Source organism: Nelumbo lutea, chromosome 5 (genome assembly GCF_056320005.1).
Source record: "Nelumbo lutea isolate HS-2025 chromosome 5, American lotus-T2T, whole genome shotgun sequence".
Classification (NCBI taxonomy): domain Eukaryota; kingdom Viridiplantae; phylum Streptophyta; class Magnoliopsida; order Proteales; family Nelumbonaceae; genus Nelumbo; species Nelumbo lutea.
This window is the reverse complement of record NC_142688.1, coordinates 51,721,619-51,865,797: the sequence shown is the minus strand read 5'-3', so window position 1 is coordinate 51,865,797 and position 144,179 is coordinate 51,721,619. Positions and strand designations below refer to the sequence as shown.

The 144,179-nt window shown below is 38.5% G+C and overlaps 3 protein-coding genes, 1 long non-coding RNA gene and 2 pseudogenes across 14 annotated transcripts; 4 read left to right on the top strand and 2 right to left on the bottom strand.

The window, feature by feature from the left end:
* Positions 1-1,016: 1,016 nt before the first annotated feature.
* On the top strand, positions 1,017-6,551 carry LOC148852383 (uncharacterized). The gene is made up of 3 exons (XR_016099002.1): positions 1,017-5,275; positions 5,356-5,771; positions 5,847-6,551. It is a non-coding gene; the product is annotated as an uncharacterized LOC148852383 (long non-coding RNA).
* Positions 6,552-23,381: 16,830 nt separating this feature from the next.
* On the bottom strand, positions 23,382-27,667 carry LOC148852382 (ammonium transporter 3 member 1-like). The gene is made up of 3 exons (XM_088943058.1): positions 26,889-27,667; positions 26,510-26,795; positions 23,382-24,068 (listed from the first exon to the last, which is right to left on the bottom strand). Exons 1-3 carry the CDS (start codon positions 27,537-27,539, stop codon positions 23,548-23,550), a joined length of 1,458 nt encoding a protein of 485 aa, XP_088799184.1. The 5' UTR covers positions 27,540-27,667; the 3' UTR covers positions 23,382-23,547.
* Positions 27,668-34,975: 7,308 nt separating this feature from the next.
* Positions 34,976-46,372, top strand: LOC148852381 (disease resistance RPP8-like protein 3; annotated as a pseudogene).
* Positions 46,373-58,702: 12,330 nt separating this feature from the next.
* LOC148852380 (uncharacterized) lies at positions 58,703-59,277 on the top strand (annotated as a pseudogene).
* Positions 59,278-59,741: 464 nt separating this feature from the next.
* XRCC2 (homolog of X-ray repair cross complementing 2 (XRCC2)) lies at positions 59,742-116,827 on the bottom strand. 11 transcript variants are annotated; one of them, XM_088947608.1, is made up of 12 exons: positions 115,897-116,827; positions 114,930-115,077; positions 110,386-110,549; positions 91,865-91,935; positions 85,452-85,514; positions 81,422-81,559; positions 63,094-63,196; positions 61,904-61,940; positions 61,691-61,791; positions 61,498-61,581; positions 60,243-60,358; positions 59,742-60,139 (listed from the first exon to the last, which is right to left on the bottom strand). In XM_088947608.1, exons 1-10 carry the CDS (start codon positions 116,071-116,073, stop codon positions 61,558-61,560), a joined length of 1,026 nt encoding a protein of 341 aa, XP_088803734.1. In that variant the 5' UTR covers positions 116,074-116,827; the 3' UTR covers positions 59,742-60,139; positions 60,243-60,358; positions 61,498-61,557. The 11 variants fall into 11 exon arrangements, with proteins under 11 accessions (XP_088803734.1, XP_088803743.1, XP_088803736.1 ...); XM_088947617.1 differs by having other exon boundaries at positions 63,120-63,196; positions 115,897-116,224; XM_088947610.1 differs by having other exon boundaries at positions 91,865-91,914; positions 115,897-116,224.
* Positions 116,828-124,554: 7,727 nt separating this feature from the next.
* LOC148852378 (uncharacterized) lies at positions 124,555-125,034 on the top strand. Its single transcript, XM_088945787.1, has one exon. It carries the CDS (start codon positions 124,555-124,557, stop codon positions 125,032-125,034), a length of 480 nt encoding a protein of 159 aa, XP_088801913.1.
* Positions 125,035-144,179: the final 19,145 nt, after the last annotated feature.

The following is a 144,179-nucleotide window of genomic DNA, read 5'->3' as shown; positions in this document are numbered from 1 at the left end:
CACACAAAGACTCACATTCTAACTGAGGGGGAAACCCATGCAACCACACTCACATAGCCATTATCCATGTCCAAGAGCTTTCCTTACGTTCCTAGAGTCCCTCCATATCATTTTGAAGCCAATAACCCCCTTGAAATCATGCATACACCCAAAACCATGGCTATGAAACATGCTTGAACTCAACAACTATAGTAGATGAGAAGTAAACATCTAGCAATGTTTGTTCACCTTTGGGCCACATGATCAGCATACACAACCTCTCAAAATGTCCTCATGTAGTTGGTGAGAGCATTGGAAGAGGTCAAACATGCCAAATGGATGTGTAATTAGTGCAGCAATGATAGCTAAATCCTATTGTTCAAGTGAGGATTCTAACGCTCAAGAATACAACCTCACTAAATCCTCTCATATAGTAGTTTATTCTCATATCACACTGAAGTAAGTTTTTTTACTTGAATAAACTTGACTAATCTTCGTAGGCACTTTCATCATAAAAGAAAAATGATAAATGTATGCTCGAATAGAAGTTAAGTCAGCATTTTACAACAATCTAAAAACTAAGTTTACATCATACTTTATGCCTAGTAACTCTTAATTTCTTAATGACAATTTCAGTATTTTTATTCTTATTTTATATTTTTAGTAGTCAAGTAGGATTTGCATTGCATCCATCCAAGGATGAATTTGTAGTATACTGATTAAATCTGTTCCATTTCTTCATTCAGTCATCCTTTTATTTCCATAATCTAGTGTGCCTTTTACGCTCGATTCTTTTGTTGTTTTATTTTTTTAGGGAAAATTCTGGATAGGTACCTTATACTTTAGGTTGAGTGCCAATTTAGTACTTGAACTTTAAAATGCAACAATCTAGTACCCCAAGTTTTGCCACAACTTAGTACTAGATGCTAACTCGTCAGTTAAAAGACAAAAAGACCTAATTACCCATCAACTATTTCAATCAATGCATGGATTTTTGATCGAAATTACATAAATGCCCCAATTATAATTTCTCTCCAAGTTGGAATCACGGTTCACACAATGTCAAGCAAATGTGCCCCCGAAAAAGTTGAAATCTACACTCTAACGCGACGCCAGAAAAATTGAAATCGAAGAATCCAGTGCTGTTGCCGGAGAAGACGACTCTTATTGCCATCGTCGGAACACTGTTGCATAAAATGAACTGCTCTCTTTTCGCTTTGCTCTTCTACTTCCCCCATCTCTGCTCATTTACGTCCTACTTGTGCTTCTGACATACAACAGTGCCAGCACTTTCTGTGATCAAGTCCATTTTCCGGCAGAAATCACCCCCGAATCCCATAGTTTCTCCCCCGAAAATGCAATTGGAGATACAACACGAAAATGGTCTTCCTCTTCGTCTTCGTTATCCTCTTTCGTCATGTGCTCCATCAAGGAAGAAATCCCACCTTCTAAACTCAAGATCCATTTGCCACTATTGCAAGAACCTAAGTCTTCTTCAATCCTTTTCATTTAACTCTTTTCCAAATGTTTGTCTACTGATAGCATTTGGATGCATCACTTGCCGTGGTTTTTAAGTCATAGAAGGGAAGAATCGATGGATAGTGGCTCCAGCCGATGGAGGCCAAAGTTGGAACGTTGGAACATCGGGAAGAACATTGACTACGATGCCTTCTCCCCTTTGTAGTTTGGGGCTCCCGCCGATGAGGTCAACTAAATTTGGCGGAGTTTGGGGCTTTCCGGTCCGGAGGACTTCGCGATTCCGACCGCCGCATGGGAGGCCAGGAAGGCCAGGTCTTCGTTTGATATCTTCCCAACGCCATGATTGACTCATCTAGTCAATGACTGAGATGATAAATAAGATGAATTTGTCGAAGCAGAAGAAGAGAGGGAAGATGGCTCATGGATTGGGTTGTCACATAGGGAGAGAATTACAGATGAAGATGCGAAGCAGTCGGTGGAACAACTCTCACTAAATTGGTAGCCGGTTGCCGAACTTTTTGATTTTGCATCTGATACGGGAATAACTGATACCTTGTGTTCAGAGCTTGTCAATTCCGGAACAACTCTCACTAAATCGGTAGCTGGTTGCCGAACTTTTTGATTTTGCAAAATGGTTTTCTTAGAATGATTTGGATGTGCAGGGTGCTTGCTCATTATCCATTTCTCTGCATCATTGCACTTAGATGGCACAGAACGAGAAAAGGGTCTCATCATTGGATTGTGCAAGCACCTCTCTCCTTTATGAAACTCAAAGCTAGATGAACTAGCATTGCTGTCATAATCTAGATTATCTTCTTCTATAGGTTTAACAGGGTGAACTGTGCTTGAGCTACTGCTACCAGATCTTGAGAGTTGCTGAATTTTGATCCGACCCATGTCCCTAGTTTCCTTAGGAATTAGTATGTCCTTTGGCTTGGAAAGAGTCAAAGGGTTTTCATTGGTTTCTCCTCGTGTAGTAGAGGAAGAAGACTGGGAACGTAGTTTGTCGACTAAGTTTGAGTTAGTGATGGAGTTGCGGAGCGACAGACAGGGGGTCGTTCTGCTCCCCCTCCTCTGTTCAGTGATGGGAATTCACTTGCTCCAAGATCTTCTGGTGCTGGCATCGGAGGCGTTGGCGGAGGTGGAGGAATTAAGGGGGTTTGGCCGCCGGTGCTCACTCCACCACTGGCATTGTTGCTGAAGGTTGAGGATCGTTGTTAATCATTCCTTCAACCCAGATCGAGGAGAAAGGGGAATAGGGTAAAAAGAAAGGAAAAGGGTAAAATGGTTCGAATATTATTATTAAGGTAATTTTTTGTATTATGAAATTATTTAAACCGTACCTGATCTATGGTCTTGACTAACGGTAAATTAACTGTTAGGTATTGGATGGCAAATTGAAAATTGAAGTATTAGATTATCGCGTTTTAAAATTCTGGTATTAAATTGACAGTCGACCTAAAGTACATACCTATTGATAATTTTCCTATTTTTTATTACCTTTTTACTTCATAAATCAAAATCTTCATGCTCTTGCCATTATCACTTAACTAGGTAAGTGTTTAGTGTCATAGATATGGCATGCCTCTTTTCATAAGTCTTGCATCGTGTTGCTACGTGCATAAGTAGGACCCACATTAACTCTAGAATTTATCTATTCTCACATTTTTAGAATATTAATCAACTAATAGCATTCATCTTGTTAACATTGTAGTATTTACATTCTTAGGCAAATTAGTTTTCTTTCTCCTTTCTTTTAGTTGATAATGTGTTTTTATAATGCATTAGTTTTTATCAAATCTCATACATCCAGTTCTTGCGTTTTATCATTTTTCACGTAAATACCTAATGATGTGCGATCTGAAAGCTCCTAGTTGGAGGGTTGTTTGGGCGTGTTCACGTGGCGAACTGGATGAAAATGCAAAACAAGGATCAGAGAGACCGGGTTGGATGATCCGGTGAGGTCGCTCCGATGTTTAAGTCAGTATTCTTGTTGTGGTCGCGAGCTAAAGTTTGAGTGCTAGAGAGCTTGAATGTAAGTAATCGCATATACCTAGGCCCGGGTTGGATGACCCGGTGAGGTCGCTTCGATGCTTAAGTCCGAATCTTTGGCCTGAGTAGATGAAATCCATTTCCGCTTTAGTTGGTGAGTAACGTATCAGTCAATGAAGTCTATCGTTACCGCTCGATCTGGGCGGGGAGAGGATAAGGCTTGCCATTACGCGGCGTGATCCTGTGAGGTTCAGAGTCCGTTGGGAAACTTTTGGAGTCAATTACGTGTCACTTCGGTTCCTGGGCCCCGAACTGGCTTAGGTGCCGAGGTGATTCTATGCCAAGGTGACTTTATGCCGGGGTGGCTTTGTGTCAAGGTGACTATGCCGGGTGACTTTATGCCGGGGTGGCTTTCTGAAAACTGCTGACTAGGCTCCTCTTGTAGAGTTGTCTTCCTACGGGGAGATCACGTTCACGTAACCTTTACTTACTAGGTCGTGCCAAATTACCCCTCATCAATTGCCCCCGACTCCTTATGCTAGGGGTCCTGGCCTGGTGCAGGGAGTTCATGACGAGCCTATGTGGATTTGGCACGAACTCTAGGTGAAATAGAGGGCGGACTGTTGGTCGGACCTGTTCGACCGTTTGGCTCAACCAGGAAATGACCCAAATCGCGTATCAGGTATGTGCGAATGCCAAGCCGATTATAAACTCCGCGGACGTCAAAACGCGCGCTCAACTGATTTCAACATTGGGTAGCGTGTAGCTGGTTTTCCTATGAGCCATTGGATTGCACAAATCTCGGCCGTTGATCCCCAAATATACTAGCTATAAATATGGCCTGAAGGGCCCATTTTTTCGCCACAAACTACGAATCCAAAGTCTTTGAGGTTGCGTTCATGTACCCTAGCTCGGTGTTAGTTATTCCCGAGTCCGAGGTCGTTTTGCTTTCTTCGGTCTTCTTTTGGTGAATTCATCTTCCTTTGCTTTTGATTCCATTGTCCTTTCCATTAGTATGTTTAGCCTTAGCTTAGATAGCCTTCTAGATGGGAGCGTAAAATCTACTAGGGCCGAGGTGGGGACCTCAGCACAGACCGCGGAGCATCATCCTACTAAGGTGGGTACTTTGGCACAGGATGTGGACTCCAATTCGTCTGAAGCAGACTCACCTCGGCAAGAGTTAGAAGCTTCAGGCAAGTCGGCCTCCACCTCACAATGAGGTGGCCTGCCGGACAGCTTTGGCCCGTCTACAATGACGGTGGACAATCTCCTATCTTTAATAGCTCGATACAAACTTCCTAATGACTTTGTATATAGTATCCCCTTAGGCAACTTTCCTTGGGGTCATAATCATGACGAGATCGTGGTCTTTGAGGAGCAGCTCGTAGCTGGGCTGCGTCTTCCACTTCATCCATTCATAATCGAGGTCATTAAGTTCTTTGACATTGCCATAGACTAGCTACACTCGAACTCCATTCGTAACATCGTTGGTACTATTTCCCTTTTCCATGATCACAACTAACCTCTTGACCTCGACATCTTCTCTTTGATTCTTTCCATCAAGAAGAACTCAGCCAGTGTTCTACCCGAGCACAGGAAAAGTTACTATATGTCTCCTTGCCCCGGGTACAAGCTACTGCACGAGCTCCTTAACAAGGTCCCGACCTGGAAGAGATGCTACTTCGTGGTTCGTGACACTGAGGTTAGCCTTTCCCAACTCACTGGAGGTTAAGGGAGGAGGCCCGATCTTGGGCGAAGCTAGGCCTGAAGTTCAAAAACTTCGTGATCGAGGAGAAGTTCGTGCAAGCTGGTCTAAGCCCTCCCAGTACGTTGCTAACTGTTGTACCTTTTTCTTGTTTGCATTACTTTGGTGTTGTATCTAACTTAGTTCATCACTTGTTGTAGTGGCCATGGATGACATCCCCGCCGACGAGCTCTTCGGGAGCATGCAGAAGGGAAAGAAGAAGAAGAGGGCCTCTAAGAAGGCTCACATCCACAATGAGACCACCACCTCTGATGTCGCTACCTCTGCCCCCGAACACCCAATCGTTGCCAAACAGCCTTCTGTGATTGACTTGGTTGAGGAGGACCCAGGCAAGGCCACTCCACCCCACGTGCCCGAGGAGACCACGTCTTTAGAGCCTCAACCCGTACCAATGACCGCCACTTCTTCAGGCAACGATACTTCAGTTCGGAGCATTTTGACTCTGAAATTTGGTCTTTTCAAGAGCAAGGATGTGGTGTTTGCCGAGGATGTCGCTCGTTGGGCTGACTTGCTGGTTGCTCAGCTTGGGGCCTGAGCAGCCACACACTGTATGGTGGTACGTACTAAGCCTTCAAGTTGCTTTATACTTAGATTTTTCTTCATATTAATACTTGTTTTCTTCTTTTGCCAGGTGAACTCCTCTACCCACGCCTTGCCTTACCAGTCCGAGGTGAACTTAAAGCGAGCTCTCAAAGCCAAGGAGTCCTTCCGAAGTACCCACTTTGAGCTCAACTTAGCTCGCAACGAGATTAACCATATGAAAAACGATGTGTGATCTAAGAAGGAGCTTTTGAGTTTGTTGATGGCGGAGAAGAAGGAGTTCGAAGCGGAGAAGAAGTAGCTCGAGGAGTGCGAGGTCGCACTGAAGAGAGAGAACAAGAACCTCGAGGCTCTTGTGAAGGAGTAGACTAACATCCTACTTCAAGCGATGGAGGAGGCCAAGGTCAAGGCGATCGAGGAGTATAATTCTTCGGCGGAGCTTTGACAGAGGTTGGTCGAGGTCGGGACAGCGGGCTACCGCAAGGGGTTTAAGCTTAGTAGGTGGTTGACCCGGCGTGAATTTCCCCACCTTGGCCTCTATGCCATCACCACGTCCAAGATCACCAAGGAGATGGCTGTTGAAGCCGCCAAGGATCCGGACTTTGAGGCGGAGAGCGATGATGACCTTCTCGACGACGCGACAACGGGAGAGGGTGAGGAGGATGATGCTGCCGAGGACCGCATGGAGATAGACCCACCTGCTGAAGCCTCTATTGGGGATGAGGAGTTCCGAACTGACTGATGCCTCTTTTCTTGGACCCCCCTTTGTAAATACCTGATGTCCCAAGCCTCCGAGCTCGGCTAAATAGTTGTAATCTTTCTTATTTTTTTTTGTTTTGTAAGCATCTTATCAATGGAATACAAGTATTTTGCAAAACTCCTAGTGTACAAAAATTTTCTAAGTAAAGATTACTCCCGAACTCGACTAGGAACAATCGTTATTGTACGCCGGGGTGAGCAGACACTATATTGTGTACATGCCCGACTTGTCTGCTCCCGTGCTACTTTGCCTTACCCATGCCAAAGCGACTAGGTTTTAACGAGCCTGTGCCGAAGAGTCGACTGGGTCTTAAGCAGCTTATGCCGAAGAGGCGACTAGGACTTCTCTGCCCATGCCAGAGAGGTGATTGGGTCTTATATAGTGCCGAGGTCTTTTGTCAGCTTGACACTATAGCCCTTAGGCTTCTGGGAATGACTTAAGGTCCTCTCTCCAATTCCTCGTCCATAAGATCAGCTTGGTGGTCTTATGGACTTAGTTGTTTTTTTGGTTGCATTGAGGTTTACAGGTAGTAACTCCTTAGGTTGTCGATATTCCAAGCCCGGGGTACTTGCTTCTCTTCCATGGTCTCGAGCTCGTAGGTTCATTCTCTGAACACCCGTCTCACCCGATAAGGACCTTCCTAGTTTGGACCGAGATTACCCACGCCGGGCTCAGGTACCATTACCTTACAAAGGACCAGGTCGTCGACTCAGAATATTCGCTTCCTGATCCGGGCGTTATAATACCGAGCTATCCGCTTCTGGTAAGCTGCAGTTTGAATGTGGGCTAGATCGCGTACCTCCTCGATGAGGTCCAAGTTAGTTCTGAGCTCATCATCATTTGTCTCTTCGTCATAGATTTCGAGCCGCAATGTCAGTACTTCAATCTTTGCCAGAATCACAGCTTCCATCTCATATGTGAGGTTGAAGGGTGTCTCACGGGTTGCGGTCTTGATGGTAGTCCGATAGGCCCAAAGGACACTGGGTAGTTCATCTACCTACAAACCTTTAGCTCGTGCAAGGTGAGCTTTCAGTCTATGGAGGATAGCCCTATTCGTCACTTCGGCCTGCCCGTTTGCTTGTTGATGCACTATCGAGGTGAAGTATTGCTGAATCCCCATCTTGGCGCACCAGTTCTGGAACTTGATATTTTCGAATTGCTTCTTGTTATCCGAAATCAAGACTTTGGGCAGTCCAAAACGACACACAATGCTTTTTTAGAAGAAATTTTGCACATTCCGGCCGTAATGCTCACCAACGGTTCAGATTCCACCCACTTCGTGAAGTAGTCTATTGCCACGACCAAGAACTTCCTCTACCCAGTTGCTAGTAGAAAAGGACCGAGGATGTTGATTCCCTACTGCACAAAGAGCCACAGGCTAGTAAAATACTTCAAATCGATAGCAGGCTGATGGGGGATGTTGGCGTGCCTCTGACATTTACCGCATTTCTTGACAAGCTCGAGTGCGTCTGCCTTCATTGTAGGCCAATAGTAGCCCTGCCTTAATGCCTTTTGGGTGATGTTCCTGACCCCCAAGTGTCCTTATCATAAACCTTCACGGATATCGAGAAGTATGAGCTCAGTTTCTAAGGGTCACAGGCAACGTAGGTAGGGAAGTGTTAATGATCTGCTATACAGTCATCCGTCTATGAGGACGTATCGCGCTGATTGGCGCTCTACCCTCTAAGCTGCATTGCGTTTTGTAGGTAGGGTCTTGTGGAGCAGATAATCAACGAGCGGGTCGATCTAGATCGGTTTCGCTTGCAATACAGGAGTGACCTCTTCTGCCCCCCGAGAATGTTGGGTCGAGGCAAGTCCTCTATGTACACAGTTCGCATAATGTTGTCGCTTGTACTTGCTAGTCGTGATAAGGCGTCAGCCTTAGTGTTCTCGGATCTCAAAATTTGCCTAATGAAACAAGAACTGAAGCTTGGTATGATCTCTCTAACTTTGGTTTAGTAGGCTACCATAGTCGAGTCGCGTGTTTCATAATCACCATTGACTTGGTTAACCACAGTTGAGAATCTCTACAGATGATGAGATGTTTTGTTCCCATTTCCTTCACTAAGTTCAGCCTGGCAATTAGCGCTTCATACTCCGCCTTGTTGTTCGACACCTTGAATCCGAACTAGAGAGCGTACTCCAGCTTCACCATGCTTGGGCCATATAGTATCAGTCCCGCACCGCTTCCTTGTTGGTTGGACGAGCCATCAACATGGAGGATCTAGGAATCCTTGTCCCAAGTCGGTACTACTCTGACCGAGACCGGTGCCGCACCAGTTGACGCCTCCGACGTGTGAGCAGGCTTAGTCAGTTCAGGGGTCGGTGTGCTGAACGTGCATTATTTTACGAAGTCCGCCAAGACTTGGGCTTTAATCACTGGTCGTGGCTCGAATCGGATGTCGTACTCGCTAAGATCGATGGACCACTTCGTTAATCTTCCTGACACCTCGGGCTTAAGTAGGATATGCCTCAGAGGTCTATCAGTAAGGACGACGGTGGTATGAGCTTGGAAGTATGGTCGTAATTTCTGAGCTGCTACCACTAGTGCGTACGCCAACTTCTTGATATCGAGGTATCTAGTTTCTGCATCCTACAACATTTTACTCACATAGTAGACAGGTCGTCGAACCCGATCTACTTCTCTGATTAGTACCGAGCTGACCACCTCATCACTCGCAGAGAGGTACAGCTTCGACACATCTCCTTCCTCAGGTCGGGTTAAAATCGGGGCAGTACTTAGGTACCTTTTCAGCTCATCAAATGCGAGCTGACACTCTTCAGTCCATTCAAAAGTTTCATTCTTTTTAATTACTTTAAAGAAGGGGAGGCAGTGACATGCCGATTTAGACATAAATCGGTTTAAGGCGGCTACCTGGCCATTTAGTCGTTGTACCTCCTTGATTTTCTAGGGTGGTCGCATCTCTAAGATGGCCTTGATTTTGTTTAGGTTTGCTTCGATGCCTCGTTGGTTCATTATGTAACTGAGGAACTTGCCTGACGTGACCCCAAAGAAACACTTAGTTGGGTTTAACTTCATCTAAATCGTCAATTAAAGATCTAGAAGATTTGGTCTTCACGACCATGTAATCAACATAACATTCCACTTTATTGCCAATCAAAGGTTCAAAAATTTTGTTTACAAGTCGCTGGAAAGTTGCTCCATCGTTTTTCAAACCAAAGGGCATAACTTTATAACAGTATAGCCCGACTTCGATTACAAAAGCAGTTTTGTCTTGGTCAGTTGTGTCCATCCTAATTTGATTATAACCGGAGTAGGCATCCATGAAACTCAGCAACTCATGCCCTGAGGTCGCGTCTACCAGGTGGTCAATTCTAGGCAAGGGGAAACAATCCTTTGGGTAGGCTTTTTTTAGGTCGGTGCATTCAACGCACATACGCCACTTGCCATTGGCTTTCTTCACAAGCATGGGGTTAGCGACCTAACTCAGGTAATGGACCTCCCTGACAAAGTCTGCGGTGAGGAGCTTCCCGACCTCCTCATCAACTACCCTCCACTGCTCCGGGGCGAGGTTGCGTTTCCTTTGTCTAACTGGCTTGAGTAGAAGGTCCACATTAAGTTTATGAGTTATTATACTAGGGTCAATTCCGGACATTTTTGTCGGGGACTAGGAGAAAACATCTAAATTGTCAAGTAAGAAACTTACTAGCTGTGTTCGAAGTGGTTCACTTATCAATGCATTGACATGGAGAGTCTTGGTCGGTTTGGTCTTGGACACTGGTATGTGGACCGCCTCTTCCATCGGGGTTGCTCGCTCCTTGGTGTAGTCTGCTGGTCGCTCCAGTTCGACACCTTCTGCCAATTTTTCCTTTCCCTTGAGGGCAGCCACATAGCACTTCCGGGACTTGAACTGATCGCCTCGTATCACCCCTACTTCGTAATCCATCGGGAACTTCATCGCGAGATATTAAGTTGACACTATTACGCATAAAACATGCGTAATAAGCCGAGCTATGGTCGCATTCTAGGGAGATGGAGTTGTGACCACCAAGAATGTGTGCTTGAATCAGACAATATTCGGCCACGTGCCCATCTCCACTGGTACTGTGACGCGATCTATAGGTTTGACTTCCTCTCCGCTGAACCCTACTAGTGGGGTGTTTGCTGGTTTTAGATCGCTTTGCTGTAGTTGCAACTTATCAAAAGTTTCTTTGAAGAGAATATCAGTCGAACTGCTTGAGTACACCAAGATCTACTTCACCTCGAAGTCATTGATGATCATCTTCATGATCAGGGTGTTGTCATGAGGATACTAAATCACATGGGAATTGTCCTTGGTAAAGTAGATTAGTTCTTCGATCCGAGGTTGCTTGGGTGGGTTCTCTGCTTCATGCTCTAGTTCTCGGACTGACATTTTTTCGGCTACTGCAGTGCACCCCGCTACAATAGATCCTCCAGTGATCATATTAATCACCCCACAGATTGGTCTTTCTTCTGGTAGTGGGCAAAGTGGCTGCTCGTTTTGTCTGCTGCTTTCTGAGGTATTTTTCTTCAGATCTCCCTATCGGTTCCTTGTTCTTTTTCCTCATGCAAGATGTACTTCTTTAAGTACCCACGGTAGATTAGCTCTTCAATCTCGTCATGGAGGTTTCTACAGTTTTCTGTGTTGTAACCATGGTCGCGATGAAAGTGACAATAGACGTTCGGGTTCCTGGTCGTTGGGTCTCCCCGTAGCCTGGGTGGCCATTTGATGATGGAGGAGTTTTTGATGGCCATTAGGATATCTCCTCTCTTCGCGTTAAGGGGAGTATAGTTGGTTCTCTCTATTGGTGGGGTCCTAGAACGCAGACCCGAGCTGTAACTTCGCGAGGGGGACTTACTTCTTGAGCTCAGGGACTTACTTCTTCGCTTAGGGGATTTGCTCTTTTTTTCTTTTTTTTGTTGCTCGTTCCTTCTTCCTCTCTCTTCCTCTTCTCTCCTTGATTGTTGGTTTTTTGGTTTATCTCTTCTTCTGTACTGATAAATTGATAAGCCAGCTTGAGGAACTCGGTGATGTTCTTCGGCTTGTTGGCCACGACGTGCTACTTGAATTCTTTGTGAGTGATTCATTTTCACGCTGCAGTGAGACGTACTGCTGGGTCAAGGTCCGTTATCTGTAGGCATGTCTCATTGAAGTGCTTGATGTAGCTTCGAATTGACTCTCCTTCCCTCTACACCACATTCAGAAGGCTTTCCTGTGACTTCAGACACTTCTTACTGGTGATGAAGTGGGCTGTAAACATGTCCACAAACTGCGCCTAGTTTTTGATGGAATCCGGCATGAGGCTTCTATACCAGGCCCAAACTACTCCTCTGAATGTGGTGGAGAAAGCCACGTACATACAAGCCTCGTCGGCTCCAACGAGATGCATATGGGATTGGAACGCGTCTACGTGATCGTTAGGATCAAAGGACCCATCATACTTGTCTAGTGGTGATGGCTGGTTCAATAGGGGGATGGCTGGTTCAATAGAGCAGGCACTGTTCTTGTGGCCACCGAGCTCACCTTCTCTCTTTCTCGACCTTGATCTGCTAGATGGCTGGGCTTCATGGGCGGACTGTTCCTTGTTGATGAATGGCGAGTCTTGCGACGTCGCCACCGCTGCTTCTTTGGTGGTGCGGCATTTGTATTGTCGGCATTTGTGTTGTCGGGTAATTCGATCTTATTCTGAATGGAAGGGCGAGGTGGCTCAGGGGTTCTCCTCGCCGCTTCTTCGCCACATGTTCAGTGTTGGTTGCCACGGGGAACCGTGGGGTCACTTCTCGAGCCCGCACCTCGGGTCCCGAACTGACGATCTACATCACCTTGATGTGGAACTTGCTGACTGAGCCTCTCGAGTTGGCTAGGTTCGGGCCTATCCCTCGAGCCCGATGCTGATTCTAGTTCTAGATCGCCTACTGTACCCTACGGCGGGGTCCATCCTAAGGGAGGAACCGGTACTTGTGAACTTTTCTCATCGCGAGGGGGAGACTGACGGACGTTCTAGTGAGCCCGGTGCTGCTTCTGGTTCTAGGTTTGCCCTTGAAGATGGTTTGCTGGCTGGTTTGGTTGCATTGGTGGAAACTGGTGCTGATATTGTTGATAGAAGTAGTATTACTGAAACTGATGGATCTGCTGCATTTGGATCTGCATTGTTCGGACGCTCTGGACAAGGTTGTTGAATTGGGAGTGCCCTTCCCCAGGTGGGATCACGGAAGGCTCCGAGAATGTGGTGCTCACTTGGGGGAGTGGGACACTCACCTGTTGGGTAGTGTGCGACATGGACAGTGATGGGATCTCGGAGACAATCAGGGGAATGGTGATCTGGCCGATAGTCACTAGGGAACCTTGGGGAGTGACTGTTTGCTATTCTTACCCCCGAGTGATGTTCATGTTGCGCTTTCTGTTGTGGCTGGATGATGCCATTGAGGTTGAAACTGAGATTGAGACTATAACTAAGATTGGGATGACCTTTCGATCGTTTCCCACAGACGGCGCCTATTGATGATGCGCGATCTAAAAGCTCCTAGCTGGAGGGTTGCCTGGGCGTGCTCACATGGCGAGCTGAATGAAACTGCAAAACAAAGACCATAGAGACTAGGGTTGATGACCCGGTGAGGTTGCTTCGATTTTTAAGTCAGTATTCTTGTTGTGGTTGTGAGCTAAAGTTTGAATGCTAGAGAGCTTGAATGTAAGTAATCGCGTGTACCTGGGCCTTGGAGGGGTTGATGCCCTTATATTGCTGAATTGCCATGGGTCTTACGAAACGGTTCCGGGATCTTCTGCCTTAGTGGGATCTTCGGCCTGAGTAGATGAATCCGTTTTCGTTTTAGTCGGGGAGTAACGTATCTGTCAATGAAGTCTATCATTACCACTCGATCCGGGCGAGGAGAGGATAAGGCTTGCCGTTACGCGGCGTGATCCTGTGAGGTTTGGAGTTCGTTGGGAAACTTTTGGAGTTGATTACATGTCACTTTGGTTCCTGGGCCCTGAACTGGCTTAGGTGCCGAGATGCCTTTATGCCGAGGTGACTCTATTCCAAGGTGACTTTCTTCTAGGATGGCTTTGCGCCGAGGTAGCTTTGTACCGAGGTGACCGAACACCCGAGTTTTGAAAATTGCTGAATAGGCTCCTCTTGCTGAGTTGTCATCCTACGGGGAGATCGTGTCCACGTGACCTTTACTTACTAGGTCGTGCCAAATTACCCCTCATCAATACCCATTCAATCCCAACCCCTTTTCACTCAACATAAATCATCTAGTATTCATTTTTAAAGAAATTCTCTAATCAATTAATGAATAAGTAATTTTTGTTATGTCTTGTATTTTACATTGGTAGAAAGTCATACTTAGTTGAATGCCTAGTCATCTTCTATTGTCCTTGCTTCTTTATTTTGCTAATTATTAGATTGCAACTTCATTATTTTGGCTTAGTGTGGATAGCGTAGAAGTTATTAAATATTTTTTGGAACATTGATGTAGTAGAGTCCATTTTAATTGGGCGTGTGTATGGGGTTGCCTAACACCTTTCCATACCATACCTTGGTCCCCGAACTCTAAAAATCTCATTCCTAAATTACGAGTCACTAAGAAACAATTATTTTTTTTAAAAACCTGGATTTTTCTAAATTTCCAATTCTCAAAAATTTAGATGGTAACTCCATTGTTTCCCTCCGGTTTGGATACCCACATGGGGGTTTACTATGTTGTCGGTAGACCTGTTCATGGGCCAGGTAGCCCGACGGCCCGGCCCGCACCCCGGCCGGGCTTGGTCATATAATTAGGCCTGCGGGCCTGACCTTGGGCTTAACACAATAAGCCCGACCGTGTTTCGGGCCGGGCTCGGGATTTGTCAAAAAAGCCCGGCCCGGCCTGACTCAGTATTATATATTTTATAAAATATATAATATGTATTTTATATATTATATAAAATATATAAATAATATAATATTTATTAAAATATATATTTATAATTTAATATATATATATATATATATATATTATTCTTTTCTTTATAATTTCAATCTCTCTCTCTATATTCAGCTGCTTCAACATTAATAATAATAATAGTATAGGCTAAATTTCGGGCCCGGGCCCAGGCTCGGGCTTCGGGCTTTTTTTAAGGGCCGGGCTCGGGCCCAAGTTGTAGGCCCGATGGTCGGACCGGGCTCGGGCTCGGGCCTTAAAAAAATCTGTTAATACACAATAAAAACCCAGCCCGGCCCGACCCATGAACAGGTCTAATTGCTGGAAACATATCTTCTTTTACAAATTATTTTATTGTCAAAGAGATTGATACTTGCTCAAATCCAAAACTTTATTTCAGACCCAATTTGAGGCTTATGTTTGATCAATGGCCACCCAATAAAAAACCTTCGAGCAAAATTATGGAATGGACTAAACCTATTAATGGAGGAAAATGACAAATGGTTTCAAATAGGGGACGTAAATGATATTGTTGATGCTTCTAATTATTGGGGTGCTTGCTGGAATGTGAATACACCTTCCAAGCTACTCAAACGATTAATAGCCAAGTATGTACTATTGGAAATCGGTGTGGTGGGGTCCCAATTCACTTGGTTAAATCACAAACAACGGGTAGATTGGTTAAGAAGAAGCTTGATCGAGACCTCCTTGGTGGCAAGAAACTTTTCGTGAGGCAAAAATCATCTCTTACCCTACAAAATTCCTTGATCACATAGTTGTGCTACTAGACACATTCGACTAAATTATCTGGCCCAAGAGGAGGATTGTAAAAAAATAATTGAGGATGTTTGGTTTCGAGGAATTTTCCTTGTGACAATAGCTAAGAACGAGAGAGAAGCCTTATTATATCCCCTCTCTGAGGAATAAATAGAATTTATAGTGAAATCTATGAGACCTCACTTAGCTTCGGGCCCAAATGGTTTCTCCCCATTCTTTTTTACCAAAAATATTGGTCCCTTATCAAATATGATGTCATTCAGTTGGTACAAATTTTCTTCCAAACAGTTGAATTCCCTCTTGAAATGAATTCCATAAATCTTGTCCATATTCCTAAGGTGAAAAATCGAGAGTCCAACTCATTTTAGACCTATTAGTGTTTGCAGTTTCATATATAAATTATTTCAAAGTGCTTAGTGATGAAAATACAAAGACTAATAGGAGACCTAATCTCTCCAAACCAATCAACTTTCATCCAAGGAAGACAATGTACTGACAATGTCATAATTGCAAAAGAAATTATTAACAAAACGAAGAAAAGGGGTTGGATGGTTATTTATTAAGATAGATATGCCAAATGCTTATGATAGAATGAGGAGAGATTTCATCCTAAAGGTACTAGAAGGAATGGGTTTTCTAGAAATGTGGTGCAAAATGGTGAATGCCTATATCAACTCGCCAAGATTTGCCATCAAAATAAGTGGGACTCATAAAGAATTCTTTAGTCTTAAAAATGGTCTAAGAAAGGTGACCCTTTATCAGCATATTTGTTCACCTTACGAACGCAAGCTCTTTCAAGTTTTATTGAGAAGACAGAGAGGGGGGAAGGTTTAAAACAATTTAAACTATGCAGAAGAGAAACTCATATCACTCATTTTCTATTTGTAGATGATTATCTAATCATGTGCAAGGCAGACCCAACATAAGTAATTAAGGCCAAAGATATTCTCAAAAAGTTTGAAGGTATATCTGGTAAATAGATTAATTACAACAAATCTGGTGTATAGTTCAACAAAGGAATCTACAAAAAGGGAAAATAAATTGTTATTTTGTTGTGAGTGAAGAGCTTGAGAAATAAAGACAGATACCTTGGTGGAACTATAAATTTTGGTTGGGGAAGAGACACAGAACAAAGATAATTATTTCACAAGATGGAATCCTGGCTCTCCATGCGGAGAGCAAAGCTTCTTTCTCAAGCAGGTAGAACAATGCTGGTAGAGTCTGTGTTATAGGCTTTACCTACCTACACCATGTTTATTCCCATCCTCAACAAAAAACCTTGTCCCTTCTCGAATAAATAAATATAGAGAGAGTTTTGGTGGAGTGGAAACCTAAACAAGAAATCACCCCATACAATAGCATGGGAGAAAATATTTAAATCAAAGAAAGAAGGGGGGGGGGGGTTGGGATTCATAAGATTGAAAGAGTTTAATAGAGCCTTATTTGCTAAACAATTATGAACATGAGTCATCAGGCAAAAATACATGCAGAATAATTCACCTTTTACTCTAAGCAAGAAAACCCTAGACTCAAATTGGTGGAAAAGAATAATGGACATCATGTATCAAATAAAAAATAATTTCATATGGAAAATAAAAGATAGCTACCTGTTCAATTCATATTTTCGACCCCTGGATTCCCACTTTCCACAATGGCATACCATAACTCAAAGAAAATGCTCCACACATAGATCCATAAAATGGTGGTAAAGGATTTCATTAATGATCAAAGCAACTAGGAGATATAAAAACTAGGACAATTGTTTACTGAATAATGATCACATTACCCAGATTCAATATTCCTCTCACCTCCCACATGCTATGATGCTATGGAAGAAATAAATAAAAAGGCAAACTATGACATCATATTAGGATACAATGTATTCTTGGAAAATTCCCCCTCAATCTCAGGCCTTTCAGTAAACTGAAGGATAATATAGAAAGCATAAACTCCCCTGAGATTTCAAGTCTTGATGTGAAAGGTCGGGTGGAATGATGCACAAGGGATAAATTAACCATGGTTTTCAAAACCGGATCGAATGGACGGTCAGACTGAAAAAACCGGGAACCAAACAAGTGATCGGTTCCGTTTTCCCAAAATTGGATTTTTGTCAAAAAAGTTGATTTGATCAGCAAACCGCTGACCTGGGTGGTTTAACCATTCAACGGTTTTGATTGCTTTTTTAATTTTTTTTTTTGTCAAAACAGTTTGACCATTTGACTCGGAAACTAGACCCTTCACTGATTCATTGTCCGGGTCGATTTTAAAAACCTTGAAATTAACCTTCCTCCCGGGTTTAGAAAGAAAATGTGGGGTGTGCATGCAACTCAGCATTAGAAACATGGAAACATCTATTTTTAACTTGCCACTATGTTACAGTAGTATGGATATTTGCTCAAGTGGGGATAATACCAGAAACTATGGTACAAGACGAGTTACATGTTTCTATGACCAACTCGGTTGACCATGTGTTGGCTCAACTACCAAAAGAAGAAAAAAAAATTTATATTGCCAAGTTAATTTCTAATTCTATTTTGACTCATTGGGGACATGAGAAATGCCATGGTTCATGGCTTACAAGTTCTACATCCAATCCTTCTGCTTAAACCGGCTCATCAGTATATGTTAATTACCTCCGACCATAGGGGGAGTATAATACCCCCCCGACACTTAGTTCGACCTCAAAATTCCCCAGCAGAGGTTCAACTGTTCATTGATGGATCTTTCATGCTAGAGACAAGTGTGGTGGCAACTGGTTTGGTTTTCCTCTCTGATAATAATTGCTTTCTCTATGTTGCTAGTAGAAGAGTTCGAGCTTTTGGAAGTTTACAAGTTGAATGTTGGGCTGTCCTTGATGAATTACAAAAACAAAGGAGCTGAAGATATCTTCTTTAACTGTTTTTTAGATGCCAAGAAGATAGTAGATAGCCTATTAGTAGGGATGGAAGTAGAATGGTCAGTAAAACCATTGAAAGAAGCTATACAAGAGCTGTTGGTAACTTTTGAATCTGTTACTTTCAGCTATAGTTGTAGTGACTAAAATACTGCTGCTTATAAATTAGCCTTTGAAACCTATAAATATAATATAGTTGTAAGACCTTCGAAAGTTAATACTAATATCATATTTTTTAGGAAAAAAAGGGTTAAGCATTCCATTATTGAAGAGGGACTCAAATATCAAGATTTGCTTAGGCTTGGGAGTCCTCTTTGACCTCACAGGCTTGGTTTTCTCCAAACCATGGCTTGGACTATTTGTGTCTTGGACCTGATCTTCCATTTGTGACTATTGAGAGAGTGAGAGTTGTTTTGTTTATCCCAAATACAGATTAAGCAGGAGATTTCCATTGTACTTGTTGGACAACAAATTTAGGAACTACAACATTCTTTACAAGCCCTTGAGGAATACTTTTAGTAAAATTGCTTCCCCAAAGCTAGGGCTGCAAGTTGGGTGGGCCCAATCCAAGCCCAAATTGATCAAGCCTGCAATTTTACATAGGTTGGGTTTAAATTTTTTGTCCTTGGTTTGGGCTGGGACTAAAATTTTGGGCTTTTTAATTTTGTATGTATAACGCATATATGCATAATCATTTTAAATAAACCATACATACATATATATATATATATATATATATACATGTATATCAATTTTTAGTTTAAGTTGATTGACCAATCTGAGCCTGGCCAAGCCTGAGTCCAACTTGAATGCATCAAATTTTAATATGGGCTTTGGCCTTTGACTTAGGCTAAACTTGGGCCTTGGGCCCAATTCTTAGGATTGGGATTGAGTTCAGCTAAAACTTGGCTCCCTACCCAAAGTTGCAAAGCAAACCATTGATGAATTTAGGATGGACGGCATATAACTTTTTATTGAGCTCTTAAAATGCTGTTGAAATCTCGCTAGAAAGCACCTTATTCAAGCATCCATTGATTTTGAAGCTCTTAATCTGGTCCAAAGTTTGGGAGGGCTTTGACGTAGTGGCTTATGGCGTTATCTGAGCTGAGAAATCCAAAACGCCAAGAAGTTGTTGTTTGGTAAGACTCTGGAGAGTTGAAAATAGGCTTATATGAGCTATAAAATCAACTTTATCTTTGGTAGTCACACTCACACAATTCAATCGACGCACTACGAAATTCTAACATTGTGCCAGTGTTTTCAAATTGACTTTATGGTGAAGGTATCTTAGGTTAGCCAATGCGGACAAAGTTATGTCAACATTTTTTTTTAGAAAAAGCTAATACATGGAATTCTCAAAATTATGAAAAGTTAAAAACATGAGGGTTTATATGATTGTGAGAAAACATAGGAGAGGATTTTTATATTTTACCCTCATAAAAAAATGGGGGATGTGCCTTATCCATTACCCTTTATTAGTTTTTTATTATTAGGCTTAATAAAGAAGGATAGTGTGTAAAGGGGTAATGCGTAATGGGATGTGCCTAATCCATTACCCTTTTTCAGTGTTTTATTGTTAAGGTGTTAGAAAGATAGAGTGCTTTGCGGGAAAAGAAAGAAAAAAAGGGAAAAAGAGGAAAAGGTGTCAACAGGTAATGAAATGTGACCTATTCATTACCCTTATAAGTTATTTATTTAAGAAGGAAAGGATGTTTTGCATCCAAGAAGAGAAAAAAAGATGTCAACGGGTAATGGGATGCGCCTACTCCATTATCCTTTATTAATCTTTTATTATTAAGAGGATAGGGTGTGTAATGTGTTGCATCGCTTGCATTGAAAAGAAGAAAAAAGTTTATCTGATTTTGTTAAGTACACGTTTGGTAAGCTTTTGTGGAAATATCTTTTAGTAATTTTGACGATAAAAACATGTATTGACTTTTTGCATTAAGATTTAAGCAGCTTGAAACCTGTTTGGTTAATATGTATTTTTTCGTATGAAAACAAATAGAAAAAAAAACACAAAAGCTCTATTTGAAACTTCCTAAAACGAGTGTATTTTAGACTTTTTACTCTTTTCCATGCATTGTCTTTTGGTGATTAGATCTACTGCAAACCAAATAAAAAAAAAAGACTTAATCATGGTCTTTCAAGCTTATAAATAATCGATATACCGTACGAAAAGAATGCCCAAAGCCTAAATTAAATAGAAATGTTGAACCCGATTTGGGGAGCCACAACTGATTTTGATCCAATCCACGAACAAAACCCATGCCTTGGTGAAATAGATGGGTTATGATATTTGAGGCATGTTTTAAAACGGTCGTTGACTTGGGTGGTCAAACCGTTCCGCTTAAAAACTGACTACAATTCTAGTTCTGTTTATCACTGACCCATTATTATGAAAATGAAAAAAACATATTGATTTGATGAACAAACTCTTGACCTGATTTAACTGTCGAATTTTTTGACCTGAAAAATGGTTCACAGGTTAAACATAAAATGATATTTTTTGAGAAATTAACAAAATACGATCTCTGAGTCTGAGCTCTCTTAGATAGTTGAGATAGAGCGAACTTTTTGCCAGAGGTTGAGTTGGGTTGGTTTGGTCTGAAAAGAATGCCCTAACCCTATTTTTTTGGGTTGGGTTGGGTTGGTTCAGGGGTTGAGTCAACTTTTTGCCAGGTCTAGATGAGAAGCTAGATAGAAGGAGAAAGTAAGAGAGAGTCAGAGAGGAATATAGTACAAGTGGTGACTGGTGAACTGCTGCAACAATGTGACCAATGAGCTTTTTTTTCTTCTTCTTCTTCTTCTTCTTCTTGGTTTCCTTGCCACCGTTCTATAATTATCTCAAAATTACATGTCCTCCACCCCCACCCCAACGGGTTTGGTGCCGGATCGTCTCAACTTGAATCCTATTTGAACATCAACTCAACCAAGATTAGAGCTCCAAATGGTATCCTTTTATTTGATTTCGAACTTGATCCTGTTAAGGATGATAAAATATTCAATGAATTTATGTTTGGATTGAGTATGAATCTATTCCTATACAATCCTATATTATCCCATTCAATTTGATTTTAGTATATATGCTTATATATACTTAGAATTTGTATTAATATACGTAGTACTAAAGTTGTTTTGGATGTTATATATTAGGTTTAGGTTCCAAACAAGTTGATTTTCAATTCATTTTGTTCATTAAATACAATATTAAATTTATCTCTAATTTATTATATTAATAAGACAGAATATTTTGAGCATTTTCACTTTAATTTATTAATGCTAATTAATATCCGATTGCCTTTTGCAAAAAAGAAAAGAAAATATCCGATTGCAATCCAACATCAATTGAATCTGATATGAATCCGAATAAAAATGAATTAAATTTGAATCAACCTATCTGATTTTATTTAGTCTGTTTAGGGACCAATCAATATCCCCCAAGAAGAGTTTTTCAAGAAGAGTTTTTGATGGAGGGATACAGAGAAGACAGTTGAAGGATTAGGGCCTGTTTGGCATGTTTTTTCAAGAAGATCTTTTGGTAGTTCTGACAGTCAAAAGATGCATTGAGTTTTTGTATGAACATCTAAGTAGTCCAAAGCACGTTTGGTAGATGCACGTCTTTCTGTATATCTTTTTGTGTCTTCTCGCGTGAAAATAAAATGCAAAAAACATGAAAAGCTTCATTTGGAGTGTTTTTTTGTGTCTTTTCGGTGTTCTGGTTTTTGTGATTAGATATTCTATGCGCCAAACATAAATAAACCGAAAATCGGTCTGTTTGACTTATAAACAGCCAAAAAGTCGCATGAAAAAATGTGCCAAATGAACCCTTAGAATTTGAAAAATTGATGTGGATCTTGAAATTACTCTACATTCTGCAAGGGTAAAAGACTTAAAAATACCCTGAGTTTTCACATTGACTGACTTAAACATAACCTGAGTTTTTCAAAACAAACATCTTAAGGATACCTTATAACTTTGTTTACTCTTTAGGCTCAATTTAAAAGGAATACAAATACAATGCAAATATGTAGAGAACAAAACCTTATATTTTGTATTATTTTGTATGTATTTATACTATATAAATTTGCATTTCTACTCTTTCCAAACTGACCATTAATTATTTTTCGTCGGAGGCATCTAATTGTGGGTGAAAGTTAAGATATTGTCTGTAAAGTCAATAGCAAGTCAATACAGTTTTTGGAGAGAGAGACCTAAATTTTGGAAATTTTGGACCAGTTATCTTCTATTTATCCCAACTGACTGAATTAAATGTTGAACGTGGTGTAATTAGACATCTTTTTCTGACTTATATACAAAGTTTTCACCCTGGAATCTCGTTTGAGGCAACTAGAACAGGTCTACTTCTGTACATCACTGCATCTATGGCAAAGGACAATGCGGCAGGGATACTTATGTCAATAAAAGTACCCCCATGGTTTTGTCCTTTTCTTTGAGTGGTGTGGAGCCACTAGATTAATTTCCATGGTTGTCCACTTGGACAAAACTGGTCTGCTCCAAAATGTGATTGAAATTTCAAGAGAATCCAAGTTACAAGAAAGAGAATGAGTTATCTGAAATTGTCCTTCAAAACAAAAAAAAAAAAAAAAAGTTGTCTAAAATTCTCTATCTTAATTATAGAAAGATCAGAAAACTGACTTCATTTTTTTTTTTGTTTTGTTTTAGAGTTCTCCACCCGCAATTGAGGTCATCCCAAAGAAAAAAAAATCCAGAGTTCTCCACCCACAATTGAGGACAAAACTGGAGACAATGCAGCTCAAGAGGGTACCTAACCACATCCTTAATAGAGCTGCAAATGGTTTTCCTTTGTCCAAATTTCGAATTCAAATTCGATCCAGTTAAGGGTGATCCTAATTCGACCCCTTTGAAATTTGATTGAATATGATCCCTATCTGATCCAATTTGATTTTATTTAAATATTTATGTTTATGTACTCAAAATTTATATTGTATTTATTATTAAAATTGATTTAAATATTATGCATTTACAATGATCAGTAGGTTCAAGTTATAAACAATTTATGTTCTATTCGTTTTGTTCATGATATACAGTATATATCAAAGTTATTATTTTTAGCTTATTCTATTAATAATATATATTTTTTCTTTTTATCATTTTGAGTTTAACTTAATAATGCTATTCAAGATCCAATCTGAATTCCTTTGGTATCCCTTTGCAGCTCTTAGCCCTTTGAATCTTAGCTCGAGAACTTTATCATGGATTATAAATTGATTGTCCTCATAAAACAAATCTGGAACCAACAACACTATGAAACCCTCAAAGCATCATTCTATCAACTCAAAAATTCAGTGCAACTTATAAGCATATGAACAAGAATTAATTTACCCCTACAAATCATCACCGACCTTATGAACATGAATTTGACTATATATCTCCTATTATAATTCACAAGAAGCACCCACTTCTCTTTAAGCCTAGACCATCTGAGTAACACCACTGGCCACTTTATTGTGTGTAGTGTCATCAGAATACCAGCCATGCTTGGTGGAGTCATACTTCTCTCCATCGCCCCACAGCGCGTAGGCTTCTTCGCCGTGGACTGCATCATCTCCGATCAACAGTTGCTCCTCCGACATTCTCAGAGGTATCACCAACTTTATTGCCAAGCATATAATTGTAGTAACCACAACATTCCAGCCAGTGATGAAACCAGCCCCAACAATCTGTTTGAGGACTTGAACCCCACCAGAACCTCCATAGACTCCACCCCTAGAGTTGGTCACTGCCAAGAAGAGTGCACACAGCTCTGGCTCAGCAAAGATTCCGGTGGTGAGACCTCCTAGGAAGCCTGCGACGGCATGTGTGTGGAACACTGCGAGGGTGTCATCGACCTTTTGAAGCAACTTCGACCTCTTGTGGACGACCATCATTGTGAACCAAGGAATGCTGCCTGATAATATTCCCATGATAATTGCAGCCCATCCCTGAACAAGGCCTACACAAGAAAGAATGAAAACATTTCTCAATGTTTGTAATCTGGCTTTGCTTATACGGAATCATGCTTTTGAGTTTTGACCTTTATGATGATCCAAATTCCCATGGTGACATCAAATTAGGTAGTACCCACTATCAAAGGCCTACACAGTTTTGACCTTTTTGAGCTTTTTCCGGTCTGACTGTCCAATCTAGTCCAATTTCGAAAACCATGTGTTAAATGATCCACTGTATAAGTTTTAATAAAAGGGTAGAATTGGTAACAAAAAATGGTAGAATTATTATTATTATTATTATTATTATTATTATATTGCAAGACAAACTAGGTAGTACCCACTACCCAGGGGTGAGAGAGAAGGTGGGATTAATTGGATCCCATCTCAGTGGGAACTAGAATTACTAACTTCACCAGTTAGAACCTTACTAAGGAGAATCAATAAATATACTACTAAATTGAATGAAACAAAGTATTCCCTGAGAAATCAAGATGGAACTAATTGACTATTGTTGCTTTTCCTAAAAGATAATTAGATATTATCTAAAAGAGAAAAATTCTAAGCTGACTAAAAGCAGATGATGGCTATGGTCGTTAACCATACATCACATCTCCACCTAAAAATAAAATAAAGAACATCGCATTGGTCCAACCACAGGCATTCCCTAATTCAAAATTGAAAAAAAGAAAAGCATGGAGCGAGTCATTAATTGCATGGGAGGAACTAGCTCATTTTTCAAGCCCAGGCAATGGGTTCTATTTTATTCTAAACCAGGTCCTTGATAAAAAAATTGTTGAATTGGTCAATAATCCATTGATCCAGACAGTTAAACTGTCAACCCGTTAACTTATACAATAGTTTTTAACTGTTTTTTATTTTTAATTACTTTTTTTTACTCTTTTGATTTTTTTATTAGAATGTCCTTGTTCTGATTCTGAATTGATTTTTAAAACATCGGGTCCCACTTATATTTTTGAAGAAAAATGAGGTTGGTTCATTATGGGGCCCTTGACACAACTCTGAGCTCAACTTACCAAGAATTTCTTGAGCAGAGAACGAGATAGAACAAGGACAGAAGCTGATACGTTCAAAACTTTCTTCACATAATACACAAAGAATGAGAAAATTTGCTTCTAGGGAAATGACCTATGAGTCTTATGAGCAAATCAGCCAAGTAATTGACACTAAAACCTGATTTACGTGCACTGTTGTTTTGGTGGTCGCCGCACCTCGCCAGTATTGGCCGGAGATCTCCACTTCAGCCCATGGGATGGGTTGATTTGTTATTTTTATTTGATAGATCATATGGGATGGGTAGATTTACCAGTCCGTACAAATGGGCTGTAATTAGAGGCTCTCTACGGGTGCATCCCCCTTGAGGGTTCTTGGGGTTCAAATAAACTAATGGAATACCTAATTTCACTCCCTAAGATTGAAAACATTGGTTCATTTTGACTAATTAAATCATCAGAACAAGAAAGGTACAAATGGACACCTCATATTTATTAATGAAACTTACCAAGTCAAATTCAAAATCAGCTAACACACTAACTTCTAGATCTCTTACTTAGATAATATTACAAGAGATTGTTAATGAATATGTATAAATATAATAATCACAGAGGAAGCTTGCTTGTGTGAGCTATTTGAAACTTAAAAGTTAGTTTGATTGTGATTGGAGGCCGAAACTCTAACACATCAGCTCCAAAGGAAAAGTTCTTCCTCTTCATTGCTTCAGTTTAAGTAGAAAAGCAATACTCAAAGGGATGGTTGTGCCATGTGTTAAAAACTAATTACTGCTCAGTGCTCACACAAGAAAATGGTTGATCCATTCGGTTCAACCGGACCCCTAGCCCCCAGAAACCCAAAAACAATGTACAAATTTTGTGATATTGTCAAAAACTCTTGAGAAGTGCTTGATGTGAATACATGAAGGAAACGATTTGTGTTTTCAAAATCTCACATACAAGTACTTTTAGATTTACATAAAAGTACTTCTTTCTACTCTTTGATTGAATAAAATGAAATTGTTTTCGAATAGAAAGGCACAATAGCAGAATAGAATGCTATCTGCTTTTGAGCTTTCACAATGTTCGAACCCAGCATGACCCGATTGAACCGGCCCAAGCAGGCCCCGATTGACGATTGTACTCTATACCCAACATTTGATAACTGAAATTTAGACTCGGGTTGGATTGGATAAACTCTGAATAAATGCTGGCTTGCCTCGGGCTCTGGGTTGTCACTTTGTCCTCAACCCGATCCAACGGCAACTCGTCGAGCTGCATTCTTTAAAAGTCCCACAATTTACGGAAATCACATCTTTTCCATTTCCCTGGGAAATGGGAACGGATTTCCCGAGAAACGCCTTCCAATGGGAAACAGATCTCCCGGGTCACTATCCTAGGTAGTGAAAAAACAAAAGAAAAAGAAACAACAGCATTACCTGCACCGGGCGTGATACAGACAAGCCCTGTGATCATTCCCTGGACGGCTCCGATCACCGAAGGTTTGTTAAAGAAGATGACATCGAGGCAAGTCCACACCAGCAAACTCGTCGCTGCACAGATGTTTGTGTTCAGTACGGCCACGGACGAGTCAATATTCGCCGTGTAAGGATCTCCACCGTTGAATCCAGCCCAACCCATCCACAGCAACCCTGCACCGGCCAACATCAGTAAAACGTTGTTCGGTGGGAACCTCTCCCTGTCCTTTGTCGATCTCGGTCCCACCTGTAAACAGACTCAAGTCATCAAGTCCAGACGACCAATTCCATCCCCACCATTTAATTAATGATTCGATGAGATTCAGCAATTAATACTAACCCAATAAGCTGCCGTGAAGCCGGCGATGCCGGAGGAGAGATGGATGACGTAGCCGCCGGAGTAGTCCATGACGCCCCAGTGGAACAAGAATCCACCGCCCCAGAGACTGAAAGCACCGACTGTGTAAGAAAAGGTGAGCCAGAGCGGGACGAAAAGCATCCAAGCCTTGATGTTCATTCTACCCAGGAGCGACCCAGCCAGCAAAATCACTGTGATCGCAGCAAACACGAACTGAAAGTAAACCATGGACGCCATAGGATAAAACGGTGCAATCGTAGCCGTCTCCTCGGTTCCATTATGGTATAACTGCGTCGTCTCCGGCAACCTCGCTTGTCTGATCAGAAACTTCTGGCCTAAAGCAGGGCCGGCCTTGCCCCAGAACGGGAGGAGACGATCACCAAAAGACATCTTGTAAGCCCAGGTGACCCAGCAGATTAAGACGGCAGCGAAGGCGTAGAGCGCCATGAAAGCTGAATTGACTGCCCATTTCTTCTTCACTATGCTTCCATAGAGGATGACAAGACCCGGCACGCTCTGCATCCCGACCAGCGTCGCCGATATCATCTGCCATGCGTTGTCTCCTTTGTTTAGCCAGTCCGGCACTGACGATGTGTTGTTTTGGTAGGCTATCGGCACTACAGTGGCCGCCATTTCTGAAACAGTAACAGAACCTCCCTGTCTCGAAATCTCGAATACACATACACAGTGAGTACTTTGGTGATTCAATGGATAAAAGGGTATTTATTAGATGGTAGGACATTTATCAAAAGCTGTTGATTGTGGGATCCACGGTAAAAATAAAGATTGTTCAGATTCTAAAGACGGCTTGTGGTATTAAAGAGAAGACAACTGGAATCGAGGGATCTTGGAGGATCTTTTCAGACGAAGAATCTTTACGAATTTTAGTTTCTAAAACCGTGAGCACGTATTCTGTTCGTAGCTAAGTAGTTTGACGCAAATACCCTTATAAAATTATATACTACCAGAACAACAGGTTGATTCTTTATTGGAGGTTCAGGGTAATATCGTCATTCCATGGAATTCTAGAGATATTCTTTTCTCCAGCTGGAAACTAGCTGGTGAGGTAATTACTTCTACAGCTGTGTAAAAATGATCGGTTCGGGTAACCGAACACGTGGAGAACACGAGTGAGATTTAGAATCTTCCAAGGAGACAAGCTAGCCGAGTTAGTCAATGGTTCCACATGTCCTTAATCGGTCAACATAAGAACGGTGGTGATTACATTGGAAATTCATTAAAAAAATATCGTCTCATATGAATCTGAATTATCTATTTACTAAAATAAACCTTAGATTCCCTTTGCCAAGTCCTTTTTTGAATGATATTTCAAATTTCCAATATATCTAACAGCCAAAATTCTTGTACTAAGATTTTAGTAGTTTGAAGATCATTTGGTTGTACAAATATACGATGAAAAAAGTCAAAAAGTTCTATTTGGAATTTCTTGAAAATAATTTAAAACAGATTTTACACATATTTTCGAAGCATCATCTTTCAATAGTTATATTATTTTCCAACCAAGTAGAAAAAGACCAAAAAATAAATTATCGAGTTTCTAAACAACCGACAACTGTATGAAAAGACATGCCAAATGAAGCTTTAGTAGGTATTTGGCATAGGTGCTGGGTATGTAAAGTTGTAAGCACTTTTTTTTGAAAAAACAACAGCGGTTTTGTTTGATACTAATGCTGGCAGCAACATTTTTAACATTGATTTTATTATCTAATGTCAAAGATGATGCCATATCATTGTATTGTTGGCAGCAACACACAATTTTCCCAAAAATCATCAAATTTGATGTTGCTTTAGACTATACTTTCTCAATTTCCAAGATGTAATCTAGAGCAATATTTTTCTGAAAAAGCAGTACCAAATAAAGTGTTGCTTCCAACACCTTTTTCTTTAACATAACACCTACATGAGACCATTTTCTCAAAAAAAGGCACTAAAACACCACCTTAATTATCTGCATTTAAAAGTTAGATTTTGTCCTCGTGTTGGGAGTATTGATTATTGAATCCGCTCTCTTTTATAACACTACCCCACGTTGTAAGTAGGAGTGCAAATTACGCGAGTTATTTTGGGTTCCGACTTCGAATTGGGATATTAAAATTTTGACAAAATCTCAACCCTAACCCAAAAAAATTGTAACGTATCAATTACCCACAAAAACTCTGCCAAAGCAAGGGCATTCAGTGTACATTTAGAACATGTCATAAATTCTCACCTGTGGATGTGGGATGTTGTGGCCTGTATGGATTGAGCTTTTATGAGCAGGAGCACGGGGCTCCCCTACGTTACCTAAGCACAGTAAGCGAGTGATTGGAGTGGTTGTGGGTGATAAACTGATATGCACTCTATGGGTATGTGGGTTGTTGTTATTGGTTAAAAAACTTCAGGTCGGAATTGGTGCAAATACAAGTGTGCCAACTTCATTATATGACCAATCACAAGCCAACTCATAAATGTTTTGTATACATGGTTCCATAACTAAATTTATGATTGATGGCATAAGTTAAATTTTCACGCTTATTTTTACAAACACAAACATACTAAATTAAATATTAATTTTAAGCTGTTAAAAATTTAAGTCTCAATTTAGAAAGAATATAAATACAAATATATAAAATACAAAATCTTGGGCTCTCTCAACCCTTATCATGGTTCATGCTGGGAATCGGACAACCCTATCTGAACTGATTAATGGCTTGGTTAGTAGGATTTTTGGCTCTTAGTTAGGATCAAATGCCACTAAGAGTGCAAGTCGGATAGGTTGGGTTAGGTTTATGGTTAACTTAGGCCTGGCCCAAACATTTGAGTTTAAGGCTTAAGCTTGGACACAGACTCAAGCCTGATCTTCCTATACTGTAATTTGATGCACTTAAGTAGGGCTAGGGTTTGGACCGGGCTTAAGTTGATTAATAAATCCACTCTAAAATAAATATATATATATATATATATATATATATATATATATATATATATATATATATATATATATATATATATACATATGTATATATGAATGTGTATAATTGAATCGAGCTCGGGTTAGTATGAACTACCTAAGGACTAGTCCTAAGCCTGACTCAAAAAATAAAAAAATCCAATTTCTTAGACCTGATCCCAGCCCAAACCCAACCCGTAGCCTATGCAAAATTTTGGGCTGGGCCAGTTTGGGCTCCGGCTAGGCCTGCCCAAGTTGCACCCCCTAAGTACCACTAGGGTTGAGGGGTTAAGGAGATGGAATTACCCCTGGTTTGTGGCCCATAAAGCAAAACATAGGAAAAAAAAGGATACAGAGTCTCATAAACTTGAATCACATAGGCTGTGCTTGATTTAACAGAAAATAAGAGAAAAAAGCCAAGGGAAAGTTATTAATCTTATGCCTATATTTAGTACTTCGATTCTCTTCTTTTCTCTACATTTTTTTCAAACAAACACAGCTTAAAGAATTGAGGCATATCGGAATTTTTGGAGTTAATAACATATTAAAAACAGATTGGAATCCAAAATTGTTTCCTTGGGGGAGTCATGTCCGGGGATCTTTATCTAGGTGACATCAGCCTCATTTATTTAATTGTTGGTTGTTTTAGGAACCTAGAAATTAGGGGATACCTTTCACTATTAAGCAATCTAGTTTTTTTTTTCTTTTTTTTTTATATCCTTTTCTTAATTGATAGATAACTTATTGGAGAATAAAATATTAATTCTTTTTTTATAAACTGTGTTCTTTATTTAAACTATTTGGACATTCAACGTGAGCGGCATATATTGTTATAAAAGCATACATTGCATAACTGTTTGACAAATATAACCAACATTTAGTAGAGAAATTTAGATTTCAGTTCAACTCAGCAACTTTTATTAATTTTTGGATTTTATTTACCAATACTTCCATATCCCCTTGAATTTTGATTCATTTTCCACCCTGTTTCTATTCCAACTGTACAAATTGTATTAAAGTTTATGAGATGGACTTAACAATAAAAACCTAAATAGATATACATGAATTTTGTATAGATAAAAATTAGTCAGGATCCATATGATGTATGGGCTTTGTTAAGCAAAATTGAAGGAGAATAATACAAATGGATCATTAAATATACTCTATTTATAAATGGATTATATAAAATTTGGATTATTTAATAATTGAATTTAATTGGATTTGTACTCACATTTAGACAAACAAATACCATTTATTACAATGTTTTCAAACCTCGATTGATTCGGACAATTGGACTGTTTGGCCTGGAAACCATCTAGGCAACTGATTCTGTTTTATCCCAAACCTGATCCCTAACAAAAAACTATTAAATTGGTCAATGACATGCTAACCATGGCAGTCAAACTTTTGATCCGTTCGACCTATTCAATGGTTTTTGGCCTTTTTTACTTTATTTATTTTTTAATTTTTTTTCATTGAAACGAACCGTCCATTTCCGGGTCGATTCTTAAAACCTTGCATTTGTATATACATAAATATCACTTGGGCTGTGAATGGACACAGAAAATCTGATTCCAACATCCGGATTGTTTTGGATTTAGATGATCCATTTGTATATTTGTATCACATTTGGATTTTTGAATATGGATTCTTACTATAAACCAGATGCAGATGATGAAATTATTCCCCTTCCCCCAGCTCCATACTATATACGAACTTATTGACTCTTACTTGATCGGAGAAAATGTGTCCGACCAAATACATTTTTAGTTAAAATTTAGGATTTTAAGACTAGGGTTTAGAGTTAGAATTTAAAATCGTTATTTTTTTGATAAAAAGAATTTACAAGTTTAAGGTTTAGGGTTTTTATTTAAGAATCAAGAAATAATCAGACAAAAGCATGGGACTATGATAGGAACGAATATGTGCTCATACCATATGAGGGCGGTTGAGGTCTGTTGAACTCTGAAGATCAAAGTCTTAAGTTGGTTATTCTCTTGTGTGTGTGTGTTTGGTGCTTTTTTATTGTTCCTGAGAAAAAGACAAGATTCCCCTTGTATAGCCAATATTTCCTGATTCAGTTTTATTAGTATCCTTCCATTTAATTCTCCTCTGATACTCTAAATCCCCAGTTTCAGGTAAATTGTCTTTAGGTTCAGTTTGAAAAGAATACAAATACAAAATACAAATATAAATATATAAATACATATAAATTACAAGATTTTGCTATATATTTACATTTATATTCCTTTCAAACTGAGCCTCAATTATGCGAAAGGTTGTTTGGCTGTTAGGCCTGATAGTGATAATTTGTTATTTATTTATTCCAGTTATTACCTTAATCCCTTTTTGTATGCTTATACTGTGCACACATGATTTTACAACCCTTGTAGATGAGGGTAATTACACCCTATATTCCTCTTCATTCAATGTGTTATCTCCCTGCCCTCTTATCATGGTTTTCAAAATCGGATCAGACTAGATGGTTAGACCGGAAAAACTGGGAATAAGTTAGGTGATCGATTTCGTTTTCTTTAAAATTAGATTTTTTGTCAGAACAGGCCAATCATTAGGTTCAAACAGTCAGATCGTTCGACCTGAGAACCAAACCCCTGACTGATTCATTGTCCGGGTCGATTTTAAAAACCTTGCCTCTTACAACAACTTCTATTGGACCTTTTCCAAATTGAATATCACATGTGCCACCCCATTTAGATATAATTGATGACTAGGCATTGTGAAACTCTCTACCCACACTCTATCCACCTTGAATTGCATCTACACATCGCCATCTTATATTGTGAGACATGCAGCATTACAATATACTATAGGTAGAACGTGGGTAGAGAAAATGAGTAAAAAATCTGGATAACCCGTGCCACTGTATCCTATGTGGCATGCGTCTACCCTCTTATAAGTCTATTGAACTTGAACCCTTTTTCAGGGGATATTACATGTATCACTCAATTTAGACATCATCAATGACGAGGCATTCTAAAACATTTCATACACCACAAAGAGCACAAAGTGAAGATTAAAAATAAATGAATATTAGGAAGTATTTAGTAGTGTGATTTCTACAAATGTGGTGCATTTGAATCTATTGGGCCCACTGTAGTGTGGTTGAAAATCACAAGTCCGGATCTCCTGTTCACGAGAATCCGGCCTATATTTATTGCAGCTACATATAGAGAATATCTCATCCTCTATATAGTATTATGCAGGAGGAGATATTCCCAATTCACGGAAGGTGGTGTATTGTGGATAGGCGTGAACAGGAGATCCGGAGTCGAAAACCACATCACACTTTATAAAGCGTTTTGCCCTATAATCTGGATTGTTAGTACAGTTTCAAATAAAATATTTCAATAATTTATTATAAGAGTTCCACTATAATTTCGAAAATGCTTAAATACAATCAACTGCTATTGTACAAAAAGGTGACCAATCACGTGTGGTTTTGATTAAAATTCACGAGACGCTTTGATTGGTTAAAAATCTTTCTAGTATCATAGATTTTTACCTTATTATATAATTTAAATCGATCCACAAGTTATCTCGAAGAATGTAAGAGAAAAATAACCATTCAGCCTGTAATTGAAGTGAGGTGGGGATAGCCTACAAGAAAGATGTCAATTGTCAACTAGCTCGGCTTGCTCCCGGCCAGCTGGGGACATCAAATGAGAGAAGCTCGCCGGCAACGTTAAAGCAATCGGATTGGAGTGGTACAATTTAGGTGGACAAAATTATTCTCTTTTAAAGTCTTCTTTAGCAGAATGTGACTTCATGTGACTAACTCACATGAATGCTACGGGCCTCTCCCTCACAAGCTTATCCCTCCATTCTCCAACTCTGGTTTAATATTGTCTTAATTCAATGAGAATTAAACACATGTCATCTAATGGCTGGATTGATGGCGACAAAAGGCTAAGTTATACCCAATTCCCGCCGACTAGGACTCTGTGTCTTTGCTTATTGAAACCATTATTAGACCATGAGATAATTAAATTAAGGGGTTTTGATCCATGGACCCATGCGATCAGTCTCATGTGAGGCAAGGGAATTAATTTCTTTTAATACAAGGTTGGTAAGGTAATCAAGCAGGTTTTTAATACAATGGTTTCAACTACTGTGAAGTGTGAGCAAAGGACGTCCCCCAATTGAATATTTTTGTTAATTTTATCAATGTTTCTTATTATATTTGATATTGTCTTTTTATATATGAAAAGTCAATATGGGGCTTTGTTCTTCCAATTGCAAAACTTGCTGCTTTACATGATTGGCGTCTTTTACATGGTGTAACCTAGGTGTTGGTTCTTTATTTGTTCCCGAAATAACAAAATTGTTTCATTACAATGTTGCCAAATGCGCGCCATCATGGTGTAACCTAGGTGGTCGGTTAGCATCTCTCCTTTTCTGAGTGGAGAAAATTTTGGCTGTCCAAGTTTCACATGACAGCCCGGTAAGAATTTTGGCTGTTGGGCCTGAATGTTTTAAGACAAAGCCCAGATCAAACTTGGCGCAGCCCGACCCGTGAAGAGAATTGCCCTCCATTATCTTTTGACCGAAAAGACAAAACAGGTGACCGAATGGGTAACATGTCATGCCCCAGAATATTTTCATTGGCCTAAGCTGTTTCCCCCAACAGTCAAAAGTTTTTCCCACTGGTTGGGTCAGTTAGGATGTGTTTGGTTGCGATGCAAATAAATGTGTACTGATACAATGAAAATGATTTAGGTGTAAATTTTGGTTTATTTTTGCTTTAAATTTTATCTTATATTGTTTGATAGCAGTATAAACAAGATAAAATAAGATTTGAAGCAGAAAAATGTAAAACCCCAAACAAAATTAAACCAAAATTTACATTATTTTCATTTGCACTTCTATGCATTTATACTAGTGCAAAAAAATTTATGATGCAATGAAATACAGCCTTAGCTTCTCTCCATTTAAGTAGAGAAAAGTTTGGTTGTCTAAATTTGACAGCCTGGGCTGACATTAGAATTTTTCTTGACACTGCAGCGAGAGCCCTAGCTAGTCCTGTTGACATCCCAAGTTGTTCTGGGTCAACTATGCTAGAAACTTGTAGTTTTGTCAAATGTGGGGTAGAGAATACTTTATGAAAAGAAATGCAAGGTATGGTATGGAAGAGTTCGACTTGAGTATTTTGTCACCACCGTTGAGATGTAGTTTAGTAGTTGTTTTCATATAAACATTGGGCACATGCTGACGCCTTTTATGCAAGCATGCTTGTCATAAAAGTGACTGTGGTCATAAAATATATTTCTTATATTTTTAGTGATTTAAATGAAAGTGACTGTCCACAGTTGGAGAGAAGCTAAGGCTGGACAGTTACTTTCATTTATACTAGTGTCATAAAAGTGACTGTTGTCATAAAATATATTTCTGTCCACATTTTTTCTTTTTTTTTTTTTCCTGTTTGTTTGGTAAAGATGAATTCCTATGCATAATTTATATCTAGCAAGAATTCATGGTATCTTGATCATAATTTGTGGGATTCTGTGAGGATAGATTTTAAAATCTAATTTTCCGATGCCTAAACAGCTCCAAAAAGTAAGTAAACGGGTGTTATCTTGCTTGGCATTCATAACTAGGGGTGAGAATGAGTCGGGTTTAGTTCGTTTCCATGGTAGAACCTGGAATGAGAACCTACCCTGTGAAGGTTGGATTTGACCTTGGCGGTTCTAAGGTCGGTTCCAAGATCTACCTATGGAATATGTTCTTTTTTACTCTCTCCCTTCAAGAAAAAAAAAATAAAATAAAACATATCCTTCAAAAATTTGATTTTCAATAATGATATATAAATTGGTAATATATATAGTTTAAAACTTATATTATCTTTGTTGATTAAATTGAGTAATTTAATATGTAGATTATCATAATATATTAATATATGGTTGAGAATTTGTCACTATAATTTAAATTTTGTAAAATTTACCTTTTACATTATTTATTATACACATGCAAATATTAAAATGAAAATAAATGATCAAATCACTTAAAGTAACTTAATGTCAAGTGAGATCATGGCATTTTATAACTATGAGTGCTTGGGCTCAAATCTTCATATCCTTAAAAATATTATGGGGTTTATTTCAAAGCAAATTCGGTTTTAAGGCCAATCCAGTTCATTGGATTAGTTCGAATAAGGTAAACCTCTAAACCCTAGAACCGACCTGAATGGTGGTTGGTTCCAAGAATTTGGAAGTAGATCCTATCTTATAACAGATCGAATAGGGCGGTTCAAGGCTGATTTGAAGTTGGTTCCATTCAGTTCTGGATAAAACCTACTGCTCACCACAATTCATAACTCCTAGGATTTGGTCTGCACTTTTGGGCTATGGGCCAGGTCTAGGCTTAAAATCAAGGTCCGTTATCTAAACGAGCTGGGTGTGGGCTTTAGCGCAGTCTGGCCCAATGCTAGTCCTATACTTATAGTATGCTTCCTCCACACCCCGAATAAATCAATGGGTCTTCCGGCGTTTGGGATTTCGTGGACACAGATGGAATAATTTGAAGAAAGGTTATACAACGTGGAAATGCTTGTGATGGATGTCTTCTTCATCTGCCACGTGTCTATAAATGAATGAATTGGACCTAGTACAAATTGGGTCCCAGCAATTGCCCACAAAATTAGCATGATGATTACATCTATGCATTATTATGTTTTTGTGGTTAAATTTTAAAAAAAAAATTAGGATAAAAGAAAAATGTCTTAAATCATGTAATTAAAAAATCACATATGGATTCCTTTTGTGCCATCCGATTGGCATTTTCAATTGACACCACAATAACTTATCTTGTACGGCCTAGGTTTCATATGATAAATTCGAATTGGAATTCGATCCTCACAGAGTCACAGCCACATCCTACCGTATATTGAAAAATAATAATTTACAAATATGGGAGATGTTTCCGATCTACAGCTGTCCATGTAAGGAGCGCTCTGTGAGGAGGAGATCCGGACCGGATATTGTCACTTCAATAGGTGCTCCATTGAAGTCCTTTATTGAATTTCCACCCATAAGTAATGGATATTGTCACTTCTCGGGAAGGAGCCATTCATGCATGGTTTTGGAAATGTCATTGACTCAAATTGTTGGACCATTTGGCCCGAGAACTGTCTAGGCAGTTGGTTTTATTTTATCCAAAACCTAGGGGTGGCCACGAATTGAGCTCTTCACAAGTTATTCAAGCTCAGCTTGCCTTGGTTTCAACCAAGCTTCGAGCCAAGTTCAAGCCCAATTTACAGGCTTGTTTATTAATCGAGCCAAGCTTAAGCCTAGTAAAGCTTGGCTCATGAAGCTCGTGAGTCAACTCGAATAGCTAAATACATACATACATACAATAATAATAATAATAATAATAATAATAATAATAATATTATTATTATTATTATTATTATATATAACAATAACTAATAATTATAATTTTTAAATTTTTAGATATCAAATAAAAATATTTTTATATATAATTATTTTTTATTTTTGTAAAACATTTTTCTCAAGTCAAGCTTGAAAGCTCGAGCTTACGAGCTTTTGACTCGAGCCGAGCTCGAGCTCGAGTCTCATACTACCTTGGTGAGTTGAGCTCGAATAGCTAGCTACTTGGCTTGTTCGACTCAACTCGGCTCGATTCCACCCCTACCTAAACCTAGTCTTTGGCAAAAAATCGTTGAATCGGTCAATGATCTGTTGACCTGATTGGTCAAATCATTGATCCGTTCAACCCATTCAACAGTTTTGGCCATTTTTTTGTTTTTTAAAATTTTTGTTGTCAGAATGGGCCATCTGTTTGAACCAAATAGTTGAATTGTCGACCCGAAAACTGGTGGCCACAATGGTTCCAATTCCGGGTTGTTTTTTAAAACATTGATTCAATGAATAAACCAAATGAGTTGGGATCTACTCACATAAAAACTTTTCTAGCACACTTTCAACATGATCTGTACTGTATATCTCACCATGAGACTGGGACCCATCATAACATTGAGACTACATGTGTGCAATGTGTGGATAGGGATCATGTTGGAATCTGTTGGAACTTTGTTGTAACTAGTGTTTTCAATCTGCCATTGATTGGGCTGGTTGAATCGTTCGAATTGTCACCCAGTTTATTTTTTATTTGGTTTTGTTGAAATCCATTGTTTGGTCAAAAGCTATCCAACTTAGGTGGTTCAACCATTGACCCTTTCGACTTTGTCAACAGGTTGTGGGTTGCACTCAATGTTTGTGCAAACTTTTGGAGGGCATTACCTTGGATTTTAATGTTTGATTGGAGTGATCTTTCTTTACTTTGGGTAACTTTTCGATATCTATGTGTCCCAAGGTGCCAAAACCCCACTGTTTTTGCTAAACAATCTTTCTTTGGGCCTCAAATTTCAATTTCTAACATTTTTTTACAAACAAAAAAAACTGAATTAAAATATATAAATTGAACATAAAATGATATTTATATATACATATATTAAATCCTAAAAATAATTATACATTTTTTAATGATAAAATACACATGGCATGGCACGGTCTTACTTGTTCAACCTAGATGGTCTAACTAGTGACCCGCAACTTGGAGGGAAAAGCGGGTTAGCCTCCGGGTTGATTTTTTAAGCGTTGGCTGTAAGCAAATTTGGGTTCAAACCAGATATTCTATGCATTTTCTGATATCCAGTACATATGAGGGTAATGAACTTTGGATTTGAGTTATATCAAGCTTACAAAAATCTATTAAATAACAATCTCAACACCTTACTTCTTTATCATCTCTCCACCACTTCAAATATAATTAAACACATCTCATGTAATAGTGACACTTCAAGGCCACGCTGGACCTGATCTTTTAGTTTGATTCAATGAGATTACATGCCCTTTTTTGTTCTAATTGTAGTACCTTTTTCTAGTAAATTAAGCAAGATTTATGTGTAGATTTTTGTTAGATTTAGCTCTCCATGTGCTCCAATAAAGAAACTTATATTTATATCTATATTATATATAAAAGCGTGAAACTCTTTTTGGAATAAAATTATCCTCTATTTCTTTGTTTGAGAAAGGGTATAAAAGTCATTTTATTATAATTTTAGTGTCAGCTTTAATGGCTACTATAATTGTTATATTGTGTATTTAATCCCCTCTCATTAAGTCTTATATTTAAGGTATTAAATCCCATTTTCTCTTCTTAAATCTTATATTGTTAAGTTATGGGAAATTGTCTAAAGCTCACCATGAGCTTCCAACATTTCTTTTAAACCCACCACAACTTTTCAAAACGTCTAAAACTCACAATGTCAGTAAGTTTTTATTTTCCAAAACTCACCATCCGTTAGTGCATCGTTAATGCTTTTTAGCAGAGGTGCCTGTGTTAGCATAAATAACAATTTTTATGACCAAATCACCCTTGAATGGCAAGTTAGAGGAAAATGGTCTTTTTCATTTTTTCATTTTCTTTTTTTTGTACATTTTAGTATTTTGTTATAATTTCTAATATTTTTTATAATTTCTGTTTTTTCTATTTTCTATTTTCTACAACCTATAAAATTTCCTATATTTTTTGTTATTTATTTGCAATTTCTGTGTTTTTCTATAATTTTTGGTGTTTTTCTACAATTTTGTTTTTCAATTTCTATAGTTTCTATAATTTGAAAATATTTTTTATTTTGTGTGCAATTTCTATAATTTTTTATATTTTTGCAATTTAAATGTTTTTATGTATTTTATATTTGAAAATATTATTTGAACTTTTCCTTTTTTCATATCTAAATGTTCAAATATATGTATATATTTTATATTTTTCTATGAAGGTTAAAATGGTAATATATTAACAGTTGTTCGTCTCTTTAACGTCAAGTTAGTGACATGGTGAGTTTTAGACATTTTGAAAAGTTTTGGTGAGTTTAAGAAAAATGCTGAAAATTCATGGTGAGTTTTTGAAAATTTCCCTTACGTTATTTTTCACTAATAAATGCTACTAATTAGATCTATGTCTATATTTTAAACAATATAAACCCATATATTTTAAAACTAACTCAAAAAACAAAACATTCTTTATCCAATTGGTGGCTAAGCAATTCAACCATCCAAATCAATTTGATCAACCTATAAAGTCATAGTTAGGTAATAAAATTTTTAAAATAAAAATAAATATAGAAATTTACAAAAAATGAAAACGTTAGACACATTTATGATATTTTTATTAATCAAATTAAAAAAATAAGTGTAATAAACACGAATTTTTTTTATCGATAATGAAAATAAAATACATAACTTAGAACTGATAAAAAAGGAAATATAAAAATTAATAATAAATATTTCAATTTATGGGTTAAATGTGTTAACCTTTAATATCATAAAAAAATAATAAAAATTAATAAACTATAAAAATACAAAAAATTAAAAGAGAACATAATTTTTGAAAAAAAACATTCAAGCACATGTATAATATCATGTACTATCATATTAAACAAAAAGTAAGTATTATATATCATAATTAGTTTTACACATAAAAGTACAAAATAAAAATATAGAAAAAATTGAAGACATCTATAATTTTATATTTATACTACTGTTAAATGTATGAATAGGATTGTGGAACTTTGTTTTAACTAAAATCAAGGTTTTAAAAACTGACCTAGAACCAAAATTGCTTGGGCTTTTGATTTCCTAGTCAGCGGGTCAAACTAATAATGTAACATTTTATTTTGACCATTAGATTAGGATTGAGTTAAAGTCCATTGCATATATACATTATTATTAGAGGAGAGCATGAGACTTTGATAATGAGGCGGTTGGTTAAAGCTGAGAAGTGAGAAAAAAGAAAGAAAAGAAAAAAAAGAAAAGCAACTCAAGAACCATTAAGCGTGTCAAACATTTTAATGGTTAAACCATCCAAGTCAACGGTTCTCTGGCCATTTCAACGTTTTTTTTTTTTTTTTTTTTTTTTATAAAATAGTAATTTTGGGCCAAAATGGAACTAGTGAACTAATCGGTTCTCGGGCCAAATGGTTCGACTGTCCGGTCTGCTCTAGTTTTTAAAACCTTGACTAAAATATTCAATTCTCTCTATTCAAATCTTACATTTTATTTGATAAATGAACAAAAAAAAAAAGATATACCAAAAATATAAAACACTAAAAAAAAGAAGAGTCTAGCTAAGCAGAATGACCTATCAATGATACTTGAAACTTCACAATTCAATATGATTATCACATATTTTGATGAGGTGTTTATGTAATGAGATTTGGATTTTGTAATATGCATTTGGTTAATAATAAAAAACAAAAATTTAAAAATAAATAAAATTTATAGAAAACTTTAGATATATTATTACTATAATTATCATCGTCTAGAATTGCCATGTGTAAAGCACATGGTCACTTACTAGTTACTATTAAAAGTATATATGAATGAGAGCATGAAACTTTTGTTTGACTAAAATGCTTTAATTTTTTGGTTTATCCCCTCTCTAATTGTCTCCTCATTTGAATCTACCTCATTAAGTCTTATATTTTATAGTATTAACCCTATTAAAATTCATTGAATCACATTATTGACTAGAATACCTCTATTTTTGAATTTGGTCACAGAAAATGTAATTTGAATTAGTACATTTCCCCTCATTTAGTTGCTCTCATTAAGTCTTATATTTAGGGTATTAACTCCTATTCTTTCATTGAATCATATGTTAATTAAATATATTAAAGAAAAATAAGTGTAACAAAGAATAACTGCTATTATTGATGATATAATTAAATAAAATACAAATTTAAAACTAACCAAAAAATGGAGTTGTTTTCCTATTTGGTGGCGATTCAACAATTCAACCTTTTGAGTCAAAATGTATCAAACATTGATGTCATTAAATAATAATAATAATAATAATAATAATAATAATAATAATAATAATAATAATAATAATAATAATAGTAGTAGTAGTAGTAGTAGTAGTAGTATTGATGATGATGATAATCTAAAAAGATGAAAACACAAAATATAAAAAATACAAAAAAAATAGTAAAAAACATTTGAGCATATATCTAATCTCATAAATTCATCATATTAAACAAGAATAAATGTGACAAAAATATAAAAACATTGTAGAAAGTTTTGGAAACATATCATTCACTATGATTGAAATCTTCATAAAAAACTTTCATGTTCAAAACATATCATTCACATATTTGAATGTATATTTATTGAGGATCCATTTATTTTATAGTCAGAATTGGAATAATCTATTCCTATAGTCTATTTGATTGAAACGAAAATTAAAATGGAATTCTGATTCCAACCAACTAAACCACCGGAATCAGAATAGTCCATTCCGATTCCAGAGTCCAAACCCCTATTCCCACGAACCACCGGGGCCTGAATCATGTATTTTTTATTAATAATGTTAGATGAGAATTAAAATATTGGATTATATATTTTCTTTGTCGAAAATATTGAATTACATACTCTTTATAAATAACAATAATTGATTACTATTTGCACTGACTCATTGACAATCACTATTACATGCATGATGATTCTTTGAAATGAAACTTTGGGATTAACAAAATCAATTTAAAATATCGATAGGATATGCATGATACATTACGGATAGTATATATCCATTTCCAAAATATCCCTAATGATCCCACCAATTCTTCTCCATTCTCCATGTCAATACATTTTGATACACTTATGGAAGAACGTTTTAAACTATTTTATCAGATTAATTTTGACTTTCCAACAATTATATATTGTGCTGAAATTTGTGTGAGTTTGAATATGAAACAACTTCAAATCTTTCATTAAAAGAGTTGATTGATCGAAGCCAAAGTGTGTACCATGCGCAATCTCAGAGATGGTCATCGATCTTTCTTCAACTTCTATAGTTGGAGAACTCTTGCTCGTGATTGAGAAGCATATGTGTGTATGAGTACGGGTGTTCATGGTTCGGTTAACTGAATAATGACACTTTTTTGTAAACCAAATTGGTGGTACTGGTTTTTCCAATTCTCCAAACTAAAATCGAATCAGTACTACCAGTTAACTGATCCACCGGTTTCAGTTTTTGACAGGTTCGATTCTTCGGTTTCTTGGTTTTATATATTTATAATATATATTATACAAATATATGTATAACATTATACAATAAATAATAAATGCTATATAATATATTTATAATATATAAATAGATCATTATAAATATAATATAATAATCGAACTGGTCCTTTGATTTTTCAAAAATCTCAAACCGAAACTGAATCAATTGGTTCGGTTAATCCTATTTTGCGATTCAATTTTCTTGACTCGATTCGGTTTTTCGGTTTTTTATGAACACCCCCTATATGTGTGAGTGCTGCCCAAACGTATGCTGAGGTAGACAGGCCAATATCCTGTCCCATAACTCCTTTAGTGAGGGACGATAGGAGATAGCTGAGGGATTTATTGGCCAAGTTTTACTCATGAAGAGTGAGCATGGTTGGAGACCATCTTTGTTGGATCGTTAGATTACCTAAGGGAAACTTGGGTTTTCCTTGTACAATCTCCGTGAGATTGTGTGCTCTGGAAATGAGAATGAATTGAGCTCTCCACATCAAGAAATTTTCATGGTTTATATGAATGAGAATAAACGGGGTGATGTTGGGAAGGCCATGAACACTGGGTTGAGAGTCGAGGTTATTTGATGTGTTAACCACGATAGGAGATACCATGATGACACAGGGAGAACTGGTAGAAAGTAAGGGATGCTGCTCTATTTTGAGCATTTGAGATTCCGTTGATACTTAAAAGTGTTTTATGTTACATGGCACAATACAGGAGATAACAAAGTAACAGAAATCTAGTTATCCAAATACAATAGGTAATCATCTGTTTGAATTCAAATAGAAGTCTGCGAACTAGACGCAGTCTTCGAGCTGGATATTAAAAATATTTTAAATGTGCCTCACTCTTTTTGCTGTCCATTTGGGCCCACATATCTATTTTGTCCTGTTTATGTAATTTCTGCATTTGGAAGCAATGTAAATCAAGAATTTGATTCGATTTTGTAGGCGTTTGGAAGGAACTCCACTCCGATAATCAAAATCTAACATACCCATGTTTTATATGCCCTGTTTTATATCCTTGATGCTCTGTTTCTTGTTTCATTGCAGCTTTTTATATGCAGCCTTGTACCTTTTCTTGGTTTACTGAATGAGAAAAAAGCCCTGTTTTGTATCCTTGTACCTTTAGTTTGAGGAACTGCAAAAAGCGATGGTACAGTTTTTTTTTTTTTTTTATCAAAACCGATAGTAAGTTGAAATGTTGATTTGGTCAAATTTATCTCAAATCATGTAGAATAGATTTCAAAGATAATCTAAAAACATTCATTATTTTATTATCATTCTTTTTTTGGTTTTGAACGAGAGAAATAGTCGATCTAGATGGACAGTTCACCTATGATCCAATAACAAAACTTATTTATAGAACACTGGCTTAAACCTATGCTGAAGAGGCTTTGATATAAGCAAGAGTGTCTTATTGGCTAAGAAATCCAATAAAAGAGAAATGAGAAAATCTATGATGCAAAAAAGATATGATATGCTGGAAAGAGTTTTGACCAATCAAAACCCACCCAGGAATTTTGATAAATAACATTTGTGATTTCAGTTTATTGGTCAGTTGTTTTTCCCATATCATAGTCGAACCACCACTGGGTCAAGACACAGGCCGTATAAAACAGAGCAAAAGGGAGGAACACATGTTAACAGTTCTTCACTTTTGAGGGAGAGTATGTTTAAATCCAAGGGAGAATTGGAGATGGCCCACAAGAATTATCCATTTGAGAAACTAGCGCCATGTTTAAGTCAATTTCTAAAAATTCAAGTCTTTTACCCAAATGTAAATGCTGACCAGCTGTGTGATAATTTCTTTGTTTAATTATGGACCGGCCTCTTGACCTCCAAACTGCATGGATCTGTACAAGGTCGGCAGCTTCTTAATTTGTAATCATAGAACTCCCATCACCAAACTCATCAGTTTTCAGTTCGTTCGTATGGTTTTCCTTCTTTTAGTTTCAAGAGGAGACGAGACAGAAGGAGCGATCGATGGCAGCCTCGGTTGTTTCTGCTGTAACAAAACTTGGTGAACTGCTCATTCAAGAAGCTGTTTTCCTGTCCGATGTTTAGAGGATCTGGTGGACAGGTGCTACGCGGGACTTTCATGTAACGTTCATGAACGTTCATGATTCTTCCCCTGATCTGGTGCTACGCGCGATGTTTAGAGGATCGCGAAAAGATATTTAGAGGATCTGGTGGACAGGTGCATGGTTCTAATGGAAAAAGCAGAATCGAAGTGGAGTTGGACGGGTTGGATAACATGTAACGTTCATGATCTGATGCGAGATTTGTGCGTGCAGAAGTCAAGAGAGCAAAATTTCCTCGGGGTTTACCCAGAAGACAATTCAAATAAATTGAGGAGACAAGCTATCCATTTTGAGCATGAAAGGTACGTTTCCTCTATGCAACAGCAAGCCCAAACAACTTCACATCTACCATCGCTTCTGTTTTTTGAGAATGCTGTAGCTGATACACAAACAGTAATGACGAAGAAGCAACTCAGTACTATTTGTAGGGGTTTCAAATTACTTAAGAGTCTTAGACCTTCAGGGATCTAAATGTTTAAAAAGTCTACCTGCAGAAATAGGATCACTAATCCACTTGAGGTACTTGGGGCTAAGTCTTACAGGTATAAAACAGCTCCCATCATCTATTGGCAATTTACTGAGTCTGCAATTTCTATATTTAGACACTGAATGGGATACACTGCAAAGCTTAAATTGTATCACGGCGAACAGCTGGGTAAGGCAAGACTTGAGCAAGTTGACTCATCTTCGGAAGCTATGGATCAAGGAGATTTCGACAACCCAAGTTGAAGCAATACTCAAATCTGTCATTCAGTTTTTCTACCTAAGAAATTTGTCATTGTATTTGCAGCGGCAATCAGGAGAAGTAGAAATGTTTCAAAGTCTTTCAGTGCTTTCTTCTTGTCATGATCTTCCTAATCTGACGTTGTCAGGAAAGATAGAGAAGTTACCTGAACCACATGAGTTTCCAGAAAAACTCGGCAAGCTATTTCTGCAACATTCTTTATTAGAAGAGGACCCCTTTTTAGTACTTGGGAAGCTACCAAATTTGAAGATACTTGTATTGTTTAACTCATATGTGGGGAAGCAGATGGTTTGGTTGGGAAATGAATTTCCACTACTTGAGTTTCTACATATTAGTTTCCATATGGAAGTTGAGGAACGGAGAGTAGAGGAAGGAGCAATGCCAAGACTGAGGATTTTGAACATTGGATATTGCAAAAATCTGAGAATGGTTCCAAAAGGATTACAATCCATCACTAGCCTCCAACAATTAAAATTGTATGGGATGAGAGGATCATTATTCATGGACAAGCTGCAGGGAGAAGATCGTCACAATGTTCAACACATACCCTCTGTTCTCATCAACGAAACTGCTGAGCAGAGGTAACTTAAGATCTACCATACTACACTCGAAGGAAGATTTATCACTATTAATAATCTTGTCCATGCTATTCTCAATACTATTACTTATGGGTGCATCTTGGACGGGCTCAACCCAAGCCCCGACCGATCCAATCCACAATATGGACTGGACTTGGATTTTGGTCCTCCAATTAGGCCTGCACCCAAATGTTTGGGTCTTTGTAGCCCAAACTCAATTTGACCTTGTCTCAATCTAACCCAGACCGATTATATACATGTATATATACATATATACACACATTTCCATATATATATATATATAGAGGGGTGTCCATGAAAAACCGAAAAACTGAACCAAACTGAAAAATGTAGTTAGTCAAACCGGTTGATTCGGAATTTTTGAAAAACCAAAGGACCGATTCGGTTTTCGATTAACCTATAAAAAAACCGATCGGTATATATATGTATATTTTATATATATATTTTTAATATGTGTCACATATTTTCTATGTATTTTATATAAATATATATTCATTATATATAAATATATACTTATATTATATTTATAATGATCTATTTACAAATATATTATCTATTTTTAAAATATTTACAATATATTGTATATCATTTATTATTTATAATATAATATTATGCATATATTTATATAATATATATTATAGATATAAAAAACCAGAAAACCGAAGAACTGAACCGATCAAAAACCAAAACAGGCAGGCCGGTTAGCTGGTGGTACCGGTTCAGTTTCAGTTTGGTGAAATGAAAAAACCGGTACCACCGGTTCGGTTTACAAAAAGGGGCATGGACACCCCTATATATATGCATAAATTTTTAAAATAAATTATACATATATGCATACATGTATACAAATACACATACGCGTATATCAATTTTTAGTGAGATGATTGACCAATTTGAGCCCAACTCAAGAACATCAAATTTTAATTCAAGTGTAGCTTGGATTGGATAGTTCCATCTTGACCTCAACTTTGGACTTTAGGCCAAATTCTTAGGGGGTGTTCTTTTTTTTGGATTTTGAGAGGGGGGAATGATTTGCCAGGATATGTAGGTAAATAACTTTATCCACCTCTTAAGTGGTAAATAACTTTCTCACCTAAGGGGAAAGTTGACAACATTTGAATGGGACAAAAATGCCCCTTTTGATAATATATTTTTATGATTAAAATGGCCCTTGCCTTATTTACACAAAAAATAAAAAAAAAGATAAATATACTTACTCGAATAAGTGTTTCCCGAAAAAAAAAACTTACCAAAAAACGAATGGAACCTTAAGGTTAGGCCTGACTTGCGCTAAAATGCAACCAGCTCACTTGACTTGTACCCATAATACTATTGTATATATATAGGAGAAGATCCATACTTGTAAATACCTATTCGCTTTCAAACTAGGCATTAATGAATAAGCCACAACTTATGCTCAGTGTTTCGTGATTCAGGTTCTTGGAACGCGGTCTACAAGCTCCGACACTAGGGTTCTTCCAACCTTCGCGAGTCTCGGAAGGTATGAACAATCCGGAGCAACTCATTCTCAATGAACCACGACTGGGGTTATTCGATCGAGGTATGCAAGCTCCAAAACTCGGGTTCTTCCAACGTGCTACGCGGGACTTGGAAGGCATGATCAATCCAGAGCAACTCTTGCTCAATGCTCCGCGACTCGGGCTCTCCCAAGGTGCTACGCGGGACTTGGAAGGTAAGAGAAATCCGGGACTCCGGAGCAGTTCATGTTCAAAATCCACCAAAAATTGTATACATAATCATTTAAATAATTTATATGACCAAATTACCCTGATTGTGTCCAATACCTACATTATCGTCAACACTATCCTTCACATTAATACCTTTTATTCTTTGAGTTCATCTTCTTGTTGCTCTTCTGTGGGTATAGGCTGCCAAGAGAAAGCAGAAGAAGCAACATAACTACCCAAAAACAACCCAAGCCTCCTCTTCAATCTCTAATGGTCAAGCTTTTCCTTTTTAATCTTCCTTCTTTTCCCCTTCATAAAATCTAAGAAATGAAATGTATTTATCAAAAAACAGAGTATTGTTCATTGATCTACTACGAGCACTTGATAAGAGTGTTCACGGTCCGATTTGGTTTGGAGAAAATCTCTGACCAAATCGGTAAATTACGGTTTAAGAATTTTCCAAACCGAATCAAACTGTTTTGGTATAAAAATCAAACCAGACAAAACCGTTTTTATTACAGTTTGGGTGATTTTTAATACGGTTTAGAGACTTTGACCATTCTATGATTCTATTGGACTTACTACAATTAGAAAGCTTAAATAACTTCCCTAAAAATTAAAATTTAAAACTTTTATTTTATTATTTTGTTATAAAATAAAGAGTTTATCATACATTTATAATTTTATGCATTCAATTTAGATATATTATATATATATATATATAATATTTATACATCGTATATTTATATTATATTTATACATTTACATTATATATATAATTTTGGTTTATGGTTTGGTTTGATTTATGAAATCCAATAAACCAAACTGAAAATAAACCATATTTAAAAAAACTATTAAATCGAATCAAACTGTTTTTAGGTGTAAACCGAACCAAACTGCAAATTTAGTTTGGTTCAGTTGGATTTTACGGTTTGAACCATATAATAAACACCCCTACATTGAATATCGAGTAAAACACGAAATGCTTATTTAAGGAGCTTTGACTATAGATTGAAACCACAAAGTTCTAATCAGTTCAAATAAATGGCTCATTTCTACAATGTAATCATTTGTTCGTATTTTGTTTGGTATCATCTATTTGCACATCTCCGCTAAATAAATATGATTTTATTTTCTTGTACATCAGGCTGTGTTTTTGTTGCACTGCAATTTTGTTTGTATTAGTATAAATGTTTGAGAGTACAAATGAAAATAATGCAAATTTTAATTTGACTTTGTTTCGGGTTTTACTTTATTCTGTTTCAGGTCTTATTTAACTTCATTTGTATTACAATCAAACAAAATAAAATAAATTTTAAAATAAAAATAAATCATAATTTACATGAAATCATTTGCATTTCTATGATTTTGAATAAGTGCAAATAAAATTACATTGCAACCAAACACAGCCTTAGGAAGAAAAAGAAGGCATTTGTAATGCCTGTTGTAGAAAAGCCTAATGCCAATTCTTGGAGTTAACTTTGGCTCTTGGGGGCCTATGCTGTTGAGAGTGTTTTTAGCGTTCGGATCTCCTGCCTACAAGAACTTTGCCCATGCACGTCTATGTAGCCACACATGGAGAACATCTCATCCTCCGCATAGTATTATGCAGGGGGAGATGTTCCCAATTCACAGGGGGTAATGTCTTGTGGGCAGGCATGGGCAGAGTTCTCGTAGATAGGAGATCCGGAGTGTGTTTTATTTAGGCTGAACACATTCATCGATTCACGTTCATGTCTGTTTATGATCAAAAGGAAATAGAAATAATTACTATTTTACCCCACACTCATTGTAATGTGGCATTCTCATGAATTTCTCAACAACATACCAAAGTTTTTTCTCATTTATGTAACCGGAGATAAAATCGCAAAAAATCTCTGCTTTTGAAGGAAAAACTGTCAGGTTTTCTGAAACTGTTGCAAAATGGACTTGAGAAACCTAACGCTCGCCAACATGAACGTTAATCTTAAGGTAGCTTTTGGCCTTTTTCTCCATATCCCGTTGATAAAAATGATTTTCGTACTCTAAAAAAATTTCCTTTATAGGTCCATTTTATTCATCATTTGGATGAGACATTCATTAAATATATTTTATTTCAAAGATGAAAACTCTTTAATTTATGGCATTAGCATTTCAGATGTGTGCTTTTTTATGCATGCTACGTTACTATTAATAATTTGTATCACGTAAAGAGAACTGAAGTTAAAACTGAGAGTGGTGAGCCTTCAAAGGAGAACCTTAGGTTTCTCCTGCAGAGATTACAGTCCTAGGAGTAGGAGCTGTTTTACAAAGAGAGTATGTTCATTTAAGATAAAACTTTTGGTCCTTTTAAATTGTATGTATAATTGCTTTTAACAGTGGATGATCTAATTTTTGTCAAAATTTTTGAATGCTGAATGAAGTGACCTTAAATCCACCGTGAAAAGGAGATTGCACCTACAATTTAATAGGAGCCAAAGTTCTCTACTCATTTTTAAGAGCTAAGTGGTGTCTAATACTTTGTTTCAATATCAAGTTCTAAATCTGATTGAAACTGAACCAACTATTGACTGGAGTCAACTACACAAGGCTCACACTCTGTTACCCATATCAAGGAAGACTTGTTCTGGTTCAGACCTTGTAGTAGTCCACATATGGTTTGTTGGGTTGCCGAGAAATAGTGGGATCAGGTGAGAAAGGAAAATTTTATTCTCATTTTTGGTCACTATATTTGTTTGCTATGACCCACTATCCTATAGAATCTGCTTACAACATTTGGTTGATGAGAGCTGGCAGATCCAAGAGCAGATCTGCGAAAGAAGTTTATGTTGTTAGGACAAATAAATCATGAAAAAATTAAATTCATATTAGATCTGTAACAAAACACTTTTGATTTAGTAAATCTATACAATGAACAGAGTTTTATAGCAACAAAAAAATAAAAAAAGGTTTTAGATCTAGAAACCCATTAGCAAAGGGTTAGCAAATGGAGAAGATATGGGAAGAATATGAGGATGAAAAGACGGAGACAAAGTTACCTTTGACAGAGAAGACCAAGACAATATCCTGCCTCCTTGTCCTCTGAGATCTGAGATCATAGTAGATGGAGGAAGAGAAGGGTATTTTTGGTGGAATAAAATACCAAATAGCATGAAAGGGGAAGTGAGTACTTACCAAAGGCCGTAAACCTCATTGGAGATGAAAGATAAGGTGGTCGGAGTTCAGACCGTTGCAAAAGTAGGCGATGAGAAAATTTTCTCACACTCGTCGTGCAACTTCCATTTCTCACTGGGGTCACACATATTTGGTGAGACCTCGCATCCCTTATTTTGAGAATACTAATCCCATCTCATCGCATCATATCTCTTGAAACAAACATGAAAAAATAGGAATATTCGGCAAATATTTTTATTTTCTCATCCACATCGCGCGAACCAAACGGATGATAAAGAATGATGTTCATTAAAGGGGATTAGTGTTCTCATTTCTCATTACCAACCTAAGAATTTACTGGAAATTAAATTTTCTTGATCATTTATGAACATAAATCGTTCCTTTTGATTAAGGACTTTGTGGGTATAATTTTAAAAATTAGGAAAATCAGCGCAAAGTATTTACTGCTCTATCTTTAGTTGATATAAGGAGTTAGTATCATACTTGGGTAATTTTTCCTAAAACTTCTTGGGTAATTTTCAGCTGAAAATAGAACCTTCATTGACCTTTTTTTTTGAAAGGATAACTCATTGAGATTATTAAAAAAACCCTTTTCTATTATTCATAGAGCAAAGAGTTTATACAACCACTCAAAACGTTTTCAATACAGATAATATGGTGGCGGACTGGTAACCTTGAGAAGATACAAAATCAGACAGAGTTGGATACATCCTTCCATAGGTCCCAGCTTGTCTGTAGGCTTAGGAAAAAAAAACCAAAAGTTGAAAAATTGCATTATTTTCTAGAATTCATCGTTTTATATTATTTTGATTTTTTTTTTTGTGGAACATTCTTCTTGTGCATAATCACAAGATATAAGCTTTTTTATCCGAGTCAAGTAAGGAAGAATCCTGTAGCTGCTTGGGGACCGTGGATGGGTCATACCTATTGATGAGGGCAGATTTGGCCCTCCAGTGAAATTGTAACACGTGGCACCCCGTGACAACTAGGAAAACACCCAGCCAACAAACTTACGAAGTTGGTGACCCACCCGGGCACCTGTCTGGCCGGCCTGGCGCGACCTGCACGGGGCGCGCGCATGGCCTAGCGCGCGGCCTGCGCGAATTGCGCACAGTGCGCGCGCGAACTGCGCACGGCCTGCGCGACCTGGCCAACCTGGACCAGCCTAGCGCATGATCCGACCAAGGCGCCAGCTTAACGACCTGATCTAGACACTGACCCACCGACTGACACAGGCGCCAGCTTGACGACCTGATTTAGACATTGTCCCGCCGACTGACACAGGCGCCGACCTGACGACCTGGCCTAAACACTGACCCGCCGATTGATGCAGGCACCCCTCTGACAACCAAGCCCAAGCGCCGACTTAGCCACCTGACACAAGCGCCTGCCTGACGACCTCGAGGAGTTCACCACCGTACCCCGGTTCTGACAGGATGCGACGAGTCTTACCGTTTGGAGGCTTTTCACCCACCTAACCCGCGAAGACTCCGGTATATAAAGACCTCACCCCCCAAAGGGGAAGGGGATGGAAAAAGAAAGGGAAGTAACCCTGCTCTCTAGCTCCCTCATATTATCTTCAAAGCTCTCTACAATAAGAGTGCTAACTTAAGCATCGGAGAGCCCCCATCGGGAAAGTACCCCCGAGACCTCTGATTCAGTTCTCGCAGATCCCTCATCTCCCGCAGCCTACAAAGGAAAGAAGACCACCTCATGCTGAGGCAGTCGGATTGCGCCGCACCATGGAGCTCCAACATTCTCTAAGGCATCGGCCGCCCAGTAGGGAGTTCACCAGGCAGTTCGCCCCAAGGCAGTTCGTCCCCAGGCAGTTCGCCACCAGGCAGTTCGCCACCAAGGCAGTTCGCCCCAAGGCAGTTCGCCACCAGGGAGTTCGCCACCAGGCAGGTCGCCCCTAGGCAGTTCGCCACCAAGACAGTTCGCCACCAGGGAGTTCGCCACCCAGGCAGTTCGCCCCCAGGCAATTCGCCACTAAGGCAGTTCGCCCCCAGGCAGCTCGCCACCAAGGCAGTCTGCCCCCAGGCAGTTCGTCACCAGGGAGTTCGCCACCAGGAAGTTCACCACCAAGTAGCTCGTCACTAAGGCACGCCACCACCGGGTCGAATAACGAGGTACTTTGCCAAAAAATTTTACATCACAAAACATTGGTACGTGGCCGAAAACGGTTACATCAATTGGCGCCGTCTGTGGGAACCCGCTACAAAAAGCTAAGTTCTCATCCTACCAAAGCTAAGTTCTCATCTTGCCAAAACTAAGTCCTCACTTTTTAGAAATTGAAGCTATCGCTTTATAGTTTACATTTTTTATGAATTCAGAGACTATGCAGGGAGCTAACGGACTAAGTAGCTCTACCAACCTTACTTTCAATTCAGATAATGCCACATCAGTCCTCTCCGCAAGGTCCCCCCTATAAAGATGAGCTCTTCGTGGCTTCCGCGGGAGTTGGCGGCCAACTAACTACATAGGCGCCCTTACTGGTCGAGCCTTCCAAGGCTCCCGTGTGAGCTGGCAACCTAAAGTTAGTGATGTTGCCCCCGAAGGTCGAGCCCCTAGTAGCTTCTTGTAGGAGTAGGTGACCGGCATTACGAAGCTGATACAGGCCAAGCCTACGGGCCACCTCACTACTTAAGACCCGGTTGCCTCTCCGACATGGGCAAAAGTAAAAAAAGAGTAGACTACGAGTCGCTCCCAAAAGCCTACGGGCCACATTACTGCTTAAGACCCGGTCGCCTCTCCGGCATGGGCAAAAGTAAAAAAAAGAGTAGACTACGAGTCACTCCCAAAAGCCTACGGGCCACATTACTGCTTAAGACCCGGTCGCCTCTCCGGCACGGGCAAAAGTAAAAAAAGAGTAGACTACGAGTCAGTCCCAAAAGCCTACGGGCCACATTACTACTTAAGACCCGGTCGCCTCTCCGGCACGGGCAAAAGTAAAAAAAGAGTAGACTACGAGTCACTCCCAAAAGCCTACGGGCCACATTACCACTTAAGACTCGGTTGCCTCTCCGGCACGGGCAAAAGTAAAAAAAGAGAGTAGACTACGAGTCACTCCCAAAAGCCTACGGGCCACATTACTGCTTAAGACCCGGTCGCCTCTCCGGCATGGGCAAAAGTCAAAAAAGAGTAGATTACGAGTCGCTCCCAAAAGCCTACGAGCCACATTACTGCTTAAGACCCGGTCGCCTCTCCGGCACGGGCAAAAGTCAAAATAAGAGAGTAGACTACGAGTCGCTCCCAAAAGTCTACGGGCTACATTACTGCTCAAGACCCGGTCGCCTCTTTGGCACGGGCAAAGTCAAAAAAGAATAGACTACGAGCCGCTCCCAAAGCCTACGGGCCATACTAGCAATTGGATCAGCACTTACTAGCTCATCGACTTACGGGCCAAAAGAAATCTACTCCCTTCGCTGAGTTACTATCAGCTCGGTAGTGGGGGGCTATTGATGAGGGCAGATTTGGCCCTCCAGTGAAATTGTGACATGTGGCACCCCGTGACAACTAGGAAAACACCCAGCCAACAAACTTATGAAGTTGGTGACCCACCCGGGCACCTGTCTGGCCAGCCTGGCGCGACCTGCGCGCGGCGCGGGCGTGGCCTAGCGCGCGGCCTACGCGAACTGGCCAACCTGGACCAGCCTAGCGCATGATCCGACCAAGGCGCCAGCTTAACGACCTGATCTAGACACTGACCCGCCAACTGACACAGGCGCCAGCTTGACGACCTGATTTAGACACTGTCCCGCCGACTGACATAGGCGCCGACCTGACGACCTGGCCTAAACACTGACCCGCCAATTGATGCAGGCACCCCTCTGACAACCAGGCCCAGGCACCGACTTGGCCGCCTGACACAAGCGCCAGCCTGACGACCTCGAGGAGTTCACCACCGTACCCCGGTTCTGACAGGATGCGACGAGTCTTACCGTTTGGAAGCTTTTCACCCACCTAACCCGCGAAGACTCCGGTATATAAAGATCTCACCCCCCAAAGGGGAAGGGGATGGAAAAAGAAAGGGAAGTAACCCTGCTCTCTAGCTCCCTCATATTATCTTCAAAGCTCTCTACAATAACAGTGCTAACTTAAGCATCGGAGAGCCCCCATCGGGAAAGTACCCCCGAGACCTCTGATTCAGTTCTCGCAGGTCCTTCAGCTCCCGCCGCCTACGAAGAGGAGGAAAAGATGCAGTTCTCGGAAGTCCCTCAGCTCCCCCCCACCTACAAGGAGGAGGAAGAGATGGAGTTCTCGGAGTTCCCTCAGCTCCCGCCACCTACAAAGAGGAGGAAAAGATGGAGTTCTCGCAGGTCTCTCAGCTCCCGCCACCTACAAAGAGGAGGAAAAGATGAAGTTCTCGTAGGTCTCTCAGCCCCCGCCACCTACAAAGAGGAGGAAAAGATGAAGTTCTCGCAGATCCCTCATCTCCCGCAGCCTACAAAGGAAAGAAGACCACCTCATGCTGAGGCAGTCGGATTGCGCCGCACCAGGGAGCTCCAACATTCTCTAAGGCATCGGCCGCCCAGTAGGGAGTTCGCCAGACAGTTCGCCCCAAGGCAGTTCGTCCCCAGGCAGTTCGCCACCAGGCAGTTTGCCACCAAGGCAATTCGCCCCAAAGCAGTTCACCCCAAGGCAATTCGCCACCAAGGAGTTCGCCACCAGGCAGTTCGCCCCCAGGCAGTTCGCCACCAAGACAGTTCGCCACCAAGGAGTTCGCCACCAAGTAGTTCGCCACCCAGGCAGTTCGCCACTAAGGCAGTTCGCCCCCAGGCAGCTCGCCACCAAGGCAGTCTGCCCCCAGGTAGTTCGTCACCATGGAGTTCGCCACCAGGAAGTTCACCACCAAGTAGCTCATCACTAAGACACGCCACCACCGGTTCGAATAACGAGGTACTTTGCCAAAAAATTTTACATCACAAAACATTGGTACGTGGCCAAAAGCGGTTACATCACTTATGCTATACAAGCCATTACAAAGTTTTATGCTTCGTCAGGATAAACCTCAGGATTTGTGCTTTTAAATCCTCAATTGTGGGGTTTATGTTTTCGGGGTTAAAAGTGTTTTTGACTTTACATTATGTTTTTTGAAGCAGTATTTGGAATTCATCCAAACATAACCTTGGTTGATATGAAGAACTCTTGGTTAAGGCTTATTTTCATCAAACTACTTAAGATGGCCTATTGTGTTTCAGCCAAAGTGATATAAGTCATATCAGCACAGCTGTCCAAATCAAATACTAGACACCCAATTTCACTTAGTCAAGCAAATTGAATATCATATCACTGATAGCAAAGCGATTCACATTCCCACAGAAATGGCCAAAGGGAATTTGGGCCAACGATCCAAATGAAGTGTGAACTAAGAAATTGCAGACTGTGGAAGTCAAGTACATGGGCGCCGTGAGAGAAAGCGGCTTAAAAGCAAGTACATGGACTTTGTTGGCCAACCCGAGAGCTGGACAGGGAGGTGAGGAGGTCTATTACCTCGGAACAGTTCAATCTAAAGTAGACAAGGTTGTTCCTTTCTTCCAGCCTTTTTTTCTTCTTCAGTACCGAGTGTGACTTCATGTAACTCATTGAGTACTTTGAATGTGACCCTCAACAACTTTCCAAAACCATGAATTCTTTCTTTTACAACCTCATCCCTACAATGTTTTTAGGGAAAATGTCTAAAACTTATCATGACTTTTTAGGAAAATTTATATTTTTATCATATAAACTTATCTCGGGCTGGATGGGAACAGGCAAGTCCGTTGAGTTACCCGGCCCATGAACAGGTCTAATAGCAAGCAAAAAAACACAATTTGGATTTTTAAAAAATTAACCCACACATTTACTTTTTTCTACTTAACACAGCACACCAACTTTTCAATATAAGTGGTAATAGCAAGATTCGAATCTGCACCTCTGTTGGGACCACCCAACTAACATACCAACAGAGCCACCACTTGATTGGTAAATAATTAACACATGATGTCATGAGAAAAGGGATCTAAACAGAGTACTAGCAAAAGGGAGGTTTTTTCTCTAATGACAACACTCAACAGGGGAGATAGTTCAAGTTGAAAAGAGAGGGGCTATTTCATCATTTAGAAGAAGCCTCAAGGGAGGTTGATCATTGATGTCTTTTATTAATAATTATTGAATCATGTAGTCTTTAAAATAATGAATTATGTAGTCTTTATAAGTAACTAAAATTGATTCGTACTTGTTCTGTTTTCCCTGACTTCTTTGAACTGAGTTCAACGGGACAGTATCTTATATATGCTGCAGTAGACAAATGTGTTCTGGAAAATATCCAACAAGCAGAACAAGGCAACGTTTGAGGCCCTAGAAACATATATATATATATATATATATATATATATATATATATATATATATATATATAGTTAAGGATATGAAAGATGTGTGTTTTTAGTATGTAAATACGGAGTCGAATATAATTGCCCATAGATTAGCGTGGAGAGCTTGCTAAGTACAAAACAAATAATTTGTACTGATGAAAATATGTTGTACTCAATCTGTTCATAAGGCTGTGTTTGGAAACGATGCAAATAAGCGTGAATGCAAATATGTAGAATGCAAAAAGGTTCATATAAATTGTAAAATTAGATTAGTTTTGCACTGATAAATTTATCTTCTTACCAAATAGACTTTTAGCTGTAATGGGTGCAAACATGAATTTCAATAAAGCATAGGCTTTTTTTTAATCAAAAGTTCACTTGAATGCAAATTTAATTCTTTTTTATTAATGTACTTTTACATCTTATTATTAATGTAAATATGTATTAGTCTGTCATTTGTCAAGAACCAAAGTGCAAATTTACCCAAAACCGGGATTTACACTCCATTTGCATCATTTACAAATACAGTCTATTCGAAAAGCAGATTCTTTCTTGCCAAAAAAAATGCATGGGAACAGCTGCAAGTATGAGAAATGTTCCTGATGTGCGGCTGCAATGCACTGTGAAGAGGGTGAGAGCAGCATTATGTGAGGAGGAAATCTGAACTTGGAATAAAAGAGATTCCATATCTATGGTATTGTATGCTATTTGACTGTTTAAAGGTGGATATGGATTGCTACCGATACTTACGGTGTAATACACGTTCACAATGGAGGAATGTTTAAACTGTCATCTGATTATTTTTGACCTTCCAACAATTTTCCTGTGCTGAAATGTGGAGTTTTCATATTGGAAAACAACTTCATTAAAAAGTGGATTAATGGAAACCAAAGTGGGTATAGGATGGTACATTTTCTTGTATGTCTTTTTCTCAGCTAATTTTCTACGTGTTTGGGTTCTTGAAATCTATAAATATGTTTCTCTCCTGTTGAATTTATGAGGTTTTTGCTTATATAATTATATCTATTGATTAATTGTTTGGGTAAGGACTTATACCGTGAGTTTTCAGAAATTTACTTAAACATAAACGCATCTTAAGGTTTTAAAATAAGTTTAAATATGCTGAGGGCTGATCCTACTGCACTTGAACATACCCATCCTTGCTTTATTTTGGGTGGTTGTCAAGGCCTATTTAAGGGAATTACAAGTGGATTAGCGTAGAGAAGTTACAGAGTTGTGACCTTCGACATAGAGAAGTTAGAGTTGTTTCTATCTGCAAATGGATCGCCAAGAATTTGTCCACTGATAGGATTTTGTCGGTCGGTTCTTCTGTAGGTGCAACCATATGTCAAGCTTTGCCACTGATCTGGTAGAACAAGTCGTTGGTTATGCCAGATGGTGATACCCTTCTGATTTCACTGCATCCACCTCTTTAGGCGGCATCATAAAACCATCTTACAGTCCCAAAACCAAAACTATTTGTTATGGGCACCAGGAATGGATTTACAAGCATGAAACAATTAGAGAACAAGCTCAAATATGCAACAGGGCATGTGAAAACTCATCTGAGAGTAAGCCACGTCCAGATGGAGGGGCCTGCTTATGACACTCAAATGGTCGACCTGATTCTGAAATTCATTGGATCGTTGTACTGGCTGCAACAGCCTCGTCATGCTCTAAAGCTGGAAGGATGAAATGAATTACATTACGTTATTAGCCCATTAACAAGAAGTCTAATGACTTGGTCCTCCCTCTAAGACTCGTCACCCTAGTTTGATTGTTTTCCAAAAATAAATAAATAAATAAATAGTTTCTTGGTGACATTTTTGTTATAAGCATCTTCTTTTCACTTCAATTTGCCGACCAGCAGACCTTGGTTAGATTCAGTCTCTTGGGAAGTGTCGCTAATTTTTTTCTGTCTTGGTTTAGATCGGACATATGAACTTCGTCTTTTATTGGATTCTTTTTTGAAAATTTGAATTAAAATAAAGGGTCAAAATGTCACAAGATATGTTTAAGTCCATTTTAAAATCTCAGGGCATCTTTTAGTCAATTTCTGAAATCCAAGGTTATATTAAGTGGCTTAAGTCTTTTACCCTAATTGTTTTGGTAGTTTACAAAATAAAAATAATAAAATACGGATTAATTATTTTATTAATTAGAATCATGAATTTAATATGATTTTATTGAATGGTGGAGATATATTTCAATTAATGTCAGAAAGCACAAGAGGAAAAGAGGAGTCCTAACATAGATAAAACTAGATTACCTTTCAAATTACAAACTGATCATCCCAGTTAACCCAGAGTTGGCACTACAAACCCGAAAGTTCCCTGTACGAACCAGCCCAGTTAAAATGATCCCTTTCGATCTTGCCAATTACAGCTTCAATTGGAACTCTGAAGTGAAGTCATTAAACACCCTCTGATTTCTTTACAACCAAAAAAATGGGGCCCACCATTAACGAGATGTGCAGTGTCAGATATGTTGTTGGTAGGGGTTGGAACGTGTTTAGCAACCATCATGCCGAGATCCATGGGTATAGCCAAAAGCACCCTGAACAGGTGAATAAAATGCAATTAAACACCATGGGAGAAATAAGAAATTACAATAAATCAGCAGATGATTAATACTCTCCCCCTCCTTGCATAGGCTGCACCTGTTAACCAAGACCATTCCCTTCGATCGTGGGTGATCAATTATAAGTATTCTGTCTAGGATAGCAGACCACACGAAGAACAGGGATTTGGACGGGGCCACGACGTTCCAAACGTCCTGAAAATCGCAAAACTGTTTCATAAATTTAGAGAAAGATGAACAAAATAAATTGCGAATCATAAAGATTACTTCTATTCTTTTCATAAATTTGTAAAACATTAAAAATAAACTTACTCTATTTTTAATTCGTACCTACCATATATATACTTAAAACAATAAAATTTACCATTTGAACGATGGAAGCCTAAGATGATATAATCATGTTTGACTTGTAACTGTAAGTCAAATAATTCATGTGCAATGGCTCTTTAATCTACATATGATGGAAAAATAAACTCAAAATGTCATATATAACCTGAATAAATCTTTTTCTAGCAAGTGATTCAGACAAAACTTAAAATAAACAAAGCAATAACAAAGTAGAGAACCAATTCTTAATTGAATTGATTCAAACTACATGAATCATATAACTTGTGATTATGAATAAAATCGCAGGACAAACAAAAATTGTAAGACTTTTGGGAGAAAAAAAAAAACAATTCAGACATAAGATTCAAATTGAAATCCGGATTTCACGATTGAAGTCAAAAACAATTGTAAGATTTTTTTATTCTTTTTTGCACTCAAAAACTGCCAGAAGTTGATCAAACATATTTGTGATGGCTTTGGAGAACGTAAGCTGGCATTTGCAGTTACATACCAGACATTTTCAATTCTTAATTTCCTTTTATGTGTTTTTGAGTAAAATTCTACCAAACAAATCTTCCTTTCCAGAGAGCAGATAAAAAAAAAAAAAGCAAAATCCTATCATACACTATAAAATTATCACATTTTTCTAGAAACAATACAATTTTATACTATCTTTTTATTCCTGTAAAATTAAAATGATACAAATACTAGGGAAGATTCCGCATGGAGTTTCCTTAACAAAAAATCTTCAGTTCACAAGGAGCAAGCAGACATTTCTAGAGCAAAACAAGGTCATATCTTATGCTAAAAGGAAAAAAGAAGCATAAATCACCATAACAAAAAAAATAAAAAATAAAAAATCACCATACCAACCACCTCCCCCACCACCAAGAGAGAGAGAAGGAGAGAGAGGGAGGGATCGAGTAAAGTGGGCAAACATGTGAAAGTTAATTGAACCAAAATGAGATAGAATCAAGTTGCAAAACTAAAAAAAGAATTCTGTTAACCTGATAGGATCAAAGGGATTAGGCAAGGCAAGACTCAATTCCATGCTAATTCAACTACCTTCATGTAACCATTGAAATACCAGCCTGCACCACACAGATGAGAGAAAAGATACGAACCAAATTATTGTAGGTGGGAATTTTTAGGTCCTGCTTTTTTGTTCTGCTAAAATATTTTAGGGATGCAAGTTCCTACATCTTTCACCATAAATTTATCCACGAAACTTAGTGATGGCAGCAACCATTCAGACACATATATTGGTGTACTTCTACTTTCGGCATTAGCACATTCTTCATCTGCAAAATGAGTAGATATGATAGATTTCTGTAAATTTCGAAGAATATAGCACCACCAAATGCAAGTAACCAACATAAATTTAGCAACAGTATGCTTGAGATAAAAACTCACCTGAAACTCTTAAAAGTATCCTATGTGTAATAAACAACTGCAATCACAATATTGAAAGAGAGGGTAGCTTCAAATTGAAGGAGCTAGGAAGTAACAGTGACAAAAATGATCACATATGAGGTGGCAATCTACTTCAATGTGTTTTTATGCTCAGAAAAATGGGTTTGAAGAAACCAGAATGGCACTCACATTATTATCTAGTAGTGTATCACTACAGACTAAGGACATGATTCTATATTTAGCTCACAAGGATTAGAAGATGTCAGATACTTGCATTTCTAACCTGTTGTAGATTGGCAAGTGTTAGGACAACCTACTCAATCAGCATTTACATAGGCTCCAGGTGGTAGATTAGTGCAAAACATTGTTCTAACACCATATCAGGGTAGGAAAATTTATTGAATGCCTTGATTGCCTATATATTTTTATTTATTACAATAATGTACAATTGTTAAAATACCACTAAACAGACAATAAAGAAAATAACAAATATACATTATTTGCAAGAAAGACCAATGCAAAACTATGCTTTACGTAAAAAAATAAAATAAAAAAAATAAAAAAAATAAAAAACCTATCTAAATATTATAATGCAATTAATCTCCAGCTGCATTTTCATCACAATTAAAAGGCCTACTTTTAGCACCAACAAGAGACCCAAATATAGGTCCAACTTCACAACAAAAGGGGTTAAACAAGAGTAATTGGAGAAGTCTATTCTGGTCTGACATTTCAGAGATCTGCCACCACATTAAATACTCGGAGCTTTCAGAATGCTTCAACCAGAAATTATAAGGTTGGAAAGGTCTTGTACTTCGTAACACAAGCCAATTTCATCTAAGACTATGAAATGCAACACAAGTCATCATAGCTAGATCACAAAAATCCTTTTCTTTTATTTTCTTTTCATTTTTTCATTTTTTTTTTGATTGGTGATCACAATCTCATTGAACTCATAGTTTTCAAGGCGTCTAAGCGAGGCTAAGTGACCACAGGGTGCTCAGGCTAAGCGAGTTCAATTTGAACTCAATATGCTTTTTTTCCATGTTTAAGAAATAGCAGACTAGTAACCTTTATAAGTGATCACTCTATAGAATATGATGTCATGAAGATGATAAATAAATCAAGTTATCATACATAAAAAAAAAAAGAAACTTTATAGAACATTTATTGACAGAAAATTCAAGTACCTGCCAGACTGAAGGCATATACTCACGATGCAAATATTTCTGATCATCTAGTTGTAAAGTTCTTAAATACAAGGTATCTTGTGAATGCCATTTTCTGAAAGTCCTGTTGTAGAGAATTTTTCATTAATTCACAACTTTATATTAGCAGAACAAGTAAATAATTAATAAGGCAAATAACTACAAGGATGGCAAATTTCCTCATCCCCGGAGGGGACCCGACTTCCCCGACCCAATGGGGGCGGGGATGGGGATGAACATATATAAAAAATTATTTATAATTTAAAAATTTTATTTATTTGAAGTAAATTTATTTTTCAAAAAATACTGTTATCTAAAAAAAATTTCAGGGATTCGGGTCCCGTGGGAAACCCATCCCCGTTGGGGATTGGTGATGGAAGACAAATTTTATCCCCGGTGGGGATCGGGGATGGGGGACAGGGGTTACTTTTATAATCAGGGTTAGGGACGGGGAATATGATCCCTGCCCCATTGCCATTCCTCAATAACTATACTTCAGCTACTTACGATAAAAGCAAAGAAGAGGATATGTAAGAGTTAGAAAACAAATGAAAGGGACAATCTTGAGTAATGAGTAGTGTCTGTTTGTGAGTGATATAAGGTCTACCAAAGGTATTGTATATCTGTTGGAGCATATATTGAAGCAATAAACAGTCCATTGTTGCTAAGCCGGTGCAAAAACTGAATACAAAGCAATGGAATATAGAGTTTCAAAATTACTTTGGCATATAGAGTTTCACCAAATAATAACTTATAGGCTTTCCATGTGGGACCCACCTTACAAAGCCAGAAGCTACCATGTGAAATGAAAACCCTCCCAAACTGGCACTAAATTGCAATTCTACTACCCATCATGGGTGTGAAAGTCAGGCTGGATTAGGTTGGATTGAGGTTAACTCTAACCCTAATCCAGCTTGGATTCAACCAAGTTTTTGGGTTGGGTTGAGTGGCCCGACTTTTCCACTTCCCTTTGCTAAATGTTCTTATTTCCTAGACTCAATGTTTTCTATTTCCTAAGAGTTCCCTTCAACTTCCAAGTGCTGGAAATTAGATTTCTTTGCAACCTTAAGCCTTTCAACAATGCCAACAGTTCAGCTTTCCATGAACCTCCAACCCCTATGGGTCCCAAAAGCAAAGCCACCTTCCTGCCTGTGGAATCTCTAAATGTGTCTCCAATACCTGCCATTGCCAGATTTCCCATGGAGCTGCCATCAAAATTTAGCTTTGTTTTATTCCTTGGCATGGTTTAAAATCTCAATAGCTTTCCATTTCAATGGGTACCAGCACAAAATTATTAGTATTATTTGCACATTGTAGTTTAAATTTAGCTTGATATGCAATGTATTAGTTTCTTAGTTTTGTTTGAACATTTGGAACAAGATCACCATCATCATCTAAGGTTCTTATCACCACTATATGAGGTTGACTACATGAATCCTGTTTCCAAATTCTGTTCGCTTTATCTATGTTTATTTTTATCATTTCCTAAAACTGGAAAACCTTTCTACCACCGGATTCTACAGTGGAAGCCTCAAAGAAACTATGAGAATTGAATTTCAATGCAACGTGTAGAGAACACTGATGTGGGCCCCACAGCTACGGTCCCACTGTGTTCGTAGGGTAGATGTTCTAGTCTGCCTAGGGTTAGCTATTGGTCATTTAGTTGTTTCAGTTGTTATTTATTTCAGTCTTATTTTTTGCTCTATTTGTTATGTAAAGACTAAGGGCAGATCTGTCCTTTCCATGTAATGAGCATAACCTATAAATATTAATTAAAGTGGCGGCGGCAGAATATCAAGCTTCTGCTCCTCCTTTCAACCCTTGTGTTCTACTACTTCTCCTCCCTCTTCCTCTTCTTCCCTCTTACCTTTCTTTTTATCTTCGATCCTGAAATCCATTAGGGTTCAAGACTGATAACAGTCCTGAACTTCTACTTGGTATCAGAGCTAGGGATTCTCATGTGAGTCTAGTCCAGCCGACCACATGAGAACCATCTAAGGCTGGAAGCTGAGAAAGCAGAGTTCGTTGACTGGTTCTTGGAGATCTCTAGAGGATTAGCAGCTGTTTGAAGAAGTGCCACAGTTGCAGCGAGTTGGTGATCAGGAAGAATCAGAGAAGGCTAGGGTTCGGGTAACCTTGGTAGGCAGCGAACTGCATCCTATTGTAAGTCTTTTATTTTCGGAGAGAAGTAACATCAGAGAAGATAGGTTGGACCTATCCAGCAAGGGTGGCCAAACCACTCTAGGGTTTTATCTCTCTATTCTCTAAGGTTTTGTCTTATCCTTGCAACAAACCCTAGTATTGGACTGAACCTTGTGATCTTATCCCTACGGCAAATCCTAATAGTTCAGTTTTAGGGTTTCAGCATATCAGATTGATCAGTTTAAGGTTTCATATTAACCCTAATACAAACCTTATCCGTACGGTACTGTCTGGAGTGTACAGCTTTTAGGACTGATTAAAACCTCGAATTGGCTTCAGCATATCAGATTGTTCTTCAAACTGTTTTTCAGTTTTCTTTTGGGGTTTCAAACACTTCTAAAGGGGTGAAAACAGTTCGGACTATTGCTGTTTTGTGTGGTTGTTGATTTCAGATCAGTTTTATACATATTTCATGCACATCTACTGTAAGTACAGACTGGTTCTATACTGATTTTGTGATTGTGGTTGGTAGTCCTAGTGCTGGTTTTGACTGTAGTAACCCTAATTTTGAGACTTCTGGTTCTTGACTGAAATGGAGTTTAAGAATCAGGCAAAAGGCAGTTTAGGGAACAACAGTTATGGTGGTGATTCTGAGACAGGTTTTCAGGTTACAACCGTAAAGTTTGATGGATCAAACTATTTGGAATGGGCCCAATCAGCCATGATGGTTATTGGGGGAAGGGGCAAAGTAGGGTATCTCTTGGGAGATGTGGCATAACCTTCCAAGGGAGACCCTATGTATACCAAGTGGGTCCAAGAAAACTACTTGGTTATGACATGGCTCTGTAACTCTATGCAGCCCCATATCAGCCGAAATTACTTATGGGCAAAGACAGCCAAGGAGATATGGAATGTGATGAAAGAGACTTACTCCCAACCCCTTAATGTTGCCAGAGCATATGAGTTGAAATGTGAGGTGAATTCCCTTAAACAAAGAGAGAATCCGGTGTCGGTCTACTTCTCTACCTTGAAGTCCCTGTGGCATGAGATTGATCACTTAGAGACTCTTGAGTGGGAGAGTCCCAAAGATGCTCAGATACATAGAAAGCACATCGAGCCAAACAGAGTGTTTGAGTTACTGGCAGGACTGTATTTAGAATATGATATTGTGAGGTAGCAGATTCTAACCAGAGATAGTGTGACCCTCTCTCAGGCATACTCCTTAGTGCACAGTGAAGAGACTAGGAGGAAAGTCATGATGCAACCTCAGCCGCTTACACCTGCCTTGGTAGTTGTCAAACCCAAAACAGAGGGTGACTCAGAGAGGGACAAAAAGAAGGAAGATAAAAGGGATGTGGTGTGTGAGCATTGCAAGAAACCTAAACACACAAAAGAAACATGTTGGAAGTTGCATCCACATTTGGTCCTAGCAAAGTTGAGAAATAAAAGGGGTAATGCTCATGTGGCTATGACTACTGATTCAGCATCCTCATCTGGCACGAGAGGCACACCATTAGAGACCTTAGCTGCATTTTGGGCTGCTCTAATACAATTGGAGAAGGAAGTTGGCAGTTCAGCTCAGTTACCGCAGTCATCATCAACTTCGGCCACATCGGCCTTGGCACACTCAGGTACTCGAGCCTCAGCCTACCATGCCTCCACTCCAGGTACTACTGAACCGTGTTGGGTAATAGATTCAGGTGCATCCAACCATATGACTAGCTTTCCCTCCTTGTTTACTACTTATTACTTATCTTCTGGTAGGGATAAAGTATCTATAGTTGATGGTTCTCTTGTCCCCATTTCTGGCAAGGGTGACATCAAACTGTCGGATACTATATCCTTGTCCTTTGTCTTGCATGTTCCTAAATTGGATACTAACCTCCTTTCCGTTAGTAGTATTACCAAACATTTGAACTGCTCAGTAACTTTCTTTCCTGACCGATGTGTTTTTCAGGACCTAGAGACGAAGAAGGTGATTGGGACTGGTTGTGAGACAAATGGGATCTATCTGCTCGGGGAGAGTTCTCGTCGGGAAGAGTCAGTGGATAAGAAGTTACTTGTTTCTCAGGTTGTGAGTCCAGTTATGCTTTGGCATAACCGATTGGGTCATTTATCTTTTCGGTCCTTGAAGAGTCTATTTCCTACTTTGTTTAAGTCTGTTGAGTCATCTCAATTGAAGTGTGAAAGTTGTGAGTTTGCTAAACATTATAGAAACTCTTATTCATTGAGTAATAAAAGGAGTAATAGTTCTTTTGATATTGTGCATACTGATGTTTGGGGGCCATATCACATTCCTTCTATGGGTGGGTACAGGTATTTTTTGTTATTTGTTGATGACCACACCCAGTTTTCTTGGGTTTATCTTATGCGATCACGAGATGAGGTGCCTGCCCTGACCCAAAACTTCCACCAAATGATCCTAACCCAGTTTGATGCCAGGATCAAAGTGCTTAGATCTGATAATGCAAAGGAATACTTTGCTAAGCCATTGGCATCGTACCTCCTTAATCATGGGGTTATCCACCAAAGCACTTGCCCTCATACACCTCAACAGAATGGGGTTGCAGAGAGGAAGAATAGGCACATCTTGGAGGTGGCTAGAAGTATTATGTTTACCTCCAATGTCCCTATTCGCTTATGGGGTGATGCTATCCTTACGGCGGTATATCTTATTAATCGGATTCCTTCTCGGGTTCTTGATATGAAACCTCCTTTTTCCCTTCTATACCCCAATGAAAAGTTGTTCACTATTCCCCTCAAGACATTTGGTTGTACCTGTTTTGTTCAGCTTCTCGGTCCCCATCACTCCAAGTTTGAACCCAAGGCCTCCAAATGCATCTTTCTTGGTTATGCACAAACTCAAAAGGGTTATTGTTGTTATGATCCTGTCTCAGGGAAGAAGTTTGTATCCATGGATGTCACTTTCTTTGAGGAGACACCCTACTATTCTCGGGTCTCTCCTCAGGGGGAGAGTAGTGAGTGTGGAGATTTGGGTCATTTTCTTCAGGGAGAGTGCAGCAAGGATAGGGTTAATACCTTTGGGGTTGTTCCCTTACCTATTCCAGTTGGTGATGAGGGTTGTAGTAGCGAGGGTGGTCAGAGGGATCGGGAGTTGAGAGTCTATCACAGGCGATGCAGGCAGGTTGATCCCGATCATCAACAGTCCCAGCCAACTCCAATCTCTTTTGCGGCTCCAGTCCAGATATTACAGTCCCAGGGCCCACAGAGACTCCTTCCATTGTTGCTACCTCACCCTCTGCAGATGACCTTGACCTTCCCATTGCCCTCCGTAAAGGAAAACGGCATTGCACCACATCTACAGCCCACTGCATCTCACAGTTTTTGTCCTATGATCGCCTATCTCCCTCCTACAGGTCCTATCTCACCTCCGTTGCTAATGTCCCTATTCCGAGAACAGTGCAAGAAACCCTATCAGTCCCGGAGTGGAGAGGTGCAATGCAAGTTGAAATAGATGCCCTGTTGAAAAATAATACTTGGGAGCTAGTTGACTTGCCCAAAGGAAAGAAACCAGTTGGATGCAGGTGGGTATTTACTGTGAAGCACAATGCGGATGGTTCCATTGAGAGGTATAAAGCTCGGCTAGTTGCAAAAGGGTTCACCCAGACTTATGGTATAGATTACTTGGAGACATTTGCCCCGGTAGCCAAGATGACCACCATTCGGGTTCTATTATCTCTTGCAGCAAGCTACACTTGGCCTTTGTACCAAATGGATGTTAAGAATGCCTTCCTGAATGGGGACTTGCAGGAAGAGGTTTACATGCAGTTGCCTCCTAGATTCTATGATATAGAAGCAGGTAAGAAGGTCTGTCAACTCAATAAGGCATTGTATGGTTTGAAGCAGTCACCTAGAGCTTGGTTCAAAAGATTCAGACTAGCCCTTGGGAAGTTCGGTTATGTACAAGCCCAGTCAAATCATACACTGTTCATCAAGAGGGTGGAGTCGTCACTGACACTACTTGCAGTATATGTTGATAATATTGTGGTGACAGGAAATGACAACCATGAGATTGAGTCCCTCAAACAGCTCCTTCATCAAGAGTTTGAGGTGAAAGATCTGGGTACACTACGGTATTTTTTGGGTATTGAGGTTGCTAGATCTAAACAGGGGATCTTTGTCTATCAAAGGAAATATGTTTTGGATCTCTTGGCTGAAACTAGAAAGCTAGGTGTCAAACCTGCTGATACACCCATTAAACAGAACCACAGGATTAGTGCAGAGAGTGGGGAGCTGCTTGAAGACAAAGTTATGTTCCAGCGGATAGTGGGAAAGCTCCTATATCTATGCCTCAACCGACCAGATATCAGTTATGCCGTTAGTATTGTCAGTCAGTACATGCTTTCTCCTAGAACCACGCACCTTCTAGCAGTAGAAAGAATACTAGCATACTTGAAGAGATGCCCGGGTAGAGGTATACTGTTCAAGAACAATGACCACATGAAGGTGGAAGTCTATACGAATGTCGATTGGGCTGGGAGTGTTGATGACAGGAGGTCTACCTTTAGATATTGTGCTCTTGTGGGAGGTAACCTGGTTTCTTGGAGGAGTAAGAAACAGAGTGTTGTCTCCCGATCCAGTGTTGAAGCTGAGTACAGGTCAATGGCTAATGGAGTGGCTGAAATTCTTTGGCTAAGATCACTACTTGAGGAGTTGGGTATTGAGTATGAGAAGCCCCTGATGCTGTATTGTGATAATCAAGTGGCTATTAATATAGCACACCACCCAGTGCAGCATGACAAGACTAAACATATTGAAGTTGATCGACACTTTGTACAAGAGAGCGTCTCATCACAAGAAGTGTGTCTCCCATACATCACCTCCAATATGCAACTAGCAGATATCCTCACCAAAGCTGTACCACGGAAGAAAGTAGAGGCAGATCTATCCAAGTTGGGAATGATAAACATTTATTCCCAACTTGAGGGGGAGTGTAGAGAACACTGATGTGGGCCCCACAGCAACGGTCCCACTGTGTTCGTAGGGTAGAAGATGTTCTAGTCTGCCTAGGGTTAGCTATTGGTCATTTAGTTGTTTCAATTGTTATTTATTTCAGTCTTATTTTTTCTCTATATGTTTTGTAAAGACTAAGGGCAGATCTGTCCTTTCCATGTAATGAGCATAACCTATAAATATTAATTAAAGTGGCGGCAGCAGAATATCAAGCTTCTGCTCCTCCTTTCAACCTTTGTGTTCTACTGCTTCTCCTCCCTCTTCCTTTTCTTCCCTCTTACCTTTCTTCTTATCTTCGATCCTGAAATCCATTAGGGTTCAAGACTGATAACAGTCCTGAACTTCTACTCAACGTTCTTCAGAAAAACTGAGCCCTAGGTACGCAAGGGAGAGAAATGAAGAGAGGGAGGAGTTGGATGAAGGCTGGGTGCACTATGGCACAGACAATGAAGTTCTGGATAAGATTTCAGATGGCAGAACTAGCATCGGAAGTGTGGATGACAATGATGGCAGCGATGTGGGTGATATGGGTTTGCTGAACGTTGAAAATCTTTTTCAGGGAGGCCTAGAGGAGAAACAGACTTCTACTCCAGACGGCCAGGGAGGTCTGACAGGGAATGGAAGCAGATTTGGGACTCGTGAGGTGAATGGGACTAAGACAATAACTAGAATAACTCATCTCCAAGACTTCAGATTGTGCAAGGCGAAAAAGAAGGGGTAAACCAAGAGAACCTGTGGCAGAGCAGGGATGTACTAATAAGGGGTGAACCAAGGGTAGAGAGGAGAGATTGCCAATGTGTCCAAAGGACAGAATTGCTTCCCAACCAACCTAAGGAGACAGTTTTTTACCAATCCTCTGAACATGAAAGGGAGGTTGGGAACAGTGCCATGTGTACCTCTCCCATTTGCCAGTCAAACCCAGGTAATCAAGTGAATTCAGTTTGTGCTACTAATGTCTTCTCTGTGTCCTATGTTCCAGATTCAGGTTCCATTCCAAGTTCAGCAGCCCATGTATGTGTAGCCAACCAGGATGGTGAGTCAGCTAAAGCTATGGGGAAGGGAGTGAGGGATTGTGGGGAAATGGTGGAAGGAAGGCATAGGAATGAGAAAGCATGGGAAATTATTGAAAGAGTCTTCAGTGAAATTGAACAGAATGTGATGTGGAGGAAGGATTTAGAAGAGAAAAGAGGGAAGGGATCAGTTGAGAGGGGAGAAGGAGAGGAGGGGAGAAATGAAGGGGAATACCTAGAGAGGAAAGTGGTGGAGGGAGTTAATAGAGAAAACCTGATAGCAGACTTTGTGGGGAAGCTAGGATGTAGACTGGAGGATTTAAATGGTTTGAAAAGTGGACTACAGAAGAAGAAGGAAATAAGAAAAAGGAATGTGGTTTTAGGACCGGAGGGGTTGATTGGGAAATACTGAATTTCATTGAAGTTCAAGCAACAAGAGGATGGTTGTGTGGGTGCTTACAAATGTTTATGGACCAAATGACTATAGAGAGAGAAAGGAATTGTGGGAGGAGCTGGCTGATATCAAAGGGCTATGGGATGGGCCCTGGTGCGTGGGTGGGGACTTTAATGTGATAAGATTCAAGGAGGAAACCAATAATATCAATCAAATAGTGACTACTAGTATGAGGAAGTTTAACCGGTTTGTGGATGTCTTTGAACTTAAAGAGATTCCCTTAGTCCGTAAGACATCCTGGTCAAATCTCCAAGCAAGTCCCATCTACTCCAAGCTGGATAGGTTTCTGTTCTCTTTGGGTTGGGAAGAACATTGGGGGAATTTAGACTCTAGGGTTCTTCCTAGATTGACCTCTGACCATTGGCCTATTGTGATATGTAAGGAGTAGAGGAGTGGAGGACCTTCCCCTTTTAGGTTTGAAAATATGTGGTTACTCCATCCGGTGTTCACTAAAAGAGTAAGGGAGTGGTGGAGTGAATGCAACTCAATGGTGGAATGGGAAGGGATGAGATTCCATAAAAAATTACAATTTCTAAAAAGCAAAGATCAAGGAATGGAATCAATTGGAGTTTGGAAGGATTGCGGAAAGAAAAAGAACTTTGATGGACCAAATTGAGAGCTTAGATGTGAAGAGAGAGGAGAGTTTGGAGAGGTAGACAAGGAGCATAGAAAAAGTCTAAGAAGACAGTTAGAGGACTGCCTACATAAGGAGGAAATAAGTTGGAGGCAAAAATCTAGATGTAGATGGCTGCAAGAGGGGGATAGGAATACCAGGTTCTTTCATTCTCAGGCTAATGGAAGGAGGAGGAACTTTATTTCCAAACGAGAGGTGGATGGAGTTGAGTTGACACGACAAGATGAGATTGCAGGGGCCTTTGTAGGACATTTTAAATCTATCTTAAGGAGGCCTGTGTGTAGGGGGTGTGAGTAGAAGGTTTGGATTGGCTAGATGTGGGGGTTGATAATAGGAGAAGATTGGAAAAAAGGTTTAGTTGGAAGAAATTAAGGAGGTTGTTTTCTCTATGGATAGAACAAAAGCTCCAGGTCCAGATGGGTTCACAATGGCTTTTGATCAAGATTGTTGGGATACTTTGAAAGATGATCTGTTGTTGGTGTTTGAGGAATTTCACAAGAGAGGAGTGGTTAACCCAGATGTGAATTCCACCTTTTTAATTGTGGTTCCGAAAAAGAAATATGCATTCCACCCAAAGGACTTTAGTCCAATCAGTTTGGTAAATAGTTTGTATAAGATTCTGGCCAAGGTGTTGTCTCTAAGATTGAAAGAAGTATTGCCAAATATCATTACATCAAATCAAGGAACCTTTGTGAGTGGAAGACAAATTACCGACCAGATCTTAATTGCTAATGAGAGTGTTGAGTTTTTCAAAAAGCATGGGAAGAAGGGAGTGGTATGTAAGTTGGACCTGGAAAAGGCTTATGATCTGGTAGATTGGGACTTCTTGAGAGTTATGACCAAATTTGGATTTGGGGACAGATGGTGCAAATGGATTATGGGGTGTCTTCAAAATTGTCATTATTCTATACTAGTGAATGGAATAGTGGTTGATTTCTTTCTAGCCACTAGGGTTATAAGACAAGGGGACCCCCTATCTCCCTTCTTGTTCACATTGATTGCTGATGTTTTGGGGAGACTAATCCACAGGGCGGACTCTAGGGGCCTCATTAGAGGAAGGAGAATTGGAAGGGAGGAAACCCCACTCACCCACCTACAGTTTGCAGATGATACGATTATGTTCTGTGAAGGAGGAAACTTGGGGTATATTAGGAACATGAAACTGGTGGCATTACTTTTTGAATGAATGTCAAATTTGAAGGTGAACTTTGAGAAAAAGTTGTGTAGTGGATGCGAACTTGGAAGAGGAAGAAACTAGGGAGGGTGCAGAAGTGCTAGGGTGTGAGGTCTCAGTATGGCCGTTGAACTACTTGGGTTTGCCATTGGGTGACAACCCAAAGAGGGACAGTTTCTAGAATCCGGTGCTGGAAAGGTTTGAGAAGAGACTTGCATCTTGGTAAAAGAACTATCTTTCTCTTGGAGGTAGGATAACACTGATTAAGGCTACTCTAGAAAATTTATCCATCTATTTTCTTTCAGTGTTCAAAATTCCAGTAAAGGTTTCTAACAAGCTAGAAAAAATGATGAGAAACATCCTTTGGGAGCCAGGAGAGGAAAAGAAGGACCATAGGATAAGCTGGAAGGTGGTGACCAAGAGTAAAAACAATGGTGGATTAGGGCGTGGGAACATTAGAGAAAGGAATTTGACACTCCTAGGGAAATGGTTGTGGAGATTCCCACTAGAGAAGGAGAAATTATGGGCCAAAATAGTGGTAAGCACTCATGGGTTGGAGCTAAACAGATGGGATGCTGGAATTCTGGCTAGGACCACAAGCGCCTCACCTTGGAAAGCCATTCATCACTTATTACCAATTTTCTCCCCTTAAGGACCAGTTTCCTTCCTTGTATGCACTTTCTGATTTTAAAAATGAGCCAGTTTCCTCCTTCTTGACCCCTTCCTCTTCCATTTCAAGGTTTGGTTGGAATTTGGGTATGAGAAGGGCTATAAAAGGCACCTAGACAGTATTTCGAGTCTCCTCTTTCTTCTTGATAATGTTTTCTTGGACCCTACTAAGGATGACTCTAGAATCTGGACCCCCCACCCCTACTGGTTTTTTCTCATGTGCCTCTTCTTTAAAGCGCTATGCCAACCCTCCAATCCTATAACCCCCCTTCCCTATTAATGAAGTTTGGTGTAGACCAATTCCTCCTGAGGTTGATAGTTTTTGTTGGGAAGCCTTTCTAGAAAGATTCAACACTAGTGATCTGCTCTAAAAGAAGAGACCCAATACTTGTTTGTCCCCTATTGGTGTGTTCTTTGTAAAGCTAATGGGGAGACCGGTTTTCATCTTCTGGTGTCTGCCAATTTGCAAAGTCTATTTGGGAGTGGGCTCTATATCTTTTTGGGTGTACTTGGATTCCTCCGTCAAATTTGCAAGGCTTTTTTGCTCCTTCTTTCAGGTGGCATACGAAAAGGGGAAGGACTATGTGGAGAGGACCGAGGGCAGCAACAGTATGCTGGTCTTTGTGGGAAGAAAGAAATTCTAGAATCTTCTCTGATGTAGAGAGAGGTGCTAAAGAGTTGAGGGCCCTGATCCACATAAAGGTTAGTCAGTGGATGAAGTCCCTAGAGCTGTACACAGAATATACAGTAGATGACTTGCCGAGGAAGTGGGCTGAGATTGCTAGCTGTACCCAGATTACAGCAGGGATGAGTATGTCTTGGACTCCCTCACCTATAGGTTTCATGAAACTAAACTTTGATGGAAGTAGCAAAGGGAACCCTAGACAATCAGGGATTGGGGGTGTCTTCAGGGATGAGAATGGGGTTGTTTCTGCCAAGTTTTCAGGCCCAATTGGAGTGGGTGACTCTCTCATAACTGAGATCCACGCAGTTTTGGGAGGTGTCCAGAAATTTAGGGAGATGAAAATCAGAAAACTCATAATTGAAGGGGACTCGGAGGTGGTGGTTGGGTGGCTGAACAAAGAAGATAGCGGTTTATGGAGTTATAGTAATTTGAAGAGAAAATTCAGATGGCTGGTTCGAGAAATGGAAGTTAAAATTAGTTGGGTAAAAAGATCAGCTAATTCTTTTGCTGATGGGCTAGCTAAACAAGGGGTGGACAAGGATGTCATATTCTAGGCAAAGATGTTATTTAACTTCTTTTTCTGTTCTCTCTTTCTCTCTTGTTTCCTCTCTTGGGGCTCTTGATGTTGCTAGAAGATAAGAAAGTCTGTCTTCCTCTCTGTAATTTATTGTGATAAATAATGAATTGTGTTATTGATAAAAAAAAAACATATTTCACAATGTTTACATCATTTATATAATGTTTACAATATTTTTATTAGAAAATTCTGGCATATTTTTTATATTTGGAAGGCTAACAATTTCACCGTCACCAACATTTTAAACCTTAAGGCTTGAGATAAGGAAATCTACAATAAAATCATTAAGACCTATTCCCAAGTAAATAATTCAGCCAAAGTCAACCAGTTTAGGTAGGAAGTGTTATGCCAGGGAGAGAAATTGGTGTTTTCATACTTATTTTCATTCTGTTCGGAAGAAATTCATTATTTAGAGAAAATAAAATGGCATTGCACACAGGATTCTCAGAAACACAAGACACTTGTGGAGAAGAACAGGGTGTTTTAAGCTCTTGCCTTTATGTCCGTTAGAATGCTTAGTTTATTTTTTATGTTTGCATTCTGCTGAGTTAGGGTCTGTTTGGTCTAGTTAAAGTAGTTTTTTATCTTTGTTTTTGTAATCTAACTTGAGTAGGGGCATAAGGATCTTTTCCCCTTTAATTATGGTCGCCCTATATATAGTAATATAAGCTGGCGCTGCCATCCAGTTTTAGTTGACACCAAAACATTATCTTCTCTTCTCCCTTCTTTCCTTTCTTTCTCTTCTCTTCTTCCCTATTTCTCCTCTATTCTGCTGTTAATATGGTATCAGAGTGGTTCTGCTAGGTCTGAGAGCAGATCGAAAAGGGCTGACCTACCACTGGTACAAACTTGCTTTATCACCTTTTTCTTTTCTCTTGGTTGTGTACCAAGAAAAAACAAATGAATCCAGACTGCTGAATGTCATCAGAGATGTTGTGAGGTTCTAACCTCTTTTTTAATGATCGTGTGATCCCATACCTGAAAATACAAGATTGGTGGAGTGTGACTGTTTTTTAACCCTAGTGGTGTGACCGTACTGTTTTATGACCCTTCCTGGTAGTCGATGTATTTGGATGGTCTGGAAGTTGGTGGAGTGTGACTGTTAGGGCAGTACAGAACTGAGATCAACCTAAAATCTTGCTCTTTTTGGACAATCAAAGATGGTCTCTATTCAGATTGTGTCCAGATTGCAGTGTGTGCATGTGGGCTTCATCCTTGGTGTGTTTCTAGGACTGTTTTTCTGGTGATAGGAGGGATCATAAGGTGTGTGTAGGATCTGAAAAGTGTTTGAATCATGTCCTCTAAGAATTCTACAACTTCTGGAATTTCAGGTGATCAAAATGGAATGAATGGGGGGGATGGATATGAGTTTCCCCATGGCTGTAATTCCCTTTAATGGATTGAACCATCTTGAATGGTCTAGGGGAATTAAACTTTACATTACTGCTAGAAGAAAAATAGGGTATATTAATGGTAAAGTGAAGGAACTAAAGACTAATAGTGTTTAACATGACAGATGGGACAAAAAAAATAGTATGGTGATGTCATGGCTCTTAGTTTCCATGCTGCCACAGGTAAGGAAGACTTTTATGTGGGCTAAAACAGCTTGTGAAATATGGGAACAAGCCAAATCTACCTGTTCCGAGCAGAGGCATTATGCAAAAATATATCAATTACAAGCTGAATCCTCCACTTGCAAATAGGGGGAGAGGAGTCTCTCGACGTACTACTCAGATCTGACATCAATTTGGAAGGAACTGGATCATTATCAAAATGTGAATTGGAAGTGTAATGAAGATGCAAAGGCCTACAAGTCACTTGTTTTCCAACAATGGGTATTTGCTTTTCTTTTGAGGCTGAATCCTACATATGAATCCATGAGGGTACAAATCTTAGGAAGTAAGAACTTACCTTCAGTTCAAGAAGTTTATGCCTTAGTTCAGTCTAAAGAGAGTAGAAGAAGTGTGATGAATTGTACAGAGGGGGAACCAGTTGCACTATCTATCCGAGGGTACAAATTTAAATGTCGGAGGTTCTTTAAAAAGGGGTGATTCACAGAAGAAAGTGGATGACAAAGACAAGCTTTGATGCATTCACTATTAGAAATCCAGGCACAAATAGAGACACATGTTGGGACCTTCATGGCAAGCCTAAATGGACTCTAGAATTGAGTATGAAATCTGATCCGAGTAAGAAGCCAACCCAACAAAGTCAAAAGAAATATAACTCAACAAATGTGGCATCTCAAGAGACTAGTCCCATGGTACTCCAGGAGCGACACTTTGGTTCTGACCCCAAGGAAGAGATCATCAACTCCTTTTGTGACCACTTGGAAATATATGGTAGGACACCTCGCCAGATGGATTCTGGCCCTAATCCCACCTCCTTTGTATCTACACCAGGTAACACCGCCACTGCTTTCCATGTGTCATCTCATACATCTGATTCCCCTTAAATAATTGACTTTGGAGCTTCAAACCACATAACTGGTAAGTCAAATTTATTTCAAGCATATGACCTCTTCTTTAGAAGAGATAAGGTGAGACTAGCTTATGGGTCTTTTTCCACCATAGTCGGTCAAGGAACCATCTCCCTTCCTCTTGGTCTCACCCTCTCTAATGTGTTAAATATTCCTAAATTACCCATCAATTTACTTCCCATTAGTAGTATTACTCACTCCTTGAATTGTTCAGTGACCTTTCCTTCTTCATGTGTTTTTCAGGATTTGATCAAGGGTAAGACAATTGGTAGAGGAAGCATGGCGGATGGTCTCTACATGTTAGATAATAAAGCCAGTTTTGTGGCTACAGAGTCCTAAAGTTCGTCTAGTGAGAGTCATGCCTATTTCTGGCATAATCGTCTTGGTCACCTTTTGTGTGAGTCTTTAAAACTTATGTTTCTTGAGTTATTTAAGTCTTTGTTAGTTAGTGAGTTATAGTGTCAGACATGTCAATTGAGCAAACATTGTAGATTCTTTTCCTTTAAGAAATAAAAGATCTGAATTTCCTTTTGATATTACCTACTCTGATGTTTGGGGCCCTATTACTCTACCTACTGAGACTGAATATAAGTATTTCACTACTTTGATTGATGACTACTCTACACATACTTAGGTTTATCCTATGCGATCTAGAGACTAAGTGCCAAAGATTGTGAAAGACTTTCAACGCATGGTTTTCACTTAATTCCAGACTGAAATTCATATTTTCCAGTCGGACGATGCAAAAAAATACTTCCACAGTGATCTCACAGAGTTCTTTGCTTCATGTGGATCCCTTCATCAAAGCTCTTGTGATAGGACACCCCAACAAAACGATATTTCTAAAAGCAAAAATTGTCATCTTCTCGAAGTAGCTCGTAGTTTATCACTCCATATGAATGTTCCAAAACGCTTTTGGAAGGATGTTATGTGTATTGCATGTATCATCAACCGTATGACATCTCAGTTACTAGAGTATAAGGCCCCACATCAACTTTTGTTTCCTACAACTCCGTTATCCCCCATTCCAATGCGTGTCTTTGGGTGTTGTGGCTTCACTCATAACGTCCTCTACTTGCAGTAAACTCGACCCTCGTGCCATTCCTTGTGTTTTTCTTGGTACTCTTTATCTCAAAAGGGTTACTGTAGCTATGACCTTGCTTCATGCAAGTACTATGCCTCCATGGATGCTTTTCTTTGAGAGTCAACATTTTTTCTAGATTTCTCCTCTTCCTGATCCTCCTCCATTTCGTGTCTTTCTTCACCGCCATAAGAGCCAGCTGAGTTCAAGAGTTGTAGAACCTGAAACTATGCAACCAATATCATCGGATTCTCTAAAGGTAGATCCTCCTCATCATCCAAGTACACTTGTTCCCATTGATATGCTTGAACTTCTTAATATTGATCCCCCTGTTATTAATGATCTTGATGTTCCTATTGCTAAGAGAAAGGGTGTTAGACCTTCTACTATTAATCATCCTATCTCTCACTTTGTATCCTACGATCATATTTCACCTTCATATTGTGCATTCCTTTTTTCTATTGACATTGTCCCTGTTCCTAAGAATGTGATAGAAGCTTTATTCAAACCTGAATGCACAAATGCAAAAAGAATAAACTAATGCCTTACACAAAAATGGCACCTGGGAGTTGGTGGATCTTCTTGAAGGGAAGGAACCAATGGGATGCAAGTGGGCATTCACAGTAAAGCATAGGGTTGATGGTTTGGTACAAAGGTACAAAGCTAGATTGGTGGCCAAAGGATTTACACAAGTGTATGGAGTAGACTATGTATAGACCTTTGCTCCAATAGCCAAGATGAATTCGATCAGAATCCTCCTTTCACTGGTAGTTAATCTTGGCAGGGAACTTCACTAGTTGGATATTAAAAATGCATTCTTGAATAGTGACCTAGAGGAGGTTTACATGATTCAACCTCTATGTTTCTGTGTCAAAGGTAGTAAGCAGGTGTAAAAGTTAAAAAAATCATTATATGAGTTGAAACAATCACCCCTAGCCTGGTTTAGTAAGTTTCATTTAACTGTACAACAGATGGGATTCAGACAAGTCAAGTCATACTCTGTTTGTGAAGAAAGGTGAAGGGAAAATTGCAGCTTTAATTGTGTATGTTGATGGCATAGTAGTCACAGCAGATTGGAAGACTAAAATACAAAAGTTGAAAAAATTCTTAGCCACTCAATTTGAGGTGAAAGATCTAGGCCCCTTACATTATTTCCTTGGGATTGAAGTTGCCCGCTCTCGAAAGGGCATAATTATTTCCCAAAGGAAATATGTACTAGATCTATTAGAGGACACTGGCAAGTTAGGAGTGAAACCAATTGATTCAACCATTGAACCCAACCATCAACTAGGAGACAGTCAGGGGGAGTGTTTGAAAGATGTGAAGAAGTTCTAGAGACTTGTAGGGAAACTCTTATATTTGTCTATGACCAAACTTGATATTGTCTACGCAATGGGTGTCCTTAGTCAGTTCATGCATAACCCTAAGACAACTCACTTTGAAGTTGTAGAAAGGATCTTTAGATATCTCAAGAAGTTCCCAGGAGTTGGTTTGCTATTCCAGAAGCATGGGCATTTGAAGGTGGAGGTGTATACAGATGCTGATTGGACAGGGGCAGTCGATGATAAAAAATCTACTAGTGGGTATTGTACCTTTGTGGGGGGAAACTTAGTCACCTGGAGTAAGAAGCAAAATGTAGTGGCTAGATCCAATGTTGAAGCAGAATATAGAGCGATGTCTCATGGAGTTGCTAAAATCATGTGGATAAAAAACTTGTTAGAAAAATTGGGTTTTGCAGTTAACAAACCTATGTCATTCTACTATGACAACAAAGCTGCTATAAATATTACTGCTAACCCAGTCCTCCATGATAGAACAAAACATATTGAAGTGGACAAGCATTTTATAGAGAAAAACTTGTGAGCAAAGTGTGCACTCCATATGTCAGTTCAAAAGAACTTGCAGACATCTTCACAAGTAGGGCATGATTAACATCCATGTCCCAACTTGAGGGGGAGTGTTGGAATGCTTACTTTATTTTCTATGTTTGTATTCTGCTGAGTTAGGGTCTGTTTGGTTTGGTTAAAGTAGTTTTTTATCATTGTTTATGTACTCTAACTTAAGTAGGGGCATAAAGGTCTTTTCCCTTTTAATTATGGTCGCCCTATATATAATAATATAAGTTGGCACCACCAACCAGTTTTTCAGTTGACTCCAAAGCATTCTCTTCTCTTCTCCCTTCTCTCCTCTTCTTCTTCCTTATTTCTCCTCTATTCTGCTGTTAATAATGTCCTTGGGTTTTTATTTCAAGCATAACATAAATTATTGGAGAGAAGGGTTGAACGACCTTTCTTCTTTCACTGTCATTCTCAATCACAACTCGTTACTTAGTAGCAGTGCACCACATTGAAGTACTTGACATTTAAAAGGAGATCAACTAAAATAACCAGATCAAATCATTTCTATTTACATTGCAACATCAAACACTAACCTTTTCGCTTTGCTTGTTAAAGACCCATCCCCAAATAGGGTTGCTTTTGTCACCAAAACAAGCATTGGTTGCATCTGTAGAAGCTTCCGGATCTCCTGAACAACAGTTTCTGCTACAGTTTGAAGGGAAAGGCTCTTTCTACAAAAGAAAACAAACATTAAAGAGATAAATAACCAGACTATTTGGATTGACTTATATAGAGTAGTAATTGAAGACCTTGTTCTCCAACTTAGGATTTTTAAAATAAATTTGCAATTAATTGCCTTCTTGTAAACAAATTGCCAGAACAATTTCCTCTTCATTTCAGGTATTTTCCTTGTTGCCTCACTTGATTCAAGCCACACCCAAAAGATGTATTATCTATTTTTCTTTCTAGAGAGAAGAAAAACCTTCATGTTTTGCATTTTCTATTATCAAAAAAAAGACCTCTAAACAACGAAATTAAGCTCTAGCTTCAATTCATGCAAGGAATTTTTTTTTTTTTTTGCATAATAGATGGTGATCGTACATAAACTGAAATGTCTTGTGATTTCATTTTTCACCAATCACAATGTAAAATTTCAAAAAGAAAAGAAAATCCACACTGCTTGAGTGCAATCAATAGTTCATTTTACGGAATCTAGACCTATTTGTATTGCCAACATTGAATGCTAGCACTAAATGACGACAAATATCGAAATGCAATAGTTGGCAGAAATTATATCATAAAATCAACCATCAAAGAGAAGGAATATGTGGCCAAACACAAAGATCAACAACTTGCATCATTGTCTAATTGAAAAACAGCATAGGATAAGCTATCATGACATAACTGCTAAGGTGCTCTATCTGAGAATTAGAGTTGTTTTGTCACACCTAGTGTCACGTAATCAAAGTGCCTTTTGTGATGAATAGACAAATAGATGATCAAATCCTAATTGCAAATGAGAGTGTGGAGGACTTGGAGAGATGGCAGAAAAGGGTTAGTGTGTAAACTTGATTTTGAGAAGGCATATGATATGGTAGATTGGTCTTTTTTGATATAGGTGATGGAGGCTTTTGGTTTTGGGGAGAGATGGTGTAAATGGATACAAGGGTGTATTTAACTTGCCATTATTCAATTCTACCGAATGAAACAGTGGTAGACCATTTTCTGGCAGTTAGGGGGATTAGGCAAGGTGACCCCCTTTCCCCTTTCTTTTTCACTCTAATTGCTGAAGTGTTGGGCAAGCTAATAGAGGGTGGATTCCATAAATCTGGTGAGGGGTTGGACGGGATAGGATACCGGTTACTCACTCATAGCTTGCTAATGATACTATTTTGTTCTATCAAGGGGATGACATTAAGTGGGTCAAGAATCTAAAGTTGGATGGGAGGAAGGTGATAAAGAGGGCTGAGTTCTAGGACATTTGGTTTTTCAATGGCCTTCGAATTATCTAGGAATGCCTTTAGGGGATAATCCAAGAAATAACAGTTTTCGGGCCTGGTGGTGGATAGATTTACTAAGAGATTAGCTTCTTGGTAAAAGAATTGTTTGTCCTTGGGTGGTAGAATCACACTAATAAAATCTACATTGACAAACTTGCTTGTGTATTTTTATCTATCTTTAGGATCCCAAAAAAAGTGAGTAGAATATTGGAAAAATTGATGAGAAATTTCTTATGGGAGCCTAGGGAAGAGAAAAGAGATAATAGAGTCGGTTGGGAGATGGTCACTAAAAGCAGGACTGATGGTGGATTAGGCATTGGAAACATCCAAATGAGGAATGAAGCAATACTGGGGAAATGGTTGTAAAGGATAGGGACAAGTTGTGGGCTAAGGTAATTTTGAGTATTCATGGGCAAGCAACTAATGGTTGGGATGCGAGAATCTTGGCAAAGGTTACAAAAGCTTTCCCATGGAGATCCATTCATGCCATTCTACCTTCATATCATTTATTAAGTATAACCATTGCTTTGGAATGTGTGTGAAATTTTGGGGACATTTTGGTTGGGGATGTGCCTTTGAAAGAACAATTCCCTTCATTGTATCCCCTCTCATTATTCAAGAAGGAGACTGTTTTTTCTTGGTCCCTTCAAAGTCGGTGTATGGTTTCAATTGGGACTTGGGCCCTAGAAGGGGTCTTAGGGACTCTAAACTAAGAAGGTCTTGGCTTTGCTTTAGATATTGGGTGAGGTGGTTTTGGATCCTTCAAAGGAAGATAGTAGAATTTGGACTTGGACTTCTATTCAAAAAATTTGGAGTAAACTAATTCCTCCTCAGATTGGAGCTTTTTGTTGGGAACCTTTTTCGGAAGGGTGCAGTACTTGTCATTTTCTTCAAAGCAAAATACCCATCTGGTGCTTATCCCCTAGTTGGTGTATCCTTTGTAAGGCCAACAGTGAGAGTTGTTACCATCCTGCACCCTTGTTTCTATTATTTCAGATTCTTTGTTTGGTTGTAGATGGACTCCCCCGCCAAGTATACAAGGTTTGTTTGCTTCTTCCTTTGTTAGGTGGTCAAAGAAGAGGGGCAGAGCAATATGGAGATGTGTATGGGGCCTATGGGCGGCCATTTGCTGGACGATCTGGGAAGAAAGGAACTCACAGATTTTTACTAAAGTGTAAAGAGGCAATAATTGAAGTTGTAACTATTAGATTGGTGCTGTGGTTAAAATCAGTAGATCTGTTTGAAGACATTTCTACAGTAATGTTGATTAGAAATTGGAAGTGATTAATTCAGCACCAATCCAAATGAAAACTAGGCTCCCCTTGGCCTACACCAGCTCCTGGATTTATTAAATTGAACTTTGATGGGAATGGGAGCAATGAAAGTAATCCAAGACCTTCAAGTATTGGAAAAACTTTCAGAGATGAGAAAGGTAAAGTTATTGTGCAATATTCCGGACTTAATGGGGTGAGGGATTCTCGTAGAGCTGAGATTATGGCAGTATTGGAAAGGTTAAGGCTAAAGAATAAAAAGTTCTATTATTGATAAAAAGTGTGATCAAGGATGTTATTTTAGATACTATTGGTATATTCTCAATGCAATACCTTTACTCCTACAATGAGAAAGTCTAAGTTCCTAGAAAGTATGGAAATTCTTCAGGAAAAGCATGTTCATTGTTGGTCACCAATATTAGATGATTACCAATGGAAAGTCCCTAGATCTTGAATCAAGCCAGAATTGTATCCCATGTCTTCACCTGGATTAAATGATACGAATCGCTTGAATTTTTGTAAGATTTTCATTACTCCTTTCATAGACCAGTGCCATATGATGTTTGAGGTGTGAGCTGTGAGGGACTTTCAATCAAAAGCCTTAAAACCATATTTTTCTGTAATCACCTCTCCACAGTTCATTTTGCTCATACATGCACCTCCATAGCCATTTACCAAGAATGGTTATATCCTTGGTTCTGAGAAGTCCCAAACCACCCTTGTCCTTGTGCAAACAGTCAAACACATACATGACCACTCCACATGGTGGTACTTCTCATCATTGGGATCCCACAAGGCATTTCCAACTTTCTAAGTGTCTGTGCTACTGATGCTAGAATTTGAAAGAGGAATAAATAATATACTAGCAGATTTAAGACTGCTCTTTACACAAAGGTTAACTTCTCTCCTTTAGATTGGTATGACTTTTCCACCCAAATTGCTCCATTAATCGATCCCATATGGCCTTAGGCTTGTAATAAACACCACGAGCAAGGTCTAGAATGGTTGGTAAAGAACCAAATCAGAAATGCAGTATAGAGGCCAAATCTTGCATACTTGGGACCTCTCCTAAAGGAAATATTTCACTCTAGGCTCGATTTTTCTTTAGTCCCAATCTCAAAGCAAACCAGCACATAATAAAAGCAATGCATGTCCTCATGTCTTTCTCTTGTAAAAATCATTGAGAAAAATCAAATATAAATGTTTTATATGATAACTAAGACTACATCCATCATACAGCAAGCAATAATAGAATAGCAAACAATTAGCATCATCTATGAATAGCAAGGAAGCAGACGATGCAAGAATTGAAGAATATATTCAACTGTATTTCAATTCAATTGGTTAATCACCTTTTATCAAATCCCAATGGCAATGGCGTTGAAGCTCGATCTATCCAATAAAAAGCACTTATGCTGGGAAAAATAAGAGTTGAATTCAGTTTCTAAAACATAAGTAGATTAATCTTCTTCTGAACAGTCTACTTGAATGTGGTGAAAGATACAACTATTTGTGCAACTGAATCATTCACAAGGAATTACTTAAGCCCCAGCTAGTATAACCAGAAGGCCAAAAGGTTATGTATTAAGAAGGAAAAATGTTTATAACTCAAATTTAAATATCTGAAAAATTCATAACTGTTTCGGAGATTTGTTCAACTGTATAGAAAACAATCCAAACAACATTTTTTTTTTGAGAAAAGGAAAAGTACAAGTACAAAGTCTCATTAATAATAGAAAAAAACCCTGTACAACTGGAGGCTGTACAATGGGAAGTTACAAAAAACATCTCCCTTATATATCATAGCACCATTGATCCATGAGTGTTTACAAAATGAGTATAATTTATGAAAAAAAGAGCTATAACTATGTCCTTTAAGACACTTGTGAAGCCAACAAGGAATGCATTTTTCCTACTACTTTTTGCACCATTGATTCTGCTGAGCTTTCGCTGTTTTGGGAGATCCTTGTGTTTCTTTCTGCCATATAACCCTGAAAACGGCCACAGGGACTATGCTCCATGCCTTACCCCTCTTACTCAAAACTTCCAAGTTCCAACCTCCACCCCTTCACGAAGTCCTTAACTGATGCTGGCCAGACAACCTTCTCAAAGTACACAATTTGCATAATCCAGATCCATACCTCTCTTCACCAGATTATGTCTTGTAAGAATTCTACTTTAAGTAGGCACTCCACACAAAAAATGCTACCAAGAGATGCACTTGCCCTAGATACAGTTGCTAGGGGTTTCTTGCTCATTGGATCTAGTCAAATAGTAGCACACAGATCGGACAGAATATTTACCAGTCTTCTCCCAAGCCCATACCCTCCTATCTATTCTGATATAGTCCATCTGAATGCCATATAACAACTGCAGCAGCTCCTCCACGGTTTGTAGCTACCAATCCAGCAATTTGGCAACCAGCAATTAATGGTCAAATGAAAGATAAAGAAATAAGATTTGGTAAAAAGAATAACCCTGCACAATTCCAAACTCTTAACAAGTACTAGAACCAAAATAAAAATGTACAACATACAAAACCAGTGGTCTATTTTGAGACCTACGGGAATTAAAAATAAAAACTTGTTTTTGTGTTATGAAGTTAAGTGATTATTACAAGAGATAAAGAAGAAAAGAAAGGAGACCTTTTGGTGACTGCCTAATAGGTTAGTCAACCAGCCTATTCCATTAAATAAAATAAAAGGAAAACGAGGGCATCAAACATATCAAATTGGACTGTATATAGGTAGATCCAATTTTTCTTGGTTTATATTCGATGTCCAATTGGATCTTATCAATTGAACTTATGTCAGATTCAAATAGAATTCGGAAGCAATCGGATGTTCAATAATGAATAGTATAAATAAATTAAACTAAAAATGATCAGAATATTATATAGTATTAATAAAATGAATTAAAAATGATTGCAACATTATATTTTATGAACAAAATTAATTGAAAATTACTCATATGAAACTTGAACCTATGAAAACTTTAGTAAAAACACGACATTGAAATCAACTTTATTAATAGATACAATATAAATTTGAAGTATATATGAGCATACATATTTAAATCAAATCAAATTGGATTTAAATCGGATCATATAGGGGTGGACAATATTTGATCCAATTATAAATGGATTGAATTTGGATCACCCTTAATGGGAATTTGATTTGAATTCAGACAATGGGATACCTATGGAAAACATATGATTTTGCTCCCACATTCAATTATTAACTCATTTAACATATCCTCCTCAATCTCAACGTAGATGCTAAGCATGCCCAGCTAGCCAAAAACACAATCAATCCTGGATTTCAGAACTCCTTTTGCGAGGATTCTAGCTAATTGATTTTCTGATAACACGCCACATGGCACTTCCAAGCCACATCGGATGCACCTCAGATACACCTTAGAGGAGACTCTCACACCTCAAACAACATAGAGCTACGTTGGAAATCAAACCCAATGACCTGATCAGGACTGAACTAGGAAACTTGGCACTAAGGGCGACCTGATCACGACTGAGCTTGGGACCTCGGCGTCAAGGGCGACCTCCCCTAAGACCCAACTGACCTGATTGGGACCAACTGCCAACCTTCTTGACGTGGCAATTGGTCTCCTTCGTGAGTTATTGTCCCTAACTACTCTGGGATCACAACGCTCAACCATTAGACCCCTCTCTTTGTATCATCCACTCCGAAGTTGATCTGACGAACATTATCCCCTTACGTGGATCACGTTTTCCAACTAAGAAATCGCCCCCAAATATGGCGGACATGGCTTCCCGGAGATCTTGAACGCATTACACAAAGCTCCTGATTCCTTATGCCTATATAAAGGCATCCCCTCTCTCACAAAATGCACGCACAACTTAACTTTCACAGCTCTCTTGCTTTCTCATTTTCTAGCTCTCTAAAACTCTCTACGCTGACTTAAGCATCAGAATGCCTACACCAGGAGAGCATCCTACAGACTCTGATCTCTACTCGCCCCACCGACCTACTCGGCTTGCCATCTAAGTTGTCATCTAGCAAGGAGCAACCACTTTAGCTATCATCCAATAGGGAACAAATAGATCGCGCACCATTAATTGGTGTCATCTGTGGGAACTCACTACAAAATGTCAAGTTCTCACCTTTTCACTAAACGAGCAATGGCATCTCTAAGCAATGCCAACACTAACACCAACAACAACCAGGTTGACGGCATTACACTTGGAGGGCAAAACCAATCTGCGTCAAACATGAAGAACCTATCCATCACGATCGAACAGTTCACTATCCCTCTTACTCTGCCAGGCATCGCAGCCACCCTAGGACTAAACCTCCCTCTACCCTCATAGACTACGCCTCTCCCGACAATTGAGCCCTCAGTAGTTCGCGTAGGGATTGATGGCCACCGGTTTTATGAGTTGATGCAATACGTCTACGACATAGATCTGCAGATGCAAATGTTGGAATGGTCTCAATGCCCCACCAGTTTGTGCCCGACATGCAAATGTTGCAAGTACCTCAGCAGCAGCAAAAGTAGTAGGTCACCAGTCAAGCCCCTTTCACGGTGATGAATGCGAACCAGGAGTAGCAACCCAACAAGTTAAACAGGGCTTAGAGCCAAGTGCTAGCTCCTCCCCGCGACTAGAACAACCAGAACCAGGGTCGTGAGTAGGGAGTAAACAACCAAGCCCAGACTTGCATTCTGAAAGCTTGGGATTCCTCATACACCCAGTCTGAAGAAACTAGCCAAGCTAGCTCAATGGCTGACCCCACCAACACTGGTGCAGCAGAGGGGTCCCAAAAGAGATGTCACATACGTTCTCAACAAAACCCAGGGGAGACCCACTTCGTCTCAAACAAGGGGGAAGAGGCAAAGAAGGAAGAGGTCATTCGGGTCGCCAATTCGTCTACTTTGCATATCACCTATGTATCACCGTTGGGGGCCAAGATTCTTATGGTTCCTTGACCCAAGGACTTCAAGGCCCCCAACTGTTAGATAGTGTATGCTCTTAGCTCCAATCAAATTGATGTATATATACATATGTTGTAAATGAATAAACGTACATTGTTGTTTCATGTTGATGTAGGTATGTTTCCATGAAATTACCCCTTAAACTGGACACTTATGAGACTTGTGTTAATTTAGAATGTACTCAGTTGTTGAATAAACTTTGGAAGTTTATCCTGCCAAGGCTGACACCAGTGTTTTAAAAGGCATGGGAGGCATACGCCTGGAGGTGCGCCTCCAAGAGAGACGCTCCCAAAACGCCCTGAGGCGTATGCCAGAGGCACTGACACCTCTGAGGCGTACGCCTCTTGCACTTTTTTCATGAGGCATGCTAGAGGCGTATGCCTCATGCGCCTAATGCACATCTGATATAAAAAGAGAGAAAAAAAAAGAAAGAAAAGGAAAAGAAAGAGAAGAAAAAAAAAAGAGAAAAGGAAAGAAAAGGAAAGGAAAGGGAAGGGAAGAAAAGATAAGGGGAAAGAAAGTGGTTAGACCCCTGCCCTTTCGGCTAGGGGACTTCGTGCCCCAGATCCCCCCACCCCCTTTTCGATGATCTCACTTTACTCACTTGCCTCCGCTTCGACAAGAACCCCCCTTTCAACTAATGTTATGCATCTTTATTCTTCTTAATATAAAAGACTTTTATTAAAAATAAAGAATAAATGAGATCCCCCATTCCTCTTCATCCTCCTCCTAACCCCCTCCTCTCAAGGAGGCATTCGGGAGGCTTACGTCTCGTGTTTTGAACTACGCCTGACGCCTCTAGGTAGTGGAATGCCTCATGTCACGCCTCCACATTTTACAACATTGGCTGACACTGATGTGCTACCAAAGAAGTTGGGGCAGCTTGTCTTAGCTGCTAGGGTTATAGACCCAAAGTACATGAAGTGTGTGTTTGGATGAAACACTGAATTCGGACAATTTTCCAATTATGCCCTGAACCTTAGAGATTGATGGGCAAAACTATAAAGTTACACATAACCCCTAGACTTGATTATGGTACTGCATTAGGTATTGGATTGGGCTATCTTTGATATGCCAATCGGTGACATCCATTGCCCTGAACCTTGGAGATTGATGGGCAAAACTAGAAAGTTACACATAACCCCTAGACTTGATTATGGTACTGTATTAGGTATTGGATTGGGCTATCTTTGATATGCCAATCAGTGACATCCATTGAGGGTCAAAACCTGGGTATGTTGGGGCAGTCTGAGAATTCACTTGAGTGGGTGATCATAGTGATAGGATCAATCCCTTTGTTAGACAAAGTGAACGATAGGGCTTACACCCTCCCTAGTGGAAACCTAAACTGCCAGCAATGGATTTCAACTACGTTTGGGATTTGGTTTTGCAAAATATATTTATATGAAATATATTAATGTTTTAGGAAAAAAGTTCACAAAAGGTTTTAATTCCTAAGATCCATCCAAGCAGAGATGTGACACTGTACCTTGCAACCAAGGGAGATGTCCTTCCCCATTGGGCATTGTTGTGATCATTATGAGTGGAGAGGTTAAGTGTAAGAGACTATTAGAGAACATCAACCTATTCAAGGACCTCACCTAATAGCTTAAGCTTTTAGGTTGAATGGTTCTTTAAGATGGTATCAGAGCCACTTTGACCAAATGGTCTAGTGTCTAATCCTCATTACCCCCCATTAATTAAGTTTTAGCACAAGGTATGGGTGGGCTTGTGCTTGCTCACACTTCAAGCCCAATGGGCTTTCGTGTGAGGGGGCATATTGGAAAATATCAAGCTATTCAAGGACCTCACCTAACAGCTTAAACTTTTAGGTTGAATGATTCTTTGAGAGACCATTACAAGGTTGATTACCTAATGGGCTTTATCTCACTTAAGTCTATTATCCATGGATCTTCATAAGATGGCTGAATTCAATGATCATTTAAGTGTAAATCATGGGCCCATATTGAGCCCATAGTGATATGCTTAGGGGTTCACTACATTTAGTAGTGAATTCGGCGAAGCCTTTTCACAGAGGTTGGGCCGAACCCATGTGGACTTATGTGAAGTCATTGTGGGGTTCCACACTATACAAATCAGGCCTAAGTTGGCCATGCAACATCTTGGGTCTTGAGCCTTTGAAGGAAATAGGCCTAAGGCCCATAGTTAATAAGATTAAGTAACCTGTCAAGTTGTCATGTGCTCTAGGTTTGGAAATGGGTATGGAGCACCCATCCTCTTAAGAGGATAAGGCTTATCTCTTAATAGAGTCCAGATTCAAATTAAATTTGGATAATCTCCTATTTTGATTAGGAAAAGTGCTCCATAAGGAGATAAAAGAAGAAGAGGGAGAGCCAGACTAGAACACCACTCTTTCTTGTTCTTTCTTCTTCTCTTTTGTCTTCCAAGAAACCTTGTCACGACCTAAGCTTTCAAGGACTGATAGAGATCAGTTTTCTTCTAATTTTTTGCAGGAAAAATTCAGAGGAATTTCAGGCTAACAAGCATAAGAATGGCCACTATATGCCCAAAAAAAGAAAACGAAAGAAGGCCAAATGTTACCATTTCCAGTCTATACCACCCAAGACTGTAGATAGCCAGGACTGCCATTGGGTCATGGCCCTCAATCTGGTAATAGGGTTGACAAAGAAAGAAGTGACAACATGGAAATAGAACCAGCAAAATGGCAACATATAGAATGCTTAACAAGAAAAAGGATGCAAATATATTAAAAAATAAATGAAAAGAACATAGTGCCAACTGGAAGTACAAGGAAATCAAGACTAAGGCTGACCTGTCAATCATGAGGAAATGAACAGCAACACCGTGTGCTTCACTTTCTTTCTGAAGTTGATAATGCAATTTCTATAAGCCCGATGAAAAAGCAAACATAAATATTTCTCTTATCTAGCTATTTTGTCTCACAATACAACAAAATCAAGCAACACACATAGGAAGAGAGATTAGAGTAAGAAATTTTCTTTGTTAAAGACTATGGAACATATAGAAAGGTAAGTACTGTATGTATAGAGATATTTTAGTAAACACAATTGGTAAAACCTAAAAATATTCTTTATCAATAATCATTACTTTTATAAAATTAACAATTAAAAGAACATATATATCCACCCAAATACGAGATAGCATATGATCTCTCCCCTTTACATTTACATTTTTTTACAATTGCACCCAAAATATTTGCTCTCTCCCCACTCCTTGCTTAGCTAAATTGTCAGCCATACAATTAGCTTCCCTTTGGACCCATTGCATCTTCACTTCCATACCCCTAGTAAGCCACCTAAATTTCTTATTTTCATTTCTGTAGGCCCATGTAACTGCTTCTCTATCTTGTTCAATGATCAACTTATGTACATTCATTTGTCTTGCCCTTTGAACATCTTCCATGACAGCCATAACCTCAACTCTTAATGAGTCTCCTATACCAACCAGTCCTCGGAACAATGCCATAATATGAGCTTCATCATGTCTGAATACACCTCCCAAACCTGATGGACCAGGGTTACCTCCACCGCTTCCATCAAAATTCAGTTTTGTGAATCCTTCATCAGTGATATCCAACTACCACTCATTTGATTTTTACCTAATGATGAGTCTGCCACTCCTCTCCACTTTCTAATTATGCCATCTTTTGAGAAATGAGAGAGTCTCCATAGATTTCACCCAATCATAGTTTTCAAGGCACCAAGGCAAGGCTAGGCAACTGGGGGGCTCCTTGTTGCCTAGTCGCCTAGGCGATGGATTTTTTATGTTAAAAACATAGATCCTAGGGTAGTTCCCTAGGTACCATAACCATATTTCTTTAATAGTTATTCATGATTTTCATAAGAAAGGTATAAATTTCATATTGAAGTATAGAAAATCAACATATTCATGAGAAGAAAAGGAAGAAAGAAAATAAAATTCAAAAAAAATAAGGGCTGAACCCTTACTTATGTTATAGGAAAAGAAGAAAATAAAATGTAATGGTGGTGGTAGTAGTAGTAGTAGTAGTAGAAGAAGAAGAAGAAAAAGAAGTAGAAGAAGAATATATGGAAGAGGAAAATGTGCTGATTAGATAAAATTTTAAGTTCTTCCCTACTTATTGGTTCAGGTTTTTAAGTCTTTGAGGATTCAATACAGCATTTAGCAATGTTCAAAAATAATAAAAAGAAATTACTATATAAACACACAAAATGATTATTTTAGTTTAATAATGTCTATTTTATAATTATAATCTCAAAAAAGAATGAATAAAAAGTATTTTATAGTAGGAAGTAGAAAACTGCTTGGCGATTAGGCGAGGCAAGCCTCAAAGGGCCAAGGCGACGCCTAGGCGCCCACCTATTTGAAATGATCTCTATCATTGCTTACACCTTTCTTTTTCCATAAATATTTTTGCATTTCTCTTTTCCCAAATTGACTAGATGACAACAGCCCTAGAGCACCACCACCCTCCCCCTCTTCTTTGGCCATATGAAAGTCGTAAGGTGAAAAGAGGCTTGCAACATTAGAAAAGGGAGCCCACCTGCACCAAGATAAAGAGAAAAACCAATCCCCAATGCAAGCAGCAAATAGACAGGAGCTTAGTAAGTGATAGTAGGTCTCGCCATTGGCCTCACACAATACAGATCAATTACAGGATAGGCAACCATAGGGTCTCCTTTTTTGGAACATATCACAAGTGTTAAATTTCTCATAAAAGATCTCCCAACTAAAAGCCTACTCTACCCCAAACCTCTTGAATAGGGAAGGGTTGCAGAGGAATAGGGGGCTGAAATAGAACCTTAGAAAAGGAATTACAAAGAAGCCAAAAATTCAGGTTCTTGATCTCACAGCATGATGCCAATACCAACATTGCAGAAATGTCTATACCGGATTTCAATAAGAGAATAAGCTAAAAAGGAACTCTGCAATTTCTTTTGTTTCTTTTCTTGGGAATGACACTTTAACATATAAGGAAGAACAAAGAGGAGTCCAGTCCAAAAGAAACCAAAAGCATTGGATACAAAAAGGAAAAAATGAATGAATACTAATAGCGAAATACATAAATCCAAAAAGGCCAAAATTACAAAAAAAACAAATCTTAGTAAAGAAATATGACACCAATGTAAAACAGCACTAATGCACTGCAGAATCAATCTATATAAGCCTCCAGATTCATTACAAAGTGCAATGCACAACAGCACTAGTTCCTTGCCAGGGCTCAATCCTTCTTATAAAGTGCATCAATCTACATGAGTCTCCAGATTCATTATAAAGCCAAGCAATAACCAGAGTCAGATCTAATTCTACCAAAATGCTCAAATGACCAAAAGAAAGGAAAAGTTTGGAATCTTGAACTAGAGATAAGATCAGATAGGATATCAGCTCTCACATAATCACCATTGCCTAGTTCAACCTGAGTAAAACAAGATAACCAGACCACTATGACCCCTGAAAGCAGCAAGTGTCCCTGAAGGCACAAGGTTGCCTATGAACATGTTGAGGGCCTGGGAATAGGATCTCGTCACGGGTCGGTCCATGGGGAAAACCTCCTGTTTTCCCTTGCTCCTTCCTGTTCGTGATGAACCTATCTTGGCGCCTTCAGTGATTTGTCCAAGAGATCACCAACTCTCCTAACTCACTCTTGACTGAATAATTTGATATCTCATTCAATAATGGGGTCTCCTTAAATAGGAGATTACAAGAGTCCTAATCAAAGGGAGTCTCCTTGCTGAATAGGGAGACTTCCAGTTCTATCTTGCTAAGGATAAGATAAGCTAATCCTAATCTGATAAGCTACTAACAAGATAAGATAAACTAAGCTAATCCTAATCTGATAAGCTATTAACAAGATAAGATAAGAGATAAGAACAAGCAAAATGAGCTAATCTAATCTAGATAAGGCTGCTGTTGCCGAATTTGGTAGGATGAGCATCACTGAATCTTTGCTGCTGCTGGTGGTGGGCCCGGGGCCTGTTGCTGCCGGCGGCGATGGTACATCTTCCCGAGGAAGGCGTCCATAACATTACTCCCCTCTTGGACTACAAGCTTGTCCTCAAGCTCGAAAGCTGGATATGTGGCTTGGAATTCTGCCAATGGGATCCATGTGGCTTCTGTTGGTGGTAGATCACACCATTCCACCAAGACTTCAAGGATTCCGCGATTGAACTGAGAGCGGGTGACAGTTTTAGGTTGAGGGACCAGTTTGCCATCTTTCAAGGGTGGCAGGGAGGGAACTTGGTCTGAGGGAACACCCGTAAATGGTTTCAGCAAGGAGATGTGGAAGACATCATGAATTCGGCTAGTCTCTGGCAATTCCAACTGGTAGGCCACACTGCCAATCCGTCGCAGAACCTTATAGGGCCCATAGAACTTAGGGGCCAGCTTCGGGGCAGCCTTGTGGTGCAAGAAGCGCTGCCGGTAGGGCTGGAGCTTCAACCAAACAAACTGTCCTGGATCGAACGACAGTTCCCAGTGGTGCTTATCATAGTGGAGCTTCATGCGGAGCTAGGCCTGCTGTAAGCGAATGCGGACATCGGCGAGGAGGGCGTCGCGGTCCTGTAAGGAGTGATCGATTACATCCAAGCGAGTAGATTCGGGCTCGTAGGACAGCAAGAGGGGCAGATCCCTGCCGTAAATGACACGAAAGGAAGTCATGCCGAGGGAGGAATGGTAGGTTGTGTTGTAGCAGTACTCGGCCCAAGGAAGCCATTCCAACCACCATCGAGGTTGATCGCCTACGAAACATCGAAGATACATCTCGATAGTGCGGTTAACCACTTCCGTCTGACCGTTGGTTTGTGGCCGGTAAGCTGATGAGTAGGCCAGGGTGGTGCCGTGTAGTCGAAATAACTCTTTCCAGAAGGCACTAGTGAAGACTGGGTCTCTATCGCTGACGATGGATTCCGGCAACCCATGTAAGCGAAAGATATGTGTAAAAAGGCGAGGGCAACCGAAGTGGCACTGTACGGGTGTGATAGAGGAATGAAGTGTGCGTATTTAGAGAAGCGGTCGACTACCACAAAGAGAACCGATTTAAACCCTACCTTGGGAAGTCCCTCAATGAAGTCCATGGAGATGTCGGCCTAGATCTACGATGGGATGGAAAAGGGCTGAAGGAGGCCTGTCGGGTGTAGGTTTTCCCATTTGTGTTGTTGGCATGTGGAGCAAATCTGGACAAAATCTCGAATAGAAGTCTTCGTACCTCGCCAATGGAAATCAGTCCAGACGCGGTGTAGTGTTTTTTGAATGCCCTCATGGGTGGAGTTATGGATGCTGGTGATGATGGTGGGAATCAACGGGCAATCTGCTGGAAGATGGACTCGTCCCTTATACAGTACCAACCCGTCATGAAGTGACCAATCGGGGTTGGCCGTGCCGGTCTGGATCTTCTGTAGTAAGAGCGACCATTCCGGGGACTGTGGTGCTGCCTTCTTAATGTCGTCAAACAAAGAGATCCGAGGTTGGGAAATGCTACATAGAACCATCGCGTCTTCTTTTTGCCTAGACAAGGCATTAGTTGCGCGATTGGAGGAACCCGTCTTATATTCCACCCGGAAGTCAAACCCAAGCTGTTTGCTAACCCAATGCTGCTGAGGGGAAGTGGTGAGACGCTGCTCTAACAGGTATTTGAGGCTGTACCCCACAAATACGGCCTCCAATGCTGGATGGCTCGGGCAAGGCCGATTAGTTCGCGCTCATAGGCTGGAAGCTTCATATGCCAGTCGGCCAATCTGCGGCTGAAGAAAGCGATAAGGTGCCCTTGCTGCAGTAGTACGGCCCCGATACCTACTCCGGAAGCATCGCACTCGACTGTAAATTCAAGGGCAAAATTAGGTAATTGCAGGACAGGGGTTGAAGACAGTGCATTTCGTAGTGACAGAAAAGCTTCATCAGTTGCGTCGTCCCACTGGAAGGAGTTTCTCTTCAATAGGTTGGTTAACGGGGCTGCCAACACTCCATAGTTCCGTACAAATTTGCGGTAGTAACCCGTTAAACCGAGGAACCCGCATAAGGCCTTGGCGGATTGAGGTTTGGGCCATTCTATTATAGCCTGAATCTTGGAACCATCAACTGTTACACCATACCCATGGATGATGTGGCCGAGGTAAAGAACTTGTCGTTCCCCGAAGGATCACTTGGACCGTTTCTGGAATAAGTTGTGTTGGCGTAGGAGTACGAAAACGGTCCTCAGATGGTGGACATGCTCTACCCAAGATTTGCTGTAAACGAGGATATCATCAAAGAAAACTAAAACAAATTTGCGCATATGGGGCTGGAATACCTCGTTCATTAGTGCCTGAAATGTAGATGGTGCATTGGAGATTCCGAATGGCATGACTAAAAATTCGAAGTGGCCATGGTGAGTGCGAAAAGCAGTCTTCTTCACGTCACCGGGAGCCATGCGAACTTGGAAATATCCGGACCTGAGGTCCAACTTAGAGAAATATTGGGCACCATGCAACTCGTCCAGTAGTTCATCCACAACGGGAATAGGGAACTCATCTTTGATCGTCCGGTCATTGAGTTCTCTATAGTCAACACAGAACCTCCACGTTCCATCCTGCTTCGCCACAAACAGAACCGACGAAGAGAAGGGGGAGTGACTTTTGCGTATGATCCCTTGGTTCAGCATCGCTGTACATTGTTTTTCTATCTCATCCTTCTGTAAGTGAGGGTAGTGATAAGGCCTGACAACGACTGGTGCTTAACCCACCACCAAAGGAATACGATGGTCGCAAGTTCGGGAAGGGGGAAGGCCCTTCGGTTCTTGGAATAGATCTGAAAACTCGGCAAGAAGTTTTTCCATGGTTGTCGGTTCTATCTGGAGTGCATGAACCTGCGGTGTCTTTTCGTTAACCCTGCAACCGTGCCATGAAACTTGCTTGCCATTCAGGTGGAAGGTCATGGTGAGTGCGCTGAAGTCCCACAAAATCGGGCCTAGGGTAATTAACCATTTGACCCCGAGAACAATATCGAACCCATCGAACGAGAGTACAAATAAATCAACAAGAATTAGTTCAGAATTGACCTGTACCAGGACGTCCTTACAAATCCCTGGACTGTGAACTTTTTCACCATTTGCGACGGCTACCTGTAGTCGCAGCCGGAGTTCCATTGGTAGTTTTAATTGCAGGGCTGCATGTTCACTTATGAAGTTGTGTGTGCTCCCTAAATCGACGAGAATGCGCACCGGCTGACCTGCGATCTGTGCCTGTAACTGCATGGTCTGAGAGGTTTTAATACCGGTGATTGCATGGAGAGAGATCTTTGGTTTGAATCTGACGGGTTCCCCTTCCTCCTCCTCTTGCTCATCAATGAGAAGGCAAAAAAACCTCTTGCATCTATGTCTTGCCGAGTAGATGTCATCACAGTTGAAACATTGTCCTCTTGCTCGGCTCTCTGCCATTTCTGCCCTGGACAAGCGCTTGATGGGAGGAGTGACCATGTTACTGCCTGTACTTGTCACTACTCTAGGGGTGGTGGTCGTGGGAGGCTTCATTTCCCGGCTGGTTGCAGAAGAGGGGGTCGCTGCTGGTGGGGGCACCCACGAGTTCGGTGGATGACCCACATTAAAAATTCCGCGGCTGAGTTGCAGCTTGCACCCAAATGCGCGGGCTAAGTTCATGGTTGTGGCCAAATTTGGGGGATTCTGCATCTCAACATCCACTCGCAGGGGTTCTACTAACCCTGCTGTGAACATATCCACTTGCTGGTCTGGTCACACAAAGGATGCCCTCGCGAGGAGGGTTTGGAATTGTCGCTGGTATTCAACAACTGTTCCGGTCTGTTTAAGGTTAATTAGCTCGCCCAGTGGGTTGCTGGTCAATGGGGGTCCGAACCGAAGAAGGCAATAGGATTTAAATTGGGGCCAACTGAGCCCAGGTTCTTCTTGCTCTAACCGATAAAACCAAAGTTGTGCTTCTTCTGTTAAATGAAAGGCGGCTAGGCTTACCTTGTCCTAGTCATTTGTCCGTTGATTCCGGAAGAACTGCTCGCAACGATACAACCAGCCTAGGGGATCTCCGTTGCCGTTGTACGATGGGAACTCCAGCCTGCTGTACTTGGGGATGATGGCTGCTCCATGGCCGACGGACCGCTGTTCGCCGGAAGACTCTGCAGATCTGGCCAGCGGTCGTTAGCTGTTGTCCCTCCGTCAAAGTTCCTTTCCCTGCTGGAAAGAAACATCTCCATTAGCCGCCACAGTTCTCGCACTTCGCCTTTGATCTCACGAACTTCGAAGCTGGTCTCCACAAGTTGGTGCTCGAGGTCGTGGACCCTGGAAGGTAGCTGCTCCAGATCTCCCATGACGCCTTGCTCTGATACCAAGTTGTTGAGGGCTCGGGAATAGGATCTCGTCACGGGTCGGTCCACGGGGAAAACCTCTTGTTTTCCCTTGCTCCTTCCTTCTCATGATGAACCTATCTTGGCGCCTTCAGTGATTTGTCCAAGAGATCACCAACTCTCCTAACTCACTCTTGACTGAATAATTTGATATCTCATTCAATAATGGGGTCTCCTTAAATAGGAGATTACAAGAGTCCTAATCAAAGGGAGTCTCCTTGCTGAATAGGGAGACTTCCAGTTCTATCTTGCTAAGGATAAGATAAGCTAATCCTAATCTGATAAGCTACTAACAAGATAAGATAAGCTAAACTAATCCTAATCTGATAAGCTATTAACAAGATAAGATAAGAGATAAGAACAATAAGATAAGAACAAGCAAAATGAGCTAATCTAATCTAGATAAGGTTGTTGTTGCCGAACTGGGTAGGATGAGCATCACTGAATCCTTGCTGCTGCTGCTGCTAGTGAGCCCGGGGCCTATTGCTGCCAGCGGCGATGGTACGTCTTCCCGAGGAAGGTGTCCATAACAGAACACCCATCAAAATCAAGTTGAATGCAGTTACTAGAAGAAAAATCCAGGATCTAGGTCACACATAATGATGTTGTCTACTCATAGAACAGACAAATTGGTAGCCAAAACCAGTTGTTGCCTATTTATAAGCTGCCCTAAGGACTCCATTGGGTATCTGTTCTTTGACTCAAGTGAACAAAAGGTATTTATTAGTCAAAAACTCAAAATATTTGTTTCTTAGAAGAGGACTACATTCTAAGCAATCATCATCAAGAAATTGTTCTCAATGAGGAGATCTTAGATGTAGTGCGAGATGTCCCACAAGCTCCAGATGGGTCAATTGGGCCTAAGTTTCTTTATTTTCTTTAAGTTATGTTATGACTTATGTTAGTAAGTAGTGGGCCTTAATTATGAACATGTTTTCTCTTTTTTATTATTATCTTTAGTTTTAGCCACCCTATTAAGGACACTCATGTAATTGTCTTCATTTTTACAACTAGAGAATAAAAGAGATAATTGAGGGATGAAGAGGGGTTCGAACTCTCTCTCTTCTTCCTTCCCTTTCTTCCATCTTCTTCCTCCATTACTTTTCTCTCTTCCATCTTCTTCAATCTTCTTCTCTTCTATTTTTCTTTTCTTTATGGTGGGATCTACAACTTGGTATTATAGCAGCGGTCCTACCTTCTCTTCTCTTCTTCATAATCCCATACACAGGTCGTATGGAGAATTGATTGGTTAATTGATTAGCAAGTATTCAGTCCAATTAGAAGAGGTTTTTAGACCCAAGGCAGGTTCTTGGAGAGTTTACCAAAAAACCTACCTAAATGGAGAGTCTTTTGATTATGGGGTATAGAGGGAGTCTAGAAGTGGCGCTTGGGAATAGAATAGAAGCATTCTAACTATCTTTGAGATCGATCCAAGTTGATAAGCTTTTGTTTTATCAATAACAGAAACTTTATTAATAAAGGAGAAGGAAGAAGATACAACAGGAGGGGGGTAAAAACTTTTACCCCACCCTAAAAGAAAAGCATCATATGACAACACAGCCCAAAAGAAACTAGCTCTTCCCATTCACTAAACAGTATGCAAAAGAATTGGCACTCCTCTTTGACCATTGAAACTGAATTTGCATGTCTTGAGTAAGCTGGTAGATTTTCTTTTTTTCACTCGAGAATTTCCACATACTAACATCTTCCTTGAGTAAATTGATAAGCTTTTGAATCCTAGGATCTAATGAGAACCCTAATTTGACTATTTGAAGAGTAGTTTTGGACATAGGAAAATAAGTCCTGACTAGTAACGCCCTATTTTTTTCCATTTGTCTCTGTTTGGCCAATGGAGCGAATTGGAGGTGAGATGAAACTCTCCACTGATTCCGGGTTTGGTCCAAGAGGGTTTGTGGAGACTCTGTTAGGGGCAATAACCTTAGTAAAGTTGGATAGAGCCAATTTTTTAGCTTGGTCTCAGTCTATAAAGATTCATGTATGCAATAGAGGGAAATGGGGGTACATCACTAGAACCAAGGAGAAATCTACGAAGGATGACCTTACCTATGAGAGGTGGATGCAGGAGAACTACACTGTAGTAGACTGGTTAGTGAATTCCATGCAACCTCATATCAGTTAGCATTACCTATCGATGAAGACTACTAAAGAGGTGTAGGACAGTGTTATAGAGACCTATTCATAGAAGTTAAATGTTGCTAGGGAATACAAGCTGAAGAATGACGTCAATAATTTAAGACAGAGAGAGAAAATTTTGGTTGTTTATTTTCTCTGTGCTGAAATCTCTTTGGTAGGAGATTGACTTAATGGAGACTATAGGGATGTACTATGTCAGACAGTGTGTGCTCTTAGCTCCAATCAGCATGATATACATTATAACATCTATTGTAAATGAATAAAGTACATATTTGATTCATGTTCTTGTGGTGTGTTTCTGTGTAATACCCTTAAACTGGACACATATGAGACTCGTGTTAGTTTAGAACCTTCACAACCATTGGATAGATCTGGGGAGATTTATCCTACCAAGGCTGACACTGATGTACCACCAAGTTGGTTGGGGTGGCTTGTCTCAACTGCCAGGGTGAAAACTGAGGTACATGCAGTGTGGGTTTTTCTTGAAACCCTAAACCAAACCAAATTCCAGTATTGCCCTGAACCTTGGAGACAAATGGGCAAAACTAGAACGTTACACCTGACCCCTAGACTCGATTATGATACTGCACTAGGTGTCGGATTGGACTGTCTTTGATGTGTCAATCAATGAGATCCTTTGAGGGGGTCAAAACCTGGGTATGTTGGGACAATCCGAGATTCACCTAAGTGGGTGATCATATGACAAGATCAGCCCCTTTGTCGGACAAAGTGAATGATTAAAGAAATGCACTATCTCTGATGGAAACCTAAACTGCCAACAGTGGATTTCAAATGTGTTTGAAATTTGGTTTTGTAAAATATAGTTATAAAGAGATATACTTATATATTATGGTTGCACAAATTGTTCGCAAAAGGTTTTAATTCCCGGAATCCATGTAAGTAGAGAGTGCAGCATTGTACCTTGCAGCCGAGGGAGAGGTCCTCTCTTGTTGGGCAGTGTTTGATCATTAAGGGCTAAGTGGTTAAGTGTAAGACCATTGAGAGTTATACCTGATGGGCTAATCTTGCATCTGCCCACAGTCCTTGGGCCTTCATAAGATGGCTGGGCGTAAGGACCATTTAGTATAAATGTTGAACCCATTAAGAGCTCATAGTGATGGATTCAAGGATTCACTATATTCAGCACTGAATTCGGCCAGGCCTTATAACAGAGGCTAGGCTGAACCCATGTGGATGATGTATACATTAATGATAAAGTCCCACACCATACAAAAAGAGACAAGCTAGCCAGCATTAAAAGGAAGTGAGCTTGAAAGCTTAATGGGCCTAAAGCCCATTTCGAGCTGGGCTAATTGGATTAATTAAATAGGGGTGAATCTGAGTATGGATCAGTAGATAAGGATAAGAGGTAAACTCTTATCCACTTAAAGAGTCCAGATCCAAATAGAGATTGGGATCAAGGAACTCCTAATTTGATTAGGAATAGTTGATCTTTATCTATATATAAGATGAAGGATTATCCTTATCACTTAAAGAGTCCAGATCCAAATAAAAATTTGGATCAGGAGACTTCAAATCAGATTAGGAGGTTGTCTCTTTAAGGCTATAAATAGAGAGCAGGGTGGACCTGAAAAAGACAACACAGAAGGCAACTCAGTTTGACTGTTTCTTGGAACTGATCAAGATTAGTCTTGATAGAAGAAACAATTCTGAAGTTGTGCTCACTACCCTATTCGATTCTTACTGAAGAATCACAAGTTCTTGGTGAAAAACTACATGTTGATCCTGCCTCATCCTAAGTTGTGTCATCTTCAGTGGAGGGAGGATTTGTTACACCTTTTGGGCATGAACACCTACGATGGGAGGAGCTTTTTGCGTGGATTCCGTATCAGGTATATCCCTCCCTAATCTTGGTTTCAGATTTGGTCCGGTTTGGTTACAAGAACAAACCTTGAAAATGCAGTTTTCTAAACTACAAATAGGATTCCCAAATGGGGTAAAGAAATTTTTTGAAATTTTGTCCAACCTTCCTGTAGGGTACGACCATCCATATGCTCCCATCCCTTCATACTAAAGATGCTGAGACTCATAGGAAGTTCGTGGAGAGAAATCAGGTCTTTGAGTTTCTCACTAGACTCAATTTCGAGTATGACATTGTTAGAAAAATATTCTAACAAACGATGAAGTGACATTGTCCCAAGCCTATGCCATGGTTAGTAGTGAGGAAAGTCAAAGACAAGTGCAAGTTACAGAAGTCTCAACAAATCATTTTGCAAATGCCAAGATGAAGCCAAGGGATGGTACTGGAAAAAAAAAAAAAAAAAGATGTAGTATGCGAGTATTGCAAGAAACCTAAGCACACAAAGGATGCTTGTTGGAAACTACATCCAAAGCTTATACCTCCTAGATTCAAGAATAACAATGGTAAGAAGAGTGAGATTGGGAAAAGAGAAATGACAATGTAGCCACCTCTTCTGAAGTTGAAAAGGGTTCTAGTGTGAGAAGTTAGTGGGGGACAGCTTGTAGCTTCCAGAGCAGAGTATGAGAAGTATGAACAACTCATTAGCTACTTAGAGTCTACTACTGTAGCTACTAGCTAGTACATCTTTAGGAAGTGGTCCCTCATTTGCATATGCCCATTCAGGTATTCATGCTACTACAAATCATGATTTTATCTCAAGTAATCATAGGATCCCTTGGATAATTGATTCTGGTGCCTCTAACCATATGACTAGTGTGTCCCATTTATTTTATACTTAGCAGCTTTTATCCTTGTTAATGGCTCCCTTACCCCTATCTCTGGCAAGGGAACATCAGAGCTTCAGATACCCTCACCTTATCCTTAGTTCTTCATGTTCTTAAGAAAAATACTAACTTGCTTTCAGTTAGCAATCTGACAAAATCCTTGAACTAATGTGACCATTTCCCCTTCTTAATGTGTTTTCTAGGACATGAAATCTCATAAGGGGATTGGAAGTGGCCATGAGGCAAATGGGATGTACCTATTGGACATGCCTAGACAGAGTCAAGTATTACCTCCGAGAGCATCTTTGGGTTCAAATGTGTCAAGAGTCGGTCAGTCATATTATGTAATGTCAATACCGTTTGTGCCATATTTCTTTTTCTTTGTTAAGTATTTTGTTTTTAGCTTTGTTTTTAAGGAAACCAAGGTGTCAAGTTTACATTGTGAGTCAAGCGAGTTGATCTACAGATTCTTTTCATATTGTTCACTCCGATGTGTGGGGCCAATACCATTTGTTGTTAGATTTAGTTTTATTTCTACTGTTAGAGTGCTGTCAGTTTAGGATGTTGTCATCATGTTCTTTTCTTGTTTAAGTTCTTATTACTAAGGTGTGTCGCTAGGGGCATGTTTGTAATTTTTTTCTTTTATTTTACATCATGTTAATATAAATAAGAAGTTGGGTGCCGCCAGCTCAACTTTTTGACTCTCAAACACTTTTCTTCCTCTCCTCTCCCCCCCCTCCCCCTCCCCTCTTTGTTCTCTCTTCTAGAAAGAAAACATGGTATCAGAGCATAACTCTAGGCAATAGGAGTCTCTTTTCTCCTCTAAATCACATTTATTCCACCTAGTTTTTCTGATTCTTGGACAGTGAAGGCAAGAAACCCTAATCAGACTGATCAGAACCAGCTGTTGCTGTTTTTTCTGGGTTCTTCCTTGGTCGTAATACCAAGGTAACCCTAGTAGGAGGGGGCCGATGCTATGAAGACTTGGTCTTGGACCTGCACCTTCATACAGGTGCTGTATAGGGGTTTGTGATCCCCATTTTTCATAGGTCTGTACTGTGATTGGTTGGTGTGTTGTGCATAGACCATTGGTGAATGAAGTCTAATTTTCTGGACTATTCCTGGATGGTTTAATTGCTGCTAGAGGATTTCAGCAGTGTAGTTTCTTATTTCTGGACTGTTTTTTGAACTATTTAGTTGAAGCCTAATTTTCTGAACTGTTCCTGGATGATTTAATTACTGCCAGAGGATTTCAGCAGTGTGGCTTGTTATTTCTAGACTGTTTAGTTGCTGCCATTAGACTTCAGCAGTGGATTCTTTATTTCAGAAGAAGACTTCTTGGTGTTTAGTGCCCTAATTGTGACTGTGAGAGGTAGTAGTTGAGTGGCAACTGGTCTTGTGCACCTGTGATTTGAGTTTTTGTCTTGTTGTTTTTGTTTCTATCAAGTATCAATGGAAAAGGATGATTCTACCTCATCTGGGGTTACATCAACCCATAGTACCGCTGGTAATGGGAGCTGAAAATATGATATTTCCTATGCCAATTACCCCTTTAAATGGCCGGACCTACCTAGAGTGGGCTAAAGGTGTAAAACTTTACATAATAACAAGGAGAAAAGCTGGGTACATAAATGGAAGAGTGAAAGAACCCAAGGTTTTATTTGTAAGTTGAACATTGAGAAGGGCTACAACTCGACGGATTGGGATTTTCTATTAAAAGTGCTAAGAAAATGTGGGTTTGGGGATAGATGGTGCAGGTGGGTGAGTGGATGTATAAACTTTTGTCAGTTTTCAATTCTAGTTAATGTAGGGGTGAAGGATTTTTTTCCCAGCATGTAGAAGGCTCAGGCAAGGAGATCCTCTTTTCACCCATCTTGTTGACACTTGTGGTAGATAGATGTGTTTAGTAGAATGATTTCTAAAGCAGATAGGGAAAGGCTGATAGGTGGTTGGAGGATAGGTAGGAATAATGTCCCGGTGACTTGTCTTCAGTTTGTTGATGATATTATCATTTTTTGTGAAGGGGAAGACTTGGGGAGAGTGAGGAACCTAAAAGATCTTATTAAATCCTTTGAGTCTACTTCAAACCTGATATTAACTTTGACAAAAGTTGTGTGATTGGAATCAATTTGGAAGTCTGGGAGGTAGGAGCTATAGCAAGTTGTCTAGAGTGTTCCAAGTCTGATTGGCCTTTAACCTACTTGGGTCTTCCATTGGGAGCTAACCAAAAGAAAGTCGGTTCTGGTATCCAATTGTGGAAAAATTCAAAAAGGGGTTGGCTTCTTGGAAGAAAAGTTACATTTCATTAGGGGGTAGAGTGACCATGATTAGGGCAACACTTGCTAGTCTTCCAGTTTATTTTCTTTCGGTGTTCAAGATACCCTCAAGAAAAGCTAAGAAGCTAGAAAAGATGATGAAGGACTTCCTGTGGGAGCCAAGGAAAGAGAAGAAGGATCATCTGATTAGGTGGGAGATAGTCAATAGAAGTAAGGAAGAAGGGGGATTAGGATTAAGTAACCTAGTTCTTAAGAATGAAACTCTACTAGGGAAGTGGCTTTGTAGATGGCCGTTGGAGAGAGAAAGAGAGAGAGGTTGTGGCACAAGGTGGTGAATAGTATTCATGGTTGTTTGCAGAACGGTTGGGATTTGGAAACAATGCTCTTTTTGGGGATGACACTTGGGTAGGCAACCAACCTCTTAAAGACCTTTTTCCTCTCTTCACTCTTTTTCCCTTTATAAGAAAGAGCCGGTTTCCAGTTTTATTTCCTCCCTAACTTCTTTTGTGGCCCTAAACTGGGATTTTGGTTTCCGTAGAGGGTTACATGATGATGAAAGTGCTTGTGTTTCGGAACTGTTGTTTTCACTTGAGTCTATTTGTTTAGATCCCCTCAAACCTTACACAAGAATTTGGACCCCTAACCCGAAATGCTTTTTCACTTGCTCCTCTTTCTTCAAGTCCCAATGCTCCACTTCTGCACCCCAAAACTTCCCAGATAAAGAATTCTGGACTAGACCCATTCCCCCAAAGATTATTGTTTTTGGTTGGGAAGTTTATTACGGTAAGATTAATACCTTTGAAAACCTATAAAAGAAGGGACCAAAATGATGCTTATCCCCTGATTGGTGTGTTCTTTGTAAATCATAGAATGATGACTGTCACCACTTATTGATCTCTTGCTCTTGTGCTACAGCCTTATGGAATTGGAGTTTTATGTTGTTCGAGTGTAGGTGGAACTTGCCATCTGATACTAGCTTGTTGTTTAGTCCGTCTATCTTTGAATGGCACACAAAGAGAGGGAGAATTATGTGGAAGTGCATAAGAGTAGCTTTGTTGTGGATAGTTTGGGAAGAAAGGAACACCAGAATTTTTTGTGAAAATGAAAGGAGCTTTTCAGAAGTTAAAGAATGTATTCTGGCAAAGGCAATTCAGTGGCTGAAAACTCTAAATCTCTTTGATGCATACTCTTTTGATGACCTATAGAGAAGCGAGCCAACAATGGCTAATACTTTTGCCAGGAAGGACAGACATGTGGTTGAATGGATGCCACCAGGGGAGGAGTTTATTAAGCTGAACTTTGATGGAAGTAGCCGAGGTAATCCAGGACCTTCAAGCATAGGAGGAGTGCAAAGAAAATAAAGATACTAGCATTATATCTTTGTACTCAGGTCCAGCAGGTGTGGGGGACTCTTTAAAGGCCAAATTACTTGCTGTTGTACAAGGAATCCAGCTCACAAATCAGCTAGGCATAAAGCATCTGATTATTGAAGGGGACTACCAGGTGATAGTGGGCTGGTTGAAGGATCCAGACTCTGTGATCTGGGCTTTTAGAGATCTTCTCAAAAAGGTTAAATGGCTAACAAGGAATATGACAATCAGAGTTTAGTGGGTAGGCAAATCAGCAAATTCAATGGCTGATTCACTTGCAAAGGGGAAGGGGGGTGTTCTTCGGGTTACTTTATTTTGGGCTTCTATGTAATTTCTATAACTAGTCTTAAAGGAAAGGTCACACCTCGTGCCTTTCCATGGGTTGCATGTAACTCTTATTTGCTGGTTTAATAAAATCTTACTCATTTATCGAAAAAAAAAAAAAGAACCCAAGAATGGGGCAGCTGAACATGATAAGTTGGACCAAAAGAACAATATGGTGATGTCCTGGCTTCTTGCAATCATGGAACCTGATGTGAAGAAAAACACTATGTGGGACACTGCTAATGAAATATGAGAACATGACAAAACCACCTATTCTGAGCAAAAGGCACTATGCCAAGATTTACCAGTAAACAAGGGAACCATAGTTTGTCAGCCTATTATTCAGCCCTTACTTCAGTATGGAAGGAGTTGGACCACTATCAAGCTATAGAATAGAAACATGATGATGATGCTAAAGCCTATAAAAGTTGATTTCTCAGCAACGAGTTTTTGCTTTCTTGTTGGGACTAAACCCCATATATGAACCTCTTAGAGTTCAGATTTTAGGGAGTAAAGAGTCGTCTTCAGTTCAAGAGGTGTATGCCCTGGTTCAGTCAAAGGAAAGTAGACGGAGTGTGATGATTACAACTGAAGGGGAGCAATAGGTGGCATTAGCCGCAATGGCTGGTAACAATATGGAAAAGAAAAATGACTCCAAGAAGGTTGATTATAAGGACAAGTTGTTTTGTACCCATTATTGGCATTCAAGACATACACGGGACACATGTTGGGAGCTCCATGGGAAGCCAAAGTGGGCTGTAAAAAACCAAGAATAGGATAAGGTGCATGGTCAGAAGAAGCCTGATACAGCACATAATGTGGCAAATGTGGCAGCCCAAAATACTCAGTTTGCAGGGGTGTTGACTGGTACTGCTTGGGAGTACTTTGCTGGTTCTGACCCCAAGTTGCACCCCTACTCTCATCTAATGAGTTGATCAACTAGCTAATGACTACTCAACACTTTGATAACACTAATGTCCCTATTCCCCAATAGAATACAAAGTATAATTACCTCATTGCCATACAATCTCATACCACTACCACTTAACGCAACATTTCTCATCCCCTTGAATTCTTTCAAAACCATCATCAATCGGTCCAAAATAAACAACCATATATCTTTACATATCTCATAAACAGGTGATATAGAGCCCAAATAGTTCTTTTAAATTCCATGTAACTTTGCATCTTTAGAGTTTGGACGGTATGGGTATTTTGTCTATTTTCCTTTGCTGCTCCTCCACCCTCAGGTTTGGTTCATTAGGTCATTAGTAACTTATGTTCAAATTTTCCTCAACAATGGTTAAGTAGTTTAGGAGTTATAAAGTTTTATTTGGACAGAAGTTTATTATTTACAATTCTGAAATTTTGAGTTTCCTTAAGTTGGACTTGGCAGATCCTATATATGTATCTGTGTGTTTTGACTTCTGAGTGCAAAATATGGCTAATGGAATTTGGAGATTATTTTTTAGCTATGTGCAACTTTTGGTGAGTGATTCTAAAACTCCTAGAGTGATTGCAAGAACTCTAGAAATTGTCCCTATTTTTGTCACTGTTGTCCCATCTCTTGCTCTTTATCACAAGTTTTCTCAGTTCATCCATCAGAAGAACAAAAGCAATTGTTCAGCACTTTAAAGGGACTGAAATCAATGTAAAGTGATTTTTCCATTCCAATTTGCAAAAACCTAATTCTCTTTATCCCATGAACAAAAAGCTTACCAAGAATTGCCCCACCTAATCTTTGGTGCAATTTCTAGCATCCTAAAAAACCCTCTAAAGTGTCAATAAAAATTCCTATTAAATTTTCTTATTTTTATTCTGTAGAAATTTCGGCATTTAGTAGGAATTCAGACATGGAAAGCCCTCCTATTCAAATGACACAACCTTTTTAGCCCTAATAACACTTCATCCATGTTCCTCAAAGTCATGCCACACATCACAAACCCAAACTCTAAACATAAACCCTCTCGAAAACATGCAATCTTATTCAGTTTTTTCTAATTTAATTCCAGTTCAGCCGTGGATCATACCCATCCTGTATCACAGTGTCATATGAATGGAAAACCATGAAAGCAGATGTACTTCGGAAAGAGAATGATATCCTTCAGTACTATTTAACGATAGCCAGATGGACACACTATAAGCATTGAGTTCCTTACCTTAAGAGTAGACAAAAATTCAAAACTATTGTAGCAACGAACATACAAGAACCGTCTCATGCAAGCTAAGAATAGATCCTCATCAAAATCAGCTATTGTTTCCTTCATTTCCTTATATTTACATAAACCCTCTTCTCTGCTCCAATCAATTTGATCACTTGATCCTGCATGCTTAAACATAAATTCAATGAACTAGATTGTTTGCATCCATTCAAAAGGTAGGAATATGCAAGTCATATATGGTTAGTTTGCTAAAAAATGTATTGGGATGTATAAGAATTGCATTATGGAGTTTTAAATAATGCACAAAGAACAAAGATGAAAGAACCAAGAAAAACATTTTAAAATATAGATTTGGTATGATATACCATGGAGCAAATATCATAAGAAAAAACAAAGGATAAGATCAGCATAATAAGGCAAAAAGAATGAACAAGGAGCAGGAAAGACACAAGAAAGTGAATTTCTTGTTTCTGATTTGACATAGAAACTATATCCATTATATATACATAATTACATATATGAATAAAAGTGTTTATAAGTTTTTGGATATTTTATCCTTGTAATAACAAAAAGAGGAAAAACTTGAAAAAAAATAACAGTGCTTCACAATCTCACCTCATTGTCTTATAAGATGTATTCACTTCATATCCTCAACCCCTTCAAATGCAGCACTCAAAGTCCATTATATATATAAGAAGTGTTTCAACATATCCTTGGTTTCAATTTCATCTCCTTCATAACCAATCATTCTATTGCATTCAAACAAAGTTTCCAAAATGAGCAAGCAGGATTATACTATTGGATTTGACCATGACCTTCAAAAGTAATATCCAGCCACACTTGGCTCATTAAAGGTGGTGGTAATACTAGAGGACTATTATTTATTCCAAAGATGAACACAAAGAAGATCTATATGTCCTTAGCCATTACACAGTCAAGAAATAAGTCCTCACCATCTTTTATAATTTTGCTTGGTAACTGAAATTTTTTTTCCATAATATGAAGGATCAACATGGTTTGTTACAGCATGGCATATGATATATCTGTTTTAATTATTTGCAAACAAAGAGCAGGCTCATTGTTGCTCACCATTCTGCCTCAAGGATCAGAGAGTGAAATCAAACAAAATTTAGTGTTTAATTTAATGGATACCCTCCTCAAATCAATGTCTGCCTGTTTATCCTCTAGTTAATGAACCTGTAAAGAATTTGCAGATCAGGATATCCAAAACCTCTGGATAGTTGGTCAGCTGTCTTGCTTCCCTGATCTGATGTCTCAGTTGCAATTGGTGCCTTCCATTTCCCCTTTCAGCCAGCTAACAATCACCTGTGAATCTCCTATAATCAAATTTCGAAGGTTTAAAATCTCTGCCAATTTGAACCCCTTTAAAAAAGCATGCATCTCTGCTCTTATTGTGTTTCACAAGCCTATTGACCATGAAAATGCCAATGAGATGTCCCCCTTGTGGTCACCAAAAAGCACCATTAATTGTAACAAGCTAGAGTCAGACTATACATAGTCAAATGGCAAAGATCCACCTATTTTGAGGAGGCTGGATATATTTCTTTTTAATGGAGAGTGGGAGGAATTTTTCTCAGACTTGGTTCAGGAAACTCTGATTTCTGCTTTACCAAATCAGAAGTCGATCCTCTTGAGAAAATTTCTCAAACTTGATATGAGCCAAACCTTTTAGATTTGAATATATGTGACTTAAACACCCTCTTTTTTGTGGCCTTTGAGGAAGAGAAATGGAGGAGTTATCACTTTGAAAGAAGGGCACGCTTAATTTTGATGAGGAAGAGGATGGCTCTATAAGAGGATTTAAGAGTCTGAAACAGAGAGGTCTTCACGAATATTGCAATCAAAAAAGTTGAATTGCTCAGAAAAATGGCAGATTTGGAGATCAGAGGAAAGGGATATCTTATCTAGGGAAGGCAAAAGGGAGGAGAGTGTGAGAGGGGAATTATTGGAGGTGATTCATATGGGAGAAGTCATGTGGAGACAAAAACCTAGAGCACTTTGGCCAAAAGAGGGAGATAAGAATACTGCCTTCTTTCATCATCAAACAAGAGGTAGAAGGAGAAATTATTTCATCTATAGATTGGAGGAGGAAAATAAAATCATTAATGATCCAAAAGAAGTGACAGAGGAAATTAGAAATTTCTATATCAATTGGTACAAGGCTACCCCAAGTAGAAGGTTTTCTTGGATGATGTAGAACTGGGTAGGATTAGAGAGGGCTTATAGGACTGATTGGAAAGGAAGTTTGATGAAAGGGAAGTATGGGCAGCAATAAATATTATGAAGAGTGACAAGGTTCCAGGTCCAGATGGCTTCAATATCTCTTTCTACATGAGTTGTTGGCATGTGCTAAAGGAGGATGTATTGAGGATGATGAATGAATTTTGGAAAGAAAAGTTCATTGAGAGGAGTGGAAATGTAACTTTTATATCTCTGATTTCAAATTGAAAGGGGCATCTAGAGTCAAGGACTTTAGACCAATCAGTCTGATCTCAAGTCCCTACAAAGTCATTGCTAAGGTGTTATCTAGAAGATTAAGATCTATCTTACATGATGTTGTGGGTCCAAACCAAATGCCTTTTGTGAAAGGCAGGCAAATTCTTGATGGGGTGATGACTGCAAGTGAATGTGTTGACTCAAAATTGAAAAACAGAAAACAAGGTTTAGTTTGCAAGCTCGATATTTATGATCATGTGGAATGGGGATTTCTAGAATATATCTTGGCAAGGATGGGTTTGGGGAAAGGTGGAGAAGTTGGATGCTTACATGCATTTCTTGTCTCTTTTTCAGTTCTTGTCAATGGTATATCCACGCCTTATTTTCAAGCCCAAAGGGGCTTGAGACAAAGTGATCCATTGTCACCTTGGTTGTTTGTTTTGGTGGCAGAAGTTCTAAGCCACTTGTTATGTAAAGGAGCAGAAACTAGGATGTTTGAAGGGTTTAAAGCAAGAAGAAATAGAGTTTCCATTACTCACCTTCAGTTTGTGGATGACACATTGATTTTCCTGGATGCATCAATGTGCAAGTGCTGAATTTAAAAGTGATCATCAGATTTTATGAAATATTGGTAGGACAAAAAATCAATTTGAAGAAGAGTGTAATGATTGGAGTGGGTGATATCCTAGATTCTCTTTTGTAGGATTGTGCAACATCTTTGGGTTGTTTCATGGGGGATTTTCCTTTTACTTATTTCAGTCTCCCTATTGGGGTGAAAGCTTCAGTCTCTTCAACTTGGCAACCAGTTCTTGATAGGATAGATCAAAGGCTGGCAGGGTGGAAGGGGAGGTATCTATCTCCTGGTGGAAGGATTACTCCTATAAAGAGTGCGCTATCCAATCTCCAGGTATATTACCTTTCACATTTAAAGGCTCCAGATTCTGTGATAAGTTCAACTGAAAAAATGCAAAAGGAGTTCTTATGGAGAGTTAAAAGGGACTGAGAAGAAATTCCACTTAGTTAAATGGGATAAGGTCTGCAAGGAAAAGAAAGACGGTGAGCTAGGGATTAGAAGGTTGAAGATTTTCAATAAAGCTCTTTCAGGAAAAATGGTTGTGAGCTAGCACAGCCCACACACACACACACACATATATATATATGTATGTATATAAATTTTTATTTTCAACTTTATGTGATTTTTTTTCATTCCATTTTATTATTTCATATATAAACAACTGTATACATCAAAGTTCATATGAAATTAAATTTTAAGTTTTTATTGAATTTTTTGATAAATAATTCTTTTATTAGATCAAGAAATAAGCTAATACAAGAATCCCTCGGAGAGGTGTGAGCTGCAACCTCTCCTAACAAAGAACAAAACAAAATCAAACTACAATTGTGCCCAATACAAAAGTTCCCTAGCTACCCCTTGCTTTGCTAGACAATCAGCCAAAGCATTTTTTTATTGAACTTGTTGTCTATCTTGTTAATTAAATTCGATTTTTCTTAAAAAAAAAAATTGTGCCAGCATGTAGCCCACTAGGCCAGCATCTTGGGCCATGCTAGGCTTTCCCTCTTGGGGGATTCATGCTAGGCAGGCATGGCTCGCTACAGTGCGGGTGGCCTGCAAAAGTGGGCCATAACCCCACATTGCACCTCTATTTATTATCAACAAAATACTTTTACCATTATGAACCAAAAAAGAAAGGAGAAAAAAATATATGAAATGATGTCATAAAAGCACTGTCTGAATTCCATCCTCAAGTTTCCAAAGAAGCACCAATGCGACATTCTTGACCCCAATCCTAGTGCCTAAATCCACCATGATAATTGGGAGGGGGCATTCAACATATGATTCAAGTAATTAGGGAACAGAATTGTGACAAAACATAAAACAATAAAGACAATCCTAAATTGACCTCAAATAACATTAAAAAGAAGTCAATAGAAAAAAAAAAAAAGTCCACTAAAAGAAACCAAGTCCAAATAAAATGCAAATTTAAACCTAGAAACCTAACATTAACAAAGAGTTTAAAAACAATAGAAGAAAGTCTAATAACAAGTGGAAAAATGAAACATACTTTTAGTTTCCATTATGCGCAGCTTTAGCGATTGTGAGAGGCGTAGAATGTCAAAGCGACAATCCAAGTCAATGTACATAACTAGACACTCCAACCCACCATAATGCACACCATTCCACTGTTTGGGAAGGACGCAACTGATTGCAGCCTGCATGTAGCACATTTGTTACATAAAGCATTAGTTTACCAAGTGTATGACTTTAACAATCTAAGCTAAAACTTGAGGGGAAAAAATAACTCTAGAGGACACAGTGACACAGACATCCAATAATTTGAGAAAAGGAACAACAGGCTTCCTGTTAAGTTTAGCCTGATGACATTGACATCTGGGTCTTTGAAACTAATCCTATCTTATTTCCTCATATCAAAAGGCATTGTCAATGAACGATCCCTGCTTCCCCAATGATTCTTGAAACTAATCCGATCATTGTCAAGGATTGTCGATGATCGATATTTTTGGTAGGAAGCAACTCAAAGGAATGTCAACATTTATATGATTTTACATTGTAGAAGTGATCAATGGTGCCTGTTCTTTCATTCTATGGACTGTAAACATTAATATTCTAGCTTTCTCTTAAATTCAACTGTAAACACTATGAATTAATCAGAACCTCATTTGACAAGTCATACGAAATACAAACAAGTTATAATGCATGCAACAAATTGTACATGCTTTGCATTCGAATAACCAAATGTGACTTTCCCGCAAAAGATCGTGATCGGATTCGAAGCAAAGTGATAGACAAAGAAAAAGAGAAATTTTAGGGTCCTAAAGGTTAACCGACTTGGTTTGACGTGTTCCAATAGTACCCGGCTTCCACGTCGCTGCCAAAGAAAAAAGTTTACCTGCGAATTGACAAAAGAGCTTGTCATTCCAACAGTCCTAGGGATTTTGTCACATTGGCCAATTATGTATCAAGAAATGAGAAGAAAACGATGACAAGATGACTGATGCAGAAGAGGATACCTGAATTAAAATCTCGGTTTTGGCGGAGGGAGAAGGGCCCACGATCTCAACGACGTTACCGACACGTAGGGGAACACGGTGAAGAGGAGGGAGAAGCAAGAAAGGACGTTCTGTTAAAACCCTTTCAAGCATTTCTTTGGCGCTCTCGTCGGTGTTAATCCACTCTTTTATCGACATTGCAGAGTTTACTGGCACCTCTCTCTCTCGCTCGCTCGCTCTGCTCTCGCCCTGATTTTCTGTTCAAACGCCAAATTTGTGTAAAGTGGCGCCGAAATCGGATTCGGTCCTAAATAGACCGTGCTCGCCCAGTCCCTTCCTGTCTTGCATTGAGAATATCTCTATGTAAAAATGCATATAGATACAGAGAAATTTGCAATACACGGCTGTAAAGGCTTCGATTTGGTATCGTTTATGTTTATTAATAAACGTTTGTATTTTATTTGTCGGTAAAGTTGAGAAATGCAATAATTGCAATCGCTTACAAACATTTGACATGATTGAATGTATGAACAAGAGGAAGAGAGAAAATTTTGAATGTATGTGGCACCATCAATACAAGCATACCTAGGCACGACTTGGGCCAGTTAGCCCGAAACAAACTTTTTAAAAATTCGGTTGGATTGAGGGTGGTTGTAGGGTTGAAAAACATGGACCTTATTCAATTATGAGTTATTTATTGAAAATTACATATATTAATCTTTTTTCTTGGAAACAGTAACACTTAACCATGTATATATATATATATAGTAACACCATTTACATCACTTTGATTCTCCTTCCTCTATTACCCCAATCCTAGATTCTCCTCGACTCTCTCTCTTTTCCCCGTCCTATTACTCTTAATTTGTCATCTCAGCACCCTCTCCCTTTCTATTGGGTTCTCTCTCTTCCCCTACAATTCATGTCTCTCACTTTTCTCCTTAATTAGTTCAATATATGTTCTATGCTCTCCTTCACTTATACTTCTAATTCTTCTCTATTATCTCCACTTTTATTAAAATTCAAATGAAATAAAATTTCTAATTTATTCTCTATTTTATATTTTGTTAAGTATTTTTTGTTAAATTTTTATTAAATATAATTAAATTTAGGTATTGGGAAATTTGTTATTGGGAGTGGGGACTCACATTAAATGTAATTGGATTCAGGTACTAGGTTTGGAGGTCAAAACCCAACTCTATGGGCTTTTGATAAATTGGTCCTATAAGTTTGGGATGGTCGGGTGTTCAAAAGTTCTTGTGAAATTGCCATCCCTATTCTGACTTGATTAATATTTCAAACAATCATATTCTGGGTATTTCTTATAAAAGCCCATCTAGATCAATTCGGTGATAACTTTTTAAACTGTCTTTGAAAATCATAAGAAGAAAAGTAAGAGGGAGATTTTGAAAAGAAAATTTTTCAAAAACTGAGCTAAATTGGTGAATCCATTTTAGAAAGAATTTGAATCTTTGGTTCTTGTAGAGTTGAGTGGGGTTGAGCTATGTTGAAACATTTAATCGAGAAGGGTTTTATTGTGTTCTTCACTATAGACAATTTGGAACTTCATCGATTATGAGAGTCGGTGGGCTCTTGCTTAGTGTATAGGCACTATGTCAACCCATAAGGTGAGGTATGACTAAGTCCCTATTTGATTTCGCTTGTAATAAGTACTTCTTTTTATAAGTACTTAATATAAGTGTTGCGACTATATATTAAGTGGAAAATAAGCACTTGTTGTATTTGATAAAAAATAAGGAAAAAGCACTTATTTGAAAAAGAAGTGCTTCTTGAAGAAACAATTTGAGAGTAATTAATTTTTAATGCCCAAAGTACCCTTGCCTTTTCTCAAAACCCTCATCTTCCTCATTTGAATAGGGTTTAACATTCTAGCGGTGGCACCCGTTCTGGGAGTGACCGACGACCATCAAATAAGCTATAAACTCACCAGCGACTAGGTCAGTTTCACTTTTGAATGATTTTTCCCATGTTTTCTTGCATATTTTTGGTTTATTTGAGGTTTTTAATGCCCGGAACTCTCTTGGCATTGTTCAACCTACAAGGTGAGGTATGACTAAAATTCTAGATAAACCTAGTTGGGATGACGTGTGACCAGCATTGAAGAAAACTGGTTAGGGAGTAGAGTGACTAACATTGTCAAAATTGGTTATTGCACTCTTTGATCGACTAGTGGATTTGAAATTCTCATCATGAATAAACGCAACGATATTTTGTATCCAACCCATCCAGTCCCATAAAGAACCTTATAAACTTTACTAATTGAACAACACCTACATTTTGTGGCTTCTTAGTTGTTTCTTAGAAGCATTGGCCAGAAATTGAACAATATTGCAAGAGATTTTTGGTGGAGTTGGAACGATATGACAGAAGACATATATCTCAAGGGGCGGGATCAACTTTTTAGAACTTTGTATGAAGGAGGTCTTGGGTTTGGGTCTTTGGGACATGTATTTAAAAAATAATTTCCCTTGTCATGAAGCTGGGCTGGAGGTTGGAATATGAAAGGTATAGATGTTGGGCTCGAATTTTTAGAACATTTGGAGGGGTGACACATTATGGACAGCCCATCAACTTGCTTGCTCATCTTCTACTTGGGCTAGCATTCTAAAGGACTCGATTCATTTTCTCATGAGAACAAGCTTTATCCTTTTCCTTCAAATTGTGATGACTCGAGAGTGGCTTCTCTTATTGATCCCTTAAACAAATATTGGATCGTAGTAAAATTTTCAGATCTTTGGTTCCTTCATTATTTGAGATTGTATTCTCTCTACTCGGCTCAACCAATATGATAGGATGACTTCGAAGATTCTATGGTTTGGACCTAGACAAAGTTGGGTAACTTCTCATCCTGATCTCTTTACAAAGCGTTAGTTCAAAATGAGGCTTCCACTTCGTCTAGGTTTATTGCCTGTCGGCCCTGTCCCAGCCTCACACGGAAAGACTTTTGGAAGTTTAAGCACATCCCGCTAAGGTTTCATATGTTCTTATATATGGAGGTGAATTTCAGGGGTCCTCTGTCAACAAATCTTATCAAGTTTTCTATTCATGTTGAAAGCAATTGCCTGGTAAGGTTTTTAACCTGAAACATGCACCCACTCATTGCTTCATGAAGTGCCTTGTATGAAACTGGTTTGGTTTGCTTTCCATGTTCGAATTGACTCTCATGATGATTGGGAGCTTTACGGTTTAGAAAAGTTATAAAGGACTGCCATTTTAAGAGTTCAAATTGCCTACTTACAAAATTGGTCCATACACTCACCTCACAGCCCTTGCAGCCCCAAATCAGGAACATTTCCCTAGTAATTTATATTCATGGGAGATATTTCCGACAAGGGCTTTGAGGTGGGTGTGAGTACCAATTTTATGAGTTCAATTCTTAGGACATTATTATCTCAGCCCAAGCCCATCTTGCTGAATGGAAGTGGAACTGCTACACACACCTACATCTTCTTTTGCTCCCCTTCATAAGTTATTGAAAGCACCAATTGTTGTAACTTGATAGTCACCTACATCCCATTGGTTCTTGAAACTCGGGGCATTCATTTTTGGGATTTTGAGAGGGGGAAAGTTGGTCAATGGGATTTTGGTTCCTATTGACCAAGAATCCCATATTCTTTTTTCAAATTTATGTGGGGACTGGAGAAAGTTTATTTTCTTGGGTGTATAAATTAACTTTCCCATCATGGGAAAGTTGCCAACACTTGGATGGAACAAAAATGCCCCTTTTAATAATAGAATTTTAATGGATAAAATGGTTATTATTTTATTTACCTGAAAAATAAAAGAACATGAATAAGCGCACTTACTCGGTAAGTAACTTACCGATCGAAAAGCAAACAGGGCCTCAATGTTTATGGTTCTAGCTCAAGTGAGAGTGCAGGACTAGAGCCATTAAACTCTATAAGTGCCTTGCATAAGATTGACCATCCTAGGAGAAATCAGATTGCTACTCATAGACGTGCCTCACACCAACCTTACAACACATAGCAGCTGTGCATTGGGAACATTTTCCCATGAATGACAACATCAAGCATGGGAAATGTTTTCAAAGTATGTGGTCGAAAATGTTGTGAGTTTGGTATGGCATGCATTTTGTGAGGAGCAAATCTGGTTTCATCATAGGAACACTTCAATTTGTAAGAGAGTTGTGTATCCAATGTAGGGACTGGATCTAGTAGGCACAACATAACTATGTATGTTAAATGAACACTTGATAAGTATTTTGACAACTATCAAATGTGAGTGTTAATCTTTTTCAAGGGTGAGGTGAGGGTATTTTAAGGGCAATGTGTCAAAAAAAAATACAAGTGCTCATTGAACATGCTTACAATGTTGTGCCTACCTCATCCCAGCCCTCCAATGTATAGTTGTTGAGAGTGACTATTTATCTTTAGTCAAATTTTTGTTGGTAGAGCATTCCTCACAACCTTGGTGTATTGCCAATATCATTATAGATTGTAGTAAGGGGGCATTCTTTTTTTGGATTTTGAGAGGAGGAAAGTTGGTCAATGCAAAATCTCATTCACCAAGAAATCCATGTTTTTTTCTCAGATTTATGTGGGGACCAGGGAAAGTTTATTTTCCTGGGTGTCACTTACCCAGGTAATTGATACCCATCTCCTAGGTAGGGATGCAAAAAGATCAGATCGGATTCGAATCAGGGTACATCCAAATTCGATATGACATTGTTCATTTTGGATTCGATCCGATTCGAAGACCCAACTGGATCTGATAGGTCTTGATTTGAATTCGAATCCTACCGGTAAGTTAGATCTTCGGATATGTTCCGATCCAACTTGTATTTCTTTAAAAATTAACAAATTATTAAAAGAAAAATAAAATATACCAATTTATTAATAAACAAAAAAATGAGTGTTTTTAATTATTTGCATCATATATATACATGTTTTTATAAAAAAATAAATAATATAACAAATTTATAAAAATACAATATAAATAATATATATCGGATCGAATAGGGGGTGATCTGAATCCGATCCGATTTCTGATTGGATCCTATTATTTGATCCTATATCCGAAGATTTGAACATGGGCAATCTGAATTCGACCAAATAAGATCAGATTGCACCCCTACTCCTAAGTGGTAAATAACTTTCCCACCTGAGGGGAAAGTTGGAAACACTTGAATGGGATTAAAATGCCCAGATGGTCATTGCCATATTTATATGGGAAATAAAAGAACATGGATAAATGCACTTAACTGGGTAAGTAGGTAAGTGTTTCCCAAGAAAGACTTACCTAGGTAAGTACATTTACCCAAATAAATAACTTATTGAAAAACAAACGAGGCCTAAGTTTCAATACCTCATTTTCAATGTACAAGTTTTCTCACATGCCCAGATGTTCTAAAAATGTTGCACATGCATCGTCTAGAAAAGCATGCTTGTAGCATTACAAGCATTCATATGTGGTCTCTTGAACCACCTTTTCTTCATGCTATTATTTTATCAGACTCTTCTATTAATGACTCACACTATCATTGTAGCTACGTACCCAGGCCACACAACAAATACATCCATGCTTTGGGAACATCTCCTCATGAACGATAAAGGAGATGTTCCCAATGCAGGGATCCTAGATTATATGTATTATTATGGGGTTCGACTATGATACGAAAAAGATACCATATCTGAAAAATAATTGACCAATAAACTGGAATCATAATCGTGGTAACAAATAAGTTGTTATTTATCAAAATTCATGGGTGTATTTTGATTGGTCAGAACTCTTCTCATACCATATCTTTTCTGCATAATAGATTTAAAAGTAAACGAGTAATTTGTAAAAACCTCCAATTCCAAATTCAAATTAAAAAGTCAATGGAGACAACATTTCAACTACCCTTTTCCTCAATATAAAATAAATTAACATCTACTATTATATTATATATCGATTAAATTCATATCATCAGCCTCTCCTCCAATTCTCCTTTCTTTCATTTCTCCTTAAAGCTCTGCTTTCTCCCTTACCCCTTCCTAACTCTCTCTTTTTCCTCCCTTCTCGATCCTAGGCCTCCCAATAGGCCATGTGGCAAGGGATGTCTAAACCATCTAAATACATACCAACCATCCTATTACACCTAATGACCTAAATCACAGTATCTTAGATGGACATGTAATCATCATTGTATCTCAAAAGGAAACTTTTTAAATAATTTCTTTAATAATTTCTTTACTGTTGTCGCTCTATCAAACAGACGGCAAAACTGTTAATTGGGTGAAGAAGGTGACCTAGAATTGATAATCGAGTTGGGTTCTAATGCCGTATCCGCTTTTATCTTTGTTTCTCATTTTTTTTAGAAAGGGAAATTGTCTAAAACTCACCATAAGTTTTCAACATTTCTCTTAAACTCACCACAACTTTTCAAAATGTCTAAAACAAACCATGTCAGTAAGTTTTTATTTTCTAAAACTCACCTTCTGTTATTGCACCGTTAATGCTTCTTAACAAAGGTGTCCATGTCAGCATAAATAACAATTTTCATGACCAAATTACCCTTAATTGGTGTGTTAGAGGAAAGTTTGGAGTTAGTAAATTCTATGTGTTATAGTTGTTTCAATCTCCGCTTATAGTAGTTTATAGTAGTCCTCTATTCGAGTAGTTTATAGTAGTTCTCTGTTTGAGTACATTATAGTAGTAGTAAAATCTCTGTTTTAATGATCGCCGACCACCTGATATCGTTTATGGCCAGCCGAAGTGGCATGAACATTAATAGGATATACTGCGTTTATGCTCAGCCAACAGTTTACAGAAACGATTTTGTGATAAGCCCAGAAGGTCCACTCGAACCCCCGAGCCCAACCCAAAGTATATGTAATAGTAACCAATGCATAATTGTGTCTAGTTGGTGCCAGTTTGCTTAAGTTGTGTAGTTATGTATTTACGTGTTTAAGTTATAGTGGTATGTGTTTATGTGGTAGTGGGAAACTGGGTCTCCTAAAGACTCGATTGTTTATTTGATGTAGTGTGTCGATGTAGTGGGTGACTGGGTCTACTAAAGACTTGGCCATTAGCTTTGTTCAGTTTTTCAGTTGTTGGTACTGGTTGTTTAAAAAGGGGTGAGCAGACATGAATGAATCAGAGAAGTATTATCCCTATTCTTGTGGTTTGTTCTCACCCAAAGAAGAGTTGTGTTTATTTTTCTTGCTACTGACTGGGACCTATCATTGGTATCAGAGTAAGGTTTGAATGGCAACTAACAAAGAGAGAATTGAAATTTTAGAGAAAGGACTTGGAGGAGTCCAAGAGGGGATGCAGAAGTTGGAAGTGGGAATAACGGATAAAATTCAATGCTTGGAAGGCACCATTGTTCGGCTATCTGAGGCTTTGCTTTCGAGCCACGGTTCACCAAGTCACAACAACAATAATTAGGAAGCGCAAAGTCGAACATGCAAAGATACCAATGACAACAACAGACCCTTCTCCTCTAAGATCGCAAAGCTTGAATTTCCCAAATTTTTTGGAGATGACCCGATGGAATGGCTCAACCATGTGAATCAATTTTTTGAGTTCCAAGAGATTGCTGAAGACCAGAAAATTCTCTTAGCCTCCTTTCACCTTGAAGGAGAAGCAAATTAGTGGTGACAATGGCTGCGGAAGGCACTTAGCGAGGAACAAATGGCCATTATGTGGGAGATTTTCGAAGATGAAATTAAAGCTCAATTTGGACCATCTGATGCAGAAGACTTTGATGAGACACTATCTCGAGTCAAACAAACAGGACCATTGAGAGATTATCAGCGAAAGTTTGAACGGCTTGGGAACCGAGTACGAGAATGGACACAAAAGGCGTTGGTAGGAACATTTATGGGTGGTTTAAAACCAGAAATTGCAGATGGCATTAGGATGTTCAAGCCTCAATCAGTTAAAGAAGCTATTAGTTTAGCTCGAATGAGAGATGATCAAATCCAGCGGCAAAGACGGTTTGCATGTCCAAGTGCAACATGAGCTCCATTTTTCAGTCCTGTTACAACACCGACAACATCACAAGCTGGGGTTAAACACTAATCATGGGATGAGATGCAGAGGAGGAGAGCTCAAGGACTATGCTTCAATTGCAATGAAAGATTCACTCCTGGACATAAGTGTCAAGTGCCGCAACTCTTGATATTGGAAGGGCACACTCAGAATCGGTAGCAGCTCAACTCATAACTTCATCATGGATCGCATAGCTAGCTTGCTTTGCTTGCCGATACATCCCACAGAACCATTCAAAGTGTGAGTTGCAAATGGAGAACAATTATCATGCATAGGAAGATATGAAAAGGTTACAGTCGACTTGCAAGGTATCGAATTTCTGCTTGGCTTCTTTTCATTGCCGTTATATGGCATAGACTTGGTCTTGGGAATTCAATGGCTCGAAACACTAGGTTCTATGGTTTGTGATTGGAAACAGTTAACCATGAGTTTTATTTGGGAGCAACAGTCCAAGTGTTTGCAGGGAATCAGAGCACAACCAATTCAAACAACTTCTTTGCAGGAGATAACTAAGGAATTTTGCCACCAACAAGCTGTATTTGCTTTATATTTTCAACCTGGAAAACAACTCACTCACGTTTTGAGTATGCTATTTGCTTCATCCGATTAATGGAGGTTTTCAAGTTGGTCTTGAGTTGGCAGAGTAACTCGTCATGAGTGATGAGGCTTTGGTCAACTTCATGTACGGTCTTCAAGCGAGCTCATAAGAAGTTATCAAGTCGTTTTTATGGCCCTTTTCCCATTCTACAAAAGATAGGACCAGTGGCGTACAAATTGCAGCTGCTGGCAACAACAAGAATTCATCCATTGTTCCATGTGTCTTTGCTCAAGCGATATGTTGGAGACCAAGCCAATCAGCCCCTCGACTTGCCTCCAGTGAATGATGATGGAGTTATCATTTTTGAACCTCAGCAAGTTCTTGATCAACATTGGGTCAAACGCAGTGGTAATTTTGTCGAAGAATGTTTAGTTCGTTGGAAGCATTTGCCTGCTGAAGATGCCACTTGGGAAGCTACAGAACTATTGCGTCAACAGTTTCCTGACTTGGAGCTTGAGGACAAGCTCCCTCTCGAGGGGGTGGGCATTGATAAGCCCAGAAGGTCCACTCGAACCCCCAAGCCCAACCCAAAGTATATGTGATAGCAACCAATGCATAATTGTGTCCAATTGGTGTCCAGTTTGCTTAAGTTGTGTAGTTATATATTTACGTGTTTAATTTATAGTGGTATGTGTTTATGTGGTAGTGGGAAACTGGTTCTCCTAATAACTCGGTTGTTTATTTGATGTAGTGTGTCGATGTAGTGGGTGACTGGTCTCCTAAAGACTTGGCCATTAGCTTTGTTCAGTTTTTCAATTGTTGGTACTATTGTTTAATAAGGGGTGAACAGACATGAATGAATCAGAGAAGTATTATTATCCCTATTCTTGTGGTTTGTTCTCACCCAAAGAATAACTGTATTTATTTTTATTGCTACCGGGACTTATTATTTTGTGAAAAATAAAATTTGTGATTGAAATGTAGTTGGAATCTGGAAACGGTCCTTAACCCAGTAACCCTCCTCTCGGTCTCGGCACCTCCCCACTCCTCATTCCTCTCAGTCAGTGTGTCCTTACTCATTCCTCACCTCACTGCATGCTTTTGAAGCATTGACCGTGACTTTGTAACCGATCTTTGATATGACAAGTGGAATCTTGAAACTTGAAACTTGAAAGAAGAAGCACAAGGGGCCTCCCTACGAAAAAAATATATTAGAGAGATTTTTTTTGTCGGATTAACCTGTTTTAACCTTTCAAAAATGGATGAAAAGTTAGCTGTAAACGTCAGAAGATAGTTTTTTTGCTCTTCAATTTTTTTTTTTTTTTACCTTTTCTTCTTCAATTCTTATTTTCTTCTATTTCCGCATGTTTAAGATAGTTTTTTTTTTTTTTTGAAATGGGTGATAAACCACCCATCTGTGGCCAGTCGATGGCTGTTGTAGCTTTCAATTCGTCGCTCTATCGAGCGACGTGCTGCTATGGTCGGGTTAAGAAGATGAGTTAAATGGGTAAGTGGGTCGGGTTGACCCAGAATCTGTTTTACGATTACACTTATTAGTTAGAGCGGTTCAGTTTACATGTTTTACGTAATTATTCCGATCCGATTTGCATCAACCCGGGTTTAATGCATTTAAACCCATATCAGATATTTTTAATTTCTGACAATTAATTACTCAAATTTAATATCGAAATTAATAATAATTATTTAATATTCTTATTAATTAATATTATTTAATTGATAATTATCTATTACCACTAATGTTAAACAATAAATCAGTTTAAATCGGTTCACATTCCCAAGAGACCCAAAATTTAATGTTTGGCTGACATCTAAATAAATCGGTTCGGTTTATATTGTAAACCGTTTTAATTAGTTACTGCTAATTAATAACTGATACTTAACAGCGATAATTAATTACTGAAAATAATTACTTATAGATAATTACTTATGATTACTTACTGCTAATTAATAACGATAATTGTTATTTTGGATATATTCATTTTATATTTATATTAATTAATAATAATTATTACATAAATATATAAGTAATGTTAATTATTAATATTATTATTATTATCAGTAATTATAATGAATAATATTATTATTATCCATTAATTATTTGATTTAGTGAAAGTTAATTTATAAAACTTTCAATTATTCAACATTGTTAACTTAATTAATTATAAAAGCAATTATTATTTCATTATTTAAAAATTAATAATAATTATAACAAATTTATTACTTAATATACACAAATTAAGTACTTTCATAATAAGAATATATTATTACATAATAATAATATTAATACTAATACTAATACTAATAATAATAATAATAGTACCATTATTATTATTTTTATGATAGTAATATTATTATCATTACTAATTTTATAATTAATAATATATTATTAATATAGTACTGATAATTAATTACAGAAAATAATGAAACATATTAATTCGGACTGATAATTAATAAAGAAATTAATAATGGTAATTATTAAAACTTTTAATTATACAACTGTTAAACTAAATTAATTGTAAAAATTATTATTTCATTAATTAAATAAAAAATTTAATTACAACAAATTAATTACTTAGTAGTAGTAGTAGTAATAATAATAGTAATAATAATAATAAAAAAAATTTAATTACAACAAATTAATTATTTATTATTATTACTCTTACTATTATGATTGTAATCATATAATTATTTCTGAATTTATAATTATTAAAATATTATTAATATATTAATAGTACTGATTATTATTAAAAAATTGTATGTAGCAAAATTTAGTTACTTAAAATTAATTGCTGAAATTATTGATATCAGTAATTCTAATATAACTGATTTCAAAATCAATAAACACATAATAAGAATAATAATAATATTATTATTATTACTGATTTTATAATTATTAATATATTATTAGCATGTTAATAATACTGATTATTATTAAAAAATTCTTAATAGCAAAATTTAATTACTTAAAATTATTTGCTGAAATTACCAGTTTTAATTCGGACTGATAATCAATTATTAATTTTAATTACTTAAATTATTATTTACTGATATTAATGATACTTATTAATTCAGATACAAGCATTGAATATTTATAGTAATACTTATATTTAATTACTGATAATTAATTAATGAAAAATGCTGATAATTATAACTTATAATTAACAATAATTAATTCGGTTTGGTTTTAAACCAAATCAAGTTAAATTAAATACTGGTAATTAATAACACTATTATAAATAATTATTTTATATTTATATTAATTAATAATAGTTAATTTATAATTATACAATTAATGTTAATTATTAAATGTTAATCATAACTAACATTAATTAATTTAGTTTGTTTTTGAACCTAACCCGGTTTAATTAAATACTGATAATTAATATTATTATTCTCATTCAATAATTATTAAAGTATTATTAAGTACATGCATAACAATAATAAATGATTACTTAATAAAATAATAATAATAATAATTAATCCAGTTTAATTAAATACTAATAATTAATAAAGATGTTAATAATTAATATTATTCTTGTCAGTTAATAATTCTTAAAATATTATTATTATTATTACTGGTTTTATAATTAGTAATGTACGCTTCACCTACCTGACCTCAGAGAGAATAGAATGAGTCGCCCAAGACGGAATGAATTGTTCTGTAGGATAGTAGGGCGGCATTAGTGCGATTTGGCCGCTCAGTGGCCTAATATATTACTGATAATTATTATCAGTAATTATAATTATTAATAATTTTATTATTATCCAATATTTGTTTGATTTAGTGAAATTCAAATTATAAAACTTTCAATTATTAAATATTGTTAAACAAAATTAATTATAAGTGCAATTATTACTTCATTAATTAACTATTAACATTAATTTTTACAAATTAATAACATTTAATAAAAAAAATTTCTTTATTAATTTTTACAAATTAATAACATTTAATAAAAATTAACTTCATAATTAATATACTTACAAGAACTAATAAAATTAATAACATTTAATAAAAATTAATCAAGCAATAATTAATAAAAACAAATTTATTAATATATTATTAAATAAAGTTCAATGACATTTATTAAACAAAACTAGTATTTAATAGAAAATAATAAAATGTCAATTTATTATTATTCCAAAATAAATTTAATATAAACTAAAACTAAAACTATTATTAAAAAGTAATTAATAATTAAATTCCAAATAATTCCATTAAAATAAAAATATAAAACAGTAATATAGATTAATAAAGCTATACACTATTAGAGAGAGACCTTTGAATTTTCCAAGGCCTCTTATTTTAATGCATGTTATTATTAAATTTAAAAGAGAGAGAGAGAGAGAGAGAGAGAGAGAGAGAGAGAGAGAGAGAGAGAGAGAGAGAGTAGTAATTATAGTATAAAATCAAGGTTTTTAAAACTGAACTAGACAACGAACCGGTTAGAGGTCCGGTTCCTAGGTCAAATGGTCAAATCGTTTAAACTGAATGGATGGCCCATTCTAACAAAAAAAATTAAAAAACGGTCAAGATCGTTGGACGGTTCAAATGGTTTGACCACCAAGGTCAACGGTTTGCTGACCAAATCAATGGTTTTTTGTGAAATAACAGTTGTAGGGTAAAATGGAACCGATCACCTGACCAGTTCTCAAATTTTCCAGTCTGGTCCAGTTTTGAAAACCATGATATAAATCAAATAATATAAATAGGTTGTGGTTAAACAATCAAAAAATTATTAATTTAAAAATCCACTAAACTTTCACTAAAAATAAATATTAACAAAACTTAGTAAATATTAAAAATGTGTTTCAATTCCACTTAAAAATCCAACTTAATAAACACTAATAAAAATAAGAAATTTAAATATAAAAATATTAATTGATAGTTATAATAATACTATTAGATAGCTTATGAGTTAAGACCTTAATAAACACTAATAAAAATATTAATTGATAGTTTTAAAATACCAACACTTAATTAAAAATCAGAAAACTTCTCAAAAAACTAAACATAATTAAAATACTAAAAATAATTTAAAAATATTGAAAATTAACAATTAATTAAAATAAGAGTATTTACTTAAAATAATTAAAATTAGTTGTATTTTTAATAACTATGGTATTTATTTAGTTATTTAATTATTTTTACTGAAAGCAAATGCAAATTAACTTTGTAGTGACTAATATGCAAAAATAAATTATGAAAATACTAGAAACCATCTAAAATACCCATATGCAAAAAATACTGAATAATAATAAAAAAACACAAAAAATTAATTAAAAATCCAAAAATTCTGAAAAACCAAAAACTTAATAATAATTAAAAAATAATGTATTTTCATTATTAATGGTAATATAATTAACAACAATTACTTTTAGACTGTAATTAGCAGTAATTATAATTTAAGCTATAAATAGTAGAAAATTACATTTAATTAGTTTTAGCCAAGAAATTAGCAATATTTCTGAAAATATGATAATTTCTATAAATTACTATATTTTAAATAAATACAGTAATTTAATAATTATAAAATTTTAATAGCTAACAATATTTTAATAATTAATAATAGAAAGTTACAAATCGTTTATAACTTAACTTCACCCAATTAGGTCTACAAATTTGCAAGCTCAAGAAAATATTTTCTTTTAAGTTAGCTCTAGTTGAGATATGCACCATGCTCACACATTATCTGGAATAATTAGATCTGAAGTCTAATTGGGTATCAAACTTTTGGAGTCCAATGATAGCTTTAGCAGATAGGCCCCAAGCTAAACAACCCCTAATAAGTTCAACTTGGAAGTTATATGCATATATGGTTATAATATTTAAATAATAAAATTTATATTAATATATATAGAAATGTTATATATTTTTATACTAGACTAGAATTAAGTAGAAAATTTAATTTGTAAAAAATAATAGTTTTATAATTAAAACATGCCTCTTTATCAACAGAAAATCTGCAAGCCCAAGCCCGAGCCCAACTTAACCATTGACCCTTGATATTGAGCCCGAGCCCAGCCCTTATATAAAGCTCGAAGCTCAAGCTCGAGCCTGAGCCCAAAGCTCGATCTATACACAAAATGTCTTATTTTCATTATACTTTTATAAACTAATATTATATTAATTTAGTAATAATTTAATAAATTAATAAACTAATTTATATTTCCTAATAGTAAATTGATATTTATTAATAATTTAAGAAGCATATATATATATATATATATTTTATTTATTTTATATAACATAAGTATATTTTTATATATGTAATAGTATCGGGCTGGGCTTCTTTGAGAAAACTCAAGCTTGAGCCCATGAGCCTAAAATTTTGTCCAAGCTTGAAAAATAGTGGGTCAGGCCGAACCAGGGCATCGGGCTACTTGGCCCATGAATAGGTCTAATTGTATATATAAACAATTATATACATAAAAAATCATATGAAATAAAAATTTAAACATCTTTTTCAGTTTTTTTTTTTTAAATGGACATTTCATAGCTTGGCTCGGTTTGCGGCTTGGCCTGGCCCAAGGCTCGGCCCGACATGACTCGATTTACACCTCTACTTGAACTCCCCAATACTGGGGACAGGGCAGGGAAATTTGAGGATTCCCCATCCTCAATGAGGAATGGGGTCCCTTGCCCCTGAACTCGCCCGACATTGAGGAGTGGTTGCATTGCCTTGAACCCGCTTGACATTGGGGATGGGGCGGGAATGGAGTATAGTGTCTTGATGATGGGGTAGGGACAGGGATGTCGGTGCCCTACCCTGAATCCACCCGTTGTCATTCTTATATAATTGTTAATTATTATTGAAATTAATAAAAATGTTAGTTTTTGTAATTATTTTTATTTATTTCAAGTTAATCAAAATTTTATTTAAAAAGAATAAAAATAATAACAATTACTTAAATTACTATAAATTATTAATAAAACTAAATTTATTAAAAAATATTTATTCATATTAAATTAACAATAATTATTTTCCTTAAATCAACATTAAATAAAAATACAATTATTAAAATTTTAGATATTAACAATAACTTTGAATAATTTTGGTTAATTAACAAAAAAATTTGATTATTAATTTAATATTAATTAATGTTAAATAAAATTATTAAATGTTTCAGACTTTCCCATGCATCGCATGGGTCCCCGCTAGTATTAAATATATATACATATATGTATGTATATATGCACGTATGTATGTATGACATTAAATTTCCCGTACTTAGTACAAGGACATTCACTAGTTCTAGAATTATAAAAGAGAGCATCCTATCTGTTATTTTCTATGCAATTTCATTTGTAATGGTGTAAAACTATGTGAATGCAAATGACTCAGATGAATACAAATTTGGGTTTACTGTTATTTTACGTTTTACCTTGTTTTGTTTGTTTATATTGCAGATAAAGTAAAACAAAACCCAAAGTAAAGTAAAACCTAAATAAAAAATAAACTAGAATTTGCACTTTTCTTCTCATTTGCATTCCTATACTTTATACTAGAAATTGCATTACAAACAGGGCTTTAAGTTGATTTTAAGTCTCAAGCCTAAAAACACAACAGTAAATATTAGAACAAATCAAAATTATTGCATTAAATTATAGCCATAAACGTCAGAAGTAGCAATTAATATGATACAATAAGACAGAAAGAAATGAAAAGAAACTTGAAATCAATCTTCAGCCTTATCAAATTATGTCCTCCGACCCATTCGACCAAATTTGGATGATGCAGATGCGAGGATGAAACTCATGAATCTATCAACCGGTGGAGCATACAATGGCAAAGTAATTGGAATGAAAGCGGTAATGAAACTAATGAAGATGGCCATCCAATGAATTGTGGATAATATTGCATAGAGATGAGTTGCAAAAGCTAATCCCAAAAAAACAAGAGAATACCAAATAAGGATGCCGGCAGTAAGAACGGTACCAACAGACATTCTCATATCTGTAATGATCACCCAAACCAATAGAAATGCGGCACTGATGGAACTGCATATAGCCAAAGCATCGAATATAACAAATAATTTGAAAGTGTTTCTTCTTATCAAGGTTGCTGTTCCTTTTTCTGGACCATCATTTTCATAGCCACCTGGCAAAGTTAGAGCAGCAGCAAATGCGTTGGAAGTAATTAGTGTTGCTACAACTACAAGGGTGTTAACTTGTTGCTTGGAACTTTCTCTTGAAATTGTTGATTCCCTTATTTTGGCATAACCTGTGGTGATCACTTGCTGTTGATTCCTTAATTTGCTAAACAATTTGATTATGTAAGAGATCATAAGCTGCATAAATTTTTAAATTTTAATCAATCCAATTATCATTAAGAATGATAGTACAGACTAGCTTCTATCTTAAATGTGTGTGTGAATATATCTTTGTTTCTGCACAAATCCTTGCTTTAAATAGAACACAAACGAAAAAGGTTTTACCTTTTGGAATATTGTCTTTCCCTTTTCCATGTCTAACTCAGCAATGTTGAGGGCTGTGAGGTTTTTATTGTTTATCAATGTTAAGTCCACTGCAGGAGCCATTGAAAGGGCCCATGTGATCCGAACATGGCAGTTGATGGCAGCCAAATGCAAAGGCGTATTCCCATCTTTATCTACTTGGTTTATAAGACCCCAAGGATGGTGTTTAGAAAGATGTTGAACAACTCTTAACTGGTTTTCAACAACGGCAACATGAAGAACATTTTGGCCTCTGTTGTCAACCAAATCAATACAATCTGGGCAATGTTGAAGGAGCTTTTTAATGATGTTCTTTTTCCCTTTAATGGCTGCTTTATGAAGAGGTGAATGGCCTTCATTATCTAATTGATATGCAATAGAAGCCTCTTTTTGTAAAAATAGTTCCACCGATTTGAGATCACCAAGTAAGGCTGCAAAATGAAGAGGAGTCTTCTTGGTGTTGTCTTGTTTATTGACAAGTTCTGGCTTTTGCTTCACTAGTTCTGCTATAATGCCTAAAAGTTGAAACGTAGAAGATTAGGCTATATTTATATAAAAGCTTCTTCAAGGTAGTTAAAGATTTATCAATTGGCCCTATGATGTCTTCTTCTAACTAAGAAGAATACTACTAGATGGGGGCACATACTTAGCTTTTATTTGAACATAGAATAACCCATGCTAGTACTTCTTTAGGATGAAGCCCTCCCCTGCCCACCTCTTTGTCTTCCTCTAGTTTTTGCTCTCCTTGGGTTCGTTCGTAACCATTTTTAACCGCTCTCCTCTACTCACAACTTCTTTTGTTGTCATTCAATTTCATCTTCTCAAGACACTTGAGGGAGGGTTGATCATAAACCTATAATAGAAGAATTTGCATCTGTGATGTGTGATGTGTTCAGACAACAAGAAAATCGGACACCATTATTATTTTTAGCATAAACAATTATGCCCATGTCCTTAAACATCTTTCACTCAGTTTATTGGTTACCTGATAATTTCGAATGACATTAAAAACATCCTCACGGAAGGTCAATCAAGTAAATTGGTTGCAAATTATTGGTGATATTTTAGTAAAATGCAAGTTGTAGGGAAGGTTTTAAAAAATCCATGAAATTACAGAGGGTGTTTTAGTAAACCACCCCTTTTTTTTTAATCTTAGTTTTATAAGGGAGTGAAAATGAAGTATAAAATATAGGGCCACTTACTAAAACATCCCCTGTAGTTTAATTGATTTATTAAAATGTATCCTGCATTTTTTTTGTTTTACTAAAACACCACTATAGTTTCTAACTGATTTATTTAATCCACCTTCAATTAGATAGATGTGGAAAATGACAGTTTTGACCTTATTGTCTGTCTGTTTGACCAAATTAATCTACACAAATATAAATGGAATTATCATACTTGTTGTTTTCGATCAATTTTATTCTCTATTTGAGGAAGTCTCACGTTGTTGCAAAATATAGGAACCCGGGGATGCCATTGATATCTCGTCTTCTTCATTCAATTGAAATCAAATATTGTTTTGTAAATCTAACAACCAAACATTGTTTCATTTTGAAAGCACGATATGATGTATAAGGGGTACTTTTGGAATAAAATACCATAATCCTGTGCCCTTGAACATTTTTCCATTCAGTTTAGGTGGTCAAATTATCATTTTCAGACAGAAAACCATTTGGGGTGTTTTAATAAAACATAAATTATAAATACATTTCAGTCAAACTGTAGAACTATAGGGTATATTTTAATAATAAAATATATTATAAGGGAGTGAAGTGAAAATGTAAGTCATATATTTTATAACCAATGCAACTTATAGGAGATTTAAATCCTACACCCAATGTATGAGATCAGATTGACATGAGATAAGCTTGGCAGATTAAAGAAAAAAAAAATAACAGCGTAAAAGAGTATTTATAACCAATTAATACTTTATTCCAAAAATCTACTGAATGCAGTAAATTTCATGCCGAGGAGACCAGAAACCCCTATATTAATTTGCCCAACAGCCGAGCTTTTTTCACTGTGAATTTTCATGAATTGGGATTTTATCAACAAAACACATTCCAACCCCCTAACAGCACACATCTCGTACCATCATAAAAGTGAGACCCGCCATAAATGAGATGTGTGGTGTGTTGGTAGGGGTTGGAATATATTCTGTAAGGGATCCGGATTGACCAAGCGCAGCAAATTATATTGACTTCAAAGTAAGGGTTTTAAAAGTGAAGCGGACAATGAATTTGTCAGGGTCTGATTTTGGGGTCGAGTGGTTCGATTGTTTGAATTGAATAGAAGGCTTATTTTAATAAAAATATAAAAAAAGAAACGGTCAAACCGATTGGACGATTCGAATGGTTCAACTGTCAGGGTGAAGATTTATTGACCAAATCAATGTTTTTTTATCAAAATAACGGTTCCAGGATAAAATGAACTGGTGTCCCGTCTGGTTTTGAAAACCATGCAAAAGAAAATTAAAAGACAATAAAAGAAGATACCTGAATGTCCGGCAATCACAGCGGCGTGTAAAGCCGTTAGACCATTGTGGCCGCGAAAATCTAGAGAATGAGTAGTTGATGATAAGGCATGACGGACGATGCTCTCCGACTCCGACCCTTTATCTGTTGACACCCCACCGCTATATGCCTATATGCATCTGTCCTTAATTGACCATGACACATATTACTTGCTCCAATGAGATTGAAAAAAAGAAAAAGAAAAGAAATAGTTGGTCAAGCTGTGTGTGAGGACATTCTGGGTATTAGCTTGGTGAAAAGTTGTAAGGGCATCTTAAGATTTTTGGTAAAAGACTAGGGGTCTTTTAGCTATATCATTTATGCACAGGCCACAGCCACAGGAGGTGCCTCACACCAATCTCAAACACACATCCTATCATGCATCGGGAACATCTCCCGTATACTTACAAATTATTATTCATGGGAGATGTTCCCAATACATGGTGGATGTGTCTATGAGGCGCCCCTGTGTGAGGAACAGATCCCATTCCCCCGGTATAACCCCAACCCAACCCAGTGGCTCCTATAGAAGAGTTGGGGTTATCACTTTGTATATGCATTGGGATCTGCTGTCCACAAGACAGTGCAGCCATGCATTATGAATATCTCCTCTAAATGTATATTGTCATATATGGGAAGATTTCCAATGTGAGGCTATAATGTCTTGTACATGATGTGGACAGCATTTTTGTGGGTTTTAGATCCGAAGTCTTTGTTGACTTCTTTGATATTATACTGGAATATCTGTCTTACAATTGCTGATGCAAGCACAAAAATATTTACTATAAATATATATATATAAAATTGAATTTAAGCTGGATTGGATGGCTAAAGGCCACAACCCCCCAAACTGACTGAAGTTGAAATCAGTTCAGATTTTTCAACGGAATCCATATATGATGGGTTCGACTATGATATGAAAAAGATATGATATCCAAATAAATTGGAATCATAATCTAGTAGTGAATAAGACTAATCAGACTGCACATTATTGGCTCTTGAGTCGCTTTCTTCTTTCTTTTTCAGTTTTTTTTTTTTTTTAATATTTCTTCCCTCTCTCATCTTCTCTCTTTCATTTGTTTTACAGATTTTTAAGGACGTACTACCCCGTCTTGTATAGCCCTTTCTATTGTTATCAAAAAAACATTATTAAAATTCATGAATAGATTTTAATTAATCAAAACTCTTTTTGACATCATAAATATTCCCCTTCATGATAATTGATAAATACATAATTTTTAGACTTTATATAATAACTAGTTGGACCCGTGCCACACGCTGGCATTGTCAAAGAAAATTGAAATAAAAGTAATCATAGGATGACATTCCAAATGGGATATCTGTAGATGAGAGTGGATGATGTTGTAGGTCTCTTATCAAATTTTCATAAAACAAATAATAGTTTTAATCAAATCAAACTCTCCATGCCCAAATTTAAACATGATTTTGTATGGTTGGCAGATCGGTGAGGAATCTATTGCGGTAGAAGACTTGTCAGCAGCACGACTATCTTAACCATGAGTTCGATTAGGCGGACTCGGTAAAAGTCTTGAGTTGTCAAATGGTTGAAATCATGACCATCTTAGAAGGCTTAAAGTTGCGGGCATCTTGATACCTGTCAAAAGTATTAATTGGTGGAAAGTGATTGCAAAGCTCTCATCGAGTCTTTGGTGAACAATGACTTTATACCTCCTAAAGAAACATTTTTCCTTATTAAACATGTCCAATTAGAATTAGTTTGTATGGAAATGTCGATCTGTTGATTCGGTTTATGGCCAAAAATCATTATGACCCATTGATCCGAGTGGTTTAATCATCGACTCATTTACCTATAAAATGGTTTTTAGTTTTTTTTTTTTTTTTAATTGGAAATCATTTAGGTAATTAGTTCTATTTTATCCTAATCTCAGTCCTTGGCAAAAAAATCGTTGAATCGGTCAATGATCCATTAATCGGGCAGTCAAACCATTGACTTGTTTAATGGTTTTTGGTCATTTTATTTATTTTTTAAACTTTTGTTGTTAGAACGGGTCAACCATTCGAACCGTCAACCCAAAAATCGGTGGCCAAAATGATTTCATTTTCAGGTCGTATGAGTCACACGCTCGAATGATATAACACGTATGATACTACTTAATGGACTTCATACACTCAATTTTTTGCTTGTAATTTTTGTTGTCAGAACGGGTCATCTTGTTTTTTTAATTTTTTAATTAGGAACCGTCTAGGCAACCGATTCCGTTTTACCCCAATCTTGGTCGAACCGTCAACCCGTTGACCCGTCCAAACAACCAGTTCCATTTTTGGCATTTATTTATTTTTTTTTTAATTTTTGTTGTTAGAACAGGCCATCCATTCGAACCGGGAGGTCGAACCGAAAACCAATGGCCAGAATAGTTCCATTTTTAGGTCGTATGAGTCACACACTCGAATGGTCAACTCGTTCTAACAAAAAAATTAAAAAAATAAAAAATAGTCAAAATCGTTAATTGACCCAAAGATCGAATCAAACAGGGGTCCGGTTACGGGGTCAGAATGGGCCATCCATTCGGGTCATATGAGTCACACACTTGAATGACATAACATCATGGCTTTTAAAACCGACTTGGAGACCGAACCAGTCAAGGGTCCGATTATCGAGTCAAACGGTTAGCCCGTTCTAACAAAAAATTAAAAAAATAAAAAATGATCAAAACCATTCTAACAGTTCGATATCTAACAATTTTATACTAACTATTATATATATATATATATATATATATATATATATATATATATATATATATATATATATAGTTAATCCTTCTGTTAAGCCTTACCCTTCTGTTTTAAGGGAAATGGAGGCTTTACCCTTCTGTTCAACTCAACAATGCATGCGTGAGACAAAAGTTTTAAATTTCTTGCCTACCATTACAGAACCTATAGTTCAGCCTTATGTTTAATGGAGGCAATATCCTTCTGGTCAACTCAACAATGCATTCGTGAGACATGGTTTTATACCTCGAAAGTGATTTATGCTTCTCATTGCCCTACTTTTTTACCACAAGAGAGTCTTTATACTTTTATTTTTAAATTTGTATGATTTTTTTATTAAATTTTTATATACTTTTAAAAGATTTATTATTTTATTAACCTCTTATTTATATTAATATTAATTTAATCATAGTTAATTTATATAATATTTTATTATTTATCTTATTTATAAAACACAATAGTTTTCATACTTGATCAATAGTATATATCATCCCACATGTTGTATGTATGTAAGATACATAGAATCAAAATACAAAGTTTGAATTGAACTATACCACACCTTGAACACCTATATAGGCATGATGTGGTTCAGCCCACATAGTTATCTCATCCGCACTACAAACAGCCCCTAAATAAAGCAATTGCAAACTATATGCAAGGTTCAGAATATTGATACATGGCAATATGCCGGTAGGGCGTATCGGCCTGTATCAGTATTGTTTTTTTTTTGTTTTTTTTTTTTTTGAATCTGGTTCAGAGGGGCCGGTTTAAGACTGGTCTATCCCCTGAATCACTCGCTGACCCGAAACACCCCCCCTGTGAGTGTATATTAGGAAGGCCCCGATACAATACGTATAAGCTGAGACAATCTGATATGTATCGAAATTTTGATCGTTGACTATATGGATTTTTTAGTATTATGAGGATTCGTTTTAGTAAATACATGAGATTATGGGAGTGTAGTAAATGATCCAGAAAAAAAAAAAAAAAGAAAAAAGAAAAAAACAACTCAGGAGCTTCCATATATAATGCAAAAGATGGGTGCATGGTGATCAAGCGAAATCGGTAGGATGAAATTGTGCAACCTTGAATTTAGTCTTTTTTGCTCATCATAAGCTTCCTCTATGATCAATGTGTCCTAACCTCATAATTCCATATAGAATTATTTTAATACCCACAATGCAGCCTACTCGGCCTCATGAAATGGGACAATACAGTAAAATCCTATTCTCAAATCTGTGCTAATAAGAGAATCCATACGACTATAACTTCATCCATTTAGGGGTCCACATGGGGACAAAATTGCTGAAACTAGTCCTATTCCAGGTATAGATGCCAATCTGCCATGGAACCCGTGGGCCGGATCTAGAAGAAACCGTTATACAATCACAGCAGAACCAACTTTCTTACTTGAGGGTGCAATGCCTATGCTAAATTCAAGTGATTTCAGAGAGCAACTCTGTTCATTTCTAGCGCGCCAGAGTGTTATGGTCTGACACATGTTTAGCTTTGCCTACGTTTGGCAGGCTTACGTTAAAGGATACCACCGTCATTTTGGAAGAATTAATGTCATCTTCTAGCAGACCACCGAAAGCTTAACGTACTCTTTGAGGAGGGGTGGTCGACCTCCTTGGGTGCCTAACCTTGGCACTCCTAGACCATCATCCCCTTGCGGGGCGGCCCTGGTTAATGGCTAGCATGGCTACCAGGGTTCCTCATGGGCACACACATGCTCATGGGGACAGTGCATGGACCGGCACTGCGCTGCCGACACTCAAGGGAGGCTTGGCATGTGGGCCTGGCTCAAGCATGACCCTTCACCTCGCCAACCCCTTGCCCAAGCTGATTGAGCTATCCCGTTGCCCCTAGCACACGGGTGTGTTTTGGCCCAGCAATTGCCTATCATCATGGCACACATGTGCCCATCATCATCGGCATACAGGAGACCCCTCACATCGGTGCCAAGTCACCTCTTTGGCGCACAATTGCATTGCATTATGGCCGTCCCCTTTTAGCATGTAAGCGGCGCCTCCCATGGACTGGTCTGAGCCATCCAAGTGCCCCGGCCATGCGACTTGAGGTCATGATCCAGTGCTACTGACCTTGGTGGAGCCATCTCATCGGGCAACTCCTAGCCTCTAAGCATACAAAGGCTTGTCCTGGCCTACCTTGGCCTAGACGCCACATGGGTTTCTTCCACTGTAGAATTACTCCCGTGACAGTTGGTATCAGAACTAGCTAGCCAATTGCAGCCGCAGTTGGTGTCAAGCAGATTAGCCCAGAGCCAGTTGAAGTAGTCATCTCGACAAGCAACACATTGTGGGGTGCGGTCCCTAGGCACTTCCACCCAGGATTGAGTAGATTTCAGATCAGGCATGACAAGAGGCCATTTCATTCGTGTCCCCATTCCATTGACCCTAAAACAGCTTCCCTTGCGGGGGCAGTTGCATTGGTTGCTGTGCTCATGCAGGGGCAGACACGTGAGCCTTTCTAGAAGGCATATTGTGGCAGTTTGATTGGGGGAGTGGCATGCTTCTTCACGAACATCAGTTGCTGTTCGTTTTGGTGAGGTGTTGGGCAGTGTGCCTATGTCTTGGTTTCACGACAGATGAGCCATTGTTCCATAGCTTTGTTTGAGGCACTACTAAGGCGGGGACAACACTCCAAAATTGGTCAGTGTCGATGGTTGGTCAAGGAATATCACTGAAGTGGCAGTTTTGCATCAAACAGGTCCTTGGTTGAAGCCACAATATATTGGAATGTTAGGAATGTGGGTACACTAGCGGTTGGAGCATGGCAGCCCTACACCGGCAATGCATTGGAGGACATGCTCAGTTCAACAAGGCAGAACACTTGCGGCAGCGACAACACATCACAAGGCGAGTGCATGTTCGACAACATCATGGGTAAAAGTTGCCACACTCGCATACATATTGTGGTCAGGTCTCCTTGAGGCAGCAACAATGGGGCCCCCTCGGAACGAAGAGGTAGCCCGAGTCGACGAGGCGAAGCCTAGTTTCGAGGGCCAAGAGAGCATAAGCCATGGCTAGGTTTGAGTAACCCGAACCGGCGAGGTGAAGTCTACAGGCCAACATGGTGAAAGGGTACCCAGGACACATCGCCAACATGAAGAGTAGACCTATCAGCGTGTTCGGTAGCACCACCGAAAATCTACCCAGAAGATGATCGAGCCTTGAGTTAAAGATGATACATGGGGCGGACCTCCGCGAAGCACCACACTCAATTTCTTCGAGGGCCCTTCTTTCACAGTTCAACAACATAGCCATTGCGCGGTTTGAGTAACCTCAACATAGGGGGTGAAGTCCAGGCAGGCTGGCATGGTGAAATGGTTCCGTCCCCATAAATGGACACCAACATAGGAAAGACCCAGGCTAGCCAGACGAGCCCTGGAACTGGCAGAGAAGTGGATGGCGTAGGACACAAACGCCCATTCACGAGAAGACCATTGTCGTCCTTGACAATGGGTTGAGTGGGGAAGCCTGTTATGGTCTGACACAGGCTTAGCCTTGCCTACGCTTGGCAGGCTTACGTTAAGGGACACCATCGTCATTTTCGCCTGTAAGATTTTTGGGAGAATTGATGTCATCTTCAGGCAGACCACCAAAAGCTTAACGTACTCTTTGAGGAGGGGTGGTCGACCTCCTTGGGTGCCTAACCTTAGCACTCCTAGACCATCATCCCCTTACGGGGCGGCCCTGGTTAATGGCTAGCATGGTTACTAGGGTTCCTCGTGGGCACACACATGCTCATGGGGACAGTGGATGGACTGACACTGCGCTACTGACACTCAAGGGAGGCTTGGCATGTGGGCCTGGCTCAAGCATGATCCTTCACCTCGCCAGCCCCTTGCCCAAACTGATTGAGCTATTCCATTGCCCCTAGTGCACAAGTGTGTTTTGGCCTAGCAGTTGCCTATCATCATGGCACATAGGTGCCCATCATCATCGGCATACAAGAGACCCCTCACATCAATGCCAAGTCACCTCTTCGGCGCACGGTCGCCTTGCATTATAGTCGTCCCCCTTTAGCACGTAAGCGACGCCTCCCATGGACTGGTTTGAGCCAGCCGAGTGCCCTGGCCATGCGACTTGAGGTCATGATCCAGTGCTACTGACCTTGGTTGAGCCATCTCATCGAACAACTCCTAGCCTCTAAGCATACAAAGGCTTGTCCTAGCCTGCCTTGGCCTAGACGCCGCATGGATTTTTTCTGCTGTAGAACTACCCCCGTGACAAGAGAGCAGTGCCGTGTAAGGACCATTGATCCATGTAATTGAAAAATAAGAGAATGTATTCTAGTTTCCCTCTTATCCAAATTCTAACGCTTGTTCCTTTTGCTCTCAATGCAATACTCTTTCAATCTGGATTAGCTACATTTAATGCTTTCCCACAACCAGTTTGTGTTTCAAAACTAAATCAAACAAAACAAATCATCCCGGCAGAGGTGAAGAACAAGCACTAAAAAGAACCAGGATTTCTACTCTGGTTGGTTGTCTGATGGCATCAATTAGAAGGATAAACATGGGAGTAAGAAGCTGATTAAAATTTTCAATAAACACATGTAATGCAACAATTAGAAGTGTATGAATCGGAGGAAAATGATAAGCATTATCAACTAACGCATTGCTCTACTTCAAAATCGGAACAGATCTTATCCGCACAGCCCGGAGATCCTGGGGCTCTTTCGTAAGGTCCACGACTACTCCACTATATAAGGATATCAAAGCCCAAGGAGAAGGTACGCGTGATTATTTACTCACTAAAATTCAAGCATTCAAGTATTCAACTCGCATCCATAGTATAGAACTGACTTAAGCATTGGAGCGACCCTGCCGGGTTCTCTGATCTATTATTTTGCAGCTTGGTCCAGCTCGCCGCTCAACTGGAGTTCGGATCATCTTCCAGCTAGGAGTATCTAGATCGTGCTTCATCAGAAACCAAAAAGGATTTAAGTCAATATTGTTAGATTCATACCAAATAAATACTTGTTTTACTAGCACATGCATTGGGATATCTTTGACCAAGTTAATATTTGGGAAAATTCCCGTTAGTACCTTGTACTTTGAGCCTAGTGCCACTTTGGTCTCCGAACTTTAAAATGTGACAATTCAGTACCCAAACTTTTAAAACGTGACAATCCAGTACCTGTCGTTAACTAGTCGTTAATCAGTCGTTAAGTGACATTTGAAAAAGACACAAATTTCCTTCAAGTGTTATTTAATTTTCTTTATCAACTATCTAAACGTTGACAAAAAATTAATAGTCATCTTTGTCTTTTTCATTCAAGAAAGTTGGGGTCACGTTTGAGTGGGCATTCTGGTGACCCTAACTTTCTTGAATAGAAGAGGCAAGTATTTGAGATTGTTAATTTTTTGTCAATATTTGGATAATTGATGAACAAAATTAGATGACACTCAAAGGGCATTTCTGTATTTTTCAAATGCCACTTAACGACTGGTTAACAACAGGTACTGAATTGTCATGTTTTGAAAGTTCAAGTACTAAATTGTCGCATTTTAAAGTTCAGGAACCAAAGTGGCACTAAACCCATAGTACAGGGTACTAATCGGGAATTTTCCCTTAATACTTTAAGAATTTAATGCTCACAATCCTTACGTTCTGGGTACCAGTTCGACTAGGGGTGTCAATTGGATTGGATTTGGTTCAATCCGATCCAGTCCAATGTGAGTCCGTTACAAATGGACCAAGTCCAGTCTAATCCAATCCAATGAATAATTTGGACCATTTTGGACCAGTCCAATTTAATGTCCGGACTATCCTATTTGTTCAAATTCATTTTAATTTAGATTGGTTTTAATCCAAACCCGGTTCTTTGACACCTATATTCTTATCTTATATCAATGAATTGGATATTGGCTTAATATAATCCAACCAAATCCAAATATAAATTTATTACAGACGGACCCAGTCCAATCCAATCTAATAAATATTTTGGATCGAATTGATCCAATCCACTGTCTT

Excerpts from the sequence above, each read along its gene's own strand:
- LOC148852382 (XM_088943058.1), bottom strand. The coding sequence starts at position 27,539 with ATGGCGGCCACTGTAGTGCCGATAGCCTACCAAAACAACACATCGTCA. Across the intron at positions 26,796-26,888 it reads GCTTCACGGCAGCTTATTGG|GTGGGACCGAGATCGACAAA; the intron begins GTTAGTATTAAT and ends GTCTGTTTACAG. Across the intron at positions 24,069-26,509 it reads CTGTATCACGCCCGGTGCAG|GCCTTGTTCAGGGATGGGCT; the intron begins GTAATGCTGTTG and ends TTTCTTGTGTAG.
- XRCC2 (XM_088947607.1), bottom strand. The coding sequence starts at position 116,073 with ATGTCGATAAAAGAGTGGATTAACACCGACGAGAGCGCCAAAGAAATG. Across the intron at positions 85,515-91,864 it reads CATTTCCTCATGATTGACAG|CATAAGTGCTTTTTATTGGA; the intron begins GTCAGCCTTAGT and ends TATTTTTCCCAG. Across the intron at positions 63,197-81,421 it reads TTAACAAGCAAAGCGAAAAG|GACTTTCAGAAAATGGCATT; the intron begins GTTAGTGTTTGA and ends TCTCTACAACAG.
- LOC148852378 (XM_088945787.1), top strand. The coding sequence starts at position 124,555 with ATGAGGCTTTGGTCAACTTCATGTACGGTCTTCAAGCGAGCTCATAAG.